The sequence below is a fragment of the Gadus chalcogrammus genome, chromosome 22, assembly GCF_026213295.1.
Source record: "Gadus chalcogrammus isolate NIFS_2021 chromosome 22, NIFS_Gcha_1.0, whole genome shotgun sequence".
NCBI classification, from domain to species: Eukaryota; Metazoa; Chordata; class Actinopteri; order Gadiformes; family Gadidae; genus Gadus; species Gadus chalcogrammus.
The window spans coordinates 16,788,750-16,931,131 of record NC_079433.1 but is presented as its reverse complement, the minus strand read 5'-3'; the positions used below and the strand labels follow the sequence as shown (position 1 = coordinate 16,931,131).

Here is a 142,382-nt window from a genome sequence, read left to right as displayed (position 1 = left end):
TTTGTCGAGGGGGGGGCGGGGGGGGGGCGGCGGCGCGCTATGCGCGCAGATTTGATATTAGTATTTCTACCATTCAGAATTGAATAGAGTTTGATGGTTGAATAAACCGTGGACTAGACACTGCTTCCGCCTCGTATTTGAGAACATTATAATATATAACATCACGGCCAAAAGCTTTGTGCGCCTCCGAAATATTATGAACCGTAACGACTGCGTGGGGGGGGCGTTGCATGTCATGTCTCATGACATGCTATTTTATGTATTCTTTAATATAGGTATTAGTGGGCAACTAACACAGTATTCAAAGACGTTCCCGAAATTCTACCGTGGTGCAGAGTTACAGCCACTCCGAGCCAGTCGCACATTGAGCTTCCCCCAAATGCGCTGTTTTGGTGTCTGTCTGTAGCCCTGAGCAGCTTGCAGCCACGGTACCATGCGCTCTGTTTACAGTGGATGTGGCGCACATAGCCTTTAGCTGTGTTCTGTAAATATTCTAGAACACACGGGAGGCATGTCGCAGTTCATGTACTTCAGCGAGTCAAAGCCAAAGTTCCTTTCCCCCCAATTCCTTCTCAACCATGGCTCAGATAACCCCCACTACAGTCTCGTTGTGGAAATACAAGAGACGTCAAAGAACCGACAAGAAACACTTGCGTTACAGTGTGTGTATTCACACACACGTGGCGCTCGCACGGTCGTGTCTCATTGGCGGGCCAACGTCTCTGGGCGGGCCAGGCAGAGTAAGGGGAGGAGCTTAGATGCTTTGTGACAAACCTAAAGACATTCCAAATCAGCGCGCTTGAGCCTCCGTTTTTTCAAAGGCGAGCAAAACAGCTAGTGCTCGTTTTACACCAAACGCAAGTTTTAGCCACTGGGGGACCATAGGCAGGCTAGGGGAACTCATATTTATGTTAGAAAACCTCAGTGAGATTTTCATGTCATGGGACCTTTAATGTTTTATGTTTGGGTCTCGCGGAGTGAGAAACCTTGAAGTTACTGTGGAGTTACCGTTATTACTATAGCCTACCTACCGTTTCGATTTACAATTACTATTCCTACCTTTCAGAATTGAATACAGTTTGATGTTTGAATAAACCGTGGACTAGACACTGCCTCCGCCTCGTATTTGAGAACATTATAAAATATAATATCACGGCCAAAAGCTGTGTGCACCTCCGGAATATTATGCACAGAATGGCAACCCTTAGGTTGCGACAGTTTTTAAGCACTCTCTACAAATTACGTGATTTTGTAATTCGTCAGGCACCTTATATCCAAACCATTTCCATACTATGGAGCCGTTGGTCTTCCGCTTGCAAACAAGCTCCTCGGAGCTGCTTGTGCAGGCGGACTCCATAGCCGTGTTCGAAATCGTTCCCTATCACGGATATAGTGCACTATATAGGGTGCTCGCCATTTTGTAGTGGTGTTCGAATTCTCAGTGGTTAATTTCATGCACAATATAGTGCACTTAAAATACAATTTAGAACACGGCTCATGTTTCACGATTTCAAAAATTGACGTGAGTCAGTGGAGGGGGGGGGCAGGCAGAGACTGTGAGCCGGAGGCAGAGCGGGAGGGACACAAGCAGAGTTACGAAATAGCAGGCGGCTCGAAACTGGTGTTATTTGGAACAAATGTGCTGTAATTTCAACGCAAATTAAATTATATCGATGTTGACGATATGGTCTCGTTTCATATCGCGTTTGAAAAAATATCGATATATTTTAAATATCGATATATCGCCCAGCCCTAGTTTGTCACCTTAACTGAAAAGAATCAATGTCGGCGGTTTGGATGTTTTTTACGGTCTCAAATGAAGGTACTTGAATTGCAATATGCAGTACTTGCAAAGCCGAAGTAATGCGCGGAGAATGCCGTGTCAAATCATTATATACATTATCGTAGCGTAATACAGTTTCTGTTGTGTTTTATTTGGCGTTCCGTAATCCCATTGAAACCGGAACCGGATAAGCGGATATGTTTATATTTGGTAGTAGTCTTTTCGCACGGTTCTCCGGAACAACAATAGGGCTAGAACCGAGTGAAAAGACTACAACCAACCTCCCTTGATATATTTGATTTAGCCTATTTCACAGATTTGAGTTGAAATTGACTTAAACTTGAAACACTTTTTGTAATTTATTAGACAAGTGTCTGGTTCCCATGAATATTGGCAAATTTGATTTAAGTTATAAAACCTTGTCAAGATATTTTGATTTGTGATCGTTATTGTGATTTATGATCCAAACTTTTTCATAGATGCAAGTTGTAAAAGTAGCCTAGAACTAACACTATTAGTAACTTGTGTTTGTTATGGATGCCCTGTAACTTGTTGAAGAAACAATGTATTTCGAAGTTTTGGTAAATAAAGAAAGAAATAACTTTCATATTCAGTGTCAATAAATGCGTTTACTTACTACTAATCTCCTGTGTTTGGTCCGTTTCCTCAGTCTCCAGTCTCACCCTTTAATCACATCAACCACACAACACAGGTTTACATCGTCCATAGCTCAGCATTGTTTGAGCAGTAGATTTGAGGAACATCCAGACAACAAACACTTAATATAGATCATTTGCTTATTAATTACCAGGGCTTACAATGGCGCTCCCATGTAAAGGCCCTTAAAAAGGTGAAATGTCACTGGGAGTCTGACTTAAAAAATGTATTTGCACTCATTTAAAGTTTTTCAGTTACTGTTAAGACAGCATCCTCAGCATTAATGGATATTAACGTTCAGGAGAGGAAGAATTGTTTCGGTCTATCCAGAGCCGAATAACAGAGTTCAGGTAAAGAAAGGTGTCACTTCTCTATGTAGGCCTACTCAAGAACAGAGAGTTCAGGTAAAGAAAGTGGTTTCAATCAGGTTGGTCTTCCTCTTTATAGTGCCATATAATGTGACTAATATTAATATGTTACATGAGCAAGCAAAGTAAGTTCAACTGTTGCTTGTTCATGAATAACAAAAACTGACACTAAATCAAGAAGACCCTTCATGAAGATTGGGCAAACCAAACTGTCAAATGAGCTGTTCATTAGACAATTACTTCACATTATCTTTTTTTTCTTGGTTGACATTTTACTATTTTCTATAAATAGATAATATATAAATTTTTACAAATGCTAGTTTCAACTATGTTGATCGAATATGGTCTAAATCAAACCTACCGAGTCAGCCCAGTGGATAACACTCTCTATCCAAGATCAAGTCTGAAATCCAACTTTTGGAAGAATTGCCACTCGCCACTATTGTTCTTCTTTAGTTTTATTCTTTCTTTCTTCTTCTGTATTATTCTATACGTATATGTAGACACAGAATTTCGATATAATTTATACTTTTTTAAGAATCAGTTAATTTCATACCGTATATTTCCAGTTGGTCTCAAGGACGTTGAGGCTGGAGCGTGAGCAGTTCTGGAGATAACAGCCAAGGTGACAGGGCGGCTAGTTAGCGATAGCCCATGGTGGCTGTGAGAGCTAACCACTGCGGACGTCGTGGAGCCTAAACAACGTCAACCTAGAAACACAATGTGAAGCTTAAACGGTTCTGTATTTCGTGTTAGACTTGCGATAAAATGATGAATCGATTGGAAATATGATTGTTAGAAATCTGCCGTTTGTCTGTGGAGAGCCCCGTTTATATTGCTAAAGGCTAGGCGCTTGCTACATATCCGGGTGTACGTCCACCGGTAGTAGATAAATGCTAAAATCAATGCTTGCCTGTCCAATAGTAATTAGGGGCGAGGGAGGGCTTTCAGACCTGTCACTCAAACCACCGCGCCAGTAGAGATTTGATTCGCGAAGCATTCGCGGCGCTGCCGGTGGCTGAACATTAGTTCTCCGGTTGATGTTCTTTAAGTTCTTGTAAGAATATTTCAAGTTCAATTTCTACATAAATGTAAGATCATTTTATGCGTGACTATTTTGAGGGTTGTTTTAATATTAGCTAATTTACCAAACATGTTAAATGAGCGTGTCCCTACACACTGAGCGCGCGCGCGTGTGTGTGTGTTTGTGTGTAACGTAAAAGTTATTAGGTCAATTACGTCGCATTCAGGTGTTAATTTTGCTCACAATTTGACTTTTATGTGCCTATTTTGTGTGTTGTGGATGTCATCGAAGACCCATTTTCTACTGCTATCAGTGTGTTCTTTACGCAGACCTTATGTGTGTGTGTTATCGATGGATGAGAGGTCCCTTGTATACCACATAACGTCATAGATAATAAGGTTGCGTTTCGGTGTGTATTCGTGTGTTTGCCATTGCAGAAGTATACGAATTATCGGTTTCCTGGCAATATACGTTTTTAGCTGGTTTTTGGTTGATTTGGTGTTTTTAAGTCAATAATTGGGCTGGAAATTGCCAATCCGATCTGGCAACACATGCCTATATCTACACAAACGATACGCGATATAAAAGCTGAAGGAGACCAACGGGATCCTCATTTTGTGAGCTTATTTCGATCAACTAAATGTGAAGTAATAAGGTCAATAATATATATTTTCGAATTCTCAAACAAATACCCACAACGTACTCAAATATATTCAAAGTCGGTCACATTAGCTCTTTTTTTAACCCACTTTATTTGTTTTCGAACCATTTTACAACACTATTTTCAAATCCTTTCGCTTGATTTAAAGCCATTTAACATTTCTTTACGTCTTGTTTTACTTATGAAACATGTTTTCAACCTCAGTTTGCACTACAGCACTAACCGCATTTTCTGCAGGAAATGCATTTTCTAGTTTCCAATTTGTTAAGATTATGTGGATAGACTTTGATTTAGCATGGCCTAACATGCTTGATGGACAGATATGGTTAGTGATAATTATACAATATGAAGCACAATAATAGCGATAGGCTAGCACCAATCCATTTTTATTCATTTTAAATGCTAAATGTGACGGGATGAGACGGTGATGTGGACATCCATCACATTACCACATAAGGCTTGTTTTGAGAGGTAGGCCTACTTATATTGTAATTAGGTGAGTGCTGCATGCAGCTCTCAATTGTTGTTCTTCAGTTTTATTCCTTCTTCTTCATTATTCTATACAAACTTTTTAGAGACAAAATTTCATCCATCCCTTTTGATTAATTTTAAATGCTAAATGGGAGGGGATGAGACGGTGATGTTGACATCCATTACATTACCATATAAGGCTTGTTTTGAGAGGTTCTGAGATCCATGGTCTCCTTGACGACAGCATCACTGCCTCATTCAAGCGAGACGCCACGTGGACTGACTCACGCACGCTGCACGAAGTTGTCTTTGCTAGTTGTTGCTAATTGTTGCTAATTAATCGTGGGTTGATCATTATATCTACTTGACTGTACTTGTCGAAGAGGAAAGCAAACATGGGTGGCTGTTGCTCCAGACAGGTACAATTAAATCTTAATCATGACTCTTGAATGTTACACCTTGCAATCTTTCCTTGAGGTTGCGATAGAAACCTTTCATCAAATTGTGAAACGTAATCAATATAATTATTGATCATGCATTTATGTAATAATCCCTATAAGTAACCCGATATTTACGGCCAACACTGAAACCTTATTTTAATAAATATTTTTTTAAAAACACATTTGGCCGCCCGCTTCTTATTTGTTGTTCTTTGAACACGTGTTAGCGACCTGAACGTTCTGATGGCCGCGCAGGCCATAAAAATGGCACCAATCCATTTTTATTCATTTTAAATGCTAAATGTGACGGGATGAGACGGTGATGTGGACATCCATCACATTACCACATAAGGCTTGTTTTGAGAGGTAGGCCTACTTATATTGTAATTAGGTGAGTGCTGCATGCAGCTCTCAATTGTTGTTCTTCAGTTTTATTCCTTCTTCTTCATTATTCTATACAAACTTTTTAGAGACAAAATTTCATCCATCCCTTTTGATTAATTTTAAATGCAAAATGGGAGGGGATGAGACGGTGATGTTGACATCCATTACATTACCATATAAGGCTTGTTTTGAGAGGTTCTGAGATCCATGGTCTCCTTGACGACAGCATCACTGCCTCATTCAAGCGAGACGCCACGTGGACTGACTCACGCACGCTGCACGAAGTTGTCTTTGCTAGTTGTTGCTAATTAATCGTGGGTTGATCATTATATCTACTTGACTGTACTTGTCGAAGAGGAAAGCAAACATGGGTGGCTGTTGCTCCAGACAGGTACAATTAAATCTTAATCATGACTCTTGAATGTTACACCTTGCAATCTTTCCTTGAGGTTGCGATGGAAACCTTTCATCAAATTGTGAAACGTAATCAATATAATTATTGATCATGCATTTATGTAATAATCCCTATAAGTAACCCGATATTTACGGCCAACACTGAAACCTTATTTTAATAAATATCTTTTTAAAAACACATTTGGCCGCCAGCTTCTTATTTGTTGTTCTTTGAACACGTGTTAGCGACCTGAACGTTCTGATGGCCGCAGGCTACATTGACCCTTTCTAATCGACCCCAAACTTTTCAACGGTAGTGTGTGTGTGTGTGTGTATAGCTATCTATCTATCTACATATATCTCAATACATACATACCGTTCAAAAGTCTAAATACATATATACATGTATGATAACTTCTTGTGTTTCTTTCATTCATTCATTTTTGATACAATCATTTATAATACATTTTCCCATCATAATTTAAATATCGTAATATTATAATTAATTCTCACGCCCCTTTCTTCAAACAGCCTGCCATGGAGGAAGATGGAGGAGAACCTGACCACCGCCCGGCCCCTTCTGTGGTTGCATCGCTGCCAAAGAAGAAACCCTCTTTTTTCCCCACTTTCCTATCCCTCCCCTCTTCTCGTTTCAACCCCACTGCATCTCTACCCTCTTCTCGTTTCTCCCCCACTGCATGCCTCCCCTCTTCTTGTGTCTCCCCCACTACATCTCTCCTCTCTTCTCGTTTCTCCCCCACTACATCCCTCCCGTATTCTTGTGTCTCCACCACTACATGCCTTCCAACTTCTCGCGTCTCCCCGACTACATCTTCCCCCTCTTCTCGTTTCACCCCCACTACATGTCTCCCCTCTTCTTGCGTCTCCCCCAATACATGCCTCCCCTCTTCTTGTGTCTCCCCCACTACATGTCTCCCCTCTTCTTGTGTCTCCCCCACTACCTGTCTCCCCTCTTCTTGTGTCTCCCCAACTACATGTTTCCCCACTTCTTGTGTCTCCCCCACTACATCCATCTCCTCTACTCGTGTCTCCCCCACTACATGTCTCCCCTCTTCTTGTGTCTCCCCCACTACATGCCTCCCCTCTTCTTGTGTCTCCCCCACTACATCCCTCCCTGTTTCTCATCACCCCGCCTCTCTCTTCTCGTCCCCATCCTCCCCTGTTCTGTTCCCTGTTCCTGTTCTTCTGTCCTCTGGTATCTCCCCAATAACTGTGTCTCTTTCTCCCTCCCCCCCCTCCTCTCTCTCTCCAACAGGAATCCTGGACCTTCCAGATGTCATCACCCCCAGCAGCAGAGATGTCTCCTCCCCACCAGGACGGTCATCAGATGTCGGTGAGCAGAGCAGCAAAGGGACCTCAGAGGACACCACCCTGCCTGATGAGGATGTACTGGGGAATCAAATGTAGGTAACAAGTAGCATTAAGTTCACCGCCGGTGAAATTATGCCAAAAATGACTCATCCATGTTTGTAACTTTTCAATTTGCATTCCTGCTTTTAATTTGTCCTTAAAACATCAGCCCCCCCATCCTCAGTTGACCTTGATGAATGTGTGCGTTTCAGGGTACCTGCAGTAGCTGGGAGTGAGCTCAATGAGGTGGACCCCACTGGGCCTCCTGCCCAGACAACAGGTACTTTGAAGCAGTCCTCCATTGAGTAGACAGCATGTCCCACAGATCAACTATTATTGTCTTAACCGTGGTGGTGGTCGGTCCTCAGAGTTCTCCCGGCTTCGTCGCTTCTCATCTCTGCAGTGGTATGACAGCAGGAGCCAACCTTTGCTGATTGCATCAGGGAGATCCATCAGCACAGGATTGGACATCAGATAGAAATCGATGAATGAATGACTCCGTTTTGCTTATACGTGACGTGACTATCCTCCTCATTGCTGTGTTTCCCTTTCTGTTCCGCTCGTCCCTGTGTGTTGCAGTCAGCCTCAGAGGGACGAGGTCAGCCGGCTGCGGGCCTCCTCTGGTAGGAGCAAGACCCAGCAACACCAGGAGGCCCTTGGGTAAGAGACAGGAAAGACATCTCTTGAGCTGGTTCTTTAGAGAATAAACATGAATACAAGCAGCCTGTTTGGGGCCGCTGATGCCTTCACCCCCTTATAGTCCATAGTTTAAGGAGTTCTGGTTATATTTGTAGAGATTTACACTTTCCCAAACATTGGTTGTCTCTTCTTTAAAACCTAATCATCACGACTATATACTCCGGGCTGGTACATTGACTAATGATGTGTATGTGTTTTCTTCAGCTTGCCCAACATTGGAAACAGCTGCTTCCTGAACGCGTCCCTGCAGTGTCTCTACAGCCTGCCCTGCTTCTGCAGTGACATCACGGGGCAGGAGGACCTCTGGAGCCCCCGGAGAAGAACCAAGCTGAAGCTGCTGAGGTCCAGTAGAGATCCAGACCCTTAGCCCTCACACTAGAGTAGAACCAGACCCTTAGCCCTCACACTAGAGGAGAACCAGACCCTTAGCCCTCACAAACTACAGTACAGCTTGGACGATTTACTGACAAAGTGAATGCTCCACTGTACAATATTAAGTACAGTAGGTGTACTAAATGCACTTGGTCTTTTCGTATGCTGTTCTCCAGGTACTTGGGGGAGCTATATAAATCCCGGCAGGGTGAGGGCTCCTACAAAGGCAAGCGCCGGCTCCTTTGGTCCATCAAGAGCAGTCTGGCAGAGTTCAACGAGGAGTACGAGCATATCACTGAGCAGGTACAGCTGATGAGTCCCTATCTCTTGGCTTATGCGCTTGTTGAGGATTAAACACATGTCAACTGAACTTCTGGTTTCTGACAGGATGCTCATGAGTTCCTGCTCCTCCTCTTCATGAAGATGAAGATGGAAGGTGAGACACTGCAGGAGATCTCCACGTCACCCAGCTATCTCTGCCCCGTCCAGAACTTTGAGTTCAGACTGCAGTGTGTACGCACCTGCACCAGGTAACGGTTGACTTCATCGAACGTATTATTGTTGTCGCATAATACTACTATAGTTCCTCCATCATTGAATGAAAGTCAATCAATGTTACGCCAACACTTTTGGCATCATGATCTGGTCTGCTGTGTTCAAATGGTGATTTTCTGTTCTCTGCCCGTCTTAAAAGCTGCGGTGACAAGGTCTTCCAGGAGGAGGAGCAGAACCACTTGTCCTTGGACCTCCACCCGTCGTTGATAGCTGGCCTCCAATTCTACTTCAAAGTCAGTACACCGTTGTGTTGGTGTGTCCGATTACGCTGGTCCACTGATACTCACAGAGCACTTTCCCTCAGCCTTCAGAGTTGGAGTGCACCTGCCGGCAGTGCTCTGGATGCCAGGCAACAGCGGTTCGGCATTTCCTCACTCTGCCCAGGTGAGCCATGAACTTGAGTCTGTTGTCTCCAATGTTGCCTTGAAGCAGCCTTTTCATACGTACGGGCGCGTGTGTGCATTCAGCGATCGGACGATGAACCGTTTGTGTCCACAGAGTGTTACTCCTTCACATGAAGCGCTTCCACCACGACGGGGCACGGTTGAGGAAGGTGACCGATGCTGTCAGCGTTCCTCCATGGCTGTCTCTGGCCTCCCTCGTTGGAGAGCAGGGTGCTGCAGCTGGGATAGACCCACTGAGGTAAGAGATAAGGAAACAGACTGGGACGGTAGGCAGTGCGTTGTGCTTCATGGAAACAGATTGGGTGGGTTGGGAGTGCTGGGCGTCATTGAAACAGTCAGATGAATCTAGATTGGTAATCCGGCCATAAGCTCCCCTGCCTCTTATAGAGGACCTCACACAACCATTTTAGTGTTTAATTTACGATCCTCAATATCTGATTAATCATTATGTATGGAATGTGTTGTAGATCAAGTTATGGAGAGGGGGACATCGCATCTGGAGCAAAACCAAGTGCAAACATGGGTAAGAAAAAAGTGATGGATTCCTATCTCATGCCCAACCGCTTGAGTTTTTCAGTTGTGTACAAAACAGGATTGTTGGTGTGTTTCTCAGCAGCAGTGGATCATCTTGACAGTGCAGGAGACAGGGACAGAGGTCTTCAGGAAGTTCATGGGGTGAGAGGGGCCAGGGAGAGAGCTGTAGTACACAGTGGGACAGAATATGGACAGATTCAAGCGATGATGCAACAGAGAAGCTCAAAGCGTTTTTTACACTTTCAATATGCCCGTCTTATTTGAAACTTTTTCCCGGCATTGGCGTTTTTGCACTTGTAAATAGTTAATGGGGTTTGTAGCCTACATTCAGACGCAGTCTACTCATTCTTGCGTGCGAGTGGCTTGAATAAAATTAAAACATTACGAGTATGCAAATTATTCTAAAGATGTCTACGTGCGTAGCCCCGCCTGCTCCAATGAACAAGAAAGCCGGCTTTACACAGGCAGGACAGTGAAACTGTAACATCTGCCAAGCAGCGACCGTACCTGCTTGATAGTGTAAAAATGCTTAGGGTTAGGGTTAGGTTCTCTGACAAATGAATCCTGTTTCTCTACAGAAGGATCACAGCAACCAGAGCACCTACCGTCTGTCGGGGATGGTCTCTCACCTCGGGGAGAGCATCAACACCGGTAACTAAAGCTTTTATAGTAAACAATGTACATCTGTACCTGACACACGCGTCAGACACTAGACCCGTCCCACGCTGGGGGACAGTAAGGTAATGGATGTCTTGTGTCCCCCAGGCCACTACGTCAGTGACGTCGCTGGAGAGGACGGCGCCGGATGGTTGACCCTCAACGACGCCCGTGTGACGCCCGCGGAGACGCCGGTCCTGAGGACCAGAGAGAAGACCGCCTACATGTTGTTTTACGTCCTAAGGTGATACTTTAAACGTTACTCTCTACAACAGCCAATGCTTCTTTTAGACTCAGTCTGTTTTACTCACTGAACTTACTGAAACACTGACTCCTGCTCGTCTTCTTCCACCAGTGGAGCAGAAGAGGGAAGCCATGTCCCACTGGCTCAGAACCAGGAGCCATCTGGAGCTGAGAGGGACTGACACCTGTGAGGCCCAGGAGAGCGTTTGATTGGTGGAGCCTCTACAGCCCGCTCTGTGGGCCGCACCCTGCAGCCCCCCTCTACAGCTGAGGCCCACCTTTAAACGCCCCCCTAGGGGCCACACCCTGAAGCCCACCTCTACATCCCCCCCTAGGGGCCACACCCTGAAGCCCACCTCTACATCCCCCTCTGGGGGCCACACCCTGAAGCCCCCCTCTACATCCCCCCCTAGGGGCCACACCCTGAAGCCCCCCTCTACATCCCCCCTAGGGGCCACACCCTGAAGCCCCCCTCTACATCCCCCCTAGGGGCCACACCCTGAAGCCCCCCTCTAGGGGACCTGAGGCCCCTCTCTACACCCCCCTCTGGGGGCCACACCCTGCGGCCCCCTTCTACAGCCCCCTCTAGGGGCTAACCAACCCCCTCTACAGCCCCCTCTAGGGGCCCTGCGGCCCACCTCTTTGGACGTTAAGGCTGATCATAATGAGGATCACTTTATTTTTATTTTGTATCATAATAATGAGGAGCATATTCATATTATGTATAATAATAATGCTGAGGATCATCTTATTATGAATAATAATGTCATTATGTGATCCTTTTTATTATTATACATGTATAATAATAATAATAATAATGAGGATAACATTATTATGCATAATAATAATAATGCTGAGGATCAAATTATGTGTATAATAATAATATGATAATTATGTATAATATATAATGTGAATATATAATATAATAGCACTATATATAATGTAACTATAAAAATAAGATCCCCTGTGGAACTAATATATGATAATTGAGCTCTGGTTTTCATTCAATTTCGTTTAAATAAATGTGTTTATTGTATAAATAGTAAAATAACAATTAAAATGTTAATGATATTAATAATTTGAATCAAATCAAAAATAAGATATCACCAGAGTATATAATAATAATATATGTCATCAATAAATGCGTTTACTTGCTACTAATCTCCTGTGTTTGGTCCGCTTCCTCAGTCTCCAGTCTCACCCTTTAATCACATCAACCACATAACACAGGTTTACATCGTCCACAGCTCAGCATTGTTTGAGCAGTAGATTTGAGGAACATCCAAACAACAAACACTTGATATAGATCATTTGCTTGGCGAGTCTGACTTAAAAAATGTATTTGCACTCATTTAAAGTTTTTCAGTTACTGTTAAAACAGCATCCTCCGAATTAATGGATATTAACGGCAGGAGAGGAAGAATTGTTTCGGTCTATCCAGAGCCGAATAACAGAGTTCAGGTAAAGAAAGGTGTCACTTCTCTATGTAGGCCTACTCAAGAACAGAGAGTTCAGGTAAAGAAAGTGGTTTCAATCAGGTTGGTCTTCCTCTTTATAGTGCCATATAATGTGACTAATATTAATATAATGTTACATGAGCAAGCCAAGTAAGTTCAACTGTTGCTTGTTCATGAATAACAAAAACTGACACTAATAAATCAAGAAGACCCTTCATGAAGATTGGGCAAACCAAACTGTCAAATGAGCTGTTCATTAGACAATTACTTCACATTATATATTTTTTGCTTGGTTGACATTTTACTATTTTCTATAAATAGATAATATATACATTTTTACAAATGCTAGTTTCAACTATGTTGATCGAATATGGTCTAAATCAAACCTACCGAGTCAGCCCAGTGGATAACACTCTATCCAAGATCAAGTCTGAAATCCAACTTTTGGAAGAATTGCCACTCTCCACTATTGTTCTTTAGTTTTATTCTTTCTTTCTTCTTCTGTATTATTCTATACGTATATGTAGACACAGAATTTCGATATAATTTATACTTTTTTAAGAATCACACTTAATTTCATACCGTATATTTCCAGTTGGTCTCAAGGACGTTGAGGCTCGAGCGTGAGCAGTTCTGGAGATAACAGCCAAGGTGACAGGGCGGCTAGTTAGCGATAGCCCATGGTGGCTATGAGAGCTAACCATTGCGGACGTCGTGGAGCCTAAACAACGTCAACCTAGAAACACAATGTGAAGCTTAAACGGTTCTGTATTTCGTGTTACACTTGCGATAAAATGATGAATCGATTGGAAATATGATTGTTAGAAATCTGCCGATTGTCTGTGGAGAGCCCCGTTTATATTGCTAAAGGCTAGGCGCTTGCTACATATCCGGGTGTACGTCCACCGGTAGTAGATAAATGCTAAAATCAATGCTTGCCTGTCCAATAGTAATAAGGGGCGAGGGAGGGCTTTCAGACCTGTCACTCAAACCACCGCGCCAGTAGTAAGTTGTAAGAATATTTCAAGTTCAATTTCTACATAAATGTAAGATCATTTTATGCGTGACTATTTTGAGGGTTGTTTTAATATTAGCTAATTTACCAAACATGTTAAATGGGCGTGTCCCTGCACACTGAGCGCGCGCGTGTGTGTGTTTGTGTGTAACGTAAAAGTTATTAGGTCAATTACGTCGCATTCAGGTGCTAATTTTGCTCACAATTTGACTTTTATGTGCCTATTTTGTGTGTTGTAGATGTCATCGAAGACCCATTTTCTACTGCTATCAGTGTGTTCTTTACGCAGACCTTATGTGTGTGTGTTATCGATGGATGAGAGGTCCCTTGTATACCACATAACGTCATAGATAATAAGGTTGCGTTTCGGTGCGTATTCGTGTGTTTGCCATTGCAGAAGTATACGATTTATCGGTTTTCTGGCAATATACGTTTTTAGCTTGTTTTTGGTTGATTTGGTGTTTTTTTGTCCATAATTGGGCTTGAAATTGCCAATCCGATCTGGCAACACATGCCTATATCTACACAAACGATACGCGATATAAAAGCTGAAGGAGACCAACGGGATCCTCATTTTGTGAGCTTATTTCGATTAACTAAATGTGAAGTAATAAGGTCAATAATATATATTTTCCAAGTCTCAAACAAATACCCACAACGTACTCAAATATATTCAAACTCGGTCACATTAGCTCTTTTTTTAACCCACTTTATTTGTTTTCGAACCATTTTACAACACTATTTTCAAATCCTTTCGCTTGATTTAAAGCCATTTAACATTTCTTTACGTCTTGTTTTACTTATGAAACATGTTTTCAACCTCAGTTTGCACTACAGCACTCACCGCATTTTCTGCAGGAAATGCATTTTCTAGTTTCCAATTTGTTAAGATTATGTGGATAGACTTTGATTTAGCATGGCCTAACATGCTTGATGGACAGATATGGTTAGTGATAATTATACAATATGAAGCACAATAATAGCGATAGGCTAGCACCAATCCATTTTTATTCATTTTAAATGCTAAATGTGACGGGATGAGACGGTGATGTGGACATCCATCACATTACCACATAAGGCTTGTTTTGAGAGGTAGGCCTACTTATATTGTAATTAGGTGAGTGCTGCATGCAGCTCTCAATAGTTGTTCTTCAGTTTTATTCCTTCTTCTTCATTATTCTATACAAACTTTTTAGAGACAAAATTTCATCCATCCCTTTTGATTAATTTTAAATGCTAAATGGGAGGGGATGAGACGGTGATGTTGACATCCATTACATTACCATATAAGGCTTGTTTTGAGAGGTTCTGAGATCCATGGTCTCCTTGACGACAGCATCACTGCCTCATTCAAGCGAGACGCCACGTGGACTGACTCACGCACGCTGCACGAAGTTGTCTTTGCTAGTTGTTGCTAATTGTTGCTAATTAATCGTGGGTTGATCATTATATCTACTTGACTGTACTTGTCGAAGAGGAAAGCAAACATGGGTGGCTGTTGCTCCAGACAGGTACAATTAAATCTTAATCATGACTCTTGAATGTTACACCTTGCAATCTTTCCTTGAGGTTGCGATGGAAACCTTTCATCAAATTGTGAAACGTAATCAATATAATTATTGATCATGCATTTATGTAATAATCCCTATAAGTAACCCGATATTTACGGCCAACACTGAAACCTTATTTTAATAAATATTTTTTTAAAAACACATTTGGCCGCACGCTTCTTATTTGTTGTTCTTTGAACACGTGTTAGCGACCTGAACGTTCTGATGGCCGCAGGCCATAAAAATGGCACCAATCCATTTTTATTCATTTTAAATGCTAAATGTGACGGGATGAGACGGTGATGTGGACATCCATCACATTACCACATAAGGCTTGTTTTGAGAGGTAGGCCTACTTATATTGTAATTAGGTGAGTGCTGCATGCAGCTCTCAATTGTTGTTCTTCAGTTTTATTCCTTCTTCATTATAATATACAAACTTTTTAGAGACAAAATTTCATCCATCCCTTTTGATTAATTTTAAATGCAAAATGGGAGGGGATGAGACGGTGATGTTGACATCCATTACATTACCATATAAGGCTTGTTTTGAGAGGTTCTGAGATCCATGGTCTCCTTGACGACAGCATCACTGCCTCATTCAAGCGAGACGCCACGTGGACTGACTCACGCACGCTGCACGAAGTTGTCTTTGCTAGTTGTTGCTAATTGTTGCTAATTAATCGTGGGTTGATCATTATATCTACTTGACTGTACTTGTCGAAGAGGAAAGCAAACATGGGTGGCTGTTGCTCCAGACAGGTACAATTAAATCTTAATCATGACTCTTGAATGTTACACCTTGCAATCTTTCCTTGAGGTTGCGATGGAAACCTTTCATCAAATTGTGAAACGTAATCAATATAATTATTGATCATGCATTTATGTAATAATCCCTATAAGTAACCCGATATTTACGGCCAACACTGAAACCTTATTTTAATAAATATCTTTTTAAAAACACATTTGGCCGCCAGCTTCTTATTTGTTGTTCTTTGAACACGTGTTAGCGACCTGAACGTTCTGATGGCCGCAGGCTACATTGACCCTTTCTAATCGACCCCAAACTTTTCAACGGTAGTGTGTGTGTGTGTGTGTATAGCTATCTATCTATCTACATATATCTCAATACATACATACCGTTCAAAAGTCTAAATACATATATACATGTATGATAACTTCTTGTGTTTCTTTCATTCATTCATTTTTGATACAATCATTTATAATACATTTTCCCATCATAATTTAAATATCGTAATATTATAATTAATTCTCACGCCCCTTTCTTCAAACAGCCTGCCATGGAGGAAGATGGAGGAGAACCTGACCACCGCCCGGCCCCTTCTGTGGTTGCATCGCTGCCAAAGAAGAAACCCTCTTTTTTCCCCACTTTCCTATCCCTCCCCTCTTCTCGTTTCAACCCCACTGCATCTCTACCCTCTTCTCGTTTCTCCCCCACTGCATGCCTCCCCTCTTCTTGTGTCTCCCCCACTACATCTCTCCTCTCTTCTCGTTTCTCCCCCACTACATCCCTCCCGTATTCTTGTGTCTCCACCACTACATGCCTTCCAACTTCTCGCGTCTCCCCGACTACATCTTCCCCCTCTTCTCGTTTCACCCCCACTACATGTCTCCCCTCTTCTTGCGTCTCCCCCAATACATGCCTCCCCTCTTCTTGTGTCTCCCCCACTACATGTCTCCCCTCTTCTTGTGTCTCCCCCACTACCTGTCTCCCCTCTTCTTGTGTCTCCCCAACTACATGTTTCCCCACTTCTTGTGTCTCCCCCACTACATCCATCTCCTCTACTCGTGTCTCCCCCACTACATGTCTCCCCTCTTCTTGTGTCTCCCCCACTACATGCCTCCCCTCTTCTTGTGTCTCCCCCACTACATCCCTCCCTGTTTCTCATCACCCCGCCTCTCTCTTCTCGTCCCCATCCTCCCCTGTTCTGTTCCCTGTTCCTGTTCTTCTGTCCTCTGGTATCTCCCCAATAACTGTGTCTCTTTCTCCCTCCCCCCCCTCCTCTCTCTCTCCAACAGGAATCCTGGACCTTCCAGATGTCATCACCCCCAGCAGCAGAGATGTCTCCTCCCCACCAGGACGGTCATCAGATGTCGGTGAGCAGAGCAGCAAAGGGACCTCAGAGGACACCACCCTGCCTGATGAGGATGTACTGGGGAATCAAATGTAGGTAACAAGTAGCATTAAGTTCACCGCCGGTGAAATTATGCCAAAAATGACTCATCCATGTTTGTAACTTTTCAATTTGCATTCCTGCTTTTAATTTGTCCTTAAAACATCAGCCCCCCCATCCTCAGTTGACCTTGATGAATGTGTGCGTTTCAGGGTACCTGCAGTAGCTGGGAGTGAGCTCAATGAGGTGGACCCCACTGGGCCTCCTGCCCAGACAACAGGTACTTTGAAGCAGTCCTCCATTGAGTAGACAGCATGTCCCACAGATCAACTATTATTGTCTTAACCGTGGTGGTGGTCGGTCCTCAGAGTTCTCCCGGCTTCGTCGCTTCTCATCTCTGCAGTGGTATGACAGCAGGAGCCAACCTTTGCTGATTGCATCAGGGAGATCCATCAGCACAGGATTGGACATCAGATAGAAATCGATGAATGAATGACTCCGTTTTGCTTATACGTGACGTGACTATCCTCCTCATTGCTGTGTTTCCCTTTCTGTTCCGCTCGTCCCTGTGTGTTGCAGTCAGCCTCAGAGGGACGAGGTCAGCCGGCTGCGGGCCTCCTCTGGTAGGAGCAAGACCCAGCAACACCAGGAGGCCCTTGGGTAAGAGACAGGAAAGACATCTCTTGAGCTGGTTCTTTAGAGAATAAACATGAATACAAGCAGCCTGTTTGGGGCCGCTGATGCCTTCACCCCCTTATAGTCCATAGTTTAAGGAGTTCTGGTTATATTTGTAGAGATTTACACTTTCCCAAACATTGGTTGTCTCTTCTTTAAAACCTAATCATCACGACTATATACTCCGGGCTGGTACATTGACTAATGATGTGTATGTGTTTTCTTCAGCTTGCCCAACATTGGAAACAGCTGCTTCCTGAACGCGTCCCTGCAGTGTCTCTACAGCCTGCCCTGCTTCTGCAGTGACATCACGGGGCAGGAGGACCTCTGGAGCCCCCGGAGAAGAACCAAGCTGAAGCTGCTGAGGTCCAGTAGAGATCCAGACCCTTAGCCCTCACACTAGAGGAGAACCAGACCCTTAGCCCTCACACTAGAGGAGAACCAGACCCTTAGCCCTCACACTAGAGGAGAACCAGACCCTTAGCCCTCACAAACTACAGTACAGCTTGGACGATTTACTGACAAAGTGAATGCTCCACTGTACAATATTAAGTACAGTAGGTATACTAAATGCACTTGGTCTTTTCGTATGCTGTTCTCCAGGTACTTGGGGGAGCTATATAAATCCCGGCAGGGTGAGGGCTCCTACAAAGGCAAGCGCCGGCTCCTTTGGTCCATCAAGAGCAGTCTGGCAGAGTTCAACGAGGAGTACGAGCATATCACTGAGCAGGTACAGCTGATGAGTCCCTATCTCTTGGCTTATGCGCTTGTTGAGGATTAAACACATGTCAACTGAACTTCTGGTTTCTGACAGGATGCTCATGAGTTCCTGCTCCTCCTCTTCATGAAGATGAAGATGGAAGGTGAGACACTGCAGGAGATCTCCACGTCACCCAGCTATCTCTGCCCCGTCCAGAACTTTGAGTTCAGACTGCAGTGTGTACGCACCTGCACCAGGTAACGGTTGACTTCATCGAACGTATTATTGTTGTCGCATAATACTACTATAGTTCCTCCATCATTGAATGAAAGTCAATCAATGTTACGCCAACACTTTTGGCATCATGATCTGGTCTGCTGTGTTCAAATGGTGATTTTCTGTTCTCTGCCCGTCTTAAAAGCTGCGGTGACAAGGTCTTCCAGGAGGAGGAGCAGAACCACTTGTCCTTGGACCTCCACCCGTCGTTGATAGCTGGCCTCCAATTCTACTTCAAAGTCAGTACACCGTTGTGTTGGTGTGTCCGATTACGCTGGTCCACTGATACTCACAGAGCACTTTCCCTCAGCCTTCAGAGTTGGAGTGCACCTGCCGGCAGTGCTCTGGATGCCAGGCAACAGCGGTTCGGCATTTCCTCACTCTGCCCAGGTGAGCCATGAACTTGAGTCTGTTGTCTCCAATGTTGCCTTGAAGCAGCCTTTTCATACGTACGGGCGCGTGTGTGCATTCAGCGATCGGACGATGAACCGTTTGTGTCCACAGAGTGTTACTCCTTCACATGAAGCGCTTCCACCACGACGGGGCACGGTTGAGGAAGGTGACCGATGCTGTCAGCGTTCCTCCATGGCTGTCTCTGGCCTCCCTCGTTGGAGAGCAGGGTGCTGCAGCTGGGATAGACCCACTGAGGTAAGAGATAAGGAAACAGACTGGGACGGTAGGCAGTGCGTTGTGCTTCATGGAAACAGATTGGGTGGGTTGGGAGTGCTGGGCGTCATTGAAACAGTCAGATGAATCTAGATTGGTAATCCGGCCATAAGCTCCCCTGCCTCTTATAGAGGACCTCACACAACCATTTTAGTGTTTAATTTACGATCCTCAATATCTGATTAATCATTATGTATGGAATGTGTTGTAGATCAAGTTATGGAGAGGGGGACATCGCATCTGGAGCAAAACCAAGTGCAAACATGGGTAAGAAAAAAGTGATGGATTCCTATCTCATGCCCAACCGCTTGAGTTTTTCAGTTGTGTACAAAACAGGATTGTTGGTGTGTTTCTCAGCAGCAGTGGATCATCTTGACAGTGCAGGAGACAGGGACAGAGGTCTTCAGGAAGTTCATGGGGTGAGAGGGGCCAGGGAGAGAGCTGTAGTACACAGTGGGACAGAATATGGACAGATTCAAGCGATGATGCAACAGAGAAGCTCAAAGCGTTTTTTACACTTTCAATATGCCCGTCTTATTTGAAACTTTTTCCCGGCATTGGCGTTTTTGCACTTGTAAATAGTTAATGGGGTTTGTAGCCTACATTCAGACGCAGTCTACTCATTCTTGCGTGCGAGTGGCTTGAATAAAATTAAAACATTACGAGTATGCAAATTATTCTAAAGATGTCTACGTGCGTAGCCCCGCCTGCTCCAATGAACAAGAAAGCCGGCTTTACACAGGCAGGACAGTGAAACTGTAACATCTGCCAAGCAGCGACCGTACCTGCTTGGCAGTGTAAAAATGCTTAGGGTTAGGGTTAGGTTCTCTGACAAATGAATCCTGTTTCTCTACAGAAGGATCACAGCAACCAGAGCACCTACCGTCTGTCGGGGATGGTCTCTCACCTCGGGGAGAGCATCAACACCGGTAACTAAAGCTTTTATAGTAAAGAATGTACATCTGTACCTGACACACGCGTCAGACACTAGACCCGTCCCACGCTGGGGGACAGTAAGGTAATGGATGTCTTGTGTCCCCCAGGCCACTACGTCAGTGACGTCGCTGGAGAGGACGGCGCCGGATGGTTGACCCTCAACGACGCCCGTGTGACGCCCGCGGAGACGCCGGTCCTGAGGACCAGAGAGAAGACCGCCTACATGTTGTTTTACGTCCTAAGGTGATACTTTAAACGTTACTCTCTACAACAGCCAATGCTTCTTTTAGACTCAGTCTGTTTTACTCACTGAACTTACTGAAACACTGACTCCTGCTCGTCTTCTTCCACCAGTGGAGCAGAAGAGGGAAGCCATGTCCCACTGGCTCAGAACCAGGAGCCATCTGGAGCTGAGAGGGACTGACACCTGTGAGGCCCGGGAGAGCGTTTGATTGGTGGAGCCTCTACAGCCCGCTCTGTGGGCCGCACCCTGCAGCCCCCCTCTACAGCTGAGGCCCACCTTTAAACGCCCCCCTAGGGGCCACACCCTGAAGCCCACCTCTACATCCCCCCCTAGGGGCCACACCCTGAAGCCCACCTCTACATCCCCCTCTGGGGGCCACACCCTGAAGCCCACCTCTACATCCCCCCCTAGGGGCCACACCCTGAAGCCCACCTCTACATCCCCCTCTGGGGGCCACACCCTGAAGCCCCCCTCTACATCCCCCCCTAGGGGCCACACCCTGAAGCCCCCCTCTACATCCCCCCTAGGGGCCACACCCTGAAGCCCCCCTCTACATCCCCCCTAGGGGCCACACCCTGAAGCCCCCCTCTAGGGGACCTGAGGCCCCTCTCTACACCCCCCTCTGGGGGCCACACCCTGCGGCCCCCTTCTACAGCCCCCTCTAGGGGCTAACCAACCCCCTCTACAGCCCCCTCTAGGGGCCCTGCGGCCCACCTCTTTGGACGTTAAGGCTGATCATAATGAGGATCACTTTATTTTTATTTTGTATCATAATAATGAGGAGCATATTCATATTATGTATAATAATAATGCTGAGGATCATCTTTTATGAATAATAATGTCATTATGTGATCCTTTTTATTATTATACATGTATAATAATAATAATAATAATAATAATGAGGATAACATTATTATGCATAATAATAATAATGCTGAGGATCAAATTATGTGTATAATAATAATATGATAATTATGTATAATATATAATGTGAATATATAATATAATAGCACTATATATAATGTAACTATAAAAATAAGATCCCCTGTGGAACTAATATATGATAATTGAGCTCTGGTTTTCATTCAATTTCGTTTAAATAAATGTGTTTATTGTATAAATAGTAAAATAACAATTAAAATGTTAATGATATTAATAATTTGAATCAAATCAAAAATAAGATATCACCAGAGTATATAATAATAATATATGTCATCAATAAATGCGTTTACTTGCTACTAATCTCCTGTGTTTGGTCCGCTTCCTCAGTCTCCAGTCTCACCCTTTAATCACATCAACCACATAACACAGGTTTACATCGTCCACAGCTCAGCATTGTTTGAGCAGTAGATTTGAGGAACATCCAAACAACAAACACTTGATATAGATCATTTGCTTGGCGAGTCTGACTTAAAAAATGTATTTGCACTCATTTAAAGTTTTTCAGTTACTGTTAAAACGACATCCTCCGAATTAATGGATATTAACGGCAGGAGAGGAAGAATTGTTTCGGTCTATCCAGAGCCGAATAACAGAGTTCAGGTAAAGAAAGGTGTCACTTCTCTATGTAGGCCTACTCAAGAACAGAGAGTTCAGGTAAAGAAAGTGGTTTCAATCAGGTTGGTCTTCCTCTTTATAGTGCCATATAATGTGACTAATATTAATATAATGTTACATGAGCAAGCCAAGTAAGTTCAACTGTTGCTTGTTCATGAATAACAAAAACTGACACTAATAAATCAAGAAGACCCTTCATGAAGATTGGGCAAACCAAACTGTCAAATGAGCTGTTCATTAGACAATTACTTCACATTATATATTTTTTGCTTGGTTGACATTTTACTATTTTCTATAAATAGATAATATATACATTTTTACAAATGCTAGTTTCAACTATGTTGATCGAATATGGTCTAAATCAAACCTACCGAGTCAGCCCAGTGGATAACACTCTATCCAAGATCAAGTCTGAAATCCAACTTTTGGAAGAATTGCCACTCTCCACTATTGTTCTTTAGTTTTATTCTTTCTTTCTTCTTCTGTATTATTCTATACGTATATGTAGACACAGAATTTCGATATAATTTATACTTTTTTAAGAATCACACTTAATTTCATACCGTATATTTCCATTTGGTCTCAAGGACGTTGAGGCTCGAGCGTGAGCAGTTCTGGAGATAACAGCCAAGGTGACAGGGCGGCTAGTTAGCGATAGCCCATGGTGGCTATGAGAGCTAACCATTGCGGACGTCGTGGAGCCTAAACAACGTCAACCTAGAAACACAATGTGAAGCTTAAACGGTTCTGTATTTCGTGTTACACTTGCGATAAAATGATGAATCGATTGGAAATATGATTGTTAGAAATCTGCCGATTGTCTGTGGAGAGCCCCGTTTATATTGCTAAAGGCTAGGCGCTTGCTACATATCCGGGTGTACGTCCACCGGTAGTAGATAAATGCTAAAATCAATGCTTGCCTGTCCAATAGTAATAAGGGGCGAGGGAGGGCTTTCAGACCTGTCACTCAAACCACCGCGCCAGTAGTAAGTTGTAAGAATATTTCAAGTTCAATTTCTACATAAATGTAAGATCATTTTATGCGTGACTATTTTGAGGGTTGTTTTAATATTAGCTAATTTACCAAACATGTTAAATGAGCGTGTCCCTGCACACTGAGCGCGCGCGCGTGTGTGTTTGTGTGTAACGTAAAAGTTATTAGGTCAATTACGTCGCATTCAGGTGCTAATTTTGCTCACAATTTGACTTTTATGTGCCTATTTTGTGTGTTGTAGATGTCATCGAAGACCCATTTTCTACTGCTATCAGTGTGTTCTTTACGCAGACCTTATGTGTGTGTGTTATCGATGGATGAGAGGTCCCTTGTATACCACATAACGTCATAGATAATAAGGTTGCGTTTCGGTGCGTATTCGTGTGTTTGCCATTGCAGAAGTATACGATTTATCGGTTTTCTGGCAATATACGTTTTTAGCTGGTTTTTGGTTGATTTGGTGTTTTTTTGTCCATAATTGGGCTTGAAATTGCCAATCCGATCTGGCAACACATGCCTATATCTACACAAACGATACGCGATATAAAAGCTGAAGGAGACCAACGGGATCCTCATTTTGTGAGCTTATTTCGATTAACTAAATGTGAAGTAATAAGGTCAATAATATATATTTTCCAAGTCTCAAACAAATACCCACAACGTACTCAAATATATTCAAACTCGGTCACATTAGCTCTTTTTTTAACCCACTTTATTTGTTTTCGAACCATTTTACAACACTATTTTCAAATCCTTTCGCTTGATTTAAAGCCATTTAACATTTCTTTACGTCTTGTTTTACTTATGAAACATGTTTTCAACCTCAGTTTGCACTACAGCACTCACCGCATTTTCTGCAGGAAATGCATTTTCTGGTTTCCAACATGCTTGATGGACAGATATGGTTAGTGATAATTATACAATATGAAGCACAATAATAGCGATAGGCTAGCACCAATCCATTTTTATTCATTTTAAATGCTAAATGTGACGGGATGAGACGGTGATGTGGACATCCATCACATTACCACATAAGGCTTGTTTTGAGAGGTAGGCCTACTTATATTGTAATTAGGTGAGTGCTGCATGCAGCTCTCAATAGTTGTTCTTCAGTTTTATTCCTTCTTCTTCATTATTCTATACAAACTTTTTAGAGACAAAATTTCATCCATCCCTTTTGATTAATTTTAAATGCTAAATGGGAGGGGATGAGACGGTGATGTTGACATCCATTACATTACCATATAAGGCTTGTTTTGAGAGGTTCTGAGATCCATGGTCTCCTTGACGACAGCATCACTGCCTCATTCAAGCGAGACGCCACGTGGACTGACTCACGCACGCTGCACGAAGTTGTCTTTGCTAGTTGTTGCTAATTGTTGCTAATTAATCGTGGGTTGATCATTATATCTACTTGACTGTACTTGTCGAAGAGGAAAGCAAACATGGGTGGCTGTTGCTCCAGACAGGTACAATTAAATCTTAATCATGACTCTTGAATGTTACACCTTGCAATCTTTCCTTGAGGTTGCGATGGAAACCTTTCATCAAATTGTGAAACGTAATCAATATAATTATTGATCATGCATTTATGTAATAATCCCTATAAGTAACCCGATATTTACGGCCAACACTGAAACCTTATTTTAATAAATATTTTTTTAAAAACACATTTGGCCGCACGCTTCTTATTTGTTGTTCTTTGAACACGTGTTAGCGACCTGAACGTTCTGATGGCCGCAGGCTACATTGACCCTTTCTAATCGACCCCAAACTTTTCAACGGTAGTGTGTGTGTGTGTGTGTGTATAGCTATCTATCTATCTACATATATCTCAATACATACATACCGTTCAAAAGTCTAAATACATATATACATGTATGATAACTTCTTGTGTTTCTTTCATTCATTCATTTTTGATACAATCATTTATAATACATTTTCCCATCATAATTTAAATATCGTAATATTATAATCAATTCTCACGCCCCTTTCTTCAAACAGCCTGCCATGGAGGAAGATGGAGGAGAACCTGACCACCGCCCGGCCCCTTCTGTGGTTGCATCGCTGCCAAAGAAGAAACCCTCTTTTTTCCCCACTTTCCTATCCCTCCCCTCTTCTCGTTTCAACCCCACTGCATCTCTACCCTCTTCTCGTTTCTCCCCCACTGCATGCCTCCCCTCTTCTTGTGTCTCCCCCACTACATCTCTCCTCTCTTCTCGTTTCTCCCCCACTACATCCCTCCCGTATTCTTGTGTCTCCACCACTACATGCCTTCCAACTTCTCGCGTCTCCCCGACTACATCTTCCCCCTCTTCTCGTTTCACCCCCACTACATGTCTCCCCTCTTCTTGCGTCTCCCCCAATACATGCCTCCCCTCTTCTTGTGTCTCCCCCACTACATGTCTCCCCTCTTCTTGTGTCTCCCCCACTACCTGTCTCCCCTCTTCTTGTGTCTCCCCAACTACATGTTTCCCCACTTCTTGTGTCTCCCCCACTACATCCATCTCCTCTACTCGTGTCTCCCCCACTACATGTCTCCCCTCTTCTTGTGTCTCCCCCACTACATGCCTCCCCTCTTCTTGTGTCTCCCCCACTACATCCCTCCCTGTTTCTCATCACCCCGCCTCTCTCTTCTCGTCCCCATCCTCCCCTGTTCTGTTCCCTGTTCCTGTTCTTCTGTCCTCTGGTATCTCCCCAATAACTGTGTCTCTTTCTCCCTCCCCCCCCTCCTCTCTCTCTCCAACAGGAATCCTGGACCTTCCAGATGTCATCACCCCCAGCAGCAGAGATGTCTCCTCCCCACCAGGACGGTCATCAGATGTCGGTGAGCAGAGCAGCAAAGGGACCTCAGAGGACACCACCCTGCCTGATGAGGATGTACTGGGGAATCAAATGTAGGTAACAAGTAGCATTAAGTTCACCGCCGGTGAAATTATGCCAAAAATGACTCATCCATGTTTGTAACTTTTCAATTTGCATTCCTGCTTTTAATTTGTCCTTAAAACATCAGCCCCCCCATCCTCAGTTGACCTTGATGAATGTGTGCGTTTCAGGGTACCTGCAGTAGCTGGGAGTGAGCTCAATGAGGTGGACCCCACTGGGCCTCCTGCCCAGACAACAGGTACTTTGAAGCAGTCCTCCATTGAGTAGACAGCATGTCCCACAGATCAACTATTATTGTCTTAACCGTGGTGGTGGTCGGTCCTCAGAGTTCTCCCGGCTTCGTCGCTTCTCATCTCTGCAGTGGTATGACAGCAGGAGCCAACCTTTGCTGATTGCATCAGGGAGATCCATCAGCACAGGATTGGACATCAGATAGAAATCGATGAATGAATGACTCCGTTTTGCTTATACGTGACGTGACTATCCTCCTCATTGCTGTGTTTCCCTTTCTGTTCCGCTCGTCCCTGTGTGTTGCAGTCAGCCTCAGAGGGACGAGGTCAGCCGGCTGCGGGCCTCCTCTGGTAGGAGCAAGACCCAGCAACACCAGGAGGCCCTTGGGTAAGAGACAGGAAAGACATCTCTTGAGCTGGTTCTTTAGAGAATAAACATGAATACAAGCAGCCTGTTTGGGGCCGCTGATGTCTTCACCCCCTTATAGTCCATAGTTTAAGGAGTTCTGGTTATATTTGTAGAGATTTACACTTTCCCAAACATTGGTTGTCTCTTCTTTAAAACCTAATCATCACGACTATATACTCCGGGCTGGTACATTGACTAATGATGTGTATGTGTTTTCTTCAGCTTGCCCAACATTGGAAACAGCTGCTTCCTGAACGCGTCCCTGCAGTGTCTCTACAGCCTGCCCTGCTTCTGCAGTGACATCACGGGGCAGGAGGACCTCTGGAGCCCCCGGAGAAGAACCAAGCTGAAGCTGCTGAGGTCCAGTAGAGATCCAGACCCTTAGCCCTCACACTAGAGGAGAAGCAGACCCTTAGCCCTCACACTAGAGGAGAACCAGACCCTTAGCCCTCACACTAGAGGAGAACCAGACCCTTAGCCCTCACACTAGAGGAGAACCAGACCCTTAGCCCTCACACTAGAGGAGAACCAGACCCTTAGCCCTCACAAACTACAGTACAGCTTGGACGATTTACTGACAAAGTGAATGCTCCACTGTACAATATTAAGTACAGTAGGTATACTAAATGCACTTGGTCTTTTCGTATGCTGTTCTCCAGGTACTTGGGGGAGCTATATAAATCCCGGCAGGGTGAGGGCTCCTACAAAGGCAAGCGCCGGCTCCTTTGGTCCATCAAGAGCAGTCTGGCAGAGTTCAACGAGGAGTACGAGCATATCACTGAGCAGGTACAGCTGATGAGTCCCTATCTCTTGGCTTATGCGCTTGTTGAGGATTAAACACATGTCAACTGAACTTCTGGTTTCTGACAGGATGCTCATGAGTTCCTGCTCCTCCTCTTCATGAAGATGAAGATGGAAGGTGAGACACTGCAGGAGATCTCCACGTCACCCAGCTATCTCTGCCCCGTCCAGAACTTTGAGTTCAGACTGCAGTGTGTACGCACCTGCACCAGGTAACGGTTGACTTCATCGAACGTATTATTGTTGTCGCATAATACTACTATAGTTCCTCCATCATTGAATGAAAGTCAATCAATGTTACGCCAACACTTTTGGCATCATGATCTGGTCTGCTGTGTTCAAATGGTGATTTTCTGTTCTCTGCCCGTCTTAAAAGCTGCGGTGACAAGGTCTTCCAGGAGGAGGAGCAGAACCACTTGTCCTTGGACCTCCACCCGTCGTTGATAGCTGGCCTCCAATTCTACTTCAAAGTCAGTACACCGTTGTGTTGGTGTGTCCGATTACGCTGGTCCACTGATACTCACAGAGCACTTTCCCTCAGCCTTCAGAGTTGGAGTGCACCTGCCGGCAGTGCTCTGGATGCCAGGCAACAGCGGTTCGGCATTTCCTCACTCTGCCCAGGTGAGCCATGAACTTGAGTCTGTTGTCTCCAATGTTGCCTTGAAGCAGCCTTTTCATACGTACGGGCGCGTGTGTGCATGCAGCGATCGGACGATGAACCACAGAGTTGTGTCCACAGAGTGTTACTCCTTCACATGAAGCGCTTCCACCACGACGGGGCACGGTTGAGGAAGGTGACCGATGCTGTCAGCGTTCCTCCATGGCTGTCTCTGGCCTCCCTCGTTGGAGAGCAGGGTGCTGCAGCTGGGATAGACCCACTGAGGTAAGAGATAAGGAAACAGACTGGGACGGTAGGCAGTGCGTTGTGCTTCATGGAAACAGATTGGGTGGGTTGGGAGTGCTGGGCGTCATTGAAACAGTCAGATGAATCTAGATTGGTAATCCGGCCATAAGCTCCCCTGCCTCTTATAGAGGACCTCACACAACCATTTTAGTGTTTAATTTACGATCCTCAATATCTGATTAATCATTATGTATGGAATGTGTTGTAGATCAAGTTATGGAGAGGGGGACATCGCATCTGGAGCAAAACCAAGTGCAAACATGGGTAAGAAAAAAGTGATGGATTCCTATCTCATGCCCAACCGCTTGAGTTTTTCAGTTGTGTACAAAACAGGATTGTTGGTGTGTTTCTCAGCAGCAGTGGATCATCTTGACAGTGCAGGAGACAGGGACAGAGGTCTTCAGGAAGTTCATGGGGTGAGAGGGGCCAGGGAGAGAGCTGTAGTACACAGTGGGACAGAATATGGACAGATTCAAGCGATGATGCAACAGAGAAGCTCAAAGCGTTTTTTACACTTTCAATATGCCCGTCTTATTTGAAACTTTTTCCCGGCATTGGCGTTTTTGCACTTGTAAATAGTTAATGGGGTTTGTAGCCTACATTCAGACGCAGTCTACTCATTCTTGCGTGCGAGTGGCTTGAATAAAATTAAAACATTACGAGTATGCAAATTATTCTAAAGATGTCTACGTGCGTAGCCCCGCCTGCTCCAATGAACAAGAAAGCCGGCTTTACACAGGCAGGACAGTGAAACTGTAACATCTGCCAAGCAGCGACCGTACCTGCTTGGCAGTGTAAAAATGCTTAGGGTTAGGGTTAGGTTCTCTGACAAATGAATCCTGTTTCTCTACAGAAGGATCACAGCAACCAGAGCACCTACCGTCTGTCGGGGATGGTCTCTCACCTCGGGGAGAGCATCAACACCGGTAACTAAAGCTTTTATAGTAAAGAATGTACATCTGTACCTGACACACGCGTCAGACACTAGACCCGTCCCACGCTGGGGGACAGTAAGGTAATGGATGTCTTGTGTCCCCCAGGCCACTACGTCAGTGACGTCGCTGGAGAGGACGGCGCCGGATGGTTGACCCTCAACGACGCCCGTGTGACGCCCGCGGAGACGCCGGTCCTGAGGACCAGAGAGAAGACCGCCTACATGTTGTTTTACGTCCTAAGGTGATACTTTAAACGTTACTCTCTACAACAGCCAATGCTTCTTTTAGACTCAGTCTGTTTTACTCACTGAACTTACTGAAACACTGACTCCTGCTCGTCTTCTTCCACCAGTGGAGCAGAAGAGGGAAGCCATGTCCCACTGGCTCAGAACCAGGAGCCATCTGGAGCTGAGAGGGACTGACACCTGTGAGGCCCGGGAGAGCGTTTGATTGGTGGAGCCTCTACAGCCCGCTCTGTGGGCCGCACCCTGCAGCCCCCCTCTACAGCTGAGGCCCACCTTTAAACGCCCCCCTAGGGGCCACACCCTGAAGCCCACCTCTACATCCCCCTCTGGGGGCCACACCCTGAAGCCCACCTCTACATCCCCCCCTAGGGGCCACACCCTGAAGCCCACCTCTACATCCCCCTCTGGGGGCCACACCCTGAAGCCCCCCTCTACATCCCCCCCTAGGGGCCACACCCTGAAGCCCCCCTCTACATCCCCCCTAGGGGCCACACCCTGAAGCCCCCCTCTACATCCCCCCTAGGGGCCACACCCTGAAGCCCCCCTCTAGGGGACCTGAGGCCCCTCTCTACACCCCCCCTCTGGGGGCCACACCCTGCGGCCCCCTTCTACAGCCCCCTCTAGGGGCTAACCAACCCCCTCTACAGCCCCCTCTAGGGGCCCTGCGGCCCACCTCTTTGGACGTTAAGGCTGATCATAATGAGGATCACTTTATTTTTATTTTGTATCATAATAATGAGGAGCATATTCATATTATGTATAATAATAATGCTGAGGATCATCTTATTATGAATAATAATGTCATTATGTGATCCTTTTTATTATTATACATGTATAATAATAATAATAATAATGAGGATAACATTATTATGCATAATAATAATAATGCTGAGGATCAAATTATGTGTATAATAATAATATGATAATTATGTATAATATATAATGTGAATATATAATATAATAGCACTATATATAATGTAACTATAAAAATAAGATCCCCTGTGGAACTAATATATGATAATTGAGCTCTGGTTTTCATTCAATTTCGTTTAAATAAATGTGTTTATTGTATAAATAGTAAAATAACAATTAAAATGTTAATGATATTAATAATTTGAATCAAATCAAAAATAAGATATCACCAGAGTATATAATAATAATATATGTCATCAATAAATGCGTTTACTTGCTACTAATCTCCTGTGTTTGGTCCGCTTCCTCAGTCTCCAGTCTCACCCTTTAATCACATCAACCACATAACACAGGTTTACATCGTCCACAGCTCAGCATTGTTTGAGCAGTAGATTTGAGGAACATCCAAACAACAAACACTTGATATAGATCATTTGCTTGGCGAGTCTGACTTAAAAAATGTATTTGCACTCATTTAAAGTTTTTCAGTTACTGTTAAAACAGCATCCTCCGAATTAATGGATATTAACGGCAGGAGAGGAAGAATTGTTTCGGTCTATCCAGAGCCGAATAACAGAGTTCAGGTAAAGAAAGGTGTCACTTCTCTATGTAGGCCTACTCAAGAACAGAGAGTTCAGGTAAAGAAAGTGGTTTCAATCAGGTTGGTCTTCCTCTTTATAGTGCCATATAATGTGACTAATATTAATATAATGTTACATGAGCAAGCCAAGTAAGTTCAACTGTTGCTTGTTCATGAATAACAAAAACTGACACTAATAAATCAAGAAGACCCTTCATGAAGATTGGGCAAACCAAACGGTCAAATGAGCTGTTCATTAGACAATTACTTCACATTATATATTTTTTGCTTGGTTGACATTTTACTATTTTCTATAAATAGATAATATATACATTTTTACAAATGCTAGTTTCAACTATGTTGATCGAATATGGTCTAAATCAAACCTACCGAGTCAGCCCAGTGGATAACACTCTATCCAAGATCAAGTCTGAAATCCAACTTTTGGAAGAATTGCCACTCTCCACTATTGTTCTTTAGTTTTATTCTTTCTTTCTTCTTCTGTATTATTCTATACGTATATGTAGACACAGAATTTCGATATAATTTATACTTTTTTAAGAATCACACTTAATTTCATACCGTATATTTCCAGTTGGTCTCAAGGACGTTGAGGCTCGAGCGTGAGCAGTTCTGGAGATAACAGCCAAGGTGACAGGGCGGCTAGTTAGCGATAGCCCATGGTGGCTATGAGAGCTAACCATTGCGGACGTCGTGGAGCCTAAACAACGTCAACCTAGAAACACAATGTGAAGCTTAAACGGTTCTGTATTTCGTGTTACACTTGCGATAAAATGATGAATCGATTGGAAATATGATTGTTAGAAATCTGCCGATTGTCTGTGGAGAGCCCCGTTTATATTGCTAAAGGCTAGGCGCTTGCTACATATCCGGGTGTACGTCCACCGGTAGTAGATAAATGCTAAAATCAATGCTTGCCTGTCCAATAGTAATAAGGGGCGAGGGAGGGCTTTCAGACCTGTCACTCAAACCACCGCGCCAGTAGTAAGTTGTAAGAATATTTCAAGTTCAATTTCTACATAAATGTAAGATCATTTTATGCGTGACTATTTTGAGGGTTGTTTTAATATTAGCTAATTTACCAAACATGTTAAATGAGCGTGTCCGTGCACACTGAGCGCGCGCGCGTGTGTGTGTTTGTGTGTAACGTAAAAGTTATTAGGTCAATTACGTCGCATTCAGGTGCTAATTTTGCTCACAATTTGACTTTTATGTGCCTATTTTGTGTGTTGTAGATGTCATCGAAGACCCATTTTCTACTGCTATCAGTGTGTTCTTTACGCAGACCTTATGTGTGTGTGTTATCGATGGATGAGAGGTCCCTTGTATACCACATAACGTCATAGATAATAAGGTTGCGTTTCGGTGCGTATTCGTGTGTTTGCCATTGCAGAAGTATACGATTTATCGGTTTTCTGGCAATATACGTTTTTAGCTGGTTTTTGGTTGATTTGGTGTTTTTTTGTCCATAATTGGGCTTGAAATTGCCAATCCGATCTGGCAACACATGCCTATATCTACACAAACGATACGCGATATAAAAGCTGAAGGAGACCAACGGGATCCTCATTTTGTGAGCTTATTTCGATTAACTAAATGTGAAGTAATAAGGTCAATAATATATATTTTCCAAGTCTCAAACAAATACCCACAACGTACTCAAATATATTCAAACTCGGTCACATTAGCTCTTTTTTTAACCCACTTTATTTGTTTTCGAACCATTTTACAACACTATTTTCAAATCCTTTCGCTTGATTTAAAGCCATTTAACATTTCTTTACGTCTTGTTTTACTTATGAAACATGTTTTCAACCTCAGTTTGCACTACAGCACTCACCGCATTTTCTGCAGGAAATGCATTTTCTAGTTTCCAATTTGTTAAGATTATGTGGATAGACTTTGATTTAGCATGGCCTAACATGCTTGATGGACAGATATGGTTAGTGATAATTATACAATATGAAGCACAATAATAGCGATAGGCTAGCACCAATCCATTTTTATTCATTTTAAATGCTAAATGTGACGGGATGAGACGGTGATGTGGACATCCATCACATTACCACATAAGGCTTGTTTTCAGAGGTAGGCCTACTTATATTGTAATTAGGTGAGTGCTGCATGCAGCTCTCAATAGTTGTTCTTCAGTTTTATTCCTTCTTCTTCATTATTCTATACAAACTTTTTAGAGACAAAATTTCATCCATCCCTTTTGATTAATTTTAAATGCTAAATGGGAGGGGATGAGACGGTGATGTTGACATCCATTACATTACCATATAAGGCTTGTTTTGAGAGGTTCTGAGATCCATGGTCTCCTTGACGACAGCATCACTGCCTCATTCAAGCGAGACGCCACGTGGACTGACTCACGCACGCTGCACGAAGTTGTCTTTGCTAGTTGTTGCTAATTGTTGCTAATTAATCGTGGGTTGATCATTATATCTACTTGACTGTACTTGTCGAAGAGGAAAGCAAACATGGGTGGCTGTTGCTCCAGACAGGTACAATTAAATCTTAATCATGACTCTTGAATGTTACACCTTGCAATCTTTCCTTGAGGTTGCGATGGAAACCTTTCATCAAATTGTGAAACGTAATCAATATAATTATTGATCATGCATTTATGTAATAATCCCTATAAGTAACCCGATATTTACGGCCAACACTGAAACCTTATTTTAATAAATATTTTTTTAAAAACACATTTGGCCGCACGCTTCTTATTTGTTGTTCTTTGAACACGTGTTAGCGACCTGAACGTTCTGATGGCCGCAGGCCATAAAAATGGCACCAATCCATTTTTATTCATTTTAAATGCTAAATGTGACGGGATGAGACGGTGATGTGGACATCCATCACATTACCACATAAGGCTTGTTTTGAGAGGTAGGCCTACTTATATTGTAATTAGGTGAGTGCTGCATGCAGCTCTCAATTGTTGTTCTTCAGTTTTATTCCTTGTTCTTCATTATTCTATACAAACTTTTTAGAGACAAAATTTCATCCATCCCTTTTGATTAATTTTAAATGCAAAATGGGAGGGGATGAGACGGTGATGTTGACATCCATTACATTACCATATAAAGCTTGTTTTGAGAGGTTCTGAGATCCATGGTCTCCTTGACGACAGCATCACTGCCTCATTCAAGCGAGACGCCACGTGGACTGACTCACGCACGCTGCACGAAGTTGTCTTTGCTAGTTGTTGCTAATTGTTGCTAATTAATCGTGGGTTGATCATTATATCTACTTGACTGTACTTGTCGAAGAGGAAAGCAAACATGGGTGGCTGTTGCTCCAGACAGGTACAATTAAATCTTAATCATGACTCTTGAATGTTACACCTTGCAATCTTTCCTTGAGGTTGCGATGGAAACCTTTCATCAAATTGTGAAACGTAATCAATATAATTATTGATCATGCATTTATGTAATAATCCCTATAAGTAACCCGATATTTACGGCCAACACTGAAACCTTATTTTAATAAATATTTTTTTAAAAACACATTTGGCCGCCAGCTTCTTATTTGTTGTTCTTTGAACACGTGTTAGCGACCTGAACGTTCTGATGGCCGCAGGCTACATTGACCCTTTCTAATCGACCCCAAACTTTTCAACGGTAGTGTGTGTGTGTGTGTGTGTATAGCTATCTATCTACATATATCTCAATACATACATACCGTTCAAAAGTCTAAATACATATATACATGTATGATAACTTCTTGTGTTTCTTTCATTCATTCATTTTTGATACAATCATTTATAATACATTTTCCCATCATAATTTAAATATCGTAATATTATAATTAATTCTCACGCCCCTTTCTTCAAACAGCCTGCCATGGAGGAAGATGGAGGAGAACCTGACCACCGCCCGGCCCCTTCTGTGGTTGCATCGCTGCCAAAGAAGAAACCCTCTTTTTTCCCCACTTTCCTATCCCTCCCCTCTTCTCGTTTCAACCCCACTGCATCTCTACCCTCTTCTCGTTTCTCCCCCACTGCATGCCTCCCCTCTTCTTGTGTCTCCCCCACTACATCTCTCCTCTCTTCTCGTTTCTCCCCCACTACATCCCTCCCGTATTCTTGTGTCTCCACCACTACATGCCTTCCAACTTCTCGCGTCTCCCCGACTACATCTTCCCCCTCTTCTCGTTTCACCCCCACTACATGTCTCCCCTCTTCTTGCGTCTCCCCCAATACATGCCTCCCCTCTTCTTGTGTCTCCCCCACTACATGTCTCCCCTCTTCTTGTGTCTCCCCCACTACCTGTCTCCCCTCTTCTTGTGTCTCCCCAACTACATGTTTCCCCACTTCTTGTGTCTCCCCCACTACATCCATCTCCTCTACTCGTGTCTCCCCCACTACATGTCTCCCCTCTTCTTGTGTCTCCCCCACTACATGCCTCCCCTCTTCTTGTGTCTCCCCCACTACATCCCTCCCTGTTTCTCATCACCCCGCCTCTCTCTTCTCGTCCCCATCCTCCCCTGTTCTGTTCCCTGTTCCTGTTCTTCTGTCCTCTGGTATCTCCCCAATAACTGTGTCTCTTTCTCCCTCCCCCCCCTCCTCTCTCTCTCCAACAGGAATCCTGGACCTTCCAGATGTCATCACCCCCAGCAGCAGAGATGTCTCCTCCCCACCAGGACGGTCATCAGATGTCGGTGAGCAGAGCAGCAAAGGGACCTCAGAGGACACCACCCTGCCTGATGAGGATGTACTGGGGAATCAAATGTAGGTAACAAGTAGCATTAAGTTCACCGCCGGTGAAATTATGCCAAAAATGACTCATCCATGTTTGTAACTTTTCAATTTGCATTCCTGCTTTTAATTTGTCCTTAAAACATCAGCCCCCCCATCCTCAGTTGACCTTGATGAATGTGTGCGTTTCAGGGTACCTGCAGTAGCTGGGAGTGAGCTCAATGAGGTGGACCCCACTGGGCCTCCTGCCCAGACAACAGGTACTTTGAAGCAGTCCTCCATTGAGTAGACAGCATGTCCCACAGATCAACTATTATTGTCTTAACCGTGGTGGTGGTCGGTCCTCAGAGTTCTCCCGGCTTCGTCGCTTCTCATCTCTGCAGTGGTATGACAGCAGGAGCCAACCTTTGCTGATTGCATCAGGGAGATCCATCAGCACAGGATTGGACATCAGATAGAAATCGATGAATGAATGACTCCGTTTTGCTTATACGTGACGTGACTATCCTCCTCATTGCTGTGTTTCCCTTTCTGTTCCGCTCGTCCCTGTGTGTTGCAGTCAGCCTCAGAGGGACGAGGTCAGCCGGCTGCGGGCCTCCTCTGGTAGGAGCAAGACCCAGCAACACCAGGAGGCCCTTGGGTAAGAGACAGGAAAGACATCTCTTGAGCTGGTTCTTTAGAGAATAAACATGAATACAAGCAGCCTGTTTGGGGCCGCTGATGCCTTCACCCCCTTATAGTCCATAGTTTAAGGAGTTCTGGTTATATTTGTAGAGATTTACACTTTCCCAAACATTGGTTGTCTCTTCTTTAAAACCTAATCATCACGACTATATACTCCGGGCTGGTACATTGACTAATGATGTGTATGTGTTTTCTTCAGCTTGCCCAACATTGGAAACAGCTGCTTCCTGAACGCGTCCCTGCAGTGTCTCTACAGCCTGCCCTGCTTCTGCAGTGACATCACGGGGCAGGAGGACCTCTGGAGCCCCCGGAGAAGAACCAAGCTGAAGCTGCTGAGGTCCAGTAGAGATCCAGACCCTTAGCCCTCACACTAGAGGAGAACCAGACCCTTAGCCCTCACACTAGAGGAGAACCAGACCCTTAGCCCTCACACTAGAGGAGAACCAGACCCTTAGCCCTCACACTAGAGGAGAACCAGACCCTTAGCCCTCACACTAGAGGAGAACCAGACCCTTAGCCCTCACAAACTACAGTACAGCTTGGACGATTTACTGACAAAGTGAATGCTCCACTGTACAATATTAAGTACAGTAGGTATACTAAATGCACTTGGTCTTTTCGTATGCTGTTCTCCAGGTACTTGGGGGAGCTATATAAATCCCGGCAGGGTGAGGGCTCCTACAAAGGCAAGCGCCGGCTCCTTTGGTCCATCAAGAGCAGTCTGGCAGAGTTCAACGAGGAGTACGAGCATATCACTGAGCAGGTACAGCTGATGAGTCCCTATCTCTTGGCTTATGCGCTTGTTGAGGATTAAACACATGTCAACTGAACTTCTGGTTTCTGACAGGATGCTCATGAGTTCCTGCTCCTCCTCTTCATGAAGATGAAGATGGAAGGTGAGACACTGCAGGAGATCTCCACGTCACCCAGCTATCTCTGCCCCGTCCAGAACTTTGAGTTCAGACTGCAGTGTGTACGCACCTGCACCAGGTAACGGTTGACTTCATCGAACGTATTATTGTTGTCGCATAATACTACTATAGTTCCTCCATCATTGAATGAAAGTCAATCAATGTTACGCCAACACTTTTGGCATCATGATCTGGTCTGCTGTGTTCAAATGGTGATTTTCTGTTCTCTGCCCGTCTTAAAAGCTGCGGTGACAAGGTCTTCCAGGAGGAGGAGCAGAACCACTTGTCCTTGGACCTCCACCCGTCGTTGATAGCTGGCCTCCAATTCTACTTCAAAGTCAGTACACCGTTGTGTTGGTGTGTCCGATTACGCTGGTCCACTGATACTCACAGAGCACTTTCCCTCAGCCTTCAGAGTTGGAGTGCACCTGCCGGCAGTGCTCTGGATGCCAGGCAACAGCGGTTCGGCATTTCCTCACTCTGCCCAGGTGAGCCATGAACTTGAGTCTGTTGTCTCCAATGTTGCCTTGAAGCAGCCTTTTCATACGTACGGGCGCGTGTGTGCATGCAGCGATCGGACGATGAACCACAGAGTTGTGTCCACAGAGTGTTACTCCTTCACATGAAGCGCTTCCACCACGACGGGGCACGGTTGAGGAAGGTGACCGATGCTGTCAGCGTTCCTCCATGGCTGTCTCTGGCCTCCCTCGTTGGAGAGCAGGGTGCTGCAGCTGGGATAGACCCACTGAGGTAAGAGATAAGGAAACAGACTGGGACGGTAGGCAGTGCGTTGTGCTTCATGGAAACAGATTGGGTGGGTTGGGAGTGCTGGGCGTCATTGAAACAGTCAGATGAATCTAGATTGGTAATCCGGCCATAAGCTCCCCTGCCTCTTATAGAGGACCTCACACAACCATTTTAGTGTTTAATTTACGATCCTCAATATCTGATTAATCATTATGTATGGAATGTGTTGTAGATCAAGTTATGGAGAGGGGGACATCGCATCTGGAGCAAAACCAAGTGCAAACATGGGTAAGAAAAAAGTGATGGATTCCTATCTCATGCCCAACCGCTTGAGTTTTTCAGTTGTGTACAAAACAGGATTGTTGGTGTGTTTCTCAGCAGCAGTGGATCATCTTGACAGTGCAGGAGACAGGGACAGAGGTCTTCAGGAAGTTCATGGGGTGAGAGGGGCCAGGGAGAGAGCTGTAGTACACAGTGGGACAGAATATGGACAGATTCAAGCGATGATGCAACAGAGAAGCTCAAAGCGTTTTTTACACTTTCAATATGCCCGTCTTATTTGAAACTTTTTCCCGGCATTGGCGTTTTTGCACTTGTAAATAGTTAATGGGGTTTGTAGCCTACATTCAGACGCAGTCTACTCATTCTTGCGTGCGAGTGGCTTGAATAAAATTAAAACATTACGAGTATGCAAATTATTCTAAAGATGTCTACGTGCGTAGCCCCGCCTGCTCCAATGAACAAGAAAGCCGGCTTTACACAGGCAGGACAGTGAAACTGTAACATCTGCCAAGCAGCGACCGTACCTGCTTGGCAGTGTAAAAATGCTTAGGGTTAGGGTTAGGTTCTCTGACAAATGAATCCTGTTTCTCTACAGAAGGATCACAGCAACCAGAGCACCTACCGTCTGTCGGGGATGGTCTCTCACCTCGGGGAGAGCATCAACACCGGTAACTAAAGCTTTTATAGTAAAGAATGTACATCTGTACCTGACACACGCGTCAGACACTAGACCCGTCCCACGCTGGGGGACAGTAAGGTAATGGATGTCTTGTGTCCCCCAGGCCACTACGTCAGTGACGTCGCTGGAGAGGACGGCGCCGGATGGTTGACCCTCAACGACGCCCGTGTGACGCCCGCGGAGACGCCGGTCCTGAGGACCAGAGAGAAGACCGCCTACATGTTGTTTTACGTCCTAAGGTGATACTTTAAACGTTACTCTCTACAACAGCCAATGCTTCTTTTAGACTCAGTCTGTTTTACTCACTGAACTTACTGAAACACTGACTCCTGCTCGTCTTCTTCCACCAGTGGAGCAGAAGAGGGAAGCCATGTCCCACTGGCTCAGAACCAGGAGCCATCTGGAGCTGAGAGGGACTGACACCTGTGAGGCCCGGGAGAGCGTTTGATTGGTGGAGCCTCTACAGCCCGCTCTGTGGGCCGCACCCTGCAGCCCCCCTCTACAGCTGAGGCCCACCTTTAAACGCCCCCCTAGGGGCCACACCCTGAAGCCCACCTCTACATCCCCCTCTGGGGGCCACACCCTGAAGCCCACCTCTACATCCCCCCCTAGGGGCCACACCCTGAAGCCCACCTCTACATCCCCCTCTGGGGGCCACACCCTGAAGCCCCCCTCTACATCCCCCCCTAGGGGCCACACCCTGAAGCCCCCCTCTACATCCCCCCTAGGGGCCACACCCTGAAGCCCCCCTCTACATCCCCCCTAGGGGCCACACCCTGAAGCCCCCCTCTAGGGGACCTGAGGCCCCTCTCTACACCCCCCCTCTGGGGGCCACACCCTGCGGCCCCCTTCTACAGCCCCCTCTAGGGGCTAACCAACCCCCTCTACAGCCCCCTCTAGGGGCCCTGCGGCCCACCTCTTTGGACGTTAAGGCTGATCATAATGAGGATCACTTTATTTTTATTTTGTATCATAATAATGAGGAGCATATTCATATTATGTATAATAATAATGCTGAGGATCATCTTATTATGAATAATAATGTCATTATGTGATCCTTTTTATTATTATACATGTATAATAATAATAATAATAATGAGGATAACATTATTATGCATAATAATAATAATGCTGAGGATCAAATTATGTGTATAATAATAATATGATAATTATGTATAATATATAATGTGAATATATAATATAATAGCACTATATATAATGTAACTATAAAAATAAGATCCCCTGTGGAACTAATATATGATAATTGAGCTCTGGTTTTCATTCAATTTCGTTTAAATAAATGTGTTTATTGTATAAATAGTAAAATAACAATTAAAATGTTAATGATATTAATAATTTGAATCAAATCAAAAATAAGATATCACCAGAGTATATAATAATAATATATGTCATCAATAAATGCGTTTACTTGCTACTAATCTCCTGTGTTTGGTCCGCTTCCTCAGTCTCCAGTCTCACCCTTTAATCACATCAACCACATAACACAGGTTTACATCGTCCACAGCTCAGCATTGTTTGAGCAGTAGATTTGAGGAACATCCAAACAACAAACACTTGATATAGATCATTTGCTTGGCGAGTCTGACTTAAAAAATGTATTTGCACTCATTTAAAGTTTTTCAGTTACTGTTAAAACAGCATCCTCCGAATTAATGGATATTAACGGCAGGAGAGGAAGAATTGTTTCGGTCTATCCAGAGCCGAATAACAGAGTTCAGGTAAAGAAAGGTGTCACTTCTCTATGTAGGCCTACTCAAGAACAGAGAGTTCAGGTAAAGAAAGTGGTTTCAATCAGGTTGGTCTTCCTCTTTATAGTGCCATATAATGTGACTAATATTAATATAATGTTACATGAGCAAGCCAAGTAAGTTCAACTGTTGCTTGTTCATGAATAACAAAAACTGACACTAATAAATCAAGAAGACCCTTCATGAAGATTGGGCAAACCAAACGGTCAAATGAGCTGTTCATTAGACAATTACTTCACATTATATATTTTTTGCTTGGTTGACATTTTACTATTTTCTATAAATAGATAATATATACATTTTTACAAATGCTAGTTTCAACTATGTTGATCGAATATGGTCTAAATCAAACCTACCGAGTCAGCCCAGTGGATAACACTCTATCCAAGATCAAGTCTGAAATCCAACTTTTGGAAGAATTGCCACTCTCCACTATTGTTCTTTAGTTTTATTCTTTCTTTCTTCTTCTGTATTATTCTATACGTATATGTAGACACAGAATTTCGATATAATTTATACTTTTTTAAGAATCACACTTAATTTCATACCGTATATTTCCAGTTGGTCTCAAGGACGTTGAGGCTCGAGCGTGAGCAGTTCTGGAGATAACAGCCAAGGTGACAGGGCGGCTAGTTAGCGATAGCCCATGGTGGCTATGAGAGCTAACCATTGCGGACGTCGTGGAGCCTAAACAACGTCAACCTAGAAACACAATGTGAAGCTTAAACGGTTCTGTATTTCGTGTTACACTTGCGATAAAATGATGAATCGATTGGAAATATGATTGTTAGAAATCTGCCGATTGTCTGTGGAGAGCCCCGTTTATATTGCTAAAGGCTAGGCGCTTGCTACATATCCGGGTGTACGTCCACCGGTAGTAGATAAATGCTAAAATCAATGCTTGCCTGTCCAATAGTAATAAGGGGCGAGGGAGGGCTTTCAGACCTGTCACTCAAACCACCGCGCCAGTAGTAAGTTGTAAGAATATTTCAAGTTCAATTTCTACATAAATGTAAGATCATTTTATGCGTGACTATTTTGAGGGTTGTTTTAATATTAGCTAATTTACCAAACATGTTAAATGAGCGTGTCCCTGCACACTGAGCGCGCGCGCGTGTGTGTGTTTGTGTGTAACGTAAAAGTTATTAGGTCAATTACGTCGCATTCAGGTGCTAATTTTGCTCACAATTTGACTTTTATGTGCCTATTTTGTGTGTTGTAGATGTCATCGAAGACCCATTTTCTACTGCTATCAGTGTGTTCTTTACGCAGACCTTATGTGTGTGTGTTATCGATGGATGAGAGGTCCCTTGTATACCACATAACGTCATAGATAATAAGGTTGCGTTTCGGTGCGTATTCGTGTGTTTGCCATTGCAGAAGTATACGATTTATCGGTTTTCTGGCAATATACGTTTTTAGCTGGTTTTTGGTTGATTTGGTGTTTTTTTGTCCATAATTGGGCTTGAAATTGCCAATCCGATCTGGCAACACATGCCTATATCTACACAAACGATACGCGATATAAAAGCTGAAGGAGACCAACGGGATCCTCATTTTGTGAGCTTATTTCGATTAACTAAATGTGAAGTAATAAGGTCAATAATATATATTTTCCAAGTCTCAAACAAATACCCACAACGTACTCAAATATATTCAAACTCGGTCACATTAGCTCTTTTTTTAACCCACTTTATTTGTTTTCGAACCATTTTACAACACTATTTTCAAATCCTTTCGCTTGATTTAAAGCCATTTAACATTTCTTTACGTCTTGTTTTACTTATGAAACATGTTTTCAACCTCAGTTTGCACTACAGCACTCACCGCATTTTCTGCAGGAAATGCATTTTCTAGTTTCCAATTTGTTAAGATTATGTGGATAGACTTTGATTTAGCATGGCCTAACATGCTTGATGGACAGATATGGTTAGTGATAATTATACAATATGAAGCACAATAATAGCGATAGGCTAGCACCAATCCATTTTTATTCATTTTAAATGCTAAATGTGACGGGATGAGACGGTGATGTGGACATCCATCACATTACCACATAAGGCTTGTTTTCAGAGGTAGGCCTACTTATATTGTAATTAGGTGAGTGCTGCATGCAGCTCTCAATAGTTGTTCTTCAGTTTTATTCCTTCTTCTTCATTATTCTATACAAACTTTTTAGAGACAAAATTTCATCCATCCCTTTTGATTAATTTTAAATGCAAAATGGGAGGGGATGAGACGGTGATGTTGACATCCATTACATTACCATATAAAGCTTGTTTTGAGAGGTTCTGAGATCCATGGTCTCCTTGACGACAGCATCACTGCCTCATTCAAGCGAGACGCCACGTGGACTGACTCACGCACGCTGCACGAAGTTGTCTTTGCTAGTTGTTGCTAATTGTTGCTAATTAATCGTGGGTTGATCATTATATCTACTTGACTGTACTTGTCGAAGAGGAAAGCAAACATGGGTGGCTGTTGCTCCAGACAGGTACAATTAAATCTTAATCATGACTCTTGAATGTTACACCTTGCAATCTTTCCTTGAGGTTGCGATGGAAACCTTTCATCAAATTGTGAAACGTAATCAATATAATTATTGATCATGCATTTATGTAATAATCCCTATAAGTAACCCGATATTTACGGCCAACACTGAAACCTTATTTTAATAAATATTTTTTTAAAAACACATTTGGCCGCCAGCTTCTTATTTGTTGTTCTTTGAACACGTGTTAGCGACCTGAACGTTCTGATGGCCGCAGGCTACATTGACCCTTTCTAATCGACCCCAAACTTTTCAACGGTAGTGTGTGTGTGTGTGTGTATAGCTATCTATCTATCTACATATATCTCAATACATACATACCGTTCAAAAGTCTAAATACATATATACATGTATGATAACTTCTTGTGTTTCTTTCATTCATTCATTTTTGATACAATCATTTATGATACATTTTCCCATCATAATTTAAATATCGTAATATTATAATTAATTCTCACACCCCTTTCTTCAAACAGCCTGCCATGGAGGAAGATGGAGGAGAACCTGACCACCGCCCGGCCCCTTCTGTGGTTGCATCGCTGCCAAAGAAGAAACCCTCTTTTTTCCCCACTTTCCTATCCCTCCCCTCTTCTCGTTTCAACCCCACTGCATCTCTACCCTCTTCTCGTTTCTCCCCCACTGCATGCCTCCCCTCTTCTTGTGTCTCCCCCACTACATCTCTCCTCTCTTCTCGTTTCTCCCCCACTACATCCCTCCCGTATTCTTGTGTCTCCACCACTACATGCCTTCCAACTTCTCGCGTCTCCCCGACTACATCTTCCCCCTCTTCTCGTTTCACCCCCACTACATGTCTCCCCTCTTCTTGCGTCTCCCCCAATACATGCCTCCCCTCTTCTTGTGTCTCCCCCACTACATGTCTCCCCTCTTCTTGTGTCTCCCCCACTACCTGTCTCCCCTCTTCTTGTGTCTCCCCAACTACATGTTTCCCCACTTCTTGTGTCTCCCCCACTACATCCATCTCCTCTACTCGTGTCTCCCCCACTACATGTCTCCCCTCTTCTTGTGTCTCCCCCACTACATGCCTCCCCTCTTCTTGTGTCTCCCCCACTACATCCCTCCCTGTTTCTCATCACCCCGCCTCTCTCTTCTCGTCCCCATCCTCCCCTGTTCTGTTCCCTGTTCCTGTTCTTCTGTCCTCTGGTATCTCCCCAATAACTGTGTCTCTTTCTCCCTCCCCCCCCTCCTCTCTCTCTCCAACAGGAATCCTGGACCTTCCAGATGTCATCACCCCCAGCAGCAGAGATGTCTCCTCCCCACCAGGACGGTCATCAGATGTCGGTGAGCAGAGCAGCAAAGGGACCTCAGAGGACACCACCCTGCCTGATGAGGATGTACTGGGGAATCAAATGTAGGTAACAAGTAGCATTAAGTTCACCGCCGGTGAAATTATGCCAAAAATGACTCATCCATGTTTGTAACTTTTCAATTTGCATTCCTGCTTTTAATTTGTCCTTAAAACATCAGCCCCCCCATCCTCAGTTGACCTTGATGAATGTGTGCGTTTCAGGGTACCTGCAGTAGCTGGGAGTGAGCTCAATGAGGTGGACCCCACTGGGCCTCCTGCCCAGACAACAGGTACTTTGAAGCAGTCCTCCATTGAGTAGACAGCATGTCCCACAGATCAACTATTATTGTCTTAACCGTGGTGGTGGTCGGTCCTCAGAGTTCTCCCGGCTTCGTCGCTTCTCATCTCTGCAGTGGTATGACAGCAGGAGCCAACCTTTGCTGATTGCATCAGGGAGATCCATCAGCACAGGATTGGACATCAGATAGAAATCGATGAATGAATGACTCCGTTTTGCTTATACGTGACGTGACTATCCTCCTCATTGCTGTGTTTCCCTTTCTGTTCCGCTCGTCCCTGTGTGTTGCAGTCAGCCTCAGAGGGACGAGGTCAGCCGGCTGCGGGCCTCCTCTGGTAGGAGCAAGACCCAGCAACACCAGGAGGCCCTTGGGTAAGAGACAGGAAAGACATCTCTTGAGCTGGTTCTTTAGAGAATAAACATGAATACAAGCAGCCTGTTTGGGGCCGCTGATGCCTTCACCCCCTTATAGTCCATAGTTTAAGGAGTTCTGGTTATATTTGTAGAGATTTACACTTTCCCAAACATTGGTTGTCTCTTCTTTAAAACCTAATCATCACGACTATATACTCCGGGCTGGTACATTGACTAATGATGTGTATGTGTTTTCTTCAGCTTGCCCAACATTGGAAACAGCTGCTTCCTGAACGCGTCCCTGCAGTGTCTCTACAGCCTGCCCTGCTTCTGCAGTGACATCACGGGGCAGGAGGACCTCTGGAGCCCCCGGAGAAGAACCAAGCTGAAGCTGCTGAGGTCCAGTAGAGATCCAGACCCTTAGCCCTCACACTAGAGGAGAACCAGACCCTTAGCCCTCACACTAGAGGAGAACCAGACCCTTAGCCCTCACACTAGAGGAGAACCAGACCCTTAGCCCTCACACTAGAGGAGAACCAGACCCTTAGCCCTCACAAACTACAGTACAGCTTGGACGATTTACTGACAAAGTGAATGCTCCACTGTACAATATTAAGTACAGTAGGTATACTAAATGCACTTGGTCTTTTCGTATGCTGTTCTCCAGGTACTTGGGGGAGCTATATAAATCCCGGCAGGGTGAGGGCTCCTACAAAGGCAAGCGCCGGCTCCTTTGGTCCATCAAGAGCAGTCTGGCAGAGTTCAACGAGGAGTACGAGCATATCACTGAGCAGGTACAGCTGATGAGTCCCTATCTCTTGGCTTATGCGCTTGTTGAGGATTAAACACATGTCAACTGAACTTCTGGTTTCTGACAGGATGCTCATGAGTTCCTGCTCCTCCTCTTCATGAAGATGAAGATGGAAGGTGAGACACTGCAGGAGATCTCCACGTCACCCAGCTATCTCTGCCCCGTCCAGAACTTTGAGTTCAGACTGCAGTGTGTACTAGGGGTGAAACGGATCAGTGTGTCCACGGTTCGGTTCAGATAACCGTTTTGGGCCTCGGTTTCGGATACGGTTCGGATTAGGATCATGTCCGTGGTAGTAAAAAGGCGGACTTTTTTTTGACGGAGGGTTTGGGGGAGAAACACAAAAATGAATGAGACCCACAGGCTATTTGCAATGTGTTAATTGACTGCAATCAGACAACTTGCAAGGCTTTTTTGTGCAATAAATGTTCCCCTAAATGCATTTGAAAACATGGTGCACTGAGTGTAACATGTAAGGGATAACGGCCGACGAGGCTTAGAACTCTGGCGACGAGCGCAGCATGAAGCCAGAGTTGCCTCTACCTGTCCATTATTTCCATCGAACCGGTCGACCTCGAAGGCCGTTTTCCCGCTATCACCCGTTTGTATTTATCTCCCGTATATTTAGAATATAATTGTATCAATTACTTTCTTTAAATTTAGGAATCGTGCGCTTCAACTTCAGAAAACAACCTATTACAGCTACCTCATTGGCTCGGGCAGCACTGGAGAGAATGCATTCCGCTGGGTCCTAAACACCCTTTTGTATCGGACGTAGGCTACAGTAGGCAAAATACGCTACATAAGGCAATGCCTTCATGAAACCGAAATCCGCGGATCACCAGAATGCTCCGAACTGTGGTAAACGAACCGAACGGATTCGGATACAATTCGAATCCGCTGCAGGCCTAGTGTGTACGCACCTGCACCAGGTAACGGTTGACTTCATCGAACGTATTATTGTTGTCGCATAATACTACTATAGTTCCTCCATCATTGAATGAAAGTCAATCAATGTTACGCCAACACTTTTGGCATCATGATCTGGTCTGCTGTGTTCAAATGGTGATTTTCTGTTCTCTGCCCGTCTTAAAAGCTGCGGTGACAAGGTCTTCCAGGAGGAGGAGCAGAACCACTTGTCCTTGGACCTCCACCCGTCGTTGATAGCTGGCCTCCAATTCTACTTCAAAGTCAGTACACCGTTGTGTTGGTGTGTCCGATTACGCTGGTCCACTGATACTCACAGAGCACTTTCCCTCAGCCTTCAGAGTTGGAGTGCACCTGCCGGCAGTGCTCTGGATGCCAGGCAACAGCGGTTCGGCATTTCCTCACTCTGCCCAGGTGAGCCATGAACTTGAGTCTGTTGTCTCCAATGTTGCCTTGAAGCAGCCTTTTCATACGTACGGGCGCGTGTGTGCATGCAGCGATCGGACGATGAACCGTTTGTGTCCACAGAGTGTTACTCCTTCACATGAAGCGCTTCCACCACGACGGGGCACGGTTGAGGAAGGGGACCGATGCCCTCAGCGTTCCTCCATGGCTGTCTCTGGCCTCCCTCGTTGGAGAGCAGGGTGCTGCAGCTGGGATAGACCCACTGAGGTAAGAGATAAGGAAACAGACTGGGACGGTAGGCAGTGCGTTGTGCTTCATGGAAACAGATTGGGCGGGTTGGGAGTGGTGGGCGTCATTGAAACAGAGTCAGATTAATCTAGATTGGTAATCCGGCCATAAACTCCCCTGCCTCTTATAGAGGACCTCACACAACCATTTTAGTGTTTAATTTACGATCCTCAATATCTGATTAATCATTATGTATGGAATGTGTTGTAGATCAAGTTATGGAGAGGGGGACATCGCATCTGGAGCAAAACCAAGTGCAAACATGGGTAAGAAAAAAGTGATGGATTCCTATCTCATGCCCAACCGCTTGAGTTTTTCAGTTGTGTACAAAACAGGATTGTTGGTGTGTTTCTCAGCAGCAGTGGATCATCTTGACAGTGCAGGAGACAGGGACAGAGGTCTTCAGGAAGTTCATGGGGTGAGAGGGGCCAGGGAGAGAGCTGTAGTACACAGTGGGACAGAATATGGACAGATTCAAGCGATGATGCAACAGAGAAGCTCAAAGCGTTTTTTACACTTTCAATATGTATTTTTCCCGGCATTGGCGTTTTTGCACTTGTAAATAGTTAATGGGGTTTGTAGCCTACATTCAGACGCAGTCTACTCATTCTTGCGTGCGAGTGGCTTGAATAAAATTAAAACATTACGAGTATGCAAATTATTCTAAAGATGTCTACGTGCGTAGCCCCGCCTGCTCCAATGAACAAGAAAGCCGGCTCTTTGAGGGCTTTACACAGGCAGGACAGTGAAACTGTAACATCTGCCAAGCAGCCACCGTACCTGCTTGGCAGTGTAAAAATGCTTAGGGTTAGGGTTTGGTTCTCTGACAAACGAATCCTGTTTCTCTACAGAGGGATCACAGCAACCAGAGCACCTACCGTCTGTCGGGGATGGTCTCTCACCTCGGGGAGAGCATCAACACCGGTAACTAAAGCTTTTATAGTAAAGAATGTACATCTGTACCTGACACACGCGTCAGACACTAGACCCGTCCCACGCTGGGGGACAGTAAGGTAATGGATGTCTTGTGTCCCCCAGGCCACTACGTCAGTGACGTCGCTGGAGAGGACGGCGCCGGATGGTTGACCCTCAACGACGCCCGTGTGACGCCCGCGGAGACGCCGGTCCTGAGGACCAGAGAGAAGACCGCCTACATGTTGTTTTACGTCCTAAGGTGATACTTTAAACGTTACTCTCTACAACAGCCAATGCTTCTTTTAGACTCAGTCTGTTTTACTCACTGAACTTACTGAAACACTGACTCCTGCTCGTCTTCTTCCACCAGTGGAGCAGAAGAGGGAAGCCATGTCCCACTGGCTCAGAACCAGGAGCCATCTGGAGCTGAGAGGGACTGACACCTGTGAGGCCCGGGAGAGCGTTTGATTGGTGGTGCCTCTACAGCCCGCTCTGTGGGCCGCACCCTGCAGCCCCCCTCTACAGCTGAGGCCCACCTTTAAACGCCCCCCCTAGGGGCCACACCCTGAAGCCCACCTCTACATCCCCCCCTAGGGGCCACACCCTGAAGCCCACCTCTACATCCCCCCCTAGGGGCCACACCCTGAAGCCCACCTCTACATCCCCCTCTGGGGGCCACACCCTGAAGCCCCCCTCTACATCCCCCCCTAGGGGCCACACCCTGAAGCCCCCCTCTACATTCCCCCTAGGGGCCACACCCTGAAGCCCCCCTCTACATCCCCCCTAGGGGCCACACCCTGAAGCCCCCCTCTACATCCCCCCCTAGGGGCCACACCCTGAAGCCCCCCTCTACATCCCCCCTAGGGGCCACACCCTGAAGCCCCCCTCTAGGGGACCTGAGGCCCCTCTCTACACCCCCCTCTGGGGGCCACACCCTGCGGCCCCCTTCTAGAGCCCCCTCTAGGGGCTAACCAACCCCCTCTACAGCCCCCTCTAGGGGCCCTGCGGCCCACCTCTTTGGACGTTAAGGCTGATCATAATGAGGATCACTTTATTTTTATTTTGTATCATAATAATGAGGAGCATATTCATATTATGTATAATAATAATGCTGAGGATCATATTATTATGAATAATAATGTCATTATGTGATCCTTTTTATTATTATACATGTATAATAATAATAATAATAATAATGAGGATAACATTATGTATAATAATAATGCTGAGGATCATATGTGTATAATAATAACATGATAATTATGTATAATATATAATTTGAATATATTATATAATAGCACTGTATATAATGTAACTATAAAAATAAGATCACCTGTTTAACTTATATATGATCATTAGGCTCTGGTTTTGATTTAATTTAATACTTTTTTTTAAATGAATGTATTTAAATAATTTCCCTCTGGGATTATTAAAGTATTTATCTATCTATCTATCTATCTTAATGTATAAATAATAACAATACAATTGTTCATGATAGTAATAATGATATAAATCTAATAAAATCAATAATAATGATAAGATACCCTCAGTTTATAATGATAATATATGTCATCAATAAATGTGTTCACTTACTACTAATCTACGGTGTTTGGTCCGTTTCTTCAGTCTCCAGTCTCACCTTTTAATCACATCAACCACATAACACAGGTTTACATCGTCCACAGCTCTGCATTGTTTGAGCAGTAGATTTGAGGAACATCCAAACAACAAACACTTAATATAGATAATTTACTTGGCCTTATTAACAGGGCTTACAATGGCGCTCCCATGTAAAGGCCCTTAAAAAGGTGAAATGTCACTGGGACTCTGACTTCAAAAATATATTTGCACTCATTTAAAGTTTTTCAGTTACTGTTAAGATAGTATCCTCAGCAATAATGGATATTAACGTTCAGGAGAGGAAGAATTGCTTCGGTCTATGCAGAGCCGACAACAGTTCAGATAAAGAAAGGTGTCACTTCTCTATGTAGGCCTACTCAAGAACAGAGAGTTCAGGTAAAGGTGTCACTTCTCTATGTAAGCCTACTCAATAACAGAGTTCAGGTAAAGAAAGTGGTTTATAAAGCCACCCATGTAATGTGACTAATAACATAATGTAATATGAGCAAGCGAATTACGTTCCACTGCTGCTTGTTCATAAATAACAATGTATGTGACAAAAATAACCGGACACTTATAAATCAAGAAGAACCTTAAAACAAGACAGGACAAACCATCGGTCATATGAGCTTTTTATTCAACAATTACCTCGCATTGTCTTTTTTACCTTGGGTGACATTTTAATCAATATTTTCTATAAATAGAAAATATATACATTTTTACAAATGCTAGTTTCAACTATGTTGATCGACTATGGTCTAAATCAAACCTACCGAGTCTATTATATCAGCCCAGTGGATAACACTCTCTATCCAAGGTCAAGTCTGAGATCCAATTTTGGGAAAAATGTATTGCTTAATAAATTACTGATATATTTTCATGTCTGCCAGAACATATCAAATCTAGCCAATAGTTGATATACTGGTGCTTGTATTGTAATATGATAATTGCTGTCATTATTGCATCATTGTTCAGTTACTTGCACATAGATAGAAAGACATGTTATCCAAGGACTTTGTGCTATTCTATAAATAATGCTACCATTATGCTTTTATTATTACTATAGTAATATAGGTCCACAGTTAGATGTATTTCCCTTTAGCCATAATCAAAAAGAGCAGGCATCAAACATCGTCAAAATGAAAAGCTAAGGTCAAGAAGTGTTGCAAGAAAGGTATTTTAAGAAGTTTAGAGATATAAGCGTCAATGCAGTGGAAGGACTTTAAATTAAAAATCTGACGAGTTCCCTAAAGGAAATGTATCATTGAAGGTCACATCTAATACCGGATGGCATGACGGACATTAAAGAGTAAGTGAACACCGAGGCGAACACAGCCACAGAGCCAGCTCTGGCCAACACAACTTATTGCATTTAATCAAATTGGTGCAACAAATGGTATCCCCTGGCACTGCTTTGTATGTTGAGTGGTGATCACATACCATGTTGTCCTCAAGGCTTGGTTGCTCTTTAAACAGCAGAGAAATAAAACATCAAATTGTCGCAGAGAATCACATTGTCCGGGATTCACATTACATCACGTGGATACAAATATGCAGCTCCTGGTATGAGTGCGGCTGGAAAGACATCTGATTTCATGTTGTGCTTTTTTGCTCTGTGTTATTATAGCTAGTAGAGAGTTTCATACAAGCTAAAGATTTCTAAGCTGGTTGCATGCATATTGTGAAGTTGATATGTATCAAAATGAGACTTTCATGTTCCAACACCTCTGTTATTAGTCCTAAACCTTGTGCATACTGGTGATGCTGCTAGCAGCAGTAGGGGACTCCTGTCAAATAACGGTACATCGTTCTGCATTTGGTATAGCCCACAGAGAAACTTCCTTCTATGGGAATATTATTAGCAAATCTTAGTCTCTGCTCTCCCATTGGTTGTTCAATTGAACGTGCCTTCAGCAATACGAATAACACACTGCTATAAGATGTTGCACACAAAATGGAACTAAAGTAAAAGAGAAGTATGTTTTAAAAGTACGGAAGGAGGAATTTGGTGAAGCCAGTGTTCACGTGAACCTTGGTTGATGGGAGTGAACTTTATGATTTTTACGCCTGGGAGAAATGGAAATATGTGTTATTACAATAAAAGGGAAACGACAGATCAATGGTCCCTGACATTCATCATATGACATAGAGGATTAAATCCTTCTATATATTATTCAAGCTACAATTTCTTTCATTCTTCAACTTTAGTTGTGTGATATTTCCTCATGCCAATGACTTCAGACTATACAACTGAATTTAGACTATGGAACAAAATGGAGACGATTAAACTGAATTGTAACAGTACAATAGTGTATGAGAACAGTGTTAACGACCACAGGTTAAAGCATCAGCTAGGACCCCAGCTGGTGTCAGGAGATTATGCCTCGCGGCTGAAGCACGCAGCAGACTTGACACCTTGCTGATTTCACATTGTCCCAAGTCGAGTTCACCTCCTACATGATGAGGGATGGGAAGACTTTCTCTTTCTGTTGTGATAGCTGTGAACGTGCAGCTTGCGGGTGCTTAGGAACACATACTCACAGAATAATGTTTCCACTTCAGTAGGATGGTCAGCGAGGCTTCAGAAATCAGATACTGCTCATATTACTTAAATGTCCAACCTGTAGGACTGCAGGAACTGTTACTTTCTCTAGCTCTCCTTCTCTATGTCCTCGTATGAGCTGAACCATCCGATAGCTCACCTTGTATCAGGTGAACTATCCTATAGCTCACCTGGTATGAGGTCAACCATTCTGTTATTGAAAACATCAAAATATCCTAATATCATGATTTCATTCCATTAATGTTTGGTCACAGCATCATTTTCACAGCTTGCTAGTGAACTAATCGTTGATTAAGAGCTGTTAATCTTTCAGGTTGATCGGCAGAAGAGGTTCTCACACTCAAATAGGATAACTGAAAGGCAATTGGTGTAAAAGCAAGTAGGTTATACTCAAACAATGCATGGAGTTAAAGGTGGAGCGCAATCAAGCAATGAGTGACGGCGCTAGCCAGACGACCATCTCCCGCCCCGCTGAGACGTGGGGCTGACACACAGGGCAGCAGCAACGCAAGAGACCAACCCACGCCGCGTGTCTCTGGCGCCTGGCGGATGTTGAACAGGGCAATGTGTGCCACCCAGATCCAGCGTATAAATAAAGCCCATCTCGGCAGACTACTCCTCCTTGTGGGCCGCGGCGGGCCGGCGGTCCTGCTGGGGAGCGGCTCGCTGCAGCACCAGGAGGCCCGAGAAGGTCAGGGAGATGCCCACCCACCACAGTGTGATCTGGGCCTCGCCGAAGATCAGCTGGCCCAGGAAGGCCTGCGGGGGAAACAGGAAGACTCCTCCTAAATACAGCCCTTAACCCTGCACTGTGCAGGGTGTACCCTTAACCCTGCACTTAAGCCTCACATAAGATGAATGGAAGTAAAGAAACAAAACTTAAAACTTAAAGCACATTTATGTGGAGGAGATCTGCCAAGGCTTTATCTTGTATTACACAACAAACCAACACTTTATCTTACCACACAACCAACTAACACTATCTAATATTACACAACAAATTAACACGTTATCTTATCTCACAACCGACTAACACTATCTAATACTATACAACAAATTAACACTATCTTGTACCCCACAACAAACTAACACTATCGTTAACCACACAACAAACTAACACCATCGTGTACCACCTATCACGCAAACAGTAATCGGCAGCAGATTGAGGTAAATCGGTGTGTGGACGTTTGCCCAGCAGAAGAACAATCGACTTTCCTGTCTTAATGTTGGAACGCATCCAGCTGGCAAGCTTCAGCAAAAAGGTCGTTATTAACTTTGTATTGATCTTTTCTAATAAAAAACTAGCGTAGATACACAAAAAACAACGGACTGCTCATTGATTATTAACCCTACCGGTCATGGTACCTGGGCTGAATGGGCGGTACTGTATTACAGACCCATTGGATGATTGGTTGATCTGAGCCGCTACTCACGGAGGAGATGAAGTTGGAGGCGGTGGTGGTCACAGTGGTCTGGGTGCAGGAGGAGGACGAGCGCAGGGCTTTGGCCAGGAAGGTCCACATCACAGCGTTACACGTGAACAGCAGCCCCCCGCACAGCAGCCGCAGAGGGATGTGGAGCTGGGGGGAGCAACACACACACAGGACAGAGAGAGCTGGTCAACACACACACACAGGACAGAGAGAGCTGGTCAACACACACACACACACACACACACACACACACACACACACACACACACACACACACACACACACACACACACACACACACACACACACACACACACACACACACACACACAGGACAGAGAGAGCTGGTCAACACACACACACACACACAGGACAGAGAGAGCTGGTCAACACACACACACACACAGGACAGAGAGAGCTGGTCAACACACACTGTGGCAACCCGGCCCAGGCCAATTAAGGATATTGGGAGCACCTGAGGAACAAGTGGAGAAGCAGGGCTTAAATAGCCTGCTTCTCCACTCATTCGGGGCTCTCCCAGCCCGGGAGCTCCTGCAAGGAGAGACCGGTCCTCGTGGGTGACGGGTTTCCACCCACGAAGAAGGGGGACCGCTGATTCCTCCCGAGGTTTAAGTTATTTGTGTTTGGAGAGACTTTATGTTCTGTAATAAACCTGCCTTTTTTTGGCTTTCACCAACGAAATGCTGTCCTGTTTGGGAGGAGTTGGTGCGCTCAACGTGGCGGGTTGCCACAACACACACACACACACACACACAGGACAGAGAGAGCTGGTTAACACACACACACACACACACACACACACACACACACACACACACACACACACACACACACACACACACACACACACACACACACACACACACACAGGACAGAGAGAGCTGGTCAACACACACACACACACACACACACACACACACACACACACACACACACACACACACACACACACACACACACACACACACACACACACACACACACAGGACAGAGAGAGCTGGTCAACACACACACACACACAGGACAGAGAGAGCTGGTCAACACACACACACACACACACAGGACAGAGAGAGCTGGTCAACACACACACACACACAGGACAGAGAGAGCTGGTCAACACACACACACACAGGACAGAGAGAGCTGGTCAACACACACACACACACAGGACAGAGAGAGCTGGTCAACACACACACACACAGGACAGAGAGAGCTGGTCAACACACACACACACACACACACACACACAGGACAGAGCGAGCTGGTCAACACACACACACACACACACACACACACACACACACACACACACACACACACACACACACACACACACACACACACACACACACACAGGACAGAGAGAGCTGGTCAACACACACACAGGACAGAGAGAGCTGGTTAACACACACACAGGACAGAGAGAGCTGGTTAACACACTCACACACACACACACACACACACACACACACACACACACACACACACACACACACACACACACACACACACACACACACACATTGTGTGTGTGTGTGTGTGTGTGTGTGTGTGTGTGTGTGTGTGTGTGTGTGTGTGTGTGTGTGTGTGTTAACCAGCTCGCTCTGTCCTGTGTGTGTGTCACACACACAGGACAGAGAGAGCTGGTTAACACACACACGGGACGCATAGTCAACATAAACACACACACGCATGGGACAATTGGAGCTGGTCAACACACACACACACACACACACACACACACACACACACACACACACACACACACACACACACACACACACACACACACACACACACACACACACACACACACACACACACACACACACACACGGCACGCATGGAGCTGGACAACACACACAGGCCCATCGCTCTCATTGGGAACTACAGGACACCACTGGCGACATGAACCCCGGGGCTGCAGTCATCATGCAGCGGCTCATACGGCCGGTCGACTGTGCCAACTCTTTCAGACCCGATAGAAGCACTGGGGTTCGTGCTGTTCGCTGAAGGGTGGGCTCTCAAACGCTCATGGTGATTAAAAACGTCATGTACATGGGAGGGTTGGATGATATTAGAGGAGGACCTCGAACCATCTTTGATCCTATTTTAACAATGTTACATGGCAGCACGTGCTGCTTGTCGGTCTGAAGGTCACTCAGAAAAACATCCTCCGCCTCATCATCCTCATGAATTCCTCTACATTTTTATTTAAAAAATAGTTCTTACAGACTTGCACTAAAGCACATCGACATAACCACTAATCATTATAAAGAAGATAAAGAAGATAAACGTTTATTTCGTGTTAAAGGAGGAACACAATAAAACGATGACGCACGAGCTGGAATGTCCGCATGCAAATCGCCGCGCGCGCGGTGGCAGCGTGCTGCTGGACGGCGCTACTGGTGCAGCTGGTGCTACTGGACGGCGCTACTGGTGCTGCTGGTGCTACTGGACGGTGCTACTGGTGCTGCTGGTGCTACTGGTGGACAGAGCTCACCAGTAGGCAGGCGCGTTGCTATCATCGTATCATAGTTGCAAAAGACTGGCGACACACAGCAGTCCTCCCAGTCGACTCCTCACCAATAGAGTAGGCTACAGTACTCGTCTCCCAGTCACATTAGAATCATCACCGATAGTGCAAACAGTATAGGCCTACCACCTTTATACTGGACACTATATACATACTGTATGTGTAAACTGTATACCAGTATAGTATATATCAGAGCAGCAGGCCTCACCCAGTCACAGGCGGTGGTCTCATCAGGCTGTCTGAAGCGCCGCTGCTCTCCCCAGGTCCGGAGCCCGGTCTCACAAACCCCCTTCAGGTAGTCCGCTCCAAGGGACAGCTTGGCCGAGGACGATGCCACGGCTCCCAAGAAGCCGGCCAGCAATGCATAGATCACTCCGGGAAACATTTTGAAGGCAAGCAAATATCATTATTTGTTCAGTCTATCGTCACATTTCTGCATCCTAGCCGCCGCGTCCTAGTGCGCCCGTGTGCTGCACTTCCGACCAGCAGCCGCCAGGGGGCAGTCCAACGCATCATGGATAACCTCCCACAGTGCACTGTAATATAATATAATAACATCCAACCGTGGACTGTAGAATAATTTAATAACCTCAAACCGTGGACTGTAAAATAATATAATAACCTCCAACCTCGGACTGTAAACGAATGTAATAACCTTATGGAATGATTGAAAATATATTTACAAAAGGGCTATGTTTTAAGATACAAGCAGGTATTCTATTAAGGTATTATTATTATTATAATTATTTATTTGATTCTTAATCATATCCATGCTGCTATATTAGATTTTATTTGGAATTAGATTATATCTTGCTGCAAAGTGCCATTGAGTATTTTAAGCAGCGCTCTACAAAATGAATGTATTATTATAGTAATATTGTCACTACCAGCCTATTCCTTTGAAACATCAGGACAAAAAGATGATGGATGTTCAGGAAATAGATTTGGTAAAACATCAGTGACTGCTGACACAGGAAAGTGCATTTAGAAAACATTTGAAGAACTATGTGCCTTGGATGGATTAAATATGATGCAGGCCTAGTAAAAACATCTCTAAAATGTCAAATACAATTATACGCTACAGAAAATGAACATTCTGACCGGTAAGATCGGTAAGACTGGTAAAGCATCCATGTTCCAGTCTGGTCCCTCTGTTCTCCAAACGGGGGACCCTGCTGTCCAGTTTCCTCCCATAGGCCCTATACTGCTGAACCAGTATCCTGCAAAAGATAATTCGGGGTGTATATGTTTTGTGAATGAAATGCTGTAACTTTTAGGCAAAGTAATAATTTCAATGGAAACATTATATTATCTTGGCTGTAAATAAATATAATAAAATAAAGATTAAAGCAATATCCTTTATCTAGGCCTATCTTATAAACTTGATCTTCTTGTCTTAATATTTGAAGTTAAATCATACACTGGGAATAAGTTTTAAATAAGCAGGCCATCATGCAAATAAATTGATCTACTTGATGTTTACGTCCTCAATTGGGAGAGACCTTTGTTATTAATTAAACCTTAACTTTTTCTAATTGTGTCAGTGGGTCACATTGACGACCCGCTGGGCGTCGGAGAGGAGGAGCCGAGGACAGGCTGGTCACATGGTGCATAGGGCTCTCCAGTCAGATCGACGCTGAGAGAGGATCCTGAATTGTATTGCATCCTGGTCCACCGCCAAGCAATTTCCGGTCTGTATGAGCAGTGCACGCCAGTGTGAACAGTCCCGAAGCGAGACGAATTAGAACAAGAATAACATCGAGAACGACGATGAGAATGAATATGGAGTTTTGACCTACATATGCCCAAATTATGCCCGAAACATGTAACGACAACAAATATTCATATACCGGAAGTCCCGCCCTCTCTATCCCCGGTAACGCGGATTTGGTCAATCCTGTCCCAGACGGTCCGAGAGGAAAACGCTGCGAACGAGGTTAGTCAGCGCCAGCAGGTCTTCTTCGGCGGTGGAGTCGCAGGGATACTTTTTCACCTTTGCAAGCAACTGATGCTATTATCGCTTGGAGTTTACTAACGTGTTATTAATGGGAACATTTGGATGCCGTTAAAGACGAAGTCTGAATAACTAATCTCGCAGTATTTCCATCGCTGCAGACGAACCGCCAGCCTCTCCTCTGTGAGGTGAGATGGTTCCTCAAAACACAGATCTACTGTACCGGGAACAGTGGCCTGCTCTCTGAGCTCATCTACCGGTGGATCGACGGGATCTATTCACAGTGATTTCATATTGTTCACGGTGTAGCGTCACCATCAGGAGATCCTGATCAGTAACCAGCAGAACCACTCGGAGGTCGAGGAAGCGACAGGATAACCAGGAGGAGATGGAGCCATGCAAAGCTGGTGAGAAATGGTTTCACCCGATACAGTCATCAATGGGTCGCAAAGGGCTGCATTCCTTTTATTTGTAATACATTACAACCCTTATACACCCAGATAGGCCTAACCGTACTGTTGATTTACATTACATTGTTAAGGTCACTCTCTTGGTTTGATATCTTGAATAAGGGGTTGTAATTCATGGAGATCAATGTGTTGTTGGTTTCATCGAACTGTGTGGGCAGCAGCAGCACTGGGAATGGGCCAGTATAACCAGAGCCTGCAGCTCCTCCTCACATGGTCCGCTCCTCCTGGCCATGTGCCCTGTGTTTACGCTCTGCCTGCGTCCTCTCTGATTGGTCCAGGGTGGTTGTGTCGTCGCATTGCATAAAGCCGTGGAAACACGTGAGACGTCACCGAGGACGTGATGACCCACTTAGTGCGTCCCGTACCGAGAGGAGCGCTCCGGGGGGGCTGTCAATCACCGAGTTATTAACATTATTAATTATTATTATTAACATCGCTACGGGATTTTCTGGAAACCACCTGGTCGATCTTAGAGCAATGGATCTCTCTCTCTCTCTCTCTCTCTCTCTCTCGCTCTCTCTCTCTCTCTCTCTCTCTCGCTCTCTCTCTCTCTCTCTCTCTCTCTCTCTCTCTCTCTCTCTCTCTCTCTCTCTCTCTCTCTCTCTCTCTCTCTCTCTCTCTCTCCTGTATCATCTAATCCTAATGGGAAATAGGATCATGCTCAAATGTTCTGTAGGCATATTTGATGTCAACATAATTGGATGACAATGATGATGATAAAGTTAATGGAATCCACACTTGAACTGTCCAATGCATTATTATCAACACTGTAGCGTCTTTCAGTAGAGGTCATTTCAAATTGTACTTTAATATGAATTGTATAACATTAAACCGAGACAGCTTTTGGATCAGATGATACATTTCTTTCTTTATGGGCCGACAAAAAGGTGGCTTTTAGAAAAAGGTCTTCCATTTGTTTCTGTGAGGAGCCTGTTGCCAGGCAGAATGTAGGGTCCATAAGTTAGTGTGTGCGTTGAAAAGGCTTCCTGTGTACCATCACACTGCTGACGCATGCATGATGTCAATGTGTTATCTAACTGAGAATGTGGTGAACATTGAACCAGGTCAGCGTGTGAGAAACAAATGAAATACCTGATGCTGGTCTCCATTCAGGCCCTTAACTCACAGCCATGGTCTCCAGTCAGGCCCTTAACTCACAGCCATGGTCTCCAGTCAGGCCCTTAACTCACAGCCATGGTCTCCAGTCAGGCTCTTAACTCACAGCCATGGTCTCCAGTCAGGCCCTTAACTCACAGCCATGGTCTCCAGTCAGGCCCTTAACTCACAGCCATGGTCTCCAGTCAGGCTCTTAACTCACAGCCATGGTCTCCAGTCAGGCTCTTAACTCACAGCCATGGTCTCCAGTCAGGCTCTTAACTCACAGCCATGGTCTCCAGTCAGGCTCTTAACTCACAGCCATGGTCTCCAGTCAGGCTCTTAACTCACAGCCATGGTCTCCAGTCAGGCTCTTAAATCACAGCCATGGTCTCCACTGAGTCAGGCTCATAACTCACAGCCATGGTCTCCAGTCAGGCTCATAACTCACAGCCATGGTCTCCAGTCAGGCTCATAACTCACAGCCATGGTCTCCAGTCAGGCTCATAACTCACAGCCATGGTCTCCAGTCAGGCTCATAACTCACAGCCATGGTCTCCAGTCAGGCTCATAACTCACAGCCATGGTGTGGTTTCCCGTCTCCCATAAGGGACGATGTGTGTAGGTGCTGATGTAAAGGTGTCCTAATGCCAGTATTAACCGGGTCAGCCAGGTTTACAGCCCTCCACGTGTTTTTGACTGAATGGCAACATTGTGCGGTGATTCTAAATAGTAGGTACCAAACCTTTCTTTGTATCTGGCTGTCTCTCATCACTGTGTCATTCTGCCCTTGTGCATCAGGGGGGGTGATCGCCTTCATCAGCTCGGCCTCCAGCCCAGAGTCCTGCCACAGCGACCCACCCGGCCGCCCGTCTCTGCCGGTGCCCCCCCGTGGCGCCCCTCCCCCTGCCGTCGGACCGCCCCCACCGGCCGCACCCCAGAAATCTGGCCGCGCTTCCAACATCATTCCCAAAGGAAGCATCACAAGTAAGACGAGAAAACTCACTCAGTCAGAATTTAGTGGCATCTAACGAAGACTTGGCAGAAATGGAACATATCATTCATTAGTATGATTTCAATAGTGTAAAATCCCCTGAAAACCAGAATCCTGTGTTGTCGTTACGTTGGTTTGAGCCTTTATAGCTACATGGGGAGCGGGTCTTCTCCCACGAGACCACCAAGATGCACCTTCATTGCTCTACTGTAGCCCAGACAAGCAGCTAAAGAGAGCGTATCTTTAGGGAGATGTTGTAGGAAGAATCGGGGTGTGCTATTGCCATGGCTACCACCTATTTTTGAATATCTGTACCATTGTTGAGTAGGAGCTCACTCTTTCGGATAAATTTGCTATCCAAAACAAAACTAGTGCACAGCGTCATTCAGTGCCAGTAAACACTGGATTGCAGCACTGACTGCTATCAAGATGAATGCTCAATGCATGTAAGAGATAGAAATAAGGATAGGTCGATGTGTCAATGTAGTTTATCGCTCCGGATGCAATAAGACGACTGTGTGGAAGAGATGGCTGTAACCTGGCCATGTCCTACAACACTTACAGGGTCCATGGGGACAATGACACCCCACTTTGAATGGTTAAACTTATTTATTAACCCCTTTATTTATATTGAAAAATAAACAATCGCTTTCAATGTAAAATATCCTTTACCTGTAGGCTTTGACCTCATGTGACCTATGAATTCATAAATCAATCAAAGAACCTCATCGACAATTGGCTACTGGATGGGGTCGTAGCCTTTCAGAATACAGGCCAGTACAGGACACCTGACACAACACAGGCCAGTACAGGACACCTGCCACAACACAGGCCAGTACAGGACACCTGCCACAACACAGGCCAGTACAGGACACCTGACACAATACAGGCCACTACAGGACACCTGCCACAACACAGGCCAGTACAGGACACCTGACACAATACAGGCCACTACAGGACACCTGCCACAACACAGGCCAGTACAGGACACCTGCAACAATACAAGCCAGTACAGGACACCTGCCACAACACAGGCCAGTACAGGACACCTGACACAACACAGGCCAGTACAGGACACCTGCCACAACACAGGCCAGTACAGGACACCTGCCACAACACAGGCCAGTACAGGACACACAGTACGGGGGGGGGGGGGGGGGGGGGGTTAAACACGGTGTAACGGGACGCTGTGGTCCTCCTCAGAGCTCAGCGGGCTGGTGCTGCTGTGTAAGGTGTGCGGCGACGTGGCCTCAGGGTTCCACTACGGGGTCCATGCCTGCGAGGGTTGCAAGGTGAGACTTAGAAAGGCCCTTCATGGTCTTCGACGCAGTTTAATGTCCACCCAAGCCCCTCCCCCTTTTCTACTCCCTCCCCCTGTCCTCCTCCCCCTCCCTCTGTTTCTCTCCCCCTGTCCCCCTCCCCCTGGTGGATCGAGGCTCACCCCTCCCTCTTCACCTGCAGGGCTTCTTCCGCCGCAGCATCCAGCAGAACATCCTCTACAAGAAGTGCCTGAAGGACGACGGCTGCCCCATCATGCGCATTAACCGCAACCGCTGCCAGCAGTGCCGCTTCAAGAAGTGTCTGCTGGTCGGGATGTCCCGGGACTGTGAGTACCCCCTAGAGCGGGGGTCTGTGTGCCCCCCAACAGCCGGGGTCTGTACCCCCCACAATCTTTCCAGTTTGGACCCTGATATTATCTTGGTTTGGGATCATTAGATCTTCTCTGATGACTAAGCCTCATATTCTCTCTCTCTCTCTCTCTCTCTCTCTCTGTCTCTCTCTCTCTCTGTCTCTCTCTCTGTCCCTCTGTCTCTCTCTCTGTGTCTCTCTCTCTCCCCCCCCCAGCTGTGCGTTTTGGTCGCATCCCGAAGCGTGAGAAGCAGCGCATGCTGCTGGAGATGCAGAGCGCCATGAACAACATGATGACCAACGGCGAACTCCACGCCAACCAGCAGCTCGCCATCGCGCCGGTGGCCCCCCCAGCCCCCCCCGCTGACCCCGTGGAGCCGGACCCGGTTCCGGCGGTCGCCATGGACACGGGCCCCAGCTCCGCCTCCGACAGCGGGGAGGAGGAGGTGATCGGCTCGGTGACGCGGGCCCACCGCGAGGACTTCATGTACAACCAGGAGCAGGGGCGCGGCCTCTCCTCCGGTGGGACCCCCCCCTCCCCCTTGGACCTCCAGGACGGCGGCGTGGGCGTCGCTGATGGCATCAAGGTGTCTTCCTATAGGACGCCGGGCACGGAGGAGCGGCAGGAGGCCTGGACCAACCTCCACAACAACCTGTCCACTGTCGCCGCCCAGGGCCCCCCGACCGCAGGCGGCTCTGGCCCTCAGGGGCCTGAGGCCCTCAGCCCGGGGGATCGCTGCCCCTACAGACTGCCTTACATCTCCCCCGGGGGCCAGTGCCCGGCCAACCACCACGGCTCCTTCAAGGGCCCCCCCCACCACGCCGTCGGCGGGGGCAACAGAATGCACCTGGTGAGAGCATTCTACCTCGTGTCCCCTTTTCTCCTTTTAGAGCCACCCTCTTAACTTTGAGGTTTTGTCCTTTGCCCTGTGCCCCTCCCCTCCCCCCGTCAGGTGTGTCCCATGAACCTGTCCCCCCACGTTGACCCCCACAAGTCGGGCCAGGGCGTGTGGGCCGAGTTCTCCCAGAGCTTCACCCCTGCGGTGCGGGAGGTGGTGGAGTTTGCCAAGAAGATCCCGGGCTTCAGGGACCTGTCGCAGCACGACCAGGTCAGCCTGCTGAAGGCTGGCACCTTCGAGGTACGTTCCCCCCACCCCCCGTCTGCTAACCCCCCCTTAGTGACCACAGCCCCCCCTCTCTCTCTCTCTCTCTCTCTGCTGGTGGAGCCTAGACCTCCACAGAAGGGGTCTGTGTTGAACCCCCGACTGACGGAGACAGTGCTGCTGCTGTGAATTTTGGCAGGTGTTAGTGGTGCGCTTTGCGTCGCTGTTCGACGTTAAGGATCGCACCGTGACCTTCCTGGGCGGCAGGAAGTACGGCGTGGAGGCGCTGCGGGCCATGGGCGCCGGAGATCTGCTCGCCTCGATGTTGGACTTCAGCCAGAAGCTCAGCAGCCTGGGCCTGAGCGAGGAGGAGATGAGCCTGTTCACGGCCGTGGTTCTGGTGTCCGCAGGTGTTGATCTGTTCAGTTGATTCTTTTTCTTATTTCTATCATATTTCTATTATGATTTGACATTAGAAGAGTGTTTGCATGATAAGACTCAGTGTTGGGGCTGTGAACAAAAACATCAGTCAGCAAGCACTTCCAAAGGACAGTAATTGACCCCCCCTCTCTGTCTCTGTCTGTCTGTCTGTGTCTCTCTCTGTCTGTCTGTCTTTCTCCTTCCCACTCACTCACTCTCTAAATCCCTCTCTTTCCTTTCTAACTCCCTCCCTCCCTCTCTCTTCTCTTACTCCCTCTCTTCTCTAACTCTCTCCCTCTGTCACTCTCTCTCTCTCTTCTCTAACTCTCTCCCTCCCTCTCTCTTCTCTTACTCCCTCTCTTCTCTAACTCTCTCCCTCTGTCACTCTCTCTCTCTCTTCTCTAACTCTCTCCCTCTGTCACTCCCTCTTTCTCTTCTGTCCCTTTCTCTCCCTCTCTCCCTCCCTCTCTCTTCTGTAACTCTCTCTTCTCTACTCTCCCTCTCTCCCTCCCTCTCTTCTGTAACTCTCTCGTCTCTAACTCTCCCTCTCTCCCTCCCTCTCTCTCTTCTCTCCTGTCTCTCTCCCGGTGTGCAGACCGCTCGGGCATCGAGAACGTGAACTCGGTGGAGGCTCTGCAGGAGACTCTGATCCGGGCGCTGCGCAGCCTGATCTCCAAGAACCACCCGCCCAGCGACACGGCCGTGTTCACCAAGCTGCTGCTCAAGCTGCCCGACCTGCACACCCTCAACAACATGCACTCGGAGCAGCTGCTGGCCTTCAAGGTCCACTCCTGAACCACCCCCGGGTGCGGAGCCGCCCGGCGTGGTGGTAGGACACCGCCACACCCATCAGCAGCTCGCAGGAACCTGCAATCACACCTCCGTTTCATTGGACCTCTGACCTCCTTTGACGCCGCCACTAGCGCAGCTATCTAGCGCCATGTCCCCCAGAGGTCTGGAGGACAGGGAGCTGGACTGAAGAGGCCCCCAAGTATGACCTGGGGCCCGGGCTGCTGCAGACCGTGAAACGTCATTATACTGTAGGGCTGAAAGGCCTTTGTTGTGGGGACACAGACCAACGAAGGCACTGACTCCATGTTATATATGTTATATATATTTAGTTTCTCCTTGTGTTAGGTGTGCGAGTGTATAGCAAATGAAAAAAAATATTTTTGCAGATGTTAGGAGCGTCTGCTTTGTATAGTGTAGACTTGGTTGGCATTAATAGTGCAATATGTCACTGCTTCTGGCTGTTTCCTCCTGCTCCAGGAGTTGCCGGTGGCCTGGAGGCAGAAGTAAGACAGAAGAGACAATAAAGGAGATGAAATGATTGGAATGAACTGAGCAGCCACCAGATTGGCTGAAATAATAAAACGACCAAGAATGTCTTTGTTAGACAACGGCTCAGTGCGTCTGAATATAATTGGAGTACGAAAAAGAGTGGAACCTAATATGATCTTTGTTTTATAGGTAATTCTTTGATTCGATTTCTGTTTTTAATAGAATAACTTATCTCTCTGTTCCTCGCTCCACAACCTCATTCAGGAATTGTGGCAAAAACAATGACATTCCACAGAAAACCACCTTATCATTAGAACACTTATACCTTTTGTGGTTGGGCAAAGATCTTCCCTCTAGTTTTTATTTCTTTGTTGTTTTCCTAACAATGTAGAACCAGGTCTCTGGACCTGGATTTATCAGGGTTTAAGGAGGAAAAAACTTTTAAATCTTCCGCACCTCCGCATTTTGAAACAAACGTTGCATGTAATTCCCTGTTAGCTCGGTGCTGCTCACCTGTTAGCTCGGTGCTGCTCACCTGTTAGCTCGGTGCTGCTCACCTGGTAGCTCGGTGCTGCTCACCTGGTAGCTCGGTGCTGCTCACCTGTTAGCTCGGTGCTGCTCACCTGTTAGCTCGGTGCTGCTCACCTGTTAACTGGCCCCCTGGTGGGCCCTCTGGTGCCCCCCTAGCCCTCTGGGGGGCCCCAAACTTACTCGACAGCGTGTGAGTGTGCACGAGGATGAGGAGATGGTCTTTTGTGGAGGACTAACCTGCGGAGGGCTAAGGGCTGCTGTCGGACATTACAGTTCAGCTGAAGCTGTTTTGGTATTTTTGAAATTGTCAGTTTGTTTGTTTGGCCTTTTGAATGCTGATACTTATAGCTTATGTCTTTGTGATGTGTAGGTGTAATTACAATTTACTGTGAAAGGAATGCAGTAATTCTATAAATAGATATTATATATTATATATACATAGTGCATAAATATACAGATGAATATATCTATATAAATACATTTTATAAGTGCAAAAGGGTAGTATTTATTTCTGGTTAAGTTTGTGTTGAGCGTCTTTGGTTCATCCTCTCTATGTAGAACGCTCTTCTTCTGCCTGGCTCTTATGGGAAGACCCATTTACTTCAGAAAATACAATGAAGTTGTTAACGACTTATTAGAGTCTAGAGATTAAAATCTCTGTGCATCACTAAATTAATGATATGGATAGGAAATAGCAAATAAATCTTGCTTACATAGCCCCCCATAGCTCAGAGATCCCCCCCCCCCCGTGTTTGTCAGTGAGTGTGTGTGTGTGATGTGTGTTAGGTAGGTACCAACTATGTAGAAACAACCAGCTCCCTCCAGAACAATTCATGTAACTAAGGCGTTACTCCTTACGAATTTAAGTGTTATAACACAGAAAACGAAATAGATCTAGTCTCCTACACGCTGTTTTAAAAACGCGGTTTGTCAAGGTCGTAATATAATTATATATACTGGGAGGGACCCCCAAATATAGGCTCATTATCAAAGAACTGCCAGCACTAGGACCCAGCGGAAACCGTGACGCTGCAGCTCCAGCCTGTCCCTCCCATCTCCTCTCCCCCCTCTCCTCGCCACCCTCCCTTCTGTCCTCCTCACCCCCTCTTCCTTATTTTTTATTACAGGCACAAATATTTATTCATATTGAGATCACGTTGGAATATCCCAATAACTGCCAAACGTTTCAGCAGTTGTGCCGTTAGGCTAGTTAGCTAGCAGGCCTGAGTCAGAGTCCGTGCTATCGCGAGAATATGACCTGGGCGTTGACCTCGTTGTTGTTCGAACCTGATTGGCTGTTTGGCGGGGCTCAGTTGAATATGAGGTCTCGTCCAGGCGATGAACTTGGGGTAATAAAAGCTTGTGTGGTGTCAGTGTTGGCGATGTACATATTTGGGTCCACGCTACATCACTCTGTAAATGTCTTCGTGTGAGCTCTCTCTTTCCTGTTGTCAAGGGGACATGCACTGCTAAACTATTTAAAATGTAAACATAAATCAATCATGAGGGATATCAAGTTGAAAGTGTTTTTTGGAGATCATTCGTTGTGTCTGTAACTGAGCAGGAACAGCCGTGCCCCCTACAGGTGAGGAAGGGGCTGAATGGAAAGAGGATTAAAGAATGAAGTAATGATGTACAAGAAGCCATGGCATATCGCCATTATGCCATGGTGAATTGTTTTGTTGCTGAGAGGAAGGAAACATGATTGAATTCAAATTAAAGCATGCTAAAAAAAAATACATACTTTGATATGGCTCTGGTTTTCCCTCAGCATTGTTCTATATAGCCTGTTTGTGTCAACTGCTTTCGTATCATATCGTATTGGTTACCGTAGTCCCAACTTCTCAAACCTTGACATCTAGCTGAGACTGAGAGAGAGGCAGAGCCAGAGGTCAGGGGTGGAGAGAGCTCTGGCTCGGTCAGAAAGGGATTTGATGGTTTACAATTATTTGAGATGCAGAGCATATGCTCAGAATTACATGTAAATGTTTTAGAAGTGCATACAATCTTACACAGGGTGATTGTTGGTTAAAAAATTATTGGCCTATTACTTGCTACCAGTCAGATATAAGTATAGAGTAGTACAAGAGACAAGTCAATGTTTCTTTATATAATAATCTCTCATTTCAGATCAGAAATGGTTAGTAATCCATTCCTGAACATCATGGCAAGAAAAAACCCTTGTTTATGGATAATGTTTCTATGATGTTCACTATGGTGCGGTCAGAGTTAAGACAGAGAGGGAGAGAGACCATTAGGGGGGAGAGATCATAAGGGGGGGAGAGAGAGCTAAGGGAGAGAGCTAAGGGAGAGAGTGTGAGGGAAAGAGCTTGAGGGAGAGAGTGTGTGAGTGAGAGAGTGGGAGGGAAAGTGAGCATCCTTCTAATAATGAAGTCTTCAGGTGCCTCAAAGTTTCCACAAGGTGGCGCAAATTGCTCCATATAAACATATATCCTTTAAAAAAGGGCACAACATTGCTAGATATAGATTTAGAAAGCCAACAGACACACATACTGTGGTTAAATAGACAATGCGCACACACAGAGACCCGTAGAGTAGCTTACTTAAGTACAGGGGTACAAGCTTAATATTCCCTAACTGGTGAACCTTGACCTTATTCGAGGGAGCTTCTTAAGAGCAGGCCAATGTGAAGCCTACTCAAAAGGTATACAGAAACATCACCACAATCTGAAAATTTAGACTTAGGCCCCGTTCACACGAAGCCAAAACGGGCGAAACCGTTACGGTTTCGATCTATCCGGTTTCGAAGTATCTCCGTAAAGACGAAGCCAACCGAAACCGGGTAGATCTGTAGAAACGCTGTAGTACACATTCCAGGCCCATAAGGGGCGCTGCTTCTGGTCCAGAAGAAATGAAATAAGAAGAAGAGGCGAGCATGCGCATAAAGGCTTCGCTTATGCGCATGCTCGCATGTGATTTCTGAGACTCCGCGGGCTTAAAGGCACCCAGTGCAACTTTCGAGGCTTAAAAATAAACATTCAATTTCTAGTCTTTTTTACACGTAGTAAGTTTCAATAACTCCATACCATTACATACCGACATTTAAGCAGCAAAGATGAGACGTCGGTTGTGTGGTGAGAACTGATACAAAATCGATAACAACAATGCCGCCATTTTCTTTATCTTTTGTAACCTACAATAAATAAAGCAGGCTTCCAGTCAATGGAAAAATGGCTTCTCCCCACCGGCGATTGTTGTTTACGATTTTCTATCAGTTCTCAACACACAACGACGTCTCATCTTTGCTCCTTGAATGTCGATATGTAATGGTATGGAGTTATTGAAACTTACTACGTGTAAAAAAGACTAGAAATTGAATGTTTATTTTTCATTGAATGTTTACATAAAGTTGCACTGGGTGCCTTTAAGAGCCATTGGCTAGGAGGTCGAGGGCTGGGGCGATGACGTCATGGTTTGCGGTTTCAGTCGGTTTCAGGCGTACACACGAATCCAAAACGAAACCGGGTAGATTTGAATCAGAAGTTTGCGGTTTCGGTCAGCGGATTCGCCGGCTTCGTTTGGACGGAAGGCCGAACCGTACAAGACCTTTGCGGTTTCGCCATGAAATCGGCTTCGTGTGAACGGGGCCTTATATAGCCAAGAGAAACTACAGAGGAGACAAACATCATCACCACGTCCTTAAAACAATCTTTATTCTCTCAAGGGCCAATTCACAGGAAGTGAAAACATCATTAACCGTGAGCATCAAATGGTCTTTAAGTGCAACTGCTCCGTACCCCCCGGGCTTCCCCACACACACACCTTTATAATACTCCCTTTCTCTCCATGAACAATCAGCTCATCCACAACAAACGTTCAAAATGTCTTAGTTTTTTTGATATTGTGTGTTTGACGCTCATTTGACCTTAGATTGTTAGCTTGTTTCCTTTTCTTGGTTTCCTGATGCTGGTAATGAGATGACGGTTGGCTTTACGTTCTTGTTTCATTATCTTCCTTTAACACTTATCTGACTGTCAGACTGAAGTCCAAGTGCGGTCTCTCAGGTAGTTGTGTATTGTAGAAGTGAATGTCCAACAAAGTCTTATCCTTGTTTACATTATGCTTTGCACAGCAACTCGGATGCTATGCAAAACATAAAACAATGTCCATGTTATGCTCCAACGACACCTGTACAAAACAATGCTGTCCGAAAATATACATCCTTTTCCTTTGTACTTGTAAAATAGCATTTTATTTTCTTCTTTATTCATTTATTTTAGTTTCTTGTCCTACTATGTAACCTTTTGTTATTGTTTTGTAACGGAGTAAACATGAAAGGAGAGATGGCCTAGCTGGGGTTTCCTAGAGTCCACTATGTCCAGAGCAAAGAAGGTTCCAAACTACGTGATCCCCTATTGGATCAGCTCTGGCTGCGCTCCCCCAGCCTCAACAGCCCCACTCTGGGCCGGTTGGCTCCAGTGTGCCCTGCCTGCACTCCTCTCTCCGTCTCTCTCCTCTCTCTCTCTCTCTTTCTGTCTCTCCAATGATTGTCTGTGCATTTCTGACTTTTTGCGTATTTTAGTTTGGTGAGGTGTTTTGTGGATGTGTGAGAGGTATCTAAAAACACTGAAACTTAGTCTATTGCTAGGTGAAGAGTAATCGAGGACAAAGATAGAACGCAAAAGGTTTGCTTTTGAGGAGTAGAGTGTGGCGAGGGCCAGCGTCATTTACAAAGCGTTAGAAACCTCCTCCCCCCATGGCAAACAACCATGACAGAGAGGCTATTGCAAAAGCAAAATATACAAATTATAATGACTAAATTATCCAGCTTTTTTTTTTGTCCAACAATTCCATGCTTGTGGAGCCTATACCCAGGGCCCCCCCCCCGCTCGGAAGACCTGTCCAGGGCGCAAGTGGATGTCGAGTCGCCTAGGGCGCCGAAACGGCCAGCGCCGGCTCTGCCTGTACCTGCCGGGAGAGGGGCCGGTTCTCTCTGAAGCCCACCTGCCGGCCCCTCGGTGAGGAGGAGCCCTTCACCAGCAGCCAGGCACACCTTGCACCCCTGTTTCTTGGCATTACGTCAGGGTCCTTAGGGGGACACAGGGCCCTAGAAACTCAATGATTCAAAATGGTTTCCTCACGTCCACAGACTAAACCTCATAGTGTTACCGTTCATAAACAAGCGCCCTACTGTGGGAGGGTGGAACTAATCCCAATGTTCAGTGGGTATATATATCTATAAATATCTATATATATATATATATATATATATAGACATATATACACACACACACTGAACCTTTTGCATAGCATCTTTTTATCTCATTCATTTCTATTAATTTTTGTATGTATGGTATTAAGAGGTAACTTGTCCAGCTGAAAAAGACAACGTTTACTGTGGAGTTGTTTTGTTAAAAGATGAGTTGTTTGAGCCGTGCATGGGAGCTGGGGTCAGTGGAGCCAGCCGCCATGCAGCCGTCGCTGAACCCTCCAACACACTCCTTGACCCCTCCGACTCACTTGGTTGTGTATTTTGGCACAGTGTGCGTGGCATGGCTACTCCAGGTTGTGATTTCCTGATGTCTGTAAGTCTTGTGGGCTTTGGTCGGAGAACTCTCAAAGAGGAGCGGGTGGCTCCGCAGGGCTGTGCGACTCGGGGTCCAGAATGCCCCCTCCCTCATACAGAGACTGCATGGCTAACCACTACCCGAGAACTAATCCACTTCACTGAGAAGGCAAAGTCTGTTGAGGGAGAGAGAGACTGTGTCTCTCATCCAGCAGCCAGTTTATCTGCCGATAGTCCAAATCATAAGTCATCCACAAAAACAGACGCAAAGATATTGTAAAAAAAAAAAAAGAAGAAGCCATACCAGCCGTTAAGGTGAACACCGACAACAGAAATACAAATAAAAAAAATGATATTATATATTCAGTACCCGCATCGTAAAGGAATGGTTCCGTCCAGTACTCGGCTGAGCGCTACTCCTACGCTACGGAATGAAACGACGGTCAGTAGTGCTAGGAACGTCCCCGGCCTCCCAGGGCCTCCGGACCCCCGCCGCCTTCATCCCCTGCTGACTGCGCCCGTGCACCGCAGCACTGAGTCACGTACACACACACACACACACACACACACACACACACACACACACACACACACACACACACACACACACACACACACACACACACACACACACACACACACACACACACACACACACACACACACACACCACCACCACCACTCCCACTCACGGAGCCCTTTTCACACATGCACTGCGGCCCTGAACTATCCAGGCCTTACCCGGTGGAGCTGTGAGGACTGACCGTTTGACTGGCCGTTAAACTGACTTTCCCTGCCTGCTTCGTGTTCCAATGTCCTTGTTACGTCCCATTGAGCCCACATGTGACCGGAGCACTGTGAGGATTCCCAGGACTGGACCCGGTCTCACCTCTCCGGTACAGGGGGGATTCCCAGGACTAGACCCGGTCTCACCTCTCCGGTACAGGAGGGATTCCCAGGACTAGACCCGGTCTCACCTCTCCGGTACAGGGGGGATTCCCAGGACTAGACCCGGTCTCACCTCTCCGGTACAGGGGGGATTCCCAGGACTAGACCCGGTCTCACCTCTCCGGTACAGGGGGGATTTCCAGGACTTGACCCGGTCTCACCTCTCCGGTACAGTAGGTGGCGCTAAATCCAAAGAAGAAGAAGAATTCACAGCAAGCGTCGATGACCTTGCTACCACGCTACCGGCGCCAAACCAAGTCATAATACATGTAGTCTGGATATCGAAGCAAAAACATCGACGTCATCATCACCGATTAGTCGGCGATCCGGTCCGCCATCTTGGATGTGCTGTGGACCAATCCCTGCGGTTTGCGTGGTGTACTTTTTGTGTCAGGTCCTGCCTCCTGCACGCCCACCCAGGCCCGCCCCTCGCCTGAACCCCACACAGCACTCCCAGTGGGAGAACGCCGCCGACTGGACGACCTCCTGCTGTGTGCTACACGGCTGGAAGGCTCTGGACAAGCTCCGGAGTTCAGCTCTGAAAGCTACCACTCATTCTCTAACACACACACACACACACGCAGTCTTTACAACAGACACACACAGCAGCAGCAGCAGCAGCAGGAGGAGGAGGAAGAGGAGGAGCCGGTTCACGGTGTGAGCGGTGTTCCGGCAGTGTTCAGGGCTGTGGTCCGGGCGGTGGACCCAGAAGACGTCTACGGTGGTGGTGGCGGTCTGAAGGCTCAGTCCTCGAACACCTCCAGGAAGAGCGGGGGGAAGAGCTCGTTGGGGCACTCCACCTTCATGTGCAGGAAGCGGCTGGCGTGGCACGCCCCGATCATGCGCAGGTCCGTCACCTTCATCAACAGCTTGGGCCAGAAGTGGGCCAGCTTGTGCTTGCGGTAGTTGATGTAATGTTCAAAGGCCAGCAGGAACACCTCCTGGCAACGCTCGATGCGCTCCACGCTGCTCAGCCCCGGCCGGTCTGGGGGGAGGGGCACGCACACACACACACACACACACACAGGCACGCACGCACAGAGATTATTGTAGTGAACTATGATGAAAAGGACGATTTGTAACACACACACATATTTAATATGCATGTGCACACATACACATGTTTGGTCTCAGTAACACATAACTAGTATTAATTATGTGAGCCCCCCCCATTTTAGGGGGGGCTCACACACACACACACACACACACACACACACACACACACACACACACACACACACACACACACACACACACACACACACACACACACACACACACACACACACACACAAACTCCCTCCACAACACGGGGTCAGGCTGGTGAGCTGAGCCCCTCCAGCACCATCACAAGCCAGCGGATTTACAACGACGCCCCCATCGACCCTGAACGGATAAATACGCCAATATACACAATCTGTGCCTGAGAGGACCTTCCAATACAGGGGGGGGGGGGGGGGGAGTATTGATCACCACAGCTGTTGGGGTCAATGCAACCCTCCTATCTTTGAGGTACTGCTCCTTCTGGGGTTTTAATAAACCCTCATAATCCCAAATAAACCATTGGTTTAGAAGTGCAGGAACAATGACAATGGGACACAGGTCAACAGGTCTCAGAGAGACCGGTCTACAGGTCCCAGGGAGACCGGTATACACGGCCCAGGGAGACCGGTATACACGGCTCAGGGAGGCGGGTTTACGGGCCCAGGGAGGCTGGTTTACGGGCCCAGGGAGGCGGGTCTATGCGGCCCAGGGAGGCGGGTCTATGCGGCCCAGGGAGGCGGGTCTATGCAGCCCAGGGAGGCGGGTCTATGCGGCCCAGGGAGGCGGGTCTACGGGCCCAGGAAGGCGGGTCTACACGGCCCAGGGAGGCGGGTTTACGGGCCCAGGGAGGCGGGTCTATGCGGCCCAGGGAGGCGGGTCTATAGGCCCAGGAAGGCTTGTCCTAGGGCAGGGCTATTCGACGTCCTTATCAAGTGGGCCGAAAAGGAAAACCACTGGGGGTTCATGGGCCACACAGAGTAAAACTACGTGAATGAATAGCTACAAATAAATCATACTTAAAGTAGTGTTAACTTAATATATATAGTACTACTACATGGAATAAACTTGTCAGACGCATTCCTTCCTTCTTCACTTTTAATCGTATCATTATAAAAGATTATGTTCTCACATATTTTGCACACGTATTTAGAATTAAACAATGTAGTTTGAATCATCACAAAACAGAACTACTGTACATATGAGACATTTTGAGCCAGTGAGTCAGTGAGAAAGATTGCACTGCCTTGTTTGCCTCATCCTGAGACACTCATGCAGCTTCTCATAGGTCATGGAGCAACGTGCCCTTGTTCTGATGGCATTCATATGAGGAAAGCTAGACTCAAACGTATCGGTTGAGCCAAACATTGTCAGAATAAGAGATGCCAGTTCCTGATTGTGGGGTACTGATACTGGCTAGTATCACCGGCTACACACAGAAACCTGATTTGCATTCAACTATGTTTCTCCTTTATTTAATTTATTTTTTGCGTGGAACCTCTTGCGGGGCAGAAAAAAATTAAGAGGGGCCGCATTTGGCCCACGGGCCGCTAGTTGAATAGGCCTGTCCTAGGGGCCCAGGGAGGCGGGTCTATGCAGCCCAGGGAGGCGGAACTACACAGTGCCAGAAGGGGAAACCCCCCCCCATACACAATGGCCCCAGAGCCCGCCTAGAACCAGACTTCCTTAGGACAGCCTGTCGGTTCACAGAGGGAAATAACAGCGCTATTTTGCTGCTACATATGACTTGCAAGAGGAAACAACTTAAGAGCAATGAATCAAAGACCTATATGCCAATGGCCTTCATGTGAACACCAATATACATTACAAGGCATTCATGTCAAAGTTGGTGATGACACACAAAGACAATGAACATGCACTTTAACCAAACTTTGATTGAACAATTGAACAATTATCCTCCTCAACTCTGTGTGTGCGTCTGTCCGTGTGTCCGTATGTATTTGTCAGATATTTGTAAAGCGTAAGACTGGAGAGTCAAGGACCTTCGAAACAACCTTGACCTTGAGTGTGAGATAGGGGCTGAAATCAATGAAGTTAATATCAGTGATGTTAAAGGGAGGTAGAGCCGGACAGGGGACTAAAACAACAGCATAGGGGGGGTCGGGGGGGGGGCCTACCGGAGGACAGCAGCACCACGGCCTGCAGCAGGGCCACCTCCGAGTCGTCCAGGTTGAAGGAAGACAGCGACACGCCCAGGTCGAAGATGGCGTCCGACACCACGCCCAGCCCGCCGTTCTTCAGCTGGCCCCGCGTCACCGCCATCTCCCCGTTCAGCGTCAGCGTCTCGCTCTCGGGGTCGTAGCGCACCGCGGCGCGCAGCGACATGATCTCCATGCAGCAGCCCTTCAGCAGGATGATCTGGTCCTCGCAGGGCAGCTGGGGAGGGGGGCACAACGCTTAGCGTCAGCTAGCATGAGGAGGTTAGCACGCTTAGCGTCAGCTAGCATGAGGAGGTTAGCACAATGCTTAACGTCAGCTAGCATGAGGAGGTAAGCACGCTTAGCGTCAGCTAGCATGAGGAGGTTAGCACAATGCCTAGCATCAGCTAGCAAGAGGAGATTAGCACAACGCTTAGCGTCAGCTAGCATGAGGAGGTTAGCACAATGCTTAGCATCAGCTAGCATGAGGAGGTAAGCACAACGCTTAGCATCCGCTAGCATGAGTAGGTTAGCAAAACACTTAGCCTTTGAAAGCATAAGGGGGTTAGCACCGTGCTTAGCCTCAGCTAGCCTGAGGAGGTTATGAACATGCATGCAGCTGTATGATTAAAACATCATAATGCAAAAGTACAAACTCTGATATTTAATCCATCTCCCCCCCCTCAATTATTGTGTCATTGGAACCACGGAGAAACGGTCCAATCCACCCATGGTTCAGGCGGTAGCAAACGGCACCCAGGCTTACCTCACAGAACATGGGCAGTTTTTTGGCAAAGTCCACCACGCGGGTGATGGCCGGGGTGATGATCTTTGTAAACTGACTGAAGGCCTCTATGTCCACCTTGCTTCCCTCGGGGGCGCTGACCATGGGCACTGGGCCGATGTCTTCAGGCTGGATTGGGGGGGGGGGACACACAGACTACAGCATGAAAACACTCCCCAAATCAGAGGCCATAAGAAACATCATCAGGAAGAAGAGACACATACACACACCCACACACACTTCATACACAGCAAATAGAGATTAGTTAGCAAGGCTCAACCTGGGTAATCCACTGAAGTGTAGTGGTCACTAAATAAATGTGATCAAGAGTGTTGAGTGTAGGTGAACGGGTGAATGTTCTCAGGAATGATCAGCCTCTTACCTTATCTTCCTTCACCCCCACTCCACTCTGGTCAGAGGTATAGAATAAAGGCCATGTTATTTCATTTAGGAGCATTGCTTCCTGGCCTTCCTGTTGGATAATCAACAGGGATTGTGCCGTTTGTGGAGGAGGGGCTCACCAGGAACTTGCGCTTCTGCTTCCAGTGGTTCCCCTGGGCGTTGGTGGCCACGTGGGCCTCCATCACCATGCGGATCAGCTCCCACTCCTCCTGGGTGGGCTCCGGCCGCTCCCCTGCCGGCTTCAGGACCCCCTCCTTACGCCTTCGCTGGCGGTTCTCCTCGATCAGCTTCCTCTTGGCCAGACGCTTGCTGTCGTCCAGCACCACTGGAGAGGGGGAGAGGGAGAGGGAGGAGAGAGAGAAGGAGGAGGAGAGGGAGGGGGAGGGGGAGAAGGAGAGGGAGGGGGAGGAGGAGGAGGAGAGGGAGGAGGAGAGGGAGAAGGAGGAGAAAGAAAAGGAGGAGGGGGGGAGGAGGAGGAGTAGGATGAGGAGGGGAAGAGGTGGGGGTGGAGGGGGAGGGGGAGGAAGATGAAGAGGATGAGGAAGAGGAGGGGGAGGGGAAAGAGGAGGAGGGGGTGAAGGAGGTGAAGGAGGAGGAGGAGGAGAGGGAGAGGAGGAGGAGAGGGAGAAGGAGGAGAAAGAAAAGGAGGAGAGGGAGGGGGAGGAGGTGGAGGAGGAAGAAGAGGAGGAGGGGGAGGGGGGAGGGGAGGAGGAGAACACAGGGAGTGATATTTGATTAAGTGATAAATCTCAAGTTCAACCAGGATGTGTTGCAGGACGTTTTGCAGGTCGACCAGGAAAATAAAAACTTACGATCTGTTGCCATGCCGACCACGATGCACTTCTTGAAGCGACATTCCTGGCACACGTTGCGCGTGACCTTGTCGATGACACACTTGGCCTCAAACTTACAGGCGTACGAGGGGCTCAGGTTCTTCTGGATGGTCCGCCGGAAGAACCCCTGCAAAGGGTCACACGGGTGCAGAGAGGCGATCAAAGACCACTCTCCTGCAGTAAGGCTGGGTGCTCAGGACACTAAACACAGGGGCACTCCTTTAGCCTGGAAGGGAGCCTGTTACCTTGCAGCCCTCACAGGTGATGCAGCGGTAGTGGTAGCCGGTGGCTTTGTCCCCGCACACGACGCACAGCTCGTCTTTGTCGAGGTAACTCGGGACGTACCCTGGGGACACAAAGAAGAACAAGCATCAACTACGAGTGTAAATTAAATTATTTCAATTGAAACGGGTAAAACACAGACACATGTGTAAAGAACTCACTACTTGTGGAACAGGCTATTTATCTGCGTCATTGCAACTCAAATCTGCACAAAAGGCCTTGACAAAATATTTCTATCTGTGGTGATAGTTTACGGTTAGGGTTTTGTTACGGCGGCTGGGATCGATTATTAGTTCATGTTTCTCCACAATGGGGCCTCAATAAGTGACATGTGTGTCTTTAAAGGTCAATAAGGGTTCAACATTTTCTGGCAGATTAAATAGTTCAATATAAATCAATCAAGTCAGAAGCTAGCTTGCAAGCAAATCAATTATGGGAGCAAGGCATACTAAGCTAATTAATCCACGTTTTGTAGATTTTTGTCTGTCCTCTGGTTGAATAGAAATCCAACTCTTAAATTGCTTAGTTTCTTCACTTTTGAGTCCCTTTTGCAAAACGGGTTTGTATATTTTGTCTTAGTCAAAAAGTGAATAGCAAGTAGCTTTGCTTTATCTGAAGTATTAATCGTAAATAGTGGTGTGCGTTTAATTCTATTATTGCAACACTTTGTCAAATTTCTCAGTTTCTGCAACTGAAAATGAAAGTAGAAGATGAACAAAAAAGTAAATCTAATCCCAAACCAGGGGAAGTAGGGGGTTGACTCCAGCATGAAAGAAGTGGGAATCATCTTGAATAAATGCAGCTCTACTCCTGGTTTCTGGCGAGCCCACTGCTGTCGGGCCTATTGAGGCAGACCCCCAGCTCCTTACTGGCGAGCCCACTGGGGTGGAGATTAAATTGGGCAGACCCCCAGAAGACCGGGTCAGTGGAGGACCAGTGATCAATAAGGGTCTGCCTTCTGTTCTCTGTTCAGGTCCCCGGTTACAACACAATCAATAACCCCCCCACTCGCCTCAAGTGGGACCCCCCTCAGCATCAGACACAGCCCCCCTACCCCCTACCCCCCATCACCTACACCTCAACCAAATAACAGAACATTTCAATACAAACAGTTCAGTCACTGGAAGCCAGGATCTTGTAACCATCTCAGCAGAGTAATACAATTTTACCAAATGCCAAATAAATGTAAAACCAGACGCCATAAACGCAGAAAGGTGCATCTAGGCGGAGCAGCCCCAGTGCAGAGCTCTTTATCAGGAGGCTCCCAGGGCCGTACCTCTCTGCCGCTCTCCCTGCCTCCAGCGCAGGGCGGCAGGGCAGGGCTGCCAGGGCTGCCAGGCCTCTGCCCAAGTGACCTCTCTCTGGGACAGACTACGGCCCGCCGCCCCCTGGTAGTCACGGCAGTCCCTGAGAGACGTCTCCGAGCCGCGGAGTTCGCCGGTGAAGCCGGGCGTGTAGGAGGAGCTGAGCGGCGCTGCCCAGGCCGGCTCCGTGCACGGAGGACGGAGCAGGCCCGGGGGCTCCCAGGGGCCCTGGGCGGGGTACATGCAGTACTCCCCGCCCCCGGGGACCAGGTACCCCCCCGTGCTGGCGTGCAGCCCCCCGTACAGCTCTGCCAGGCAGGAGTTCATCACAGACATCCTCGAGGCGGAGTCAAAGAGTCAAAAATTAAAGTCCATCCGGTGGGGGAAAAAGTACCCAAAGATTCTGGAACCTGACTAGAAGATTACATTAACGTAGTAGGTGTGTTAAGGTTACACACTTATGGTTGCCCAAACATACGACAACAAATGAGTGTGCTCCTACGAAGGGTGTCCTCTCTGAGGAACCTTTTATCCACTGAATCCCGTCTGAATTAGGAAGCAGATTTATGACCGCACCAGCCTCTAATCTGATCTCCACCAATCAGGGAGGGCCCCACAGGGGGAGGAGTCTGCGATTAGTGAGAGACGCAGCACTGCTGATGCTGTCCAGGAACCACAAACTCAGGAATACAGGAACTGGGTTCTCGGTGTCCTGTTGGTCACATGATAGTTCCACTATATTTAACAGTGCTGCTGTTTACCTTTCTCATCGATTATCGAATATCTAAAATCTTTTGAGTTCAGTGATTATTTAGACAAAAGCGTTAATTACATACGATTTTCTGAAAGACTGGAAAGACGGATTCATTCAAATTGATTTGACAGTTACACAATATCTTTTTGAAATACGCGTTTCTGAATATTTCAGTTTGATATTGAATACACAAAAGATTTTATATAGGATGTCATGATGACACTTCAGTTTGTTAAGTTAGATTCTTACCTAACCTGCGTGAGGCCCTTAACACATAGAAATCACTCCTGAACCCAGCAAATGACGGAACCCCATCAGACACGTCCCATAGGACAACCCCGTCATCCTTCATCATAGTCTCAGACCTCCACTGAACTCCTGGGTTGGACTCTGGCTCCACTCCAGAGGAGAGAGGCTCACATGAGGGGCCGACCAGCTAGCCGAGCCCCAGGGGGACCCTCCACTCATAGTGACACTGGATGTGTATCACTCTATACAACTCAGGATACATTGTGGACGGGTTCAAATGTATAATGTCACAAACACCTGCTATATATGTATAACATATGTTCCAAAATGCTTTATTCCCATTAAGGATTAAGATGTCCAATTCAATCATAGCCATCAATCAATGGATGAAAAATTAATGAAATGGCCAAAAACAATAGATGATTCATTTCCAGCAGATCAGTGTAACTTTGAGATCAATAAGCTTTAGCTGTTGAGGGATGGGCAGTTGGAGGTCAATCGACTTGCCTAGAGGGGTTGATACTTTAATGAAGCAGTGATGTTGTCTTATCTTTGAATTTGTTAATGGATTTAGTATGAAGCATTTATATTATCTGTCAACGCTTTAATCTGTTTTATGCTCAGGAACCGTATGCCACTGTACTAACAGGGGTGCAGGAACTTGGAATGCCTCAAACATTTACTCGTTTGGTAAATGTACCGGATTCTACTATAATAAAAACTACTGAAATAGATTCATTTCCCACTCTAAATCCATTTATCTGGGAAAGAAAACGTTTTTGAAATCCAGCGGTGCCAAAAAGACAAGGTTTCAAAACAAACAAACCCAGGGTCACAAAGTCAAGTCTCTTTCCTTTCCTAATGGCAGCTTTATACACAGCTTGAGCCTTGACAACAAATCACAAAGCCATGTTTACAAATCCAAGTGTGTAACTTCAATAAGAGTCGCCCAGATCAACAGTGACCATACTCCTTGAGGAAGCTGTGGATGTGCAGCTTCTGACTTTGAAAGATGCTGAATACCTTTTCCATTCATTCAATACTTAAGCTCCTCTGAAGGAGCTCTGATGAGAAAGACGCTCAGTGACATGATGTGTTAAGAAGTGTTCAACTGCAAGCTATTAGTTAAAAATGCATAAAATAAAGACAAAAGAAAAACACACAGACACATTGCACACACACAACACAGTTCACGACACACACACACGCATTTTTTTGTTTTGTTGAATCAGCCAATTTACAAAGTCCCTTCAAGCACGATAACAAAATGGCTGAATGAATATTCTACAAGCGTTGACACTCTAAATAATAATTCCAGCCTACTCTACTCTGGAGAGGGCACGGCATGAAATTAAATGTGCACGATGTTCTGCTGCACTTCCTGCTCTTCCGTACATAAATGGACCTCTGCCACTTCCCTCACAGCAGTCTGTTGAACCAATACCCCCCCTCACGCATTGACTGTTTGGTGCTGGGCTTTAGGAACCGTTTGTGGATACACGGACCACAGAGGCCCTGAACACTGGACTGGAGCCGGTGGGCCCCAAGGGCCCGGGGGTACCGTAGGAGGACATGTCCCCAGAACACCTCCTCCCCAGCTCAGAGTACAACAGCACCCTCCATAGGATTGAGACGGGCAGTAGTGTCGACTGTCCCCTGACCGAGGTGCTCCGATGCAGGGTCAGACCTTTGTTGTGCTACAAGCAGGACCTCTGACTGAAGCGCCTTCATGGCCTGCTGCTCTTCTTCTAACACTACCGACGGTGTGGGAGAGAAGGCGCAGTGTGAAGGCCGTCATGTTTTTAATAAACATCCGCTTAACTCATCATACTTACCCCTTGACCCCTTGACTAGACCCCCTAATCCTGTTGGTCCTTAGCTTGCGGGGCGGCCATGGCCATCCCCAGAGGGGGTCGATGGCCGGGGCGGCCATGGCCATCCCCAGAGGGGGTCGATGGCCAGGCCAGGCCGGCCCCGTCCGGGGCAGGAAGGGGACTGGCCAGGGGGAGATGGCTCAGGCGGAGCCACAGGGCCCTCCATGAAGTGATGGCTGCCCTGAGGCTGTGGTGTCTGGGGGGCGGGGGGCCTGGTTTAAGGACCTGGGACTGGTTTTGGTTTGGGGACCTGGGAGGGACTGGTTTTGGTTTGGGGACCTGGGACAGGTTTTGGTTTGGGCGCCTGGGACTGGTTTTGGTTTGGGCGCCTCGGACTGGTTTTGGTTTGGGGACCTTTGTTTTCTGGTCCTTGTTCTCATGATGTTCTGTTTCTACCAATACTGGATTATCGTCTTGTCCAATAACACCGAAGCCGTGTTCAATTCATAAACATAAAGAAGGCTCTATGGCATTATGTTGAGGTTCTAATGTGCGCAGGACAAGTCATAATGCATCAAATACATCGATCTCTATTAAACTTCTCCCGAGCTAAATGAGTAGACAGCAGAACCACCAGCTCTGAAACATCAGCTGAAGAAGAAGGCGAGGGGAGAATAATGTGTGTGTGATGCATAAAAACGGATCCCGTCAGATTTCCACAAGGGGCGAGCCCTGTAATCATGTGACCTTCCACCCCCCCCCCCCCCCCCCCCCACACACATGAGACCCAGACCCCAAGCAAGGGGAGACATTACCGTTCTGAATGGCCTCATCGGTCCAGCAGGGGGAACTTTTGTCTCCTGGCTCTGAAATATAGAAGCACTTATAAATAATGCAGAACAACAACAGAGCAGATCAGGAGAAAGACGCAGACTGCTTTTCTCTGTTGGTACTCCGTTTTAACTCAAATTGAACCAAAGCTAAATTACTATTCAGAACATCATCAGTATTGTTCTGTGTGTGTTCCTGGTGTGGGCCTACTGTTGAGCTAAGGTGAGGTAAGGTAAGGGCATGATGGGTGGTGGAGAAGGGAGCCATCAAAGGGGATATTAAAGGCCAAAACACAATATCTACGGCTGAAATACATACTGTTCAGCACTGCTAGTGCTGTCATCAAATCTAATCCAATTCATTTTATAGAAATTTGATCATTCAGAAAAAAACGGATAAAGATTTCAAGCATCTTTGACTTTATAGTTTTCTTTCTTGAATCATAATTTCCTTCTTTTGAATTGAGGTGAATCGTAATTTCAGTACACAACTGGAAACCATAATGTAATACAAATGAATACAATTGTTTGTATGCATGATGATTCTTATTCTCTTATTCTCTTAGTAGTGTGTGTGTGTGTGTGTGTGTGTGTGTGTGTGTGTGTGTGTGTGTGTGTGTGTGTGTGTGTGTGTGTGTGTGTGTGTGTGTGTGTGTGTGTGTGTGTGTGGTACTACCAAAGGTAACCCTGATGGGGGGCCGACGGAGAAAGATGTGGGAGACCCCTGTTCTAAATGGTCACTGTCATGTGTGTGTGTTCCCTCCGAATGTAGACAATTAGTCAATTTTACTCTGCTTGTGTTTCACGTGGCCTGCTGCTGTTGTGATCACCTGACATGCTGCTGGGCTTCAAGGCAAAACCTTCATCCTCAGAGCGGCCACAGACATCTGGATCGCTGCCTGAGGACAGACGGACACAGACGGACGGATCAATGAGAGTTAACACCATCATTGTGGTTCCATGGGTAGTTACATCTGTCATGCGTACATTTAAATATCCAAACAGGTAGGCTACCATTAATTGTGATGTAATTTTTTTTTTCCACATACAAAGGCTGTTTACACTTTCGGCGATATGCGATCCCCACTTTATTGTTATTGTTTTTATCCCAGCGAAGACTGTCACGTTGAATATCTTTTAGGTTTTGAAGGTTTCCGGATCATGTTGTCCTCATTTGCCCCCATCTCCTTTTCCCTTTTGGGGCTGTGCCATCTAGTGGTCGCACGTTGTTCTTCACTCCACATACGGGGCTTTAGCAGTCCAAATCGACATCTCCAAGACGACTGAGGCTGGGGATATATTTAAAAGCCTGCATCCGTTTTTTTTTTTCCCCCCATAAATTCTCTTGTTAAACTCAGTCATGATAATTGCGTCCAAATATTCAAGCTTGTAGCTTAACATCCGTCTGCTTCTCGTCTCTCTCCGAGGTGTTCAGTTACAGAGCGCATTCTGAACCAATGATTCACTATTGGAGGGGGATCTACAGAAGGTAGCAAGATGTAAAGTTGTCTTTACCCAGCAACAAGTTGCACATGCGTGTGCATGTGTGTGCATGCGTGTGCATGTTTGTGTGCGTGTGCATGCACGTGCATGTGTGTGCACATGCACGTGCATGTGCATGTTTGTGTGCGTGTGCATGCACGTGCATGTGTGTGCACATGCACGTGTGCGTATGTGTCCGTGTGTTTGTGTGTGTGTGAAAGCATTCCTACAGCCCTGCATCAACACAACAGCTCGGTTCACGCTGTGAATAGTGATCCAGTGGGAAAGAATGCTGGAGCACAGCTGGACTCAGCACATTTACTGTCCAGAGAAACGGAGGATAAGTCAACATATCAAGTCCTCAGCAGTATGTCGTACAAGAGGACAGCATGTTCCTGCTTTATAGGAGGGCTGCAAAACGTGCTGTTGGGCAGAGAAATATGACAGAGAGGAGAAGAAAGAACAACATGTGTGTGTCTCTGTGAGTTTGTGCGTGAGTGTATGTACGTGTGTATGTGCGTGCGATTGTGGACGCGCGTGTAAGTGTGTGTTTGCGTGAGTATGGGCGTGGGAGTGTATATGCGTGGGAGTGTGCGTGCGTGTGAGTGAGGTTTGTCCTGAGTACGAGTGTATGTGCGTGCGCGTAGACGTGCGCGTGAGTGTGTTTTTCTCAGAGTGTGAGTATGTATATGCGTACGAGCGTGTGTATGGGCGTGTGAGTGGGTATGTGCGTGTGCCTGCAAGTGTGTAGATGATTGTGAGTGTGTATGTGCATGTGCGTGAGAGTGTGTATGTGGTGAGCTGCACATTATCCTCGTGTACACAAACCCAGCCCCCGACTCCTCCCCAGCTCTCTGCCGCTCCTCAGCCCGTGTTGTGTGTCAACCCCGTGTAGTGGGGCTGGCCCGAGGCCTGCGTCGCCCCCCACGGCGCAGAGCATAAGTAATGAGCAATACCTGACGGCAAACACAAACACACTGCCTCTGATCACCACCCAGGTGTGTGTGGGGCGGGGGGAGGGCACAACCTCAAAGCCATCGCAAAACCTTCTATGGCAGCTCGCCCCTGGAGAGCACTCTGTGTTCCCGATAAGCAGCTGGGGCGACCCTGGCCCTGGCCTCGTACAAACGGCCTTCAACACGCAGACAGGCCCTGGTTCCATCTGGGAGGAGACAGACAGACCTGCGCCCGCGTTAGCTGTGCTGGATGAACCCCTTCCCAGGGCAGCCCAACCAGTGGGGTCCTCTGGTCCAAACCAACAGTAAGCTAAGTGAGCGGCTCGTCTCAAACGCTGGAACGTCACCGCTGATGAGACACGTTCACTCAGAAGGGGCAGAGCACCGCACCGCCTCAAGCAGAGCGGCAAGGCACGCAGTCCTACTGCTAGCACTGTGTGCGGGCGTGCGTGCGTGCGTGCGCTACTGGCAGAGGGACAATCATGTCCGATTAGTCTTCATAATCACATGCACATAACACCATTTACAAATGTGTCACGATGGGAGCTCTGACACCCAGAGGCAACGCATTCAGAAGCAGATAAGATAAGATAAGAAACATCAACATCAAGCAAGACTGAGGCAGAAGGCGCAAAACCAGCAGGCTAAAACAGGCAGCCCACTTAGAGAAAGCATCACAGTGCATACCTGCTGACCGAAATACGAGTCTACAAACCACGCTTGACCAGGAGGGGAGGGTTTACACACATATTCAGCAGTGCGGACACATTATAAATAACCACCTATCACCTATTGTCACATTTTAAATAAATTGCAAAACAAGCCACACACATATTACTTAAATAGCAGCAAGACAACTACAATATTGTGAACGTGTACGCTCTCTCTCACACACACACACACACACACACACACACACACACACACACACACACACACACACACACACACACACACACACACACACACACACACACACACACACACACACACACACACACACACACACACACACACTACTGTGTGTGTACTTTGTCACATTATGCTCTCTTTCTTTGATCTTTCTTCTGTTTGGGTCTCATTTGAACGATGATCATATGTGCTTCATCATTATTATATGTGATGTAGATATATATTTGGGCAGGATATTTGAGGATATATTACATGGATGTCAAAGGCCTTTGCCCTTGCACAGTCATGCCATGTTGTTGAGCCTGTGTGAAACCGGGTCCTTGGCCAGCGTCTAGCGGCCGCCTCTAGGAGGAGAACCACCTCGTCTCAGCCACGACTAGACATTATGGCTGCCCACCCGGAACGCCTGGACATCTAGTCTGAGAGGGACGTGTAGAGCGGCCTGGAGCGGAGAGGGGCGTGTAGAGCGGCCTGGAGCTGAGAGGGACGTGTAGAGCAGCTTAGCCTGCTGTGGTGTGCACTAAATAATCACACAATCATCTAAATTGCAGATTATGTAGTTTGTCCCTGTGTGTAGCGGGGGTCACCTGCCCAGGAGACTCCTCTATAGAGCCGATGGTCGGTCAGTATTTCTACACAAAAGGCTGCTAGTGCTAACCCTAAACCCCAGCCCAACAAAAGCCTAATCCACCTGGATACATCGGGCTCAATCCTTTCCCCAGGGACATAACACCAGCATGTTCATAAATGACTGGAGAGCACGCCCGTGTGCGCCCCAGAGACATGGGTGTACCGCACTCACACTGGAGAATTAAGAGATTAACACTGACTTGCTTAATTGGGGGTAAGTATCGCAGACATTTCTTTGGGCAACTTAGTGCAAGCAAACGGGTAGTCGCTGAGCTTTGCACTGTGTATTCGGTGATCTTTTTGGGAGACGTCTTGCAGTAGTCACCGTGTTTCCTTAGCACTCCTCCAAGCGGGCTGGCTGAGGTGAGACTGAAGAGTAAAACGATGCCCCCTTACTTCAATAACCGCATCCTGCTTGACAAAGCTCGACACAGAAACCCACGTGCATGCATCCAGGTCAACGTGTATCCATACTTTTTTTTTTGTCTTCATTTACTCTACCCTCTACTCTGATGCATTGTAGCTTTTGAGAATTATTATTTTTATCCTTTACAGATTCAAATTGCCAAGTCAGTGTGAGGTGAAGTTAATCGTTTTCCAGTGTTTTCATGACCTGCTCAACATTAACTTCGGCGTTGCAGATGCACACAATAAAAAAGGTTTACCAAACTGCAGCGGAGAAAAAAAACACTACTTCACAAGCACACCAATAGTTTGTTCACCCATTGTGTGACAGAAAGGTGTGCCTCTGCATAATTGAGCTTTAACCATGGATTTAAGTTAAGGTAAGGTGTAAATAAATGTTCTCACCAGAGTTTCATGGTTTGCGGTGGTAGCCCAATCATGACTCATGACTTAATGATTCAATATAATATGAATATTTGGACGCAATTATCATGACTGAGTTTAACAAGAGAATTTATGGATGATAAAAAAAACGGATGCAGTGACTGCACTGATTAAGAGCTAGTTCTGGAAGCCACAGACACATCATATATGTAATGTTACCCAGCATTGGCCAACGATGTAAATAACGCGTGGGTCTGCATCCACTACCACTCAGTCGTGGAGCTAAGGGCCAACGTGTCTCATAGAGATTTGCTATGCAAAGCTAACCCAAGGAGCAGATCCTGGCTGGTTGTTTAGCGCGGACAGTGCCCGGTTCACAAAAAACACGCAGGTACGCACACGCACACACACATGGACGCACACGCACTCACATGCACCCAGGTCCGCAAGCACGCACACCCGCACACAGGTACGGAAGAACACACACGGACGGCGCAAGGACGCACACCCACACAGAAGGCTCTGGATTAGAAGGCATTGCTCAAAGGTTTTGGAGATGTATTTGTATCCTCTAGGGGTCTCCCTGCCTGCTCTCCATGTGCTGCGGCCTTGAGCGGCGCAACTGAAACACGGCCTGCAGTCTGCAAGGGAGCTGCCTTTGAAAACACCCAAAAGGTTTGTGAGATTACAGAAACTATAAGGCATTTTAACTGAATGCTTCGGCACAACTTGAAAGATGGCAGGGCATCAAACAGATGGCGAGACATAAAAACGAAACTGGCTGAATGAAACGTATTCAATTCCATTGATTTCGTTGATCTAATAACAAAAAAGGCAAACACTTGAGGGAAATGAAGGTCCACATCTTCAGGGATAATATGATGGGAAACAAAATATGCATATTATATCATCTATAGAAAGGATCTTACTTTCATACTAATGAACGTTACAATATTTAATGGAGCATCATTTATGTAATGTGACAGTTTGGCCTTTCCCATTAAAGCCCCCTAATATTGAATTCAGGCCCTCAGCCATCTATATCGTTTGAAGTGTTGCAGCTAACTTTAACAGCTATTGCTTGAGTATAATTTCAGCTAGTCAGCTAGTGGTGAGAACATCTGTTCTTTGTTCATTGTGCCTTTGCATGTGTCAAAGTGGAGTCGAGTCCTATCCCTGCTCTCTTCTGCCCCATCAGAGCATCTCTTCCCTCATTGGTCCATCATGTCTGTCTATCCCAGGTGTGTGTTTCACACATCCCATCTTACCTACAGCAGCCTGTGTCCTCATGATCCCATTCTGTCATCACAACAGTTTTGGGGTGATAGAAGGGAAACAGATTTTGCATTGCACATCAGAAAACAGGCGTAGACAGGCACGCACAAGCACAGACATAGCACAGAGCATATGGCCCACAGACTGATCTCATGACAACGTAGGCCGCATTCCTTTTCAAGGACACAAACCTCATTGTGTGAAACATCCGAGACTAATTGACCATAATTGGAATTAGGGGTGTAACGGTACACAACAGTCACGGTTCGATACGTACCTCGGTTTTGAAGTCACGGTACGGTACGGTACAGGACGGTTCGGTTCATAGTTATGGTGAAAAAACTGATTGCTTCACAGAACGAACATAAGTTTAATTAGTAACGAATTAAACACAACAGTTTTAGCTGTCAGTATGAAACATACAAATAAAGTGTGTAACAAATATAAAAAAAATACTGCTGCAATTCTCCAATAACTAACATAAAATTAATGAAAAGTGTTCAAGGCCAGTGTTAAAGGCACCCAGTGCAACTTTCGAGGCTTAAAAATAAACATTCAATTTCTAGTCTTTTTTACACGTAGTAAGTTTCAATAACTCCATACCATTACATACCGACATTCAAGCAGCAAAGATGAGACGTCGTTGTGTGGTGAGAACTGATAGAAAATCGATAACAACAACAATGCCGCCATTTTCTTTATTTTTTGTAACCTACAATAAATAAAGCAGGCTTCCAGTCAATGGAAAAATGGCTTCTCCCCACCGGCGATTGTTGTTGTTTACGTTTTTCTATCAGTTCTCACCACACAGCGACGTCTCATCTTTGCTCCTTGAATGTCGATATGTAATGGTATGGAGTTATTGAAACTTACTACGTGTAAAAAAGACTAGAAATTGAATGTTTATTTTTCATTGAATGTTTACATAAAGTTGCACTGGGTGCCTTTAATGCTCAGTCTAGGCTCTTTAAGCTGGTATGTAAACAAAGAGTATGTAAACTTTAAGGGTTCAAAGAAAATATTCCTGCAGCTCTCTAAAGCTCTGAAGTTCTCATAAATATAAATATCAATCATTAAATAAAAGTGCAACTGCAGCCTTAACTTAAATTACAGTTTATGTATTTATAATCTATTGGTGTTTTCATTGCCTCTCGTAGGTCAGAGGCAATGAAAACACCAATAGACCTGGTGATGGCATTTGCCCGTTCTGAATTCCCAGACAGGTGTAGGGGTTGATTAAATAGTGTAGGGAGCTGGGTTTGAACGGTTTGAACAACTTTTTTTCATTTCGCAGCGGTGACAGTAACACCTGGATGGTGCTGTCACGTTAAAATTGTACCGGGGGCGAAAATTTTGTGCATGTTCGATGTGATTCCATTTGCATAGACGATCGCTGTTGAACAATGTCTGCACACAGCTTTCGACTTGTCCACTCGTCTTTCCCCATAGTGATAATTAACCTGGAATCCAAAGTTCTCCCACACTTGGGATTTAAATGACAGGGGGGCATCTTCAAGCTCCGGTTTTCTGTTGTCGCTCGCCATGCAGTTCGCTCTCAGTTCCCTAGTAGACATCAATCCACACACAGTCGCGATCGCGCACTGCTACTGCTACTGCTACTACGCGGCGTTCGCGCACGTGCGAGCCGAGCCTAATAAGACTAAACGGTCCGGGGGGAACTCCGACTTCAAGTTTTAAGTTCCGCAACGCAAAACAAGCCTTTACATTCGCCATATTAACGCTATGTACGCCACATTTACGGACCGCGGTACACCTCTGTAACCGCACCGCAGTGCCTGTACCGTGACGGTTCGGTTCAAATACGTGTACCGTTACACCCCTAATTGGAATAACAACGTTTCAAGAGTTCTCGAAAAATTACTAATAATTCCCTGGCTAACTTCCTCTTTCAAACAACCATAAGAGATGACAAAAGGTTTGGAGAACATTTAAAAAAAAGTTTCAGAACAAGGCAAGAAAAGGTCTTACTTTTGGCCAAGAGAGGCTGGACTTCACCCTCCACCAGAGAGGAGAGGAGAGGCTGAACCTCACCCTCCACCAGAGAGGAGAGGAGAGGCTGAACCTCACCCTCCACCAGAGAGGAGAGGAGAGGCTGAACCTCACCCTCCACCAGAGAGGAGAGGAGAGGCTGAACCTCACCCTCCACCAGAGAGGAGAGGAGGCTGAACCTCACCCTCCACCAGAGAGGAGAGGAGAGGCTGAACCTCACCCTCCACCAGAGAGGAGAGGAGAGGCTGAACCTCACCCTCCACCAGAGAGGAGAGGCTGAACCTCACCCTCCACCAGAGAGGAGAGGCTGAACCTCACCCTCCACCAGACAGGAGGCCGTGAGCGGTGCTGCTCTGCTAGGCCAAGACCAGTTACTTTGACAAGGAACCAGTCTACAAAGTCTTCCCTGCCCCCCCCCCCCCCCAGTCAGAGGAAGCAGCACCACATGCTACTCAGTCTCCTGATTGGTTATTCAATCAAACAACCAATCTTTTTTCACCTATTATTTACTTTCCGGATAGGGTTATTTTGATGTAACTACTGAATTAGCTAGCCTCGAAAGGAGGGATTCTTACCGGTTTTCTCTATGTTTATATATTTTCCCACTGGGACAAATAGACTTTGCTTCTTTGAGAGAGAGGATGTCATCAAAGGGGGCCAATGAGACCCATCAGAACCTTCTGGAGCTTGTGTTGTTGTTGTGTGAATCCTACTTCAGTAGAGACCTGCTCATTACTGCCCCCAAAGTGTCAGCCATCGTTTGAATCATTAACGCCTGACCTTTTTATTTGAGATTGGTTTGTACCCTCTTCCCAGGTTCTCCCCATTCGCCAGATGGACCACTGGGAACTGGGAACGGTTGGGAATCTGTCGGAACATTCCATATCCATCACGGATCCTGGCAAAGGGCTGTTATGTCTGTCATCCATAACTTGGCTCTTAAAGGGAGCATTGGTCCTGCTCCTAATCTGGATTTAAAGGAGCAAAGCTTCGAACAGTGCTTTGCAAGATAAGATGCAAATACAAATACAAATAGCCCTATATTGGTCAAACGCATGCCACTGCACGACCTGGCTGCTATTGGCCGTTCTGAGTTTCCTGAGCCCATGACTTGTAGTGAAGCCTGGACATCCATACAGCCCTGTTTCTGAACACTTCACAGCAACAAGATAGTGGACAGGTTTTCTTTCCATTAAAGGTAGGATACTTTCCATCTTAGACATGCAAGTGTCTGCCAAATTCAGATTTTTTTCAGACTTGGATCTTCGATCTAGTGTCATATACGGCAGTGTAATGCTCTTGCGCCTATTCTGGGTAATGTACGGTAACAAAGTGGAGATGTAGGGGGCTACGATCAGCGATTTAATCACAGATACGGACTGACATGACCAGATCGCACCAAAGGTGAGTTCTTTTTGAATAAATCAGTCACATTGCATGTGACTGTCAGAGGGGGAATGCAGGCCACACATGCCAGTCTCAGAGCAGCCTTTAGTGGTGGTGGTGGTGGTGAATGTCCCTTTAAGACCGGGTTAGTAGCCTTTAGTGGTCGTGGTGGTGACCGTCCCTTTTAGACAGGTTACAGCAGCCTTCAGTGTTCATGATAGTTTTTACCGGATGCACGAAACACGGAAGGGAGGGACGAGCTGGCTCTGTCTGTTTGGGATCTCGCTTCAAATACCAACAGAAGTGACGTCTACCAACATCGTTGATACAACCTTTAAGTGGTAGTGGTGGTGATCGTCCCTTTAAGACAGGGTTAGCAGCCTTCAGTGGTGGTGGTGGTGGTGGTGGTTGGGACCGTCCCTTTAAGACAGGATTAGCAGCCTTTCCTTTCCTTGATCAACATCATTACGTAACAGAATTGGGGAAAAGGCCTATTCTGAGGATAAAAGATCAAAGCTGTATCAAAACAGTCCTTGAATCCATCCCATGTCAACAGGCCCTTATTAACAGATACTTTAGACAAGGTGTGCCTGAACTAAATACTTTGAACTGTTTATAGATATTTGCCAGCTGGTCTCTCCAGTTTCTCTCTCTGTGTGTGTGTGTGTCTGTGTGTCTGTGTGTCTGTGTGTGTGTGTGTGTGTGTGTGTGTGTGTGTGTGTGTGTGTGTGTGTGTGTGTGTGTGTGTGTGTGTGTGGGGGGGTCTTTGAGTGGTGGAGCTGTCTGGATGGTCCCCGGCTCTTTACAGCAGAAAGCTGAGAGCCTGGAAGCATCTGAGTGAACCTGATGCGGACGCGGGCCGCTGTGCCGCGATGCAGAGGAACGCAGAGAGCTCCTCAAACACACGGGCGCTGATGAGCCCCACTTAGTGCCGCTTCACAGCAGCAGCCCTAGCTGCGCAGCTATTTGGGGATGTTGTGGTGACTCTGCCTTTACAGCCGACGCCAGCATGACGTCTGTCATTTCCAACCTGGACGGCTCCTCGTGTAACTACAGGCCGCTACAGGATACAGGGGGGGGGGCTATTCAGAGCCATGGTCCGTGGGCCGTCTCTGAGGGGCAGGGCCCCGTCTAGGACAACCCTGAAGCCTCCCCAGTCCCACCGCTGTGTGGCTGCTATGTATGTATGTATGTATGTATGTATGTATGTATGTATGTATGTATGTATGTATGTATGTATATATATATATATATATATATATATATATTCCCCTGAATCCAAGGCAACAATGAAGCAGTAGCTTCATTGTTGCCTTCAGTTCTGCTCTGGGGTCTGTGGGTCTGCTGCTGGGAGACCAGAGCCACACACAGAAGAGTCCAAGATGAGACGCTGACTGGATGATCCTGCAGGATTTATGCAAGATTGGCAGCAAACAACAAAAACAGGAGGAACCGGGTGACCTGTTGGGATGTAGCAGCTGCTTATTTAGTTTGAATGTGTTAGCACTTTGTGTGCGCACGTGCGTGCCTACATGTGCCCAACCTTTGGAGCACTACTAAAGTACAACTAATAGAAGTAGATCTTTATATGTTGACCTTCACTCCTTGTTTTGACAAATGTTAACCTGGTTTTTTCGATCGTCTGCCCACCAGCAGCTGGTTGCACCAGCAGAACGTAAGGCTACGTTGAACGTAAATCACCCAAACGTTCGACTTTACACTCTACTAAAAAAATAGCAGTTGCACCAAGCAGATAGTTTCAACGTAACACTAAGTTATAACTTATCTTTTACACCTCCCCTCTAGCTGGTGTAAGTTCCATACTAACGATAAAGAACCGTTAAAAGAAAAAAACGTAAAAAGATTTCAACACTAAGGCAGGGTAAAGATGGCTATTCGTTTTGAGCAATGGGAAGAGGAGTTTCAACGCTGTTTGCACCAGGAACGGATTGTCCGTGACCGTATCGATCCATTTCTTTATTATGATGATGTTGAATTATATGCGCGATTTAATAGCTTAACCTCACGCCTATACCGTCCAAGCAAATTTTAGAGAATAAATGACTGAAACTGTTTTGTTTGCCCTCTCATTTGGGTGCCAAGTTCGCGTCTTCACTCGGATAAGGTGGAAACTTGCCGGTATTTCCTGTTTACATTGTTAGCTGTCAATGATTGGCTTGAAATTATTGGTGTTAAAAGCGAGTCAAGCGACACTGGTACAATTTATGCACTACTAGTAACGTTACAACTTAAGTTATGGTGGTGAGACCAAAATTTAGAACACCTTTAGTTTGACACTAGCTACGTCGAGCGTAGGGATAAGGCAGACGTTATACCCGAACTTATGATCGGCTTTACGTTCTGCGGGTGCAAACGACAGGCCTCGACTGCACTCCAAGCTAACCCCAGACCAGGGGCTTCATCAGGACTCTTCATTTGGAGCCATTAACATATTTGCGTGTGTGTGTGTGTGTGTGTGTGTGTGTGTGTGTGTGTGTGTGTGTGTGTGTGTGTGTGTGTGTGTGTGTGTGTGTGTGTGTGTGTGTGTGTGTGTGTGTGTGTGTGTGTGTGTGTGTGTGTGCGTGCGTGCGTGTTAAGGCTGGCTGGGCTCTCCAGCAGAAAATCTAAACAATTAGCAAAGTTCTGCTCCCTATCAGCAGTGATAGGCAGCCTGGCAGTGTGGCGCAGGAGATGTTTTTTGTACCCTTGAACAATGACTTATCTTATCTCTGAAATATTTGAATATTGTCTCTTGTAATGTGATTGGTGGATTCAAATAAAGAATTAAATGCGTGTGTGTGTGTGTGTGCGCGCGCCTTACCAGAGGAAGTGGTGAAGTCTGACAGGGTTGTGGAGCCGCAGAGCTCGCAGGGAGAGGCACCTAGGAAACACACAGAGCCCAGAGTGAACACAGCGAGCCATAGACCTCCACTGGGGCTCAGTGATAGACCTCCACTGGGGCTTAGTGATAGACCTCCACTGGGGCTTAGTGATAGACCTCCACTGGGGCTCAGTGATAGACCTCCACTGGGGCTTAGTGATGGTCCTCCACTGGGGCTTAGTGATAGACCCTAGAATTGGGGCTTCTGGATCTCCTTGTAAAATGGTTTGAGGGGAAAGCTAAACGGCCGCCCAACAACAACAACAACGAGAGGGAGGGGCAAGCAGGAAGTGCACCACATGCTACAGCAGCCTTAAGGTGGGCTGACATTAAAAGGGGCCCACACACCGCCAAGACTCAAACCAACGCACAACTGCCTTCACCCGACCACGCCGTCGACTCTCGTCCGACCCATTCGGCAGAGAAGCTGCATTGAAACACACCGCAAAGACTATTGCCAACTACACAGTAGTGTATAAGTTCTGCGCTTGCGTGAGATGCAATAAGTCTCCTTAAAATCGGGTGGTGCTAGTCTCGTGCCAGTAATCCAAAACAGGAAAAAAAGGAAATGACGGAACGGAGTGCAGACCACAGATTATCTTCCAACAGTGCAATAAACTGTTCCTCAATTTTTTAAGCCCATGCAGCCATGGCTTCGAGACATATGTAGAAATATCCCAAAAATGTAGTTTTTAACTCTGCCATCACTGTTTCAGTGGTTTGTTTACCATCGTCACTTCCGGCCCTCCCACACACCGCGATGATTCGCCACTACACAATCAGAATATCCAATGGCTCCAATCCTCAAACCGTCAACGCTTTCAGACTCTGTAAATTGAATTGGACTAGACACCGTCCGCATGGTTCCAATAGCTTCCATCACAGCTAAACACACCAAGCAGATTTGTTCCCGAACTCGTCCGAGTCTCCCTAAATGTTACAGATGGCCAACGGTTGGGCCCGTGTGTTCCAGGCTTAATGTGGGCCGACCCAGAAGCAGCCCCTGTTCAGCCATATTCAGGAAACGGTTTCCAGGAGGGTTCTGGAATTAATTACCAACCACCTTCTGACCGACATCCAAGAGCTAGTGCTGCCAAACGTAGAGAAATAAATAAAGCCGCAGATCGACTGAAGTCACGTCAAGGTCAAACAAATGAGTGCAGAGCCCAGGCTTAAAGAAGTGAGCACACACACCAGCCCCCCAAACGGCTCACTGGCCCAGTACCAGGAGAGCGCTAGGCTTGTGAATGACCCAGTGGCAGGCCGGGCCCTCTGTCTCACTACTGGGAACAATGGGCGCTCTAATGGCCTGTTGTCCTGTCCCCGGGCTTAAGTCTCTTTGAATCCATCCTTTGCACAATAAGCTGAGACCATCACCCTTCAATGACCATTTCTGTCAAAATCAAAATTTCGGTTGAAGAATGCAAAAAGGCCATTCCCTTTATAAATATACATACATACAATGCATACAATACAAAGAGACAGACAGACAGACACAGAGACACACGCACACGCACACACACACACACACACACACAGTGGAGACTGTGTGTGTGTCTCCGAAGGGAGAAAGTTAGGTTAAGATGCATACAAATATATATAACAGCTATTATTTAGTTTCCATGGTAACAGATTACTCACAGCTAAACTAGTAGGTTATTCTTGGCCCTCTTTAAAGTCTTTGGGTGGGCCAGCACCTAATATTGACCAATAACACCACATGAGCGGTGTTGTGGTGTTAAGGGTTTAACACCACCCCAATGGTGGTGCTCATGTGGTGTTATGGGTTTAACTCCACCCTCACGGTGGTGCTCGGGTGGTGTTATTAAAGAAACAGCCTTCAGTCTTTATGGTTCTGATCGACTAACTAAAAGTAGGAACCCTGAGCAGAGGACTTTGAGAAGGTAGATGTTGCTGTTGAGGCTAAATGGTTAACAAATACCTTTCTGTCGCTTAAAGATCCCATGGTGTGGAAATTTCCCTTTCTGAGTTTTTTTTTTACATTAATATGAGTTCCCCTAGCCTGCCTATGCTCCCCCAGTAGCTAGAAATTCCATTGGATGTAAAACGAGCACTAGGCATTCTGCTCTGCCTTTGAAAAAACGAAGCTCAGATGCGCCGTTTTGGAATTTTCCCCGTATGTCGTCATAAGGGGAGATGCCACCTCCCCTTTCTCTGCCTTGCCAGCCAAGAGAATGTGGCCTCAAAATGAGACAATGAGCTACGACCATGCGAGCACCACAAGGATCTATATTAGCACAACACATTTATTCACATTTATTCACAGGCCAATGGAATTGAAATAAAATGCATTTCACATTCATTAACAACTGGTTAATTTTGAGAGTTGAGTGAATACATTTTTACATCTAAACACCTGAACCAACTCACCACACTAAACAAACTCCAGTGGGAGCTATGAAGAAAGCTATCATACTGCCTTGAAAATGTAAATGTGCACATATAAATAAAATAAACAAACATAAAAGTTATAGCACTGCATGAGATTAGGCTACATCAGATAAAACTGTTTTGTAGGCTACTGAAGCTGAGTATGATATACTGCACAATATTCATTGTCTTTTAACATGAAACCTGAGTAAACTTATTTTCAAAGATCTGTATTCATCAGAGTGCAAACATTTCTGAAAGAGCATCACAAGAATTAGGCCCAGGCCTACTTGCTGATTAACTTTTTTTTCTCACTGCAGTCTATTTGCTGCTGCTGGCTCCTGAAATTTGGAATCTTTTAGCCTTTACGAGTGCATCGATATCAGGTGCCAAATCCTGAGTAGCAGCACATTTCACAATGTCATTCAAGTGTGTGTTGGTTAACCTTGAGCGGTGCTTTGTTTTATTTAGGTTCATTACAGAGAACACCTGTTCACAAAGATAGGTAGTCCCAAACATGGATAAAACCTTTGCAGCCAGGGATGTTAATTTGTGGTACCCTGGCAAGAGATATTGTCAAAATGTTTCCAAGTCCACCGACGCAAATTTGTCCTTCGTATTGGTATCGCACTGAACGTCAATCATCTCGAGTTTGATGTCAGCTGGCATGTCAGAAGGCTTGACTGTAAATGGCGAGTGAAAAACGGCAAATTCCTTCTCTAGTTCACTGAAGACCTGAAGCCTCCGCTCGAACTCCTGCAGCAATCCTGTTATCTTGTCTTTGTATTGATCCATATCAGCATTACGTCCGGTCGCACGCACAGCTGTTAGACATGGGAAATGAGCAGTGTCACCGCTAGATAGCTGCGTCTCCGAGAGTGACAGTTTTAACTTGAATCGTTATTTATTTTTTGCGACCCTGCAACATTTTGGTAAGATTATTCAGGTGCTGTGTAATATCCACCATAAAGGCAAGATCCTGCACCCACTGCGGATATTTAAGTTCCTTCACTGGGCTACCCTTTTTCTCCATGAACTGTCCAATTACCTCTCGTAGCTCAAAGAAACGTTAGAGCACGGCACCTCGGCTTAACCACCGTACTTCAGTGTGGTATGGTAGGCCAGCCTGAATGTCATCATCTCTGAGAAAAGTGTCAAACTGACGGTGATTCAGACCTCGCGCTCTGATGAAATGTACAGTTTTTAAAATCACACTCATAACATGATCCCTGTTTAGTGTTTTGCAACACAATGCTTCTTGATGCAAAATACAGTGATATGCCCAAAAATCTTGTGTCCCATTTGCGGTCTGTACTTTCTCTCGCAATTTTGTCGCAACGCCTGCCTTTCTCCCGACCATTGATGGTGCGCCATCTGTAGCCAGGCTGACGGCTACAGATGGCGGACCAGTCCACTCCGACCTTGTCCAGCGCTCCAACGAGAGAGCTGAATATGTAATTCGCTGTTGTAGTGTCCTTCATAGGCACCAACTCAAGGAACTCCTTGGTGATTGTCAAAGTCTCATCAGTACCCAGAAAAAAATATGGCCAGTTGAGCAATATCTGTTACATCAGTTCTCTCATCAATTGCAACCGAAAAAGCAATAAATTACTTGATTTTGTCATTCTTGTGGCTACCCAAGTCTCCTGAGAACTTGGTTACCCTATCTGCGACAGTGTTCTTCGACAGACTAACAATGGCAAAGGCAGATCGCTTTTCAGAGAACACAACTTCTGCAGCCTTCAGCATGCATGTTTCCACGAACACACCATCAGAAAATTACTTGGATGCTCGCACTATCTCGTGAGCAATAAGGCAGCTGGCTTTCAATGCTGCATCACTGACCTTGCGGCTGAAAGTAAAAGTAGACTGCTGTTTCTTCAGACCAGCTAAAAATTTGTCTATCTCCTCTTTCCCTAGTTGTCCTTTCAAATGGTGATATTTTTCTTTATGAAGAGTCTCATAGTGGCGCTGAATACTATATTCTTTGAGCACTGAAACTTGCTGATTACATACCAAGCACACTGCTTTTGTATTCACCTCTGTGTATAAATAATTCTCAGTCAATTTCTCCTGGAAAACTGCACTCTCCACTTCTCTTCTTTTTGACAAAGACACTTTGGTAATGGGGATTCTACCCTTGATAACTTCTTAATTGTGGTGAAACAAGGACAAGTGTGTAATTCCTTCCTTTTTTATTTTGGCTGACCAGCATTTTGGTTATTTCCTTAAAAAAATCCTAACTCATCACAGGAATGTGCTATCAAATCATCTCCGGCCCGCGGGCCGTATGTTTGACACCCCTGATGTATAATATGATATTATTTAGATATAGAGTTCCAGGACTCCCGCCGGAGCACCCGGAGTGTTCTAGAATATTGACAGAACACGGCTAAAGGCTGTGTGCGCCTCGCCATTGCGATACATCCACTGTAAACAGAGCGCATGGTACCGTGGCCGCTGCTCAGGGCCACACCCCCAAAACAAATACTAAAATATTAACGGTAAGGTCTACATAATGTAAGATATTGTAATATTCCCTATGTTCCTATAACTTAAAATGATATTACATTTATCAGAATTATTCTATAAATATATATAGAGAGATAGAGAAAATAATATAGAGAAAGAGAGAGACAGAGACACTGAGAGGAGTGCGACAGAGACAGACAGACCAAGAGACAGAGACCAGAGAGACAGAGAGACAGATAATTGATTGGAAACACCATTTGTCTGGTAGCAGATGCACAAAGGTCAGAGTAGGAAAGGTGTCCCGGGCAGGAGGAGCTCGGACTGTAGCTCTGATAGACGACCAATGGCAGGAGCCAGAGCAGACGCATTCATACGATAATAACGGCAGCCCAAATGACAAATGTCCCTCAATCATGTGAGCTGGCCGGACTGAGGCGATGACCCAGGGACCAGCATCACCCTACCCTCAGAGCCAGACGTGTGCCAGGCTTGTACCTTGGATCAGCTCCTGATGAACGCTGGTGGTCTCAGCTTGGTTAACCATTGTTTTAGGAAGGAGTCAGTCTTTCAAATGCCGGGCAACATTAAAGGTTCTCCTTCTCTCCAACCAGGGCTCAATGAGGCTCCGCCCACTCAACGCTCTGCTCACGTTGAGGGCGGAGAGAGCCCGGAGCTCAGAATGCAGGGGGGACGGGTCAGGCTTGGTGGGGCCTTCCCTGGTCATAGTGTTGGGTTACGCTCACAGAGTCGAGGACACCTCCGCCCAGCAAACACACCGCAGTAACACATACTGAGGGGGGGGAGAGAGAGAGCAAGGGAGAGAGAGAGAGAGAGAGAGCAAGGGGGAGAGAGAGAGAGAGAGGGAGAGAGAGCAAGGGAGAGAGAGAGAGAGAGAGAGAGAGAGAGAGAGAGAGAGAGAGAGAGAGAGAGAGAGAGAGAGAGAGAGAGAGAGAGAGAGAGAGAGAGAGAGAGTCGCGCTTTGGCAATGTGAATGTTTATTTCTCATGCCAATAAAGCTTTTTTAATTGCATTGAGAGAAAGCGAGACAGACACAGAGAGCGAGAGCGAGCGAGCGAGAGAGAGATCATAAGAGGACACATAAAAGAAAGGGAGGCTGTCTGAGGGAAAGCGAGCAACTGTTGGAATGCCAGAGACGTTACAGAAGAAAACAGCTGTGGCAAAGTGCCAGAAAATCCATAAGCCCCTCCTTCCATGAGTGTGTGCAGCAAACCACACACACGCCCCTCCCTCTTACCCATTTGGCAGCAGTGCTGTTTATGTGGGGCTGAAGGGTTCAGATCAGGACAGCCTCGCTCGGCTCCACCTTCGAGTCTCTCTCTCTCTCTCTCTCTCTCTCTCTCTCTCTCTCTCTCTCTCTCTCTCTCTCTCTCTCTCCTCTCTCTCTCTCTCTCTCTCTCTCTCTCTCTCTCTCTCTCTCTCTCTCTCTCTCTCTCTCTCTCTCTCTCTCTCTCTCTCTCTCTCTCTCTCTCTCTCTCTCTCGGGTTGAAACGGAGGGTTGTGGAGCGAGTGAGGGCTTTTGAGAGGGGGGCGTCGTCAGCTCAGGGAAGGGAAAAAACATTGGCGTGTTTGTGAGGAGAAGAACTACAAATGTAGCGCAGGCACACGCACACAGTGTGTGTACCACTGGTGAGCAGACAGAGCTCTGGGTCAGAGTCCTCCTGGAGAGAGAGGGGGGCCAGCCCAGGACACAGGCAGGGGCTTTAAGGTCACTGCAGTACTCTTTTAAATATACAAGGAGACGGGCAAATAAGAGGGGAAAAATAAATAGACCCATCCAAACGAATTCAACCCCGATTCTTTAGAGTCAAAGTAGGGGAATTCATGTCGACATCGTGCATGTGCGTGCACGTGTGTGTACGTGTGTGTGTTTATACGTATGTGTGTGTGTGTGTTTGTACGTGTGTGTGTTTGTACGTGTGTGTGTGTGAACGTGTGTGTGTGCGTGCGTGTAGGTTTGTGTGTGCGTGTGCGTGCGTGTAGGTTTGTGTGTGCGTGTGCGTGCGTGTGTGTGTGCGCTTACGTGCACTCAACAATATTCAGCTATTTCACTCTGAGCACTTCACATCTCATCAAGTCTGCGACAATACAGGGCAGATAAGGACAGAGCCGACCACATTACCCATTGGAGCCAGAGGATGCTCCACGAAGACGCCCAGCGAGGAAACAGAACCCTGGCAGCAGGCTGGGAGGTGGCTACTGTCAACTGCCATCATAATAATATCTATCCATCTATCTATATTTATATCTAAATAGTTACTGATCCTCTGGTTATGGGGGACGTAATGGCAGAGTTTCCCTTCAGGGCCACCATGTGGGTGCAGTGTTGCCCTGGGGCCAACTTGGTCTCAGCGGTCTGCGTCTGGCCGGCCTCAGTGGACCTGCACTGATCTTACACTCACCTCTCGTAGGAAACACAAAGTGCTGACTGATGTAGCCTGGGATTACATCGGCAGGCAGCTACAACTGAGAGACGATAGAGTATAGAGAGTACAGACCAGACCAGGATGAATACTTAGTCTTCTGTCAACTGCTGGGCTCGAAAAGTGGCTTCAACTTCTCCTTTTTATGTCCTCTCAACTGAAGGGTATACTTTGTAAGGTAGAAACACGCCCACCAGCCAGTGATTTAGTAGATCCTTGAACCACACATACACACACCTTCCTTTAGGTGGAGTTCCCCCCCCCCCACCCACACAGCCTTCCTTTAGGTGGAACACAAGCACTAGCACTAACACACACACACACACACACACACACACACACACACACACACACACACACACACACACACACACACACACACACACACACACACACACACACACACACACACACACACACACACACACACACACACACTTTCTTTAGGTCTAGTACCACCACACACACACCTTTCTTTAGGTTAAGTCAGCCCTTTTCATGGTGCTGACCTGTTGCTCATCGAGGCTCTAGTCCAGTGATTCTGAAATGGGGGTACTTTGGATTTCTGCAGGGGGTACTCAGAAATTCTAAAAAGAAAAAGCTATACTTATTTTTCACCCTGACAAAGTAGCAATTCTGAAAGCTAGACAATAGAAAATTGATGGGATAGTGGTTTAAACGTATAGCTGAAAACAAGGAGAAAGGAGAAAGGTGAGAAGGAAAGCTCATCCAGAAATCCCATAATGTCGTCAGTATTGGGAAGAATATATTTGAATTGAATTAAAGCTTCACGCTCTGACCCTGCCCTGGTGTCGTGCTTCTTTTGTGTAGAGAAATCAGCAAACAGTTGCATGAAGCACAGGCCCACGTTTCTCACTAAATGTGAGAGATTTGCAACCTTTAAATTTAAATGTTTACACTTCCAAAAGGAATGCACATACATTATTTATGGTCATTTTATTTATTTCTCTCAATATAATGGGGGTACTCGGCTGAAAATATACATCTTAGAGGGGGCACACTATGAGAAAAGGTCTGAGAAGCAGTGCTCTAGCCGGTCGAAGTCCGAGTACCACGGAGTACCTTCCTCCCTCTTCATAACCCCTGGTAGCGACTGAATAGGGGCCAGGCACAAGGGGATCTCAAACGGCCAACTTACCAACAACCAAACCTCATCTTTGGAAAAATCTGTGCTGATGCCTAATTTATTCCATATACACGGAAAACCACCCAACTTTTGTTATTCTCCTCCCTGCAACATCGGGTGCTTTAAAACAAAACGGACACATAATAAAGTATCCTTTGAACAACATCAAAGACCCTGCCCTCCTACTGACCCGACTGTGTTAAAGTGGGTAATTAAGTTTTGAGATGGAAAGCAAATGGTTGAGGGTGTTTGAGGCCTATTAGGAGTAGTCAAGTGAGGACCTGAATGGAGCCACATCCTGCTGGTACTCTTAAATAAGCAGAACTCAAGCCATTAGCCTTTTCATTAGGCATACCGATAGGCCAGTGTCATTTAAGTTGGATATAACATTGTACCGGTTGGGTTTTTAATTCAAGTTTTATATTTGCTGTGTTTTAATAGAAGTAAGCCGCATCATAGGTCAGGTGAATTACCTGATATCCCTCACTTCTACGAGGTCTACGACTCAAACCCTGTGAAGACCAACCCTGTAGCAACCTACAGTAGGCTCACTATTAATGGAAGAGAGCAAAGACTGAATTGGCCTAGCAACATGGGAAGGGCTGGGTAAAAGTATCGATTCATCAATGCACTGCAATTTATTTTTCCTCGATTCAATTTCGATTTCGTTTTTTTTTTTAAAATCGATTATATCCAGAAAAAAAAAAAAAAAAAAAAAAAGAATAGCTTACTCACTCATTGTAATCTAGAAGCGAGTATGCCTCAATTTACATGCCCTTTTACATTTGTCCATGTTACGATTATTACTTTTATGCTGCAAGTTTAGCTCAGGAACAATACTATACAATGGTGTATTCCCTTTTTGCTATTTAAAGCACAATGAAATGGTTAAATCATTTTGAAATGGTTAATTCTAAATAATATTTAGGTATTTTTGTCATCTGCACGCATTATTGAATCGATATCGAAGCAATTGGATCAATATCAAAATCGAATCGAATCAAGACCTAAAGAATCAAATTTAATTTAATTGTGAGGTACCTGGCAATACCCAGCCCTATGGGAAAGTACACGAAGGAAGAGCAGTTGATAGCTAGCTTGTGCCCCTCTATTACCTTGAGTGTAAAGCCTTTGTGTGAGCATTGTCCTGTGAAAGGTCGTTTTTGAAAATGCCCAGCTCCAGATAAAAGGACAATCAACCTCTCACGTTGGAGTTAGATGACTGAGCATTGGTCCAACGAATGGGAACCGTATCAAGCAAATGTACTGTACTGAGAAAAACAAAAGAAAATGACTTCAGGGAACTTTGTCCAAAAACACGCCCCAATCCGTACATCCCCCTTTGAAATAGACGTTCAAGGGGGAAGGTGAGTTTTTCACTGGGTGTTATGGTTCACTATTCTGAGAATTACCAAGGTTAACCAAATATAAAACTAATTAGCGAACAAACACAGTGTGCTTTAGCCATGGGAGCAAGCAAACCAACTGGATCCACTTAGATTAGTAGATTGTGCAGTCATAAAGCTCTTGGCCCTTCGTTGAGCTAGCACTCAGAAGGCACCACACTCCCATTAAGACATGCTTGCTAAATAAAGTTCCCTCACATAGATCAAAAAATAACTCCATTAACTTGCCATCTCTATACTTCTCACGTTAAGTTCATACCAGGCTCAGCAATGCGCTATATGGAGACGCAGTGCTTCTAAATCGGGTCCGTTTTTAACAACTGGAGGACTGGCCGTGGTTTTCAACACTCTGAGCAGGCAGAGTTTACTGGAAGAAGAAAGGTAGACGAAGAGCTGCCAGTGCGCCTCAGATACCTCAGGGATGGAGAGCGACGTCTGGCCTTCAGCCATCGAAGACTAAACCAAACAACTCCTGAAGCTGAAACCAATGATGACGAGAGGAGATTTATAACTGAGTGCAAATGAGGACATCGCAAAGGGAGAGCAGTCAGTGAGCTTTCCTGAACTAGCGCCATCTCTCCAGACACAGTGTAGTCAAGCTGATTCAACTTATTTATACACTACTCACTAACATTTTAAAGATGTGTAGAACCCTCCAAAAATACACTGACATCTCACCCCATTTTCTCTGAAATTGACTACGCACAAGACTCAAACCACTGATAGACAACAACACACGCATATCACCGTATTGTTCGAGAATGAAGTTGTGGCCTGTGTCCCGATTATACCGACCAAAACGGTTGCCGCAACTTATTTTCCGGAGCAGCTTATAGGTCGGTAATAGCTGACCGACCAATAGCTGACCAGATAGCTGCTGAGAGCAAATATATCAGGGGGTCCTGTCGCGAAGTTGGTTTTGGAATCAGGGGTCCATGCATACGTTTCTGCATATTTGCAAACCACAGGTAGAAGGTTGGGTCACATTTGGACTGAATATCCCAGTGATACCCCAGGGTTCAAATAAACACCTCTATAGGGAGGGGAGGCAGCCCTGAGAAAAGCCCATCATGGATGACTGGAGGAGGTCCTGGGTACTGTTTTTGGACACTAGAATCCTACTAACCTTCCCCTCCGCTAGCCCTCTGACATCAGTGGGAGAATCTGCAAGACCCACAGAGACAGACGGGTTCAACTAACCTGGTTGTAATAATTTAGTTTAGCTCTATTTCTCCATGGTGGCACTCCCAGTACGTACCCAACAGCACCAGTTTGTTTTCCATTGGGTGGAACAGCCCCAATCCCGAAGCCCAAATTCATCTAAACTTTGCTCGATGTTCCAACCATCTCCCCTGCCTGTGTTATCGTGGAAGCGGTGTGTGTTCAGGTACTTTGAGGTTCCCTGGCGCTCTGCTGTACCTCAGTGGGACTCTGAGTAGTGAGGGTGAGAGCTTCTGCCGTCCACGCAGACGTCCTACCTGCTAATGTGGTTCAGCTCTTTGCATTATTAAAATAACACTTTACAAATGAGACAAACAATCAACTGATGAACCTGATTCTGATTCACGTAGGGAAAGATATGCAGTGCCAGCTTACATTCTCTCCACATCCAAATATTTTAATATATTCGTTTTGAGAACCCAACGAATATTCAAAGCTGTGATGGCTTACGCAGGCAAGTGCTGCTGACGCCTCATTCACCCCCTCCAAGACACTCCCTATCACCAGCGTACCTGGACTAGCATGTTGCTCTATGCGCCTTAAGCTTAACAAATCCAAATCAAACTGGATTATAGTAATCATAAGTGGCTGAAAAGCTTAATGCCACACTTGAATTCCAGAAAACATTCTCTTCCTTGATGGGTGTGGAGGAACATTGGAATAGATCATGCTGGTTTGATTATGAGCCAAACTAGTGCAGTGCCGCTCCAAACGGCCTGGTGCCAACAAGCCATCGCTGGGCCCCCCTGCGGCTGCGGCTTGCTCCAGAAACCCTCGTTCATCTTCACACTGGACCCTACCCTCCCTCGGGTCCTCAGCTGTCCCCCCGCCAGCGAGGTCTCTTCGGGGCCTGTTGGGAACGATCGTTGTAGCAGCGTTCCCTGGAACTGCTCCTCTGAACAACTACGCACTCAACGCTGCACTTAAGTTCAGAGCCTCCCCTGACCAGAGTAACTCTAGTGTACCCAGAGCCTCCCCTGACTATGGTGAGAGTAACTCTAGTGTACCCAGAGCCTCCCCTGACTATGGTGAGTGTAACTCTAGTGTACCCAGAGCCTCCCCTGACCAGAGTAACTCTAGTGTACCCAGAGCCTCCCCTGACTATGGTGAGTGTAACTCTAGTGTACCCAGAGCCTCCCCTGACTATAGTGAGAGTAACTCTAGTGTACCCAGAGCCTCCCCTGACTATAGTGAGAGTAACTCTAGTGTACCCAGAGCCTCCCCTGACTATAGTGAGAGTGACTCTAGTGTACCCAGAGCCTCCCTTCTATAGTGACACTAGTGTGTATGTGTACACACACACACACACACACACACACACACACACCCACGCACACACGCACACACACACGTGCACACATACACACACACACCTGCACAGACACCCCCCCCCACACACACACACACACACACACACACACATCCCCACACACACCTGCACACACACCCCCACCCCCACCCACACCCACACACACACCCACACACACACACACACACACACACACACACACACAGTGAGTACAGGATACTGGCTTCACTTCAGTGGCCTATAAGCAAACGAGTCTTTAACGGTCTCTGAAGACTCAGACCACACCCACCGCCTTCCTCCACCGTCCAGTCGCCCCCCACAGAGAGGGGAGATAATAGCCCAATAACAAAGTAACACTTGGACCAATACACAAACCCCAGCACCACCACCAAAGGTTGAACCGTCAGCCTAACTGTGATCAGTATACTGGCTCGCTGGGCAAAGCCTAAACTGTTTCTCAGTCTTTTCTAACCAGCAAACAAATCTAATAAAAACACACTCCATTCTCATGAAACCGAAGTTAACAGAATGATATAATTACACTGATGAATTGTTTTAGAGTCTACGAGCAGATCAGTGTAACAGGCCTGCGATGTGAATCAACAGGGCTGAGATTATGTATGGACATAAAAAAGAATCTTCACACAATATCCCAAACCCATAATATGGTTAGTTTCATTTCAACAGTGAAATGGCGTCCACAGCGTAATGTATGATGCTCATGTACAACACAGATATATGGGTAGGGCAGAATATACAACAGATGTGGTTTGATGCTGGAGGATTCCACTGCATTTACATTTAACAGTGAGTCCCCAATGGCTTGGTGCAAAACAAACCACACAATTTAATAGAACCAAGTCGTTCAGCTCCACTTTGATCCCAGTGGTCCAGTGGTGGAGGCAGGGCACTGGGAGAAGACCAGTGGTGGTGGGAACGCACTGGGAGAAGACCAGTGTTGGAAGAAGGGCACTGAGAGAAGAGGAAAGGACCAGGCAACCAATGTGTTTGGTCTGGGGAAACACAGAGCCTTCTACTGTACAACAATCACGCCCTTATTTAAGAAGGATCAGGGGATCAGCTCTGAAACATTTTACAAATGCCATCCCAGTCCCGTCGACCGGGAGCCGGCGGCTCGTGGCCCGGGGTTCAGGGTCCTGTCTGCAGCAGCAATGCTGAGACTAAAATGACTAAAATCTTTTGTAAGATCCCCTTGATCTTGCAAAAGAATGATGACTGATATCCATTTCTTCCATTCTCAAACAAGCGTTCGTTTCATTATCATTCTCTTGACTGCAAACAAGCCAGGGGCTGGGACGAAGAGATACTGATAGATGCACAAGAGTGTTAATGCCTGAGGAGTAAAGCTGAGAAGAAGCTCTCAGCTGGCTGAAGACGCGGATATGTAGCTAAAGCTAAATCAGAAAAAAACATACCCCGTCTATTTCTCATAGCTCTCATAGCCCAAATGTTGGGGTTCACTTTGAATACTAGTCTCTCCTGGTTGAAATGAAGATATATCAGTACACAGCTCTTTGAAGCAGGTTTCTTTTTCGATCTCTCTAGCATTGTATTTAGTTATTTAGTTACTATGCAACAAACAGCTGGAATAAACTCCCTGAGGATTGGGACTTCTCCCAACTCGGACCAAATTTAAAACAAGACTGAAGACTTTTATGTTTGCTTTAAATTTCTGCTAAACCTTAAATAGATTGCTTTTTTTTTTTAAACTAAGCCTCTTGTATGAAAGTGCTTTATAAATAAAGTTGCCTAGCCTATTAAGACGTTTTAGTGGCTACGTCTCAAAGGATGTTTGTCTTATGTCCATTTGTCCCATGTGTAAATAGACTTTGCCTTGTTAATCTCAGCCTTGTTCGAAAAAGTGGAAGTCGTGACCTGTAGCGTTGATATCTTAATAAATCTTCGGATCCGCGTGATCTATGGTCATCAACAGTCTGGGTTTACTGGTCTACCGCCGATAACACAGAGACTGCAGCACCAACCTCCTCACCTCTCCCCCCCTCTCCTGCCTCACACGAGCGGTGTTCACACGCTCAGCGCTAAGCCAGGAGGAGGCGGGCTGGTGGCTATCTACAGGGGAACACCTGCTACGCCTTCATAGCATACTCCAAACCTATAACTTGTAAACATTTAACCCATGGGAGCCGTTACCACAGTGAACCTCCCTGAGAAACTAGAACCAGAGGCAATAGTGGGCAGAACGGGATCTGGTGCTGCCATTATCATTTGTAGTTCACATTTGGTGAATGCCTTTCAGGGAGCTAATCCCCGTTCTAATCATGAAGAGTTATAAGTCACAGCAGAACCTAGGGTTGTATTCCTTTGACACTGAATAGTGCTCAACACATCCTAGCCTCGTTCAAAGACTACGGGTGGTCTTGGAATGAACCCATAGTTGGCATTCAATTAAAACAAGAAAAACATTCTGAAAGTCGGTTACCTCAGAGTGCTGTATAATTTGAGAGCGGATTGAATCAGGGAGGAAACCGAAAGCGGGATTTCGGTTGGCAAGAAGGAGTCTGACAGATGGAAACATGGCGGGGGGGTCAAAGAGGGAGAGGGGGGGAGATACAGAGGAAAGGCCAACACATGAATTAACAAATGGAGAGTGGCCTTGGCGTAGGGCATGAGGGGCATGAGGGAGCATGTTGCACTGGGACGGGGCAGGGGCCACACTGGGAGCAGTGTGTTGGCACTGGGACGGGGCAGGGGCCACACTGGGAGCAGTGTGTTGGCACTGGGACGGGGCAGGGGCCACACTGGGAGCAGTGTGTTGGCACTGGGACGGGGAAGGGGCCACACTGGGAGCAGTGTGTTGGCACTGGGACGGGGAAGGGGCCACACTGGGAGCAGTGCAGCCCTGGCCATATAATAAGGGCCCTGCTGTTGGAAGGCCCCCAGCGGTCCTCACAGGTGAAGGGCCCCTGACCCACCCACCCATTCAGCACCATCCATCCCCATCCACATAACAGGAGAGGGCACAAAGTACAAGGTAGATCCTTGGAGTTATCTACAACAAGAAAAAACCCATGGGAACAATCATCTATGTCCACCCGATAACGACTTAGCTGAACAACCCCTGCGTCGGTGGACAAGGCAACCATGAACCATCAGGGTACAAACCTTCAACTCAAACCTCACGGCCCTTTGCCCAGGATCTGGCATTCCCTTACTTGGAAACACAATTCTAACAGGCCGGCATTCCCTGCAATTATCTTGTCCTCCCCACCTCCACTTCGCTCCAAGTGTCTGGGACTGCCCGCTGAACGCGTGGTGCTTTATTTTAACCAAGCCCTTCAGCACATTCAGCTGATGTCCACTCTCTCTGTGTTCTGCAGTCTTCTCAGTGTGGCCACGCAGGCAGCAGTCACATCCCATGAATGAGCAGCTCATTGCAAAGTTCATCATCTTGCCCTTTGGTAACGCAAATAGGGCTTTTTTCCGAACATATAAACAGATCTTGAGGTTGTTGTTCAGCCTGAAAGGGGAAACGTCTAAAATGAGCCAAACACTTTTGGTATACGAGTTTTGTGCCTTCACCTCTAACTTACTTTATCTTGGGTCAGAGCAGAACAGGCTCCCTTAACTCATACCGCAGGACATGAGTCTGCTGAACACACACACATTGGGCCCACAGACGGGCTCTGTGTGTGTGTGTGTGTGTGTGTGTGTGTGTGTGTGTGTGTGTGTGTGTGTGTGTGTGTGTGTGTGTGTGTGTGTGTGTGTGTGTGTGTGTGTGTGTGTGTGTGTGTGTGTGTGTGTGCGCGCGCTGTGCGCGCGCGCGTGTGCGCGTGTCCCAGCCTGCAAGAGGTGGTAGCTATGGATATTGCATACTCAGTTATGCAAAATGTATTCAAATGTTTGCCGAAAGTGGTTTCTACGAGGTGAAGAGGTCAGCAGTAGAACTGGAGGCAGGTTGTCAATGGACTCACAGATGGAAGTGGACAGCGCATTGTTAAATACTTTCCAGTCAGCATAACCAGCCAAATACACTGCATGCGTATCTTCAAATCTGTCAGAAACAAAAACAACTGCGTATTTTGCCAATCCCCAAAATGGAGTGTAACCAACGTTTTCATCGAAAAGCTCACCCTTTCAGTGCTGCAAACCATTTAGCAAAAAGCAGATTGAGCACCCACTCTGAGCTCCGCTGCCTCCCCACTGTGCATGCTTGGGCCAGTGGACGTGCACATGAAAGAGTGTGTGTGTGTGTGTGTGTGTGTGTGTGTGTGAGAGAGACACTATGCAGCCGAACAAGGGGCGCTGCATAGCGGCAGAAGCCTAATGCACAGCTGGAGCAGCAGAAGAGGGCCTTTGTGTCTCCGTCCGTGGAGAACACTCGTACGCCCTCAAGAAACATCCAGCCCAGAGTGTATCGGCTGGACTGAGACCGTGGTACATTTCACCACGGGGGGGGGGGGGGGGGGGGGGGGGGGCTGAGAACATGACTCGCTCCACTTGTATTGCTCAAAGAAAAATAAACCTGTACACACACTCCGTCTAGTTCTGTCTCTTGGTAGTTGCAGCCATCCGCCCCTGGTCGCGTTGATCCTCCTCCTTCTCCCCCGACCGACCAGCCCGGCTTCACATCACAGCCCCGCAGCCCCATCAAGGTCAACCATTATGAACGCTGGGACCGGCTCCAGCACAGCAGAACCAAGCCAAACGTTTTGAAGAGAGACTTTCCATTCCAACAAGTTTTTCGACGTCTTGGCCATTTAACCGTTGTTCTGTTTGTTGTCGGCTGAAAGAGAAGCAGCCTCATTACAAAATAACACCGAAAAAATGGTCTTTCTTTACTCGACTTCAACACACTCTAACTGCCTCCTCTTACGCAACCGAGCGCCAATGCCAGTGGACGCTGTCCTGAAAGGGAGGGTCCCCTGGAGAGGGAGGGGGGAGTGAGAGGGAGAGGGAACGTTTTAGGACAGAAAGGCTGTAAAGCCAGCGAGACAGACAGTTACCTCAGAGGACCATAGAATATGAGGGAGCAGATTGAGTCCGGGACGAAACTGAAAGCAGGTTTTCTGTTGGCAAGAAAGAGCCAGACAGATGGAAGCATGGGGAGGGGGGGGGGGAGTCACTGAGGGAGAGAGGGGGAGATACAGAGGAAAGGCCTCGGGGGGGGGTGGGGGGGTTCACCCAGTGAGAGAGGGGGAGATACAGAGGAAAGGCCTCGGGGGGAGGGGGGGGGGGGTCACAAAGTGAGAGAGGGGGAGATACAGAGGAAAGGCCTGGGGGGGGGGGGGGGGGGTTCACACAGTGAGAGAGGGGGAAAGGACAAGAAATTTATATACAAAATCAACAGCCGTCCATAAAGGTGAAGGGTCGCTAACCCCCTCACCCACCACACACACACACTTAATGTGAAGGTCCCAAAGGGGTCTCGTGGGGGTCACACAGTGGAGGGGTCCACAAAGGGTCACGCAGAGGTCACTCTGTGAGGGGGGTCACACATAAGAGGGGTCATACAGTGAAGGGTTCACACAGGGGTCACACAGTGAAGGGGTCACACAAGGGTCCTACAGTGAAAAGGTCACACAGAGGTCACATAGTGAAGGGGTCACGCTCACAGGGGTCACAAAGTGAAGGGGTCACACAGTGTGGGGGTCATACAGTGTAGGGGTCACACAGTGAAGGGGTCACACAGTGAAGGGGTCACACAGTGAAGGGGTCATACAGTGAAGGGGTCACAGAGGGAAGGGTCATACAGTAAAGGGCGCGGTGCTGAGATAGCATCGCATCAGAACATGATGTCCTTGGCACGGGAGGCCGTGGGGGAATGTGGGCGTGTCTTCCGAGCGTGTTGGCTCTGGGACAGGGGCGACACTTGGCCTCGCTGCTGGAAAACCACCAGCCGTCCTCAAAGGTGAAGCCCCCGATTCCCCCCCCCCCCCCCCACCCACACACACACACAGCCGGGAGCTCCCACAGTGGGGGGGCGGAGCGCCACGACATGACGAGCAGCCATTGTGTGGACAGTGGGAGGGGCGTGGGCTCATCTAGCTGTGGGCTGTGTACAGTTGATGGACTGTCCCTCTCCTAGAGACTATGACGCAACAGCGTACAACTTCTGCCACCAATGCGCCCCCCCCCCCCCCCCGCACAGATTCACACATGGTGCACTGACCACCGCTGTTGGCAGAAGGAATAAGGCTTCTACATTATTTGCATGCCTATAACCCAGTGACCATCCACACACATACAAATGCATACATGAACACACACACACACACACACACACACACACACACACACACACACAAGCACGTTCAAACAGACAAGGCCTGGCAAGGTGTTTCATCATGTAGGCGTGGGGTAATTCTTTCAAGGAATATGTAACAAAAGAATGCATGCCAGAAACCTGCCAGTCAACATGTTGAAGCCAAATTATGTTCCAATCCTAAAATGGAAATAATGCACTTTTATCCAAAACAACTTACACACATTAATCACACATTCACGGCGGAGTCAACAGGGACACCTCGCACGAAGCAGTAGTAACCTCGAGCGGGTTATTACACGTCAACCCGCTCTACCTCAGAGCTAAGCCGACCCCATCATCAATGCACTGAACAGGCCACCAAAGTGTATTTGCCAAACATCTACACGAATGAACTATGTTCGGTTCAGCCATTAAAAAAACAATGGCCGACACACGTGCAGAACCCAAATCCCAGAACCACACACACCACATTGCACTAAATAAATGTTAATGTCTAATGGCAGTCTATTAGGAGGTACTTTGGACCCTTTCCATTCCCTTGTGATCAGCATATCACCATTGAACCATCGCAATACCAATCACGCAATAGCTTTACAATAGCTTTAGATGCCAGCACCAGAAACATAGGAACACACAGGCTGTTTACCTCCAGATATGAAGAGCCCACTGCTCTGATCAGGGCCCACAACACAGCAGACTGCTCACGCCATCTATTAATGATCCCATATAATGCTTTATTAGGGTTAGTAATTGCATATGGAGGTAATACTTGAATAGGGTTAAAAATAAAAAAAAGCGCTTGTATGTTAAAAATACCCCTTATTATTCTGACACTGTTCTTTTCTGCAAAACCAATTTCAGCTTCTGTTTCGTATAATGTCGCATTAAGCCCCGCTCCCGAGTAGCCCAGTCTGCTGTGATTGGTCAGCACGCACACCCGCTCTGTTAGGATTGGTTGAACACTTTGTGCTTGTGTCGAGAAATCACCGCCCCGAGAAGTTGTAAACACTGTGGGTATCTGGGAGGCGTTACTTCTGTACTTCAGCAAGGCCCACTGTACAGTCTGACGTTTGAACACAAACAAGCTGTTTCTAGCACTTATTGAGGGGCGTTCTCAGTGGGCGTGAATACTCCCCTTGGCTCAGTCTTAGATTTCTCTAGCTAAGCAGACGTAAAAAATGTTTGCATACAAATAACGGTCATATAGCGGCCTAAAGCAAAGGGAAAAGTCGATAAAGCAGGATATCACTCCTTTAACAACACAATCCAATTCCAAATTGTTACCTACCGATATCCCCATTTAACTGGAAACCTGTCATATTAATATATTTATAGAAAGATGCCGGTCCGTTTGAAATGAACGAGACATTCTGCAGTGTGCTGCCTGGGAGATACCTGCTGACATGAGCAACGACATGCGGCCACTGATGTTGACGCAAAAAATAAGTAAATAGATGACAAGACAGCCTCTCTCTCCCTCTCTCTCGCGATAAATGAATAATTCAATCCTTTCCGAGCTTGAAAGTGTTTCCCCTCCTAAGCTAAAAAAAACTGACTGGTGTAAGAAAACGTAAAAAGTGTTAACAGAACATTTGATGAAAGCATTAGAGTCCTTGGCTCTACTGCTGCTGCTGCCTTCACCCTGAAGCAAATGTATCCATTACATTTAGCTTACAGGTTATATTTAGCTAAACACCCTAGGTTAATTGTTGAAGTTGTCTATGCGGAGATGTAAATCATTCATGGTTTCTTTGGAACTCACCCGCTCTTGGTAGTAAGCGTGTTCTGAGAGTTGTCAGTTGGAGAGCCCTTTCCATCCATTCTATCCAAACGAGTGTTAGCAGCCTCTGCATCTCCTTTTGTCCAACACAAGTCATTCCGTATGAATGGCCCTGGATAGCAGGTGTTCTCAGACAGCGCCCACAAACACAAATCTGTGTTTGTGGGCACTGCGCATGCTCTCAGCAAGATAGCCACACGCTGCGTTTCAGCTCGTTACATTTGCTGGTAATAGCTTTGAGCCACAAGTTGCAATGGACAGGGTCAGTGGGGAAGAGGGAGCATGTGTGTTCAGCTGTCTCCATCTACAGCCATTCATACGACCAGTACCAGAGCACTTCCTTTGGATTCAGAAGTGAATGCTTAAGCTGCATTCAGTTTTCAACAGCCCCTCCTTCACTTAAAGCTTGCCCTCCAACCTTCATACATATGGTTTGTTATCAATATAGACCAATCAGACAGTATGGAATGTGTCCCTCATGGGTTCCAACGTTATCGTATTATAGTTCTAGCTAAACGTCTGTACTGGGTTTTCTATACGACTCATGGGTTGAGCAGGAGATGTCCTGATCTTGAGAGGTGGAAGGCCGGAGCCCGTTCTGCTGACACAGTGCCTGGACTGCTGTGTAGAACGATGCAGCAGTCAGGAGAGGAGCCACGAAGGTCCACCATCCCCACGTCGTGTTCCTCTCCCCCCAGCGTCCTTCTCATTGGTATGCTTTCCCAGTAAGCCGGCCTCCCACGGCCCCTCACCACCACCACGACCTAGCGAGCTTAGTGGATACAAACACACTTCAGAGATACTTCTAGTATCCAAAACATTGCTCTTGCTTTAGCGGCCACACGCAAGAACAAAATCCTTCGGTGATAAATAATTGAAAGAGGTTCTAACAACGGGATGGACAGTGGAGTCCAAAGCTTCTAGGACCAAACCTTCTGGAACACAAACTGTATTTGATCTCCTGTGAACGGTATGATGCCAAGGTAAATGCTTCATATGTTGGAGGGTCTTGGCCCCCTACAGAACTCCCTCTCCATTCAGATGTGACCCCACAACAAGCATAAGGCTCTCATCATGACAGGGATGCACCGCTGGATCAGAAGGCATACTAAGGGTTTATCCCATGGCTAATATTACCTTGGTTCTTTAGTGCTTTGTATGCATTTGATTTCATAAACAACAAAATGTCCTATTCAGGACTTAAGAATACTTTTTTAATGGCCAGTCCAGGTCTGAATGTCCCTTTCCTCAGCAAGAAGTAGGGAAAAGACAAAGAACTGAAATTATCCTCCACAAAGCACAAAATATCTACTCTATAGTAGGGATGGGTCAGAATATTCGATTATTCAATTATTTGTTACCCAGGGGTCAAAGCCGATTTCTAACATTTGGACCGTTAACATTTTTTCCCACCTCGAAGGGCATTATCCCACTTATACCATGGTCACTTGAACAAAAAAAAAAAATTAAGACCATTCATTTAGATTTTCATGCGTTTTACAATCCAAATATAAAGTTCTTCACAAGCCATACCTTTGTTTCCCTGGTAACGCCTGAGGGTTTGACTAATACCTGGAACAATCATTACCCTCCCGTAAGGTTCTAATGCAATGGAAACGTTGTTCACTCCTCCAGTAAATAGGAAGGACCCTAGCTATGACTTGGCAACGGGAGGTATTCTCTAGTCCGCTCAGCTGTGAGCCAGAGAGCAAACGTTATGCACTTTCAACATAAAGTGTACACATTTATAATTAGAAATTCGTCCCAGCCTTTATACCACAGATACACTAGGGTCTATAGCATATAACCGCGTTGTCTGATTACAGTTTAATTAATTTTTCACAATTTATCAGCTCACAATTTTTTGCGTTAAAGAGATTAAGTGATTTCTTGCCGATGATCCATGGCTGCTTTTGTGAATGTCGGCACACATCGAATAATCGATTATTCGTTCATACCACCCACTGATTATTCGACCATGACAATTTTGAGTTATTCACATCCCTACTCTATGGCAGTTCTTCAGTGCCAGGATCAATCACTTGATAATGCCGACCACCGCAAATCTGATAAGCTCAACAGGGCTTTTCCTGAAAGCCCCACTTTTTAAAAAGAACATGACCAGGATTTCCCCTTTGAAAGCCTCTAAAAAATTTAATGGCTGAACAAAGGTGACCTGTGTGCGGTAAACAGCTGTGGTTCACTCCTTCATACGGCAGCCACCATGGTGAGTAAACAAATTCCCAAACCGACACCGAGCTACCCGCCAATCAGGTTTCTGAACATACACTTTACATAGGCTGAATGACCTCCAGAGGGCCGCTTGTATTTAGAAAGCCGAAGTAGCTATTGAGATTATTAATAGGTATTTGGATTAGCCATTGATAACTTGTTGGGCTAGCTATTAATGGGAAAACACCAGTTGAGTTGATGGTTAACCGTCACTATTTCCAAAGTGTACACAAAGTGTACGATGGGTGGAGCGAATGTGACATTGGTAATGCCACAGGAGCTTGATCCTATATGACCGACAAACAAACACAGACACACATACACAGGATTGTATCTTCCCAGACGGGCAGATACAATCTGGCAGCCATAATCTCAGGACATCCAGCTTTCCCCTTCCCTCGCTAATGTTTCACTTCCTCTCGGCTAAAGGAAACCGCTGGCTAGCTAATGGCTGGCAGGGTGACAACCTGCATAAAGGAGGACGAGTGTAGGCAAACATCTGGGAAGTCTGCAACAGCTGGGCTACCAGGACCAAACACAACATTGTTAGCTCGTTGTCCGTACTCTACAGCCAGGAGTTCAAGTCTGAAGGGGAAGGGAGAAGAGATGGAGGGCAGTGGTATTGGTCCAAAAATATAAATACTATTACTTCCCAATAATTCAAATCTAAGACATACAACTCATGTTGAAATATATTGATTAGACATAGAAAATATCGAAATGATTGTTACAGGGAAACATTTCCCCTCAAAACCTCTTTTTGGAGCCGTCCTGCAGAAACAAAAGTAGGTTAAGAAATGAGAGCAGCAGGAAATGGCTCTAGAAACACAGGCTCTGTCTCAAGAAACACAGGCTCTGGCTCTAGAAACACAGGCTCTGGCTCAAGAAACACAGGCTCTGGCTCTAGAAACACAGGCTCTGGCTCAAGAAACACAGGCTCTGTCTCTAGCAGCACAGGCTCTGTCTCTAGAAACACAGGCTCTGGCTCTAGCAGCACAGGCTCTGGCTCTAGAAACACAGGCTCTGTCTCTAGAAACACAGGCTCTGGCTCTAGAAACACAGACTGTCTCTAGAAACACAGACTGTCTCTAGAAACACAGGCTCTGTCTCTAGAAACACAGGCTCTGGCTCTAGAAACACAGGCTATGGCTCTAGAAACACAGGATCTGCCTCTAGAAACACAGGCTCTGGCTCTAGAAACACAGGCTCTGTCTCTAGAAACACAGGCTCTGGCTCTAGCAACACAGGCTCTGGCTCTAGAAACACAGGATCTGCCTCTAGAAACACAGGCTCTGGCTCTAGAAACACAGACTGTCTCTAGAAACACAGGCTCTGGCTCTAGAAACACAGACTGTCTCTAGAAACACAGACTGTCTCTAGAAACACAGGCTCTGTCTCTAGAAACACAGGCTATGGCTCTAGAAACACAGGATCTGCCTCTAGAAACACAGGCTCTGGCTCTAGAAACACAGGCTCTGTCTCTAGAAACACAGGCTCTGGCTCTAGCAACACAGGCTCTGGCTCTAGAAACACAGGCTCTGGCTCTAGAAACACAGGCTCTGGCTCTAGAAACACAGGATCTGGCTCTAGAAACACAGGATCTGGCTCTAGAAACCCAGGCTATGGCTCTAGAAACACAGGCTCTGTCTCTAGCAGCAAAGGCTCTGGCTCTAGAAACACAGACTCCGTCTCTAGAAACAGTCGCTCTGGCTCTAGAAACACAGTCACTTCTTGTGAGCACCTGTCCAGGGAGCACTGGGTGGTTGAAGCGATGTGCAGTGTTTCATGCAAGAGAAATACTGCTGGCAAACCGAACATTGGACAGTCAATTATTGAAACAGTCTTTTACTGTTTTGTGATTTAAGAAGATGTTTGACAGCTTCAGGCATACCTACCAGCATGCCAACCACAATGAAAGCCCATGTATCTGGTTGGCCAATGATTCCATGTAACTGCTCTAACGTTCAGTAAAAGTCTCCACTAAGCGTGGCCTTCTGCCAAAAGCTTTGAGAAAAATGCAATCTACAAAATAGCTCTACCTTTCAAGATATTGTTGAGATACCCTCCCTGCTCTGTCTCTCTCTGTGTCTGTGTCTCTCTCTGTGTCTGCGTCTGTGTGTCTGTGTGTCTGTGTGTGTGTGTGTGTGTGTGTGTGTGTGTGACAGGCAAAATGGATTCCCAAGGTCAATCAAGGAAGACATCCCATGATTGCCATTGAGACTGGAGGTTCTTTGAACTCTAACTTGTCTCATACAGAGCTTGGCATAAATCAACCATAACAGATATTTTCACAGAGCGTTTTGTTCATGGATAGCTGACTGTGCCCTTTATAGGATTTCACTCTGAATATAGCTTTAAAATCGTACGTACAGCACCTTTAAATTACCCAGATGTTTTGTAGTGTTTTTCACCAACAAGCAGAAGCCCTTCTAACCCAGGCTGAATGGGACTGGGTCCGTGGTATTGGTATCGTATAGCGCTATATATCAATGTCACACATCACAACCCTGAAACCAACTATTTGAATTTAATTCCGATGTTTCAACATTTTGTAAAACTCTTGGCTCAATTTAAAGTGCAACCTTTCTAACTGTGATTCAAACAGATAACTTTCTAATTGTGTTTTTGATTTAATGCCATACACTTACATTTCTTTGTGATCATGACTTGCAAATATAAACTGAAAAGTACCGTCCATGCATAACCATAACCATAACCATTCTTATATGAAAATACAAGAGCAGAGGAGGCCCAAAGTGACACTGCTAAATTGTGATGATGATTGACTCAGATTAAGAGACTCAAAGGATTACTGTGATCAAGGAGATAAAAGAGTTACGCTTTCCAACCCCACGGGCCACTTGATAAAGGAGACACCAGAGCCTTCTGAATGAGACTGGGTGGTTAGGTGCTGGCTAAGGGAAACACTTCTGTAGGGACATGATAATCATCTGCACAATCCTGTTTAACTGCCTCATTCACAATAGAGCAACAATGGGGACATGTTAGAGCCACGCTGGGTAGCCTGATCCATGGTGGTCTGAGAGGAGGGCTCTAGAGCAGGTGTAGTACTATGTTACGTTAAGTTCGGCTATCCTTTTTCGTCTCTTTTTGGGGGAAATTGTTTTCTCTGTTTTCTCTTTTGACCCATGCAGAGCAGTGGGCAGCTGCCGCGGGGTTTCAGGTGGGGGTTGTCTCAGTGTCAGGTGCCTTGCTCGAGGACACCTCAATTTGGGTGCCCTAGTTGAACTACTACTACTACTCCCCCCCCCCCCCCCCCATCCACATTTTTTGTGTACCCGTCGGGACCAAACCGGCCACCGACCGGTAACGGTTACCGGTCCAACTCCTTAACCAGTAGGCCACGGATGCCCTCTGTATGCCTGGTCCATGGCTGAGGTGAGGGCTTGTAGCAGGTATAGTACTATAGAGACTTTCCCAATCAGTTAGCGTGACCCATAGTACATATGAACACTTCCTCAATAACAATTCCAACGTCTTTGACTGTCAACTAAACTATGTTTTCAAAGATGAGAATGTTTGGCTTCACATCAAATGTAGTAACGATAACATTTGTGGATGTATTTTGTGAAGACAAATATATAGGGAATTTCGCGGAGTTTGTTCTACATTGTCTATTGCCTGCAATTTCTTGTACAAATTGCTCTCAGACCATATGGCTTTACTGAAATATGTGTATTTCATTACAATTGAACAGAGTAGGTACCAAAGTACGTACCTTATTGAAGTACACCGGCAACTCCAATAAATAATTGAAGAATGCAAATTAAAGGTTTGTCTCAGCTCCCTGTGAAAGCGAAGCCAAGAGCAATGAGGTTTACTTCAAGTGAATAGCTCACATTTAGGAGCTACAGACAGCTATTGTCTTCTGTTTGAGTCATTAATGACCTAATGTTGCCAATACCATTTGACAAAGGAACTCAATGCTAAAAAAGGAAATTGAAAATAAAGCATTATGAAACTAATTACCCCTTAACCAACTATTAGTCACCTGATATAAAATAAAATGTAGTAGATAGAGTATAGAGTAGAATGCTACACCCTGGTTATAGGGTTCATAGAGTAGAAAACTACATCCTGGCAATGAGGTGAATCGAGTAGAATATTACATCCTGGCTATAAAAGGTACATAGAGTAGAATACTGCATCCTGGCAATGAGGTGAATAGAGTATAATACATAATCCTGGCACCATAGTCAACCATGAGCCAGTGACTGATCCAATACAGGCAGTTGTGTTGTGATGGAAAATGAAATGGGCCCTGGGCTCCTGAGAACCAACCCTTATCTCCCAAGTCACTGTTTAGTGATTCTGCTGCAGCTGGAGTGGTGAGCCACCTGTTATAGAGGGACCCTAAAGCTAGCTTCCTGGTGCTCCTCCCTAAAGATGGCGGCACCACCCCGCACAACGCAAGACTTCACACAGCATGCTGGGAAAACATTGGTTATCATAAGCGGTGATCAATTACGCCGATGCAAAACAACGATCAAGTGCACGTGAATGACAGAGACAAATACAAGGGACCTCAAAACACAAGGTGAATACCCGGAAAATATCTTACATACATTCGGCAGCACTGGTTCCATTACTAGTTCAAAACATTCACAAATTAACTACAAATATGTGTAAAAAATAACCGTTTTGACGTAATGTCAAATTGATCTATGTAATGTGTATGTAATGTGATGCAGAGATATTTCTTTAAGCTAGCAGCTAGCCTAGCCAGCATCGTTACGCCTCCTAATACTACTTTGTACCTCAAAAGGCCAGTCCGCCCAGTCCGACGTGAGAGGAAAAGAGTTACACTGTCCAGCGGACCGTGTTCCAACCTCTGGTCAATGATACAAGAGAAGGTAAATGATACAAATAGAAGCAAAACAAGAGTTCACGTTGGGCGTTGCCTACGACTGCTAGAGATGGCTCTTGGCGAGTTAATGAATGAAGTCTGATGCTGAACTTGAAACGTTTCTTCTAGACGTGTAAGTCGATAGTAGTTAACACTACAGTGTTTTTGTATAGCATATCGTATAGCTGTGTTGATGGCTGCTGGTCCAATGTTACTGACACTTCATGTTCACTAAGTTGACCATGTGTTGCTGCTATGCGGTTCAGATTGTGGGGTCAGGGTTAGGGTTCGGGGTCAGGGCCAGGGTCAGGGTTAACCCCCTGGTTCAGCATTGATATGTGGCCCCCTATTTGTATGGATTCTGATTCGGCTAAATCATATACGGTACACTTTTAAAGAATTGTTCTGTTGTGTTACATTTAGGATATAACATAATATTTGGTGATAATAACGGTCAACAATGAATGTCCCTGACAACGAATAAAGAACCAAAAAGGGAATTTTTAATGATTTAAAAGTTTACATAGCCAATATACAGATTTTGCCTAATGCTACTCAGGCTAGTATAGGTTTATTATATTATCAGGAGATTACATAATCATAATGCAACATAGTAGAACTGAACAGAGTATGGTGTTGCAGGAAACAGGATACAGATATTACACAAATGGTTAGCTGATCAGGGCTCAAACACAACCTCTAGTGTAGGACTGCGTAGTTGAGACATAAAGTCAAATGAAATCTGAGGTCCTGGTGTCATTCACCAGGTAGTCTTAATGCCATACTATTAATGGTGAAACCATAAACGTGAAATGTCACACGAGGCATGTTTCCAGAAAGAAAGCACAGACTTTGGAATCAAATTCCATCAACAGCACCAGCAAGACGGGATATGTATTTCAGACGGTAGACTGGGAGAGGAAATATGACATGTGTGGGTGTGGGACTGACTGTAGGGTACAAAGGGTGCTGCAACAAGTTTCAACAGATTCATTAGAGGTGCTTTTGAACTGGATCCAATTAATCAATCTACAAACGTTCGTGACGTCCCGCCGAGCAGCGGCGTGAGAGAGGCAGCCCCCCCCCCCCCCCCCTTGCTGATTGAGCTCCCCTCCGGGACTCTCGTCCCTCTCCGTGCTGACCTGAGCTCCCCTGTCGGACTGTGTCCCTCCCCGGTTCGACTTCAGCTTGCCTGCTGGACTATGGCCCCACCGGGCTGACCTGAGCTCCCCTGGTTGACTATCGCCCCGCCGGGCTGACCTGAGATCCCCTGCTGGACTGGATCGTCCGTGTCCTCAAGTGCCGTCTACGGCGAGTCTAAGCAGACAACCAAGTCCAACAGACAACGCGAAGCGCAATATAAGCTGATCCACTACCGATAACGTTGTTGTTCGCTTCACATAGTCAATGCATTTTCCAACAGCCTCAATCAGCTACCGCTGCTAAACCCTACAGCCCGTGTGGACATATCACATTAAACCACTTGAGTTGGACTTCAGCTGGTATATCACAGTCGTGTTATGAACTAATCACAATTGAACAAACTCTTCCTACAGACATGTTATTCTTCCGGTCTGTGTTGCTCATGTCAAGTGATCTTATGTAACGTGTTAAGTGATCATACATAACGCTTTGAGTGATTTTATATAAGAGAGGAATGAAAATAATGATCTAAAGTTGGAGAAATGCACCAGAGCTCATCAGCCTCCATTAACTGGTGAACACGACGCTGCCAGCCACACAACAACTTGGGCCCATAAATCAACTCGCTTAACTAATCCTGAATATACTAATATAATGCAATAAGATCATACGCTATTCAAAGTAAAAGGCGATGTGTGCACACGGTCGTCACTCTGTTTAGGGAACCGAGACTAGTGAAGAAACAAGAGCAACAACATACCGCATATGCAGAACCAGCTGGTGGCCAGAGAGGATCTGCGGTCGCGCCGCCCGTGAATCCGTCCTGGTCGTCGGCCGTGTGGAGGTCTCCGCTACCGAGAGAACCGACCGGCCCTGTGGAGGTCCACGCTACCGGCAGGACCGACCGGGAGGAGGTCCACGGTACCTGGAGGACCAACCGGGAGGAGATCCCCGCTTCCTCAGAGGACCGACCGGGAGGAGATCCACGCTACCTGGAGGACTAACCGGGTGGAGGTCTTCGCTACCTGGCAGGACTCGTCCTGGAGTGACCTGTGGCGTGGAGGCAAGAGGAGGTGCTGAGAGCTCCTTATCTAAGAGTGGAAACTTGAACATGGAGCCCAGAACCAGTGCAGTACGCGACGCAGCTCGGCGCTCCGCGGATCAGAGCTGATCTCAAGAGCCAACAAGCCTCGCCCTTCAACCGTGGAGCCGTCTCTCTTGCGTGACATGTCTAGAACTTGTTTACATGCATGCATCTGAAGCCTTGGTTGATGTTTTACTTTTTAATGTTTAGCATTTTCTGGATTTTTTTTCAATGAGAGAAAGAGAAATATAAAATCAGCTTTTATTTTTTGACTTGATAATAAAAAACAAGTCAATACCACATTGTCAATGGCATTGGGTAACCATATAGGCCTAGCATCTGTCATGAAGGGTTCCCACTACGCATGCAGAATAACCACATGTTAATTATAATATATAATACAGGTTGGACATTGAACTATAACATCCAACCCATTTCATTATATCGGTCCGTGGATTTCTTTGCTACAGTGCTCAGCTAGCCTGTTGTCAGCAGGTCAGCTGGGCCTCACTCAGACCCACTGAGGGCAGGCTCCCCAACGCCAGGGAGAGGCTCCTTTGGAGCAGGTCCACCTCGTCTGCTACTGCCGGATGGAATGCCCGGAGCATCTTGCCAGTATTTCCTGGTAACATGTACAGCGTTTCAATGCTTCTTTCTCCCCATTGAGCCCTCAGTAACACCTTGAACACTTCCAGAATTCCATCTCCTCAACAGCCTAACCGGAAGTTCTGAAAAGCTGTCAGGACTTCCGGTTAGTCCAATGAGCCTAATCAGGAGCCCTTTGAATCGAGTAAATATATTTAGGATTGGGATCTGATTATGGTTCAATCTCAAATACAACTTGTGCTGGCGCCCCTCATTGAGTTTTAATTGAGAACATACTTAGTGTACATACTTAGTGAAGTGTCAAGACCATTGCTTTGCCCGTGCTCCGTCATGCACACGCTCAATAGCGATGTCATCATGAACGCATCAGTCTCGTTGCAGCAAACCCTTTAGTGCAGCCATAACCACAACCGCCAGGAAACGCGAAAACAGGTGCAACATGTCAATCGATTTCATTAGGAGGTGCATTGGTGCCCGTATACAATTTCTTCCTCTTTTGAACAACAATTTATACATTTTTGTAAATAATATGCATTGCCCTTATTTTATATAGAAGCCTAATTCGTTGTGCTTGCATGTTTTAATAAACACAGAATGCATAACGGTCTTTCATATTTCTTCATTCATCTGGAATGCATAAAAGTCATGTAGGCCTACTTCTAGCAACCATTTAGAATAAACAAACAAAATACACCTACCAAAACCATCGCGGGGGGGTTGGCTGGCTGAAAAGGATTCAGGGTAACATTGTATAAAAAACGGGGGGTGGGGATGAGAACAAACGGCCAGCTGTTGTCTTGAATGGCAAAACCTCAGAACCTTTAGATGAGACGGCCACGTACCTCAAGATCATCTTCTAGACACTGCTGACCCCCATCTAGGAGGAGGAGGGAGCGATGGACGATAGACTGGGTCTGGACCGGACTGGTCTAGACCACCATGCTGGGAGGGCACCTGAACTGGGCTGCCTGGACTAAACCATATTCAGTATCTTTGCATTCTGTTTAATGTGCTACTACCAATGTAGGGGTTATATTCATGCAATCAAAACATGTATGAACAGGACATCCATATGTGTCTGATGCAGCCCCCAGAGAGCTGAAGGGAGGGGGGGGGGGGGGGGTCTCTGGTGAGCGGCTGAACTTCACCTCTGCTCCATCCCCTCCACCCATAAATAAAGGATCTCGGAGCGCTAGAGTGCGCCTTCCCTGCGGCAACCAGGGTATTTGGTTCTGTGAGCTGTCAGCCAGTGTTAGAATCAACCAAGCCCCGGACAGGGGCTCTCACACACACATGTGGACACCGGGTCGCAGCAGCAGGTAAGTGCAGGTCCACCGCAGCACTGAGAGCTCCATGACCTGCTCCTATAAAGGGGCGACGGAGCGGAGGGGTCATGAACGTACACACATTTATTATCAATGAATGCATGTCCTGTTAGCATTAGCCTTGTAGGTTCTCCATGGGTGTATAAAGAAAGTGAATGAATAAGGATCAGGGATACACTGAAGAACAACATCACCTAATCGGGATGGAAAATCTGGATTGAATGTGTAACGTATCCTGGAGATTTGTAACATGAGTTACATTTTGATATATGCTGCAGTCTAGTTTTGCAAACAGCATCCTTAAAAAAACACAAAACAGCAATGGTTTCTGCGGACTCTGTCAGGGTCACAGTGTGTGCGTTTCATCAAAAGGAAAGGATATCTTACTCTTGAGTCTAGGGATGCCACGGCTGCACTCTATGTCAGGGACACAAAGTGAAGAAAATATTACTAACTTTAGGTTTGGTTGTAGGTAAATAAATACATGATATTTAAGGCAAGGCAACTTTATTTATGTAGCACTTTTCATTCACGAGGCAGACTCTAAGTGCTTCACATAGTTTCATTGTCATACAATAAAATAAAATAATAGTTAAGTAAAAGAAAACAAAGGCAAAGATAAAAATGAGTAATAAAAAAAAGAAAATCCAATGTGATTTGGCAGGAAGCTTAACCAAACACAAAAGTCTTCAGTCTTGTTATAAACGTGGACAGAGTTGGGGCAAGTCTTAAATCATTGTTGCAATATTTGTTGCATAGTAACTAAATCCTGCTTTCCCATGTTTCGTGTTTACTCTGGGGATAATTTACAGATTGGTCTCAGAAGATCTTAATAGTCTAGAAGGCTTATGTAGTGGAAGCATATCAGTTAAATACTTTGGCCCTAAACCATGTAGGGATTTATAGGTTAGCAACATGATATTCAAATAAATTCTCTGACACACAGGGAGCCAATGTAACAATTTAAGAATTGGTGTAATATGTTCACATTTTTGGTCTTTGATAGAACTCTAGCAGCAGTATTCTGAACAAGCTGTAGTAGCCTTAAAGTTTTTTTCGGAGACCTGTTAGGAGACCATTGCAGTTATCAAGCTTACTAGTGATAAAGGCATGTACAAATTGTGGAAGTCTTTGGTGGACATGAGCCCTCTAAGTCTTGCTACGTTTTTCAGGTGATAATAGGAAGATTTTGTAACTGATTTGATGTGACTGATGAAATGTAAATCTAAATCCATGATAACCCCTAGATTTCTTGCTCTGGTTGAGGTTTTCAGGGATAGAGATTGAAGGTGTTAGGTTACTTTAAGCCTTTCCATTTTAGCACCAAAATACAATTATCTCAGTTTTGGCTTCATTTAGTTGAAGGAAGTGTTTGCACATCCGGTCTTTGACTTGCTCAATGCACTGGCACAACAGATCTATGGGCCGGTAGTCATTTGTTGATAGCGATACATAGATTTGCGTGTCATCAGCATAGCAATGATGGTCAATATTGTTATTTTGCATGATTTGCCCTATAGTGGGAGCATGTAGATGTTGAATAAAGAGGGTCCTAAAGATGAACCTTGTGGGACTCCACGTCATTAACAATATTTCATCGATACATTCCCTTTCAATCAACTCATTTGTAATTGACTAAAGTATCTGCAGTACAATCACTATAGCAACCTTTGAAACCCATACCATAGTGCAGTAACTATGATTATCAATAGAAAAACACTGCTGACATCTTCTATTTGCAAACCATAGCTAAAATATTAAATTCAATTCAAAAGTAGTCAAGGACAACTGTTCCAACATGTCTGCTTCCTGCTCAGTTGGGCACGGATACATGGGACCCGAGTTGATGAAACATGACCTCCTTTCCATGCTCCAATCAACAGCGGGAGGACATCGAAGTGGAAGTCTAGTCCCCCTCTCAGAACCACAGCCTGGGCAGGGCACATGGACGCTCCCGTCTGGGAACTATGCATATGCAACAGGTTTTAATATCTGTTTAATTATCATTTAAGGTCATTGGTTAACCTTTAGCTTGAATGCTGCATTTTCGGCCTTTATCCTTTGCATTGTCCCAATGTGTGAAAGAAATCTTGAATGATCATAATAATGATAATAATGATAATAATAATGTAATTAAATTGGAATGCAGTTATAGCAGCAGTTTCATTTATTAAAGAAACCTATGAGTCATTATGCTGAATATGCACTTTAATGTGTGTGTCATAAGGTCTGTCCAATACCTGGCATGAGGTTTGTTTGTCATCCACACTAAGAGCCCAGATGCCCAGATCCCCCCAGGCAGCATCATGCCTGCTATCAGGTTACTGAAGACAAGCAGAGGGAGGGAGGTCCATGGTCCCTTTAAACCTTCCCCTGTGTGGCCACAAACGTAGAGAGGCTGAGAAATGACATCCTTTGCCAGCACCGACTACACCAAATAAATATGTTGGAAACTGTCACCAATTCATCAACTGTAAAGACAACAATTTGATTTTTAAAATTTACATTTATGAGCACAGGAGAAAATCCTGCATCATCCAAGGTAGTTCAAGTCAGTTGCCAATACAATTGTATTACATTGACTAGACCATTATGTATTGTTTTATGATAACATATATGGAATTAAAACGTTTCAGAGGAAGACATGCAGAATGTGGGTGGTTCATCTGTACATTTGTTTGTTCCATCACATATTTTGTAGGCGAAATATATTGCAGTGGTCTATAATGATCTTTAATTTTTTTTTACAGCCAACAGAAAATGGTTGTAATTCAGAAAACAACATATGCTGCCACCTAGCGATCATTTGGCCAGAAACTGCTTACACTTGGTTTGGTCATTTGCCAAATACGTTTGAAAGAATAACATATATATAATAAATATATAATTAAAAATATATAAATTTAATCAAATTCATTCCAACTAAAGTGTCAAATGTTGGAATGACACACACAAACACACACACACACACACACACACACACACACACACACACACACACACACACACACACACACACACACACACACACACACACACACGTGTGTGTGTGTGTGTGTGTGTGTGTGTGTGTGTGTGTGTGTGTGTGTGTGTGTGTGTGCGTCTGCGTGTGTTTTTGTGCCACAGTCCAACGTTCAAACACTAGGGGGAGTGCTTGTTACTCAAATGCCTTTGCCATGATATCATCTTCCATAATCCACGCATAATCCGTGTGCTCGTGACAGCCATGTCCTTGTTGCCACGCTGTAACGGGAGATTGGGGTTGTAGCTTTAGCGGAGTGTTCCTCTAGCGATATGTAAACATGTGTCCTCCCCACCGGATGAGACTTTAATGTAACGGGTCAAACACGTGACACCTCAGCCTGGTAACTGTCCAATTATAGAATTGAGCCCCATATTATTAAATAGCCTACCTTAAATACCAAGTGTCAAAGAATGATTATAATGAACAAAGTACACAAAGAAGACTACGAAGCTAATACAATGAAAGTAGAAAACTATCAAAACGTATCGTACCTGAGTCACACGGAGCGATGTCAACTCGCTCTGGTTTAATCAGCTAGGTCTTTATTGTATTGTAACACCTAGGTCTTTATTGTATTGCAATACCTATATTGTAGCACCTATAGGGTTTTATTTTATTTTAACATCTAGGTCTTTATCGATGTCTCACACCTCTGTCTCTATTGTGTTGTAACACCTAGGTCTTTATGTAATAACACCAAGGTCTTTATTATGTTGAAACTCCTAGGTCCTTATTATAATGCTGCAGAATAGCTGAAGTGTGTGTGCTTTCTTTCCCTGTGCTGCTGAACACACTAAAAACATACAAGTTCATGGGGACCTATACCTTTTTTTATGTATTAAAAGCGTTATTACGTTATTACTTTTCTCCACCATTTCGATGACTCGTTTATGTATTAATAAAACATCTATAATATATTTTTTAATCCTTGTCATGATTGTTTACCCCACATAGATCAACTCTTGATTTATAACCGAAAATTGGTTGAGACATGTTTTGGTTATAGACATAGTGCTTTTATCCAGAGTAACCGCAGCTCCACTGTTTACTTGTATAATGTGTACAGGCCAGTCTCTGCGCTTTCCAAAATAGCGTAATAATGTGGCATCTCTATGTCTATGGTACCAACTGCTTGCGAGATAAATGATGCACAATGGGGTTACGCACATATTTATGCCTGGTGAGTCTTCCGCAGATAAAATATTTGCAATGTTTTTTTTAAATGTTTTTGTCTGATTGCTTGCAATTTAGGTTAATAGCTACAAACAAGAACATATTTATAGGCCAATGTATTTCTTTTAGTTTTAGGTTCACAGTTTTATGATCAGTTTCGACTGCTTAACTATTAATAGCGCTGGATATTTTTTTGTTTTTCGGTTCCACTTGCAATTGATCTACACCAGCATTTTTGGAAATGTATTTTAAAAGACAGAACGTTAGTAATACCAGAATGCAGCTTCCAGTAGCATTTTGAGTATTATTAGCAGTACCCCTTTAGCCTACTTGCATTTGATATGTTAAGACCATATGGCGGTTAATCTTAACGCACTAAGTCAGTTATTACTTATATTCTCAGTTGGCGCTTATCTGTATTCCACTATCATTCACTAACAGTTGTAACAACACTAACAAAGCAGCCATGTGTCTAGGGCCAAGAAGTTAATCACTGCCACAAACTGGGATGCAGTCCAAAAGATAAAAGTCCATCAGACACACAATAGTCTCGTAAACGTGAGCAGAGACGCCTTCTTTTACAGCGAGCGGATCGACTTTGAACACTGACACATGTAGGAACACACACACGCATGCACACACCAGCCGCAGTAGGCTACGCATCATGGCTGAGAGAGAGAGGTGAATTAGGCGGAGGGTAATACACACAGGTATAAGCACTGCCGGGTCTAGAGAAGGCATACCTGGGCAGCATTGCTGTGTCTGCGGGAACTGAGCTGAGTGAAATATAAAGCATGCAAGGTCTGCTGTGCTGTCAACGGCCATCAGGCTGACAAATGAAAGACACTGGGCCCTGGCTTGCTGACGTTACATTTCTGTGGACGGGGAAAAAAATATGATGTGATCTTCTAAATATGTGCTGGGGTATGAAATAATGAAAAAAAAGGCACTCTTCCAACAACAGGGGTGATAACTTCAATTGTCATATTCAGCGAATGAGTTTGAGTGCAGCGGAGCTGGGGAAGGCAGATTGATCCGCCGCTGCTGCTGCTCTCCTCCCCAGGCAAATAATACTTTTTGTAATTATGTTGGGGATTTTAATGGTGTGGAAAAAAAAAATCCATCCCCACAGCACCTTGGTAACCATGGTGCTGCTTGGGAGTCAATAGAGGGTCAGAGACAAACAGCATGAATCTGCATTAGCACCAGCCCCTGCATTCGGTGCATATCTACCGACTAGTGCTGGCAACAAAGAAATAGGAAAACAATGTGATGCACTGGGGATGCTTCTGCTGAGCAGGTATGGGGCTCGTGACTTTAGAATAAACACGTCTGATTGGTCAAACTGAGACGTTAACGGTGGCAGTGCAATTGTAACCTTTGTCCTTTGGTCTACTCTTGGTGCAAACATCACACAGGTTGGATGTACACTCAGATATAAATGAAACAATCTAAAACAAACGTTCTCCTCTCTTCCATAAATATCCTGCACCCGGCACCAACGTCAAACATTTGAGAATAAATGTTTTTCAGCAAATAACAACTTTAGAAAAGATTGTGCTGGCATTCCCATAGGTCATTAAATGTGTATTTCAGTAGAGGATTGGTGATTCCTCCATTGCCAGTATTGAGTGGGGACCCTATCAAACTAGTATCAATTAATCATTCATGGTCATTACACTATAATGATTGTCCCATCAACCTTTGCCATGATTATCCTTCTGTATAAAACTGATCTAAATATATGTGTCCAAATAACACAAATACTGTTTATATTTATATGAATAAATACATTATTTGTATTCATTTAAAAAAATAAAAAGATCTGGAAAGCACGGTAGGTAAGGGTACGTTTGTGCCCATTGTTCCCCCACCACTGCGCTGATGGAGACGTCAGAGCAGGAGACGGATGGGCTGGAGTTCCACGGGAACAAAGATGCCCTCGTTATTGCGCAGCTCAGCGGAAAGCGGGAGAGATAAGGAAACAGAGAGAACCACAACCTCAACTATTACTCTCCATCCCTTCTTTCACCGCCTATCTCTGGAGGAAAGAACGCACACTCAGCCCTTATTGGGGATAACATCCTCTCTGGCCACTGGGACGGGAGACAGGGCACAGCACGGATTTCTGGGCAACCGAGATCAGACAGGAAAGTAGTCGGGGATGTCTTACATGTCTGCTTCCTGCTCAGTAGGGCACGGATACATGGGACCCGAGCTGAGGAAAGCTTCCTTTCCATGCTCCAATCACCAGCGGGAGTACTTCTAAGGGGAACTCTAGTCCCCCTCTCAGAACCACAGCCTGTCCAGGACACATTGACGCTCCCGTCTGGGAACTATAGCAACTTGGTTGATTAATTATCCTTTAATGTGTTGTATTCTATTGACCTTTAGCTTTAGTGCTGAGTTATGTGCCTCTATCTATTTGATCTGTTCCGTGTTTTAGCTCCTCCATCTTGTCTACTATCATTGTCCCCCCCCCCCACACACACACACACACACACACACACACACACACACACACACACACACTATCTGCTGCTGATTGGCGGGATGTCCCTCTATGGATGTATGGCAACAGTGCAGTCAAGCCAAGCATCACTTGACTCCAATGTCCGTTCACTTCTAGGTTCTTTGTTCCTCGGCTGGCACGACGGAGGGGAGGTCGGTGGACAGCCATGGGACACGTTAAATACCCGCTCACACATACAAACACACACAAATCCCCAGATAAAGACATCAGGTATTCTGTAGGGGACCCCATGCGAGCGCTGTTTCTCCTCCCCATCAGGGGCCAGATCTGTTCGGGGTTCACTCAGAAGTACTCTTTGGTTCTTTTGGTTTGAGCGCTGATCAAAGCTGATCATGGGCTTTGATTGTGTGTTCATCTTCACTGCTCCTGCTGCTCCACAGGGCCTGGAGAGGAGAGGGGCCCCAGGAGAGGAGGGGCCCGTCGGCTTCATACTTTAGTACTACAGGGCCCCTGGTGAGGAGGGCCCTCTGGAGAGGAGAGGGGCCCCAGGAGAGGAGGGGCCCGTCGGCTTCATACTTTACTACTACAGGGCCCCTGGTGAGGAGGGCCCTCTGGAGAGGAGAGGGGCCCCAGGAGAGGAGGGGCCCGTGGGTTTCATACTAAAGGGCTGATTATGGTCCCACGTTCACGCAACGCAATGACCACGCAGACCCTTCCCCGCAGTCGTGAACCTTTGGTTCTGCGTGGGGTCTTAGTGAGCAGACCAATCACAGCCCTTGCTGCTGCGTCGCCTCGAGGGAAGGTTACAATATTTTGGAGGCGAAGGTCAGACCCTTGCGGTGGACACAAAGAGGGTCCGCAAGGACGTACGGGGTCCGTAACCCCCTTGCGTTGCGTGAACGCGGGACCATAATCATCACCATTCACTAGTGGCCGCGGTGTTTGGAGATAATTAACTTTTTTAAATTAAGATCAATTAATTATCCTTATTATATTTTTTTCAATACTAATAATTGTGTGTGTGTGTGTGTGTGTGTGTGTGTGTGTGTGTGTGTGTGTGTGTGTGTGTGTGTGTGTGTGTGTGTGTGTGTGTGTGTGTGTGTGTGTGTGTGTGTGTGTGTGTGTGTGTGTTTGCCAACTATGGGACAGCTGGGACAATAAAACTGAACCTTGACCAATATAGTATAAGATACAGTCTAGAGCATATCAACTGTGAAAGCTAAACCAACTCCCGCAGCCACATATAGGTGTAAGATATGACTTCAATGCATTTCAATACAAAGACCATTGAAAAAACCTTCCTGCGTTCCACGTGATCATCGTATCATCACAGGTTATACTGACCATGTTAGCGTCATGTGACTCCTCCGACCACCGACCCAACTTTGTCTTGGAGGCAGATCATGTCTCGGGTCATTTCATGTATGCACTTATAATGCTTAGAAATACTACCCTGCTGCCATGCGCCACCCCAACCTCACCCAGCCGTGCGCGTGACCCGCACCCAGATCAGCCGCTCGCTCTCAGCAGCAGCGCAGCGTGCGGCAGGTCGTCCCGTGTCACAGGACTTCACCTTTACGCGCATCGCAGCAGGACTTCACAATAACGTACGTGGCGACAGGACTTCACCTTTACGCACATCGCCACAGGACTTCACCTTTACGCGCGCGCGACAGGACTTCACCTTTCCGCTAGTCGCGACAGGACTTCACCTTTACGCGTGTCGCGACAGGACTTCACCTTTCCATGCAGGAATTCAGCTTCTCGCGGGTCAGGACATGGGGCGCCTCCTCTCTCCGTTAAGCGGCTGCAGGCGGCAGGACTCCGACGAGGCGCGACTCGTCTGCAGAAATAACTTTGGACGTCAAAGGATGGAGAGATGTTAGGACCGGGTACTCGATGTGGGTAAGTTTATATTCAAGTAGAATTTACTATTATTTCCCAATACATCATAATATCCTTTACTATTTAAGGTAAATTACTGTTCTTTTTTATTAAATTTGAAGCATTGAATGCGTAGTGAATAAATTAAAAGTCTCTCGAATCTGTCGTGAATTACACATCTTCGACCCTCCAGCGCAAAGTCTAGCAAAGAATGATCGACCCTTCGCTCATTCCCTAGCTTCTCCACCTCCTCCACCTCATCTCCCTCCTCCACCCTCTCCGCCTCCCCTACCTCCACCTCCTCCACCTCCCCTACCTCCACGTCCTCCACCTCCTCTCCTCTCCCTCCTCCAACTCCTTCACCTCTAATGACCAAATATGTGAGGAAGATGACGAAGATGATGATGATGATGATGGTGATGAGGATGATGAGGATGATGATGATGATGATGATGATGATGATGATGATGATGATGATGATGATGATGATGATGATGATGGTGGTGGTGATGATGATGGTGATTATTATTTGGATCATAAACCGCTGTGAGAGGGCGAGTTAAGGGGTGGATGAACTCATCAAGACGTTGTTTTGTACTCTACTTGAGGGTAGGACTGCTCGATTATGGAAAAATTCATAATCACGATTATTTGGTCAATATTTTATTCACGATTATTCAAACAATTATTTTTTAGTATGAAAACATTATGCAAATTATCAGCATTTCTCTCCAAAAAAACACTTTTTAACTGAGAACTATGAATGTCCCATTAAAAATTAAACAAAATGTTCAAATAGAAAATGTTCAGATCGAAAAATAATGTAAAAATTGGTATCCAGCAAGAAGAGAGGAGAAGAGAACCTGGGCGAAGTAAAATCCCAACACACTTCATCTCTAACGCAAGATATGAAGACTCTTATGTGAGAAAATACAAGAGCTTTGTTTGCCAATTTGGAAAAGCATTTAACAGTGGCAGTGTGGTGTGAGTCTATCTGCCTCGTGTTGGAGGACCATGAAGATAGTGTCTCCTTTAGGTAGTCTTTGTCCACATGTCTGTCTCCTCCTCCTTCCAGTGACACGCTTCTTAAGCCTATTCTAGCCAGTGAGGGAACTCCGTCTGAGGCTGTAGGAACCACTGTGTAGAAGAGGGAAGCCTCACAGCTCCCCTCCCTCTCTCTCTCTCTCTCTCTCTCTCTCTCTCTCTCTCTCTCTCTCTCTCTCTCTCTCTCTCTCTCTCTCTCTCTCTCTCTCTCTCTCTCTCTCTCTCTCTCTCTCTCTCTTTATCTCTCTTTCTCTGTGTGTCTCTCTCTCTTGTCTATCTCCCTCTCTCCCTCTCTCTCTCCCCCCATCCCTCTCTTTCTCCCCCTCTCGCTCCCCCCCTCTCCATCTCTCCCCCACTCTCTCTCGTCATCTCTCTCCCTCCCTCTTTCTTCCTTCCCTCTCTCTCTCCCCCTCTCTCTCCCTTCTCACGCTCTCTCCCCCTCTCCCTCTCTCTCTCTCTCCCCTCCCTCTCTCTCCCCTCCCTCTCTCTCCCCCTCCCCCCTTTCTCCCCCTCGCTCTCCTCCCTCTCCCCCCTCTCTTCCCCCTCCCTCTCTCCCCTCCCCCCTCTCTCTCTATCTCCTGCAGCACATTGGCCTTCCTCTATAAAGCTCATTTCCCATGCTCTTCATGCTGCCGTTTAAACCCTTTGATGTTCCTCTTGCTGAACCTTGAGAAGAAGAAAGGCAACCAGCACCCAAACTCACATTGTCTCATTGTCACATAGTCTTCTGTCTTCCTTTTCTCTTTATTGTGTGTGTGTCTGCGTGCAAGTGTGTGTGTTTGTAGGTGTGTGTGTGTGTGTGTGTGTGTGTGTGTGTGTGTGTGTGTGTGTGTGTGTGTGTGTGTGTGTGAGTGTGTGTGTGTGTGTGTGTGCGTGTGTGCGTGTGTGTGTGTTTGTGTGTGTGTGTGTGGGTGTGGGGGGGGTGTTTTAACACTTTTGTCCTGCACAAACACAAATCCTTGAGAAAAAAAATGTATCTAACCTAATTACAATAAGAGTATGATGGTGAGTGGGTCTCAGTGTAGTCCTGGTATAGAGTAGTCCTGGTCTAGGGTAGTCCTGGTCTAGGGTAGTCCTGGTCTAGGGTAGTCCTGGTCTAGTGTAGGCCTAGTCTATAGTCCTGGTCTAGGGTAGGCCTGGTCTAGGGTAGTCCTGGTCTAGGGTAGTCCTGGTCTAGGGTAGGCCTGGTCTAGGGTAGGCCTGGTCTAGGGTAGTCCTGGTCTAGGGTAGCCCTGGTCTATAGCCCTGGTCTAGGGTAGGCCTGGTCTAGGGTAGCCCTGGTCTAGGGTAGTCCTGGTCTAGGGTAATCCTGGTCTATAGTCCTGGTCTAGGGTAGCCCTGGTCTATAGCCCTGGTCTAGGGTAGCCCTGGTCTAGGGTAGGCCTGGTCTAGGGTAGCCCTGGTCCACCCCTGCCGCTTTTCCACCGCACATGTAGCTCGACTCGACACGACACGACTCGACACGACTCGACACGGTAGCAGCGCGGGTGCTTTTCCACCGCAAATAGTACCTCCGGGACGTGGGCGGGGTCGTCTGCGCGAAAGGGCCGTGACGTATTTTTGTACGCGACGCAAACAACACCTACGTAACCCACACATGGACAGAACCCACATAACAACAATGGAGAACATCGATGCGATGGTATTCGTGTTCGTATTATTAGCTGGCATGTTGAAGAAGTGGAATATGTTGGCTGCGGCGCTACTATGGCTGTTCTATCGTTACCAGCATGGTTGCCATGTCGCTCTCGTGACTTCGTCACACTCTCTGGCCAATCAGTGGCCGGCCGTCTGCCGACGTCACCTTTTAGCATCGGCTCAGCCGCTTGGAACCTAGAGCGAGGCGGTACTAGAAAAATCAGCCACTTGAGGTACTAGATCGCGGTGGAAACGCAAAAAAGGCGAGCTGAGTCGAGTCGAGTCGAGTCGTGTCGAGCTCGTACCATGCAGTGGAAAAGCGGCAAATAGGGCCCAGTGCCGGTGATGTGGTGATTAGGAGTTAGTGGGACTGCAGTGTTAATGAGTGGAGATATCAAAGGACGGACCTCTGAGATGCGGTAGCCTGCAGTAGGCATGCATTAATAATCCTCTTAAATCCATTGGCCTTTTTCTTCTTATGCTTTCATGTTCAGACTTAATTAATACTTATCTCATGCATCTTTTTTTCCTCAGACCTTGCTTGATTTATATCCCTTAAAAAAAGAGTAAATAAACACAGCAAACAAACGACGTGTGGAGCTGAACCTCTGTGGTCCCGTCCCTGTCCCGGTCCGCTGAACCCCTTTGTGGTTCAGTCCCCGTCCCGGTCCTCTGGGGTCCGGTCCCCGTCCCGGTCCTCTGGGGTCCGGTCCCCGTCCCGGTCCTCTGGGGTCCGGTCCCCGTCCCGGTCCTCTGTGGTCCAGTCCCCCGTCCCGGTCCTCTGGGGTCCGGTCCCCGTCCCGGTCCTCTGGGGTCCAGTCCCCGTCCCGGTCCTCTGGGGTCCAGTCCCCGTCCCAGTCCCGGTCCTCTGGGGTCCAGTCCCCGTCCCAATCCCGGTCCTCTGGGGTCCAGTCCCAGTCCCGGTCCTCTGGGGTCCAGTCCCCGTCCCGGTCCTCTGGGGTCCAGTCCCCGTCCCAGTCTGGTCGTGTGTTTCCTCCTAACCGTCAGTAGGGGGCAAAATACCATCAGGGATGGAGAGAATAAATCAGCCGCGTTACAAAGGCACTCAATCCCTGTTGCTGCATTGTTGATGTGCAACATGTTTCTATAAACCACCCCCCCCAGTGCTTAACTGAGGAGCCCCCTCCCATCCGCACGCTGGTGACAGCCCCCCAGTACTGAGGAGCCCCCACCCATCCGCACGCTGGTGACAGCCCCCCAGTACTGAGGAGCCCCCACCCATCCGCACGCTTGAGACAGTATTTCTTCAACATAGTTGATCTTCAACATGTTTCCTAGTGTCTCTCCTGGATGGACGGGACTGCGCCTCAGCGGTCTGAGAGTGTGTCTAAAGACCTATCTTCCCCAGTTCAGACGTGTCTTCACTTCCCAGTGCCCGGTGTGACACCCCCACACACACACACACACACACACACACACACACACACACACACACACACACACACATACACACACACACACACACACACACACACACACACACACACACACACACACACACACACACACACACACACACACACACACACACACACACACACACACACACACACACACACACACACACACACACACACAGAACATCTCAATTTGGTTGTATAATATTCTTACATTCCTATTGCTTTATTGCATTTAAAATGTATTCATCGTACCATACTTGCTATTCATTGTGTTCACACAGGAGTGAGCGATGTTCTTGTACATTGAAACCTTTCTCTGTACATCCCCCGTCCGCCTGTGACAGTGTTGGGGTTCTCTTGGTGGCTGGTGATGTACTTGATCCGCGCTGTTAGTTCTGTGAACAGCCCCTGTCAGGGAGTGCATTATTATTCTGTGATAACATAATTAAATGAGTGCGAGGGACGGGGCGGGCCAAGCGCAGTGCTAAACGAGGGAGACGGAGGGTGCATTGTGACGAGGAGAGACACTGAATGGAGGGAGAAGGAGAAGACTAGATTATAAGGAAGCCTTTGATGCGCAGCCCGGCTATGGGAATCCTAGCATGCCTTCAGGGGAGAGCTCCTCTCACGCCGCAGCATCAATAATGAATGAAAGATATCTTGTTCAGTGGAAGAGCGAACTAAACTGGCATACTGATTTGTTTTGCCGTAAACCGTATGTAGAAAAATAAGAAAGTGCACATGCACTACATCATTAAGGTTTAGGGGACTGTCACCTTCTTATAATCAGAGGGTCAAACCGTGTGTGTGTGTGTGTGTGTGTGTGTGTGTGTGTGTGTGTGTGTGTGTGTGTGTGTGTGTGTGTGTGTGTGTGTGTGTGTGTGTGTGTGTGTGTGTGTGTGTGTGTGTGTTTGTGTGGGTGTGTGTGGGTATGTGGGTGTGTGTCTGTGTGTGTGAGTGTGTGTGTGTATGTGTGTGTGTGGGTGTGTTTTGAGTATTATGTGAGGGGCTGGAGGGATGTTTTAGTTGTTTGTTGTTTTCGATCTATTTAATCCAGATTTGAGGTTATGTTCTGTATGAATAAAATAAAATCACATATCTTAATTAAAACTCTGAAATCCAATCATTATTTTTGGATTTCCACATCACCTGTTTAATTTTTATATGAACAAAAAATGGTATCGTTATTTATCGACTAATCGAAAGAAACATTTTTTTTTTTCAATATAATCACATTCCTGAAGCCCCCCAAAGCCTCCCTCTTTAAAACAAAAGCTAGGGCACTTGAACACACACACATCTACCTCCACACCAAGGGAGAGAGACCCACACACACATCTACCTCCACCCCAAGGGAGAGAGACCCACACACACATCTACCTCCACCCCAAGGGAGAGAGACCCACACACACATCTACCTCCACCCCAAGGGAGAGAGACCCACACACACATCTACCTCCACCCCAAGGGAGAGAGACCCACACACACATCTACACCGCGTGAAAGAGCCAGGACGTCCCAGTCAACACACGATGCTTCCTGAGTCCACAAGCAGCTCCGCTGTGGGCGCCACGTGGTCCCGCTCTAAGGCCGGGGTGGCCGCCTCCGCCTCGCTCTGGTCCTCTGTCCTCCATGAGGTGATGGTGACTGGTTCCAGCGAGTCTGTGCGGGAGCGAGGAGCAGTAACGGGACATGATGGAGCTATTCATCAGCGCTCGGCTCTTTCATGTCTCCCTGCTCTCTTTCATTATCACTGTTTTACCAGCGAGAGCCACCTGGGATTCCTCTGCAGCAGAAGTTATTTGAAGGGCATGTTATCCTGCTTTGAATACCACTTTCGTTCGCAATGCAAACGGCTCCCATTCTGTGGGTATAATCCTCTGGGTGACGGCTGTCGTCTCGCCGCAGCGGCTCCGACCTGGTGCACGGCAGGGGGCAGGGATATTCCGACTGTAGAAGTACTGTAACTCTTTAAGAAACGTGTGTAGTACAGTAGCACGGTCGTCTTCTTCAAGTCAGCGTTCTGCCCCAGTAAGGTTCAGAGGAAGATTTAACCCTGATGCATTCCTGTTGAATAATTGTCATGTTTTGCTGCCCAAACGGTTTCCATCTGTTGATGGTGTAAGGTATGAATCCCCTTCATAATCTGATTTCATCGCTTGTACAAACGTCCTTGCTCAGTAGTAGTAGTATAATGTTTAACCGAGTTGAGGACAGTGGACTCAGTGCTGGTAGACAGGAGGGGGCAGAACACGACGGACACTGAGGAACAGAAGGCCTCCTTAGGCCCAATCCCATTTCTACCCCTTACCCCTACCCCTTACCCCTCCGCCATTTCTACCCCTTACCCCTTACCCTTACCCCTTCAAAACAAGGGGGAGG

General features: G+C 46.2%; 8 protein-coding genes and 3 long non-coding RNA genes across 18 annotated transcripts in view; 6 read left to right on the top strand and 5 right to left on the bottom strand.

The window, feature by feature from the left end:
* LOC130375551 (uncharacterized) overlaps positions 1 to 3,678 on the bottom strand; it is a 16,784-nt gene extending 13,106 nt beyond the window's left edge. Inside the window, exons 1-2 of one of the 2 annotated variants that reach the window (XR_008893852.1) lie at positions 3,365 to 3,678; positions 2,421 to 2,467 (exon numbers count right to left, since the gene is read on the bottom strand). This is a non-coding gene — a long non-coding RNA (uncharacterized LOC130375551). The remainder of the gene's footprint in view (positions 1 to 2,420; positions 2,468 to 3,364) is intronic. The other variant, XR_008893851.1, reaches the window with a different exon arrangement.
* A 6,399-nt stretch (positions 3,679 to 10,077) lies between these two features.
* On the top strand, positions 10,078 to 11,212 carry LOC130375550 (ubiquitin carboxyl-terminal hydrolase 37-like). Its single transcript, XM_056582535.1, has 4 exons — positions 10,078 to 10,105; positions 10,695 to 10,767; positions 10,882 to 11,017; positions 11,129 to 11,212. The coding sequence occupies exons 2-4, from the start codon at positions 10,734 to 10,736 to the stop codon at positions 11,196 to 11,198; spliced, it is 240 nt and encodes a 79-aa protein (XP_056438510.1). The 5' UTR covers positions 10,078 to 10,105; positions 10,695 to 10,733; the 3' UTR covers positions 11,199 to 11,212.
* An 8,517-nt stretch (positions 11,213 to 19,729) lies between these two features.
* LOC130376132 (ubiquitin carboxyl-terminal hydrolase 37-like) lies at positions 19,730 to 20,971 on the top strand. The gene is made up of 4 exons (XM_056583352.1): positions 19,730 to 19,757; positions 20,347 to 20,419; positions 20,534 to 20,669; positions 20,781 to 20,971. Exons 2-4 carry the CDS (start codon positions 20,386 to 20,388, stop codon positions 20,848 to 20,850), a joined length of 240 nt encoding a protein of 79 aa, XP_056439327.1. The 5' UTR covers positions 19,730 to 19,757; positions 20,347 to 20,385; the 3' UTR covers positions 20,851 to 20,971.
* A 6,199-nt stretch (positions 20,972 to 27,170) lies between these two features.
* Positions 27,171 to 32,133, bottom strand: LOC130376276 (uncharacterized). 3 transcript variants are annotated; one of them, XR_008893972.1, is made up of 5 exons: positions 31,514 to 32,133; positions 30,818 to 30,868; positions 29,704 to 29,811; positions 29,417 to 29,580; positions 27,171 to 28,889 (listed from the first exon to the last, which is right to left on the bottom strand). It is a non-coding gene; the product is annotated as an uncharacterized LOC130376276 (long non-coding RNA). The 3 variants fall into 3 exon arrangements; XR_008893971.1 differs by having other exon boundaries at positions 31,706 to 32,119; XR_008893973.1 differs by lacking the exon at positions 30,818 to 30,868 and having other exon boundaries at positions 31,706 to 32,109.
* Positions 27,928 to 29,929, top strand: LOC130376275 (ubiquitin carboxyl-terminal hydrolase 37-like). The gene is made up of 6 exons (XM_056583495.1): positions 27,928 to 28,168; positions 28,287 to 28,430; positions 28,660 to 28,715; positions 29,305 to 29,377; positions 29,492 to 29,627; positions 29,739 to 29,929. The coding sequence occupies exons 3-6, from the start codon at positions 28,668 to 28,670 to the stop codon at positions 29,806 to 29,808; spliced, it is 327 nt and encodes a 108-aa protein (XP_056439470.1). The 5' UTR covers positions 27,928 to 28,168; positions 28,287 to 28,430; positions 28,660 to 28,667; the 3' UTR covers positions 29,809 to 29,929.
* Positions 32,134 to 35,881: 3,748 nt separating the features above from the next.
* On the bottom strand, positions 35,882 to 41,926 carry LOC130376128 (uncharacterized). Of its 4 annotated transcripts, none has more exons than XR_008893964.1 (5): positions 41,275 to 41,926; positions 40,579 to 40,629; positions 39,465 to 39,572; positions 39,178 to 39,341; positions 35,882 to 38,650 (listed from the first exon to the last, which is right to left on the bottom strand). It is a non-coding gene; the product is annotated as an uncharacterized LOC130376128 (long non-coding RNA). The 4 variants fall into 4 exon arrangements; XR_008893963.1 differs by having other exon boundaries at positions 41,467 to 41,920; XR_008893962.1 differs by lacking the exon at positions 40,579 to 40,629 and having other exon boundaries at positions 39,465 to 39,555; positions 41,467 to 41,920.
* On the top strand, positions 37,689 to 39,690 carry LOC130376127 (ubiquitin carboxyl-terminal hydrolase 37-like). The gene is made up of 6 exons (XM_056583344.1): positions 37,689 to 37,929; positions 38,048 to 38,191; positions 38,421 to 38,476; positions 39,066 to 39,138; positions 39,253 to 39,388; positions 39,500 to 39,690. Exons 3-6 carry the CDS (start codon positions 38,429 to 38,431, stop codon positions 39,567 to 39,569), a joined length of 327 nt encoding a protein of 108 aa, XP_056439319.1. The 5' UTR covers positions 37,689 to 37,929; positions 38,048 to 38,191; positions 38,421 to 38,428; the 3' UTR covers positions 39,570 to 39,690.
* A 6,791-nt stretch (positions 41,927 to 48,717) lies between the features above and the next one.
* Positions 48,718 to 49,241, top strand: LOC130376312 (ubiquitin carboxyl-terminal hydrolase 37-like). Its single transcript, XM_056583545.1, has 3 exons — positions 48,718 to 48,782; positions 48,897 to 49,032; positions 49,144 to 49,241. Exons 1-3 carry the CDS (start codon positions 48,749 to 48,751, stop codon positions 49,211 to 49,213), a joined length of 240 nt encoding a protein of 79 aa, XP_056439520.1. The 5' UTR covers positions 48,718 to 48,748; the 3' UTR covers positions 49,214 to 49,241.
* Positions 49,242 to 51,017: 1,776 nt separating this feature from the next.
* Positions 51,018 to 57,377, bottom strand: LOC130375938 (transmembrane protein 42). Its single transcript, XM_056583107.1, has 3 exons — positions 57,155 to 57,377; positions 54,390 to 54,536; positions 51,018 to 53,715 (listed from the first exon to the last, which is right to left on the bottom strand). The coding sequence occupies exons 1-3, from the start codon at positions 57,329 to 57,331 to the stop codon at positions 53,569 to 53,571; spliced, it is 471 nt and encodes a 156-aa protein (XP_056439082.1). The 5' UTR covers positions 57,332 to 57,377; the 3' UTR covers positions 51,018 to 53,568.
* A 1,265-nt stretch (positions 57,378 to 58,642) lies between these two features.
* Positions 58,643 to 67,133, top strand: nr1d2b (nuclear receptor subfamily 1, group D, member 2b). Its single transcript, XM_056583093.1, has 8 exons — positions 58,643 to 59,307; positions 61,267 to 61,452; positions 62,663 to 62,751; positions 62,921 to 63,065; positions 63,305 to 63,939; positions 64,042 to 64,227; positions 64,391 to 64,601; positions 65,207 to 67,133. The coding sequence occupies exons 1-8, from the start codon at positions 59,289 to 59,291 to the stop codon at positions 65,404 to 65,406; spliced, it is 1,671 nt and encodes a 556-aa protein (XP_056439068.1). The 5' UTR covers positions 58,643 to 59,288; the 3' UTR covers positions 65,407 to 67,133.
* Positions 67,134 to 68,864: 1,731 nt separating this feature from the next.
* LOC130375930 (thyroid hormone receptor beta) lies at positions 68,865 to 126,380 on the bottom strand. 2 transcript variants are annotated; one of them, XM_056583095.1, is made up of 12 exons: positions 126,307 to 126,380; positions 125,088 to 126,033; positions 95,612 to 95,671; positions 84,181 to 84,249; positions 83,336 to 83,386; positions 78,363 to 78,463; positions 78,097 to 78,244; positions 77,404 to 77,609; positions 77,265 to 77,291; positions 76,865 to 77,011; positions 76,078 to 76,336; positions 68,866 to 73,883 (listed from the first exon to the last, which is right to left on the bottom strand). In XM_056583095.1, exons 4-12 carry the CDS (start codon positions 84,185 to 84,187, stop codon positions 73,642 to 73,644), a joined length of 1,188 nt encoding a protein of 395 aa, XP_056439070.1. In that variant the 5' UTR covers positions 84,188 to 84,249; positions 95,612 to 95,671; positions 125,088 to 126,033; positions 126,307 to 126,380; the 3' UTR covers positions 68,866 to 73,641. The 2 variants fall into 2 exon arrangements, with proteins under 2 accessions (XP_056439069.1, XP_056439070.1); XM_056583094.1 differs by lacking the exons at positions 125,088 to 126,033; positions 126,307 to 126,380 and adding an exon at positions 101,030 to 101,275 and having other exon boundaries at positions 68,865 to 73,883.
* Between the last annotated feature and the right edge of the window lie 16,002 nt (positions 126,381 to 142,382).

Excerpts from the sequence above, each read along its gene's own strand:
- LOC130375930 (XM_056583094.1), bottom strand. The coding sequence starts at position 101,078 with ATGGTTAACCAAGCTGAGACCACCAGCGTTCATCAGGAGCTGATCCAA. Across the intron at positions 95,672-101,029 it reads TCATCAGGAGCTGATCCAAG|GTGCCTCTCCCTGCGAGCTC; the intron begins GTACAAGCCTGG and ends TGTGTTTCCTAG. Across the intron at positions 78,245-78,362 it reads TCACCTGTGAGGGCTGCAAG|GGGTTCTTCCGGCGGACCAT; the intron begins GTAACAGGCTCC and ends GACCCTTTGCAG.
- LOC130376275 (XM_056583495.1), top strand. The coding sequence starts at position 28,668 with ATGGAGAGGGGGACATCGCATCTGGAGCAAAACCAAGTGCAAACATGG. Across the intron at positions 28,716-29,304 it reads AAAACCAAGTGCAAACATGG|AAGGATCACAGCAACCAGAG; the intron begins GTAAGAAAAAAG and ends GTTTCTCTACAG. Across the intron at positions 29,628-29,738 it reads ATGTTGTTTTACGTCCTAAG|TGGAGCAGAAGAGGGAAGCC; the intron begins GTGATACTTTAA and ends TTCTTCCACCAG.
- LOC130376312 (XM_056583545.1), top strand. The coding sequence starts at position 48,749 with ATGGTCTCTCACCTCGGGGAGAGCATCAACACCG. Across the intron at positions 48,783-48,896 it reads CGGGGAGAGCATCAACACCG|GCCACTACGTCAGTGACGTC; the intron begins GTAACTAAAGCT and ends TGTGTCCCCCAG. Across the intron at positions 49,033-49,143 it reads ATGTTGTTTTACGTCCTAAG|TGGAGCAGAAGAGGGAAGCC; the intron begins GTGATACTTTAA and ends TTCTTCCACCAG.
- LOC130375938 (XM_056583107.1), bottom strand. The coding sequence starts at position 57,331 with ATGTTTCCCGGAGTGATCTATGCATTGCTGGCCGGCTTCTTGGGAGCC. Across the intron at positions 54,537-57,154 it reads AGACCACCGCCTGTGACTGG|CTCCACATCCCTCTGCGGCT; the intron begins GTGAGGCCTGCT and ends TGCTCCCCCCAG. Across the intron at positions 53,716-54,389 it reads CCTCCAACTTCATCTCCTCC|GCCTTCCTGGGCCAGCTGAT; the intron begins GTGAGTAGCGGC and ends TTTCCCCCGCAG.
- LOC130375550 (XM_056582535.1), top strand. The coding sequence starts at position 10,734 with ATGGTCTCTCACCTCGGGGAGAGCATCAACACCG. Across the intron at positions 10,768-10,881 it reads CGGGGAGAGCATCAACACCG|GCCACTACGTCAGTGACGTC; the intron begins GTAACTAAAGCT and ends TGTGTCCCCCAG. Across the intron at positions 11,018-11,128 it reads ATGTTGTTTTACGTCCTAAG|TGGAGCAGAAGAGGGAAGCC; the intron begins GTGATACTTTAA and ends TTCTTCCACCAG.
- LOC130376132 (XM_056583352.1), top strand. The coding sequence starts at position 20,386 with ATGGTCTCTCACCTCGGGGAGAGCATCAACACCG. Across the intron at positions 20,420-20,533 it reads CGGGGAGAGCATCAACACCG|GCCACTACGTCAGTGACGTC; the intron begins GTAACTAAAGCT and ends TGTGTCCCCCAG. Across the intron at positions 20,670-20,780 it reads ATGTTGTTTTACGTCCTAAG|TGGAGCAGAAGAGGGAAGCC; the intron begins GTGATACTTTAA and ends TTCTTCCACCAG.
- nr1d2b (XM_056583093.1), top strand. Across the intron at positions 61,453-62,662 it reads TCCCAAAGGAAGCATCACAA|AGCTCAGCGGGCTGGTGCTG; the intron begins GTAAGACGAGAA and ends GGTCCTCCTCAG. Across the intron at positions 62,752-62,920 it reads ATGCCTGCGAGGGTTGCAAG|GGCTTCTTCCGCCGCAGCAT; the intron begins GTGAGACTTAGA and ends CTTCACCTGCAG.
- LOC130376127 (XM_056583344.1), top strand. The coding sequence starts at position 38,429 with ATGGAGAGGGGGACATCGCATCTGGAGCAAAACCAAGTGCAAACATGG. Across the intron at positions 38,477-39,065 it reads AAAACCAAGTGCAAACATGG|AAGGATCACAGCAACCAGAG; the intron begins GTAAGAAAAAAG and ends GTTTCTCTACAG. Across the intron at positions 39,389-39,499 it reads ATGTTGTTTTACGTCCTAAG|TGGAGCAGAAGAGGGAAGCC; the intron begins GTGATACTTTAA and ends TTCTTCCACCAG.